Genomic DNA, 144,179 nt, shown 5'->3' on the forward strand with positions numbered 1-144,179 from the left:
GATATTTTTTTCCCCCCAATATTTTTTTAAAACAGTTGTGTATGATTGTTATTTATATATAATATACATTTTTTTATGTTTTTTTTTTAAAATAAAAGTTAGATTAGGAAAAATTGTGTTTTGATCTTTCTATTTGTCTTACATAAGATGTTAACAAATTGATGAAAAATATTAAAACATTACTAAAAATTTAATACATAAAAAAAAAAAAAAACAATACTATTAAACCGAAACAAATATTTTATTATATATTTAAATTATAATAAAAATAAATAAAACACAATTCAACAAACCAACCCAAATTTTTTTTAAATATAGTAAACATTTAAATTTAATGGAATGCCATTTGAGAGGCTTCGTAGTCTTCCGAGTACATGAAACCTACATAGGATCCATTTGGATCGGGAAACGCCTCTCTAATAGATTTTACAACACATGAAGGAATCACTTTGCGGTTGCCTTTCCCAAGAAAGCCATATATCCACCCGATAAAAGCACGATATGCAGTTTTCCTTAGTCGCCTTAAAATAATTAAAGACAAAACTAAATTAGTATATTAAATTAAATGCTAGCAAACATAGATACATTTTTTTAGATATATATTTGGAAAAAAATACCTATTGTTGTCTGCATCAATTAGAGGTCGTTCTTGTTGGTGGATTGCCATGTAAGTGATGTAAACATGTGCCTGTGTTGTAAATTGGGAAATGAAGATAGGGGCAGTTGTCATACAACTCATTCCCTCTGGGATATTGGCTTCAACTAGTGTAACTTCTCTGCAACAAACGGATTCAATGTGTGTAGGCATTGGGATACAAGAATCACAGAGACACCATGTTATGTTTCCTATCCTCTCGACTGGACTGTCTTCACTCTGTGAAGAAAAAAAGGGTAGGACAGTTATGGGTGCCCGTGGATTATCCTGGAAGGCCTGCTCATTAGCATTGGAAGAATAGCTCTCCTGTCACGAAAGACGATCCAGAGGTCCTGCTACCAATAGTAGCAGCAGGGAAATCTTGCCCCGACGCATGCGCGTTGGCACGTGTTTGCGCGCGCATGCGCGCATCAATGTGCCTGGTGTGCGCGGCGGCGCACGCACGCGGTGACAGCGTTTGACTACTTTTGACTACTCTCTGGACTTACCCTGGTTCCTGAACCTCTTACCGGTACCTTGCCCGGTTTACACGCCTGCCTGATTCCTGTACCCACAAGTGCCACACCTCCGCTTCTGCCTGCTGCTGGTACTCCACCGGGACCTGCTCACACCTGCCTGCTGCCACTTCCGGTCCACTACCCAGCTTACCATCAGGCACTTGTGCCCCTCCGGACTCTTGACCCTCTGTCTAATCTACCAGGGGTTCCTGAGTCGGAGGCTTACGAGAGGCTGCTCCCTGCACGTTGGGCTCCATAACCAGGTACGTGACAGTACTGGTCAGCCATGTCCGAGCCCACGCAGGGAGCGTCTCCAATGGAGGACTTATGCCGCCATCTGGATGGCCTCACCACTGCCGTAAGGAACCTGCAGGAGGGATATACCCGTCTGGAAGGACGTGTTCAGACCCTGGCTGCGGCAGCCCCCGCAGCATCCGGATCCTCCGCTGCTCCATCAGTAGTAATGTTGCCACCAGAACCCAGGGTCCCCACTCCAGAAACATTTTCTGGGGACCGCAGCAAGTACAGGGCCTTTCGCAATGCCTGCCAACTGTTCTTTGCCCTGCAACCCAGGACTTTTTCACTGGAATCCACAAAAGTGGGCTTCGTCATTTCTCTACTATCCGGCGAGCCCCAAACTTGGGCACACTGTCTCCTGGAACGTAAGGAAGAAAGCCTTAACCTGCTGAGTACATTCTTCCAGGCCATGGACCTCATCTATGAGGATACCCAGTTAGAGGCTTCCGCAGAAGCGGCTTTGTGCGCGCTCCAACAGGGGCGCAGGGCAGTAGAGGACTATGTGGCAGAATTCAGACAATGGAGTTTCGATACTAACTGGAATGATGCTGCCCTGCGCCACCAGTTCCGTATGGGTCTGTCAGAACCACTAAAAGATGAACTGGCCCGAGTGGGCATCCCCGCAACACTGGAAGCCTTAATGGGGAAGGGAACGACGGGCTGAGCGCACATCCGGTCCCACACGCCCAGTATGGATGATGCCACGAGTATCAAATTCCTTATCTGCCTCCTCCAAATCCTGTACCAGCCTCTGCCGATACCTCAGAGCCCATGCAGCTGGGCGTATTTCGGCCATCACTGACCCCGGAAGAGCGCCAACGGCGCCGGGCCAATAACCTTTGCCTGTACTGCGGGGAATCCGGGCATTACGTAAGGACTTGCCCCGCCAAGTTCGGTAAGTCTTCAATCCTCCCATCTGCTCTCTCTTCCACTTTGTGTAACAATAATACTCACCTGGCTATTTCCATTTCTCTGCAGCTCCCAGGAAGGAACGTCTGGGCCCCCGCTATCATTGATTCGGGTGCCTGGAGCGGTTTCATGGACGCATCTTTTGCCATCAGACATGGAGTTCCTCTTCGACCCAGGCATCAGGAACTTGCCGTCCATTTAGCCGATGGATCTGCTGTTAGATCTGGCCCTGTTACTCAAGAGACGGTCCCGTTCTACGCCCTCATTCTCAACAACCACTGGGAGTTACTATGCCTGAACATTATTGAATCCCCAATGTTTCCCATCATTTTGGGCATGCCCTGGTTGAGGGTTCATAACCCTCAGATTGACTAGGAGTCTGGAAAGATCCACTTCTCTTCTTCCTATTGCCATCAACATTGTCTCCAAGAATCTGCAGCCTCTCCATCCCCTTTGCTATGCCTGGAAACCGAAACCGAAAGCCGCCAGTTAGTCCCGGAGTCATACCACAACTTCTTGGACGTGTTTAGTCAAAAGGGCGCCAAGACTTTACCACCACATAGGCCCTATGACTGCCCAATTGAACTTCTCCCCGGGGCAGAAATCCCATTTGGGAGAATATTTCCCTTAACCGAACTGGAACTAGGCACCCTTAAGTCTTATATAGATGAAAATCTAGAAAAGGGTTTCATACGACCTTCCACATCCCACGCTGGAGCTGGAATATTTTTTGTGGAGAAAAAGGACCATTCTCTACGCCCCTGCGTAGACTACCGGGATCTGAACAAAATCACGATCAAAAATAGATACCCACTTCCTTTGGTTCCCGAACTATTCCAGAGACTTGGAACCGCTGTTATTTTCACCAAGCTTGGCCTCCGCGGGGCCTACAACCTTGTCCATATTAGAGATGGCGAAGAGTGGACATTTCGAGTATCTAGTTATGCCCTTCGGGCTTTGCAACGCCCTGGCCACGTTTCAACATTTTGTAAACGACATATTCAGAGACTACCTTGATTTGTTCGTTATTATCTACTTAGACGACATCTTGATCTTCTCTTCCTTTCTGTCAGACCATCGGAAGCATGTCCAAAAGGTATTAGCCCGACTCCGCCAACACAGCCTATATGCCAAAGCCGAAAAATGTGAATTTGAATGAGAGAGCATTCAATTCTTAGGACTAATAATTTCAGTAGAAGGCGTCAGAATGGACCCCCAAAAGGTCACAGCTATTAAGGACTGGCCTGCTCCCACCGACAAGAAAGCGGTCCAACGCTTTGTGGGTTTTGCAAATTTTTACCGCAAGTTCATTGAAGGCTTTTCCTCCATCATCGCTCCCATCACAAGTCTGACCAAACAGGGTACTCGGTTCCAGTGGTCCCTTGAAGCTCAGGCTGCTTTTGTTACTCTGAAAGGTTTGTTCATCTCGGCCTCTTTCCTGAATGTAACGGAATGACCCGGGACATCCAGAGACTTTGTGAGGATGGGGGATACTCCTGTGTCCACGTCACTGATAACTCTTGGGTCTGAGTCCACCCTGTGCCTTTTGGGCATGGGGTGGCAAGTGAATCATAATTCATGTATAACATGAAATAGGACATCACGGATAGTTCGTATTGCAGGATTTTGAGATACTGCAAGATGTTGGATTGTTTTGGCGTGGATAGTGATTTACAGTATATTCCTTAATGCCTGCAAAGAATATTCTATGACTCATTTCTAGTGACATGCTAATTGAATCAGGGCTTGGAAGACATTCCATTGTCCTTGTGTAAAGGTGTTGTAACGGACAGGTGTTAATCCCAGGTCTGCTCCCAGACCTATAATTATGCATACTAAATACTGCTTATGTGTGATAACACTGTCTACAACCTATTGATGCTCAGAGGTGTCAAGCTGTATGCGGAGACGGAGTGGGTGAAGGTGTTTTATTATTAATTAAGGAATGTTTAAGTAATTAGCCTTAGTGTGGGATTAGGGGGGTGGAGATCTCATTGTCCCTTTTGAATACTGTCACATGCTTGTACTGTATAAAAAGCTGAGAAGAAACCATTAAAGTTATCATTACATTTGGAACAAGCACAGAGCTGTGTCTCGTCTTGATTCTGGGCAAATTAAATGGGATCGGGTCCTGTTGGTTGGAGTGTCGATAAGCTGTCGTGACTGGGATGGAAGGTCGTAAACGGTGGTGACCGTTACACTGAAACACCCCGACCCGGCCTTACCTTACATCCTGGAAGTTGATGCCTCCGAGGTAGCTGTCAGAGCGGTGCTTTCTCAGAGACAGGGACCCAAGTCCTTATTACATCCAGTTGCGTTCTTTTCACACAAATTATTGGAAGCCGAAAGTGTAACGGCTACCCACTGGTAGTGAGGGGTATCGGCCGTTGGAGACGTCCTTTTTGCTGACAAGTTATGATATGCAGGTACCGCCGGTATATCCCATCGAACGCCCTTCCAAGAAACGAGACAGGCTACGTTTGAAGGGTCAAGCAGACTGACTTTATTTGGCATGGTCATGGATTTAACTCTTTTTTTTCTTGGACTGTTATCCTAAAAAGTATTGTTAAAAATTAAAAGAATAATTAATTTTATTTATTGAAACAATTAAAATATTTTTTTTTTATAATTACTTACCATTTCTAATGGTGTATATAAACTTCACAGTGAAACGTTGGTATTATTTTTCTGCAACTATCAAATTAAAAAAATATATAATTATTTAAAAATATATATATATATATCTATATAGTTTATATATTTATCAAATAAAAATAAAATATGTGTAGTTAACACATATATCTCTATCTATCTATCTATCTCTATCTATCTATCTCTATATATATATATATATATATATATATATATATAAAATATAATATAAAAAGATTTATACAAATATTGGATTTAATAATCTTGAAATCGTTTTAAATATATACATTTTTTGAGAACTAATACAAATATATATACAGAGACTAACACACGTACACATATATATAGAAAGATAGATAGATCTATCTATCTATTTTACTATCTATATATGTGTATGTGTGTTTGTCTGTGTGTAATAATGTGTTTGTTGTTGTGTTTATTGTTGGATTATATATCAATAAATAAAAACATTTAAAAAGAGTTCAAGAATATTTAATATAATTATTTTTAGATTAATTTTAGATTAACTGGCCCATAGTCAAAAGACGTCCTGTTTTTAAAGATGGATATCTCGGGAATGGCAGCAGCTGCTGCCACAAACGAGGTATCCATCTTTAGTGTGCGCGGTCCTGTAAACAATAACGGCGGTCTCCGCGGCGGATTCGCCGCGAGATCGCCGTTATCGGTGGCGGGAGAGGGCCCCCCCTCCCGCCGCTCTCCAGCGCCCTCCGTTGCTTACCGTAGCCGTCGGTATCGGCGGAGGCGATCGGGACCGTTCGGCTGGTGACTGGGGACGAGACTGAAGGAAAAATCTCCTTCACCCGTCCCCATAGCTCTGCTGGGCGGAAGCGACGTCAAAACGTCAGTCCCGCCCAGCGTCTTAAAGCAAAATTTTTTTTTTTGTCATTTGAAAAAATTACATTTTCAATTTTTTTTTCTTGCATTTTAGTCTAAATATAAGATCTGAGGTCTTTTTGACCCCAGATCTCATATTTAAGAGGACCTGTCATGCCTTTTTCTATTACAAGGGATGTTAACATTCCTTGTAATAGGAATAAAAGTGATCAAATTTTTTTTTTTATTTCAGTGTAAAAAAATTATAAACTAAATAAAAATAAATAAGAAAACAAAAACAAAAAAAAAGTTTTTAAAACGCCCGTCTCGATGAGCTCGCGCACAGAAGCGAACGCATACGCGAGTAGCGCCCGCATATGAAAACGGTGTTCAAACCACACAAGTGAGGTATCGTCGCGATCGTTAGAGCGAGAGCAATAATTCTAGCCCTAGACCTACTCTGTAGCTCAAAAAATGCAACCTGTAGAATTTTTTAAACGTCGCCTATCGAGATTTTTAAGGGTAAAAGTTTGACGCCATGCCACGAGCGGGCGCAATTTTTAAGCATGACATGTTGGGTATCATTTTACTCGGCGTAACATTATCTTTCACAATATATAAAAAAATTGGGCAAAATGTATTGTTGTCTTATTTTTTAATTCAAAAAGTGTTTTTTTTTCAAAAAAAGTGCGCTTGTAAGACCGTTGCGCAAATACGGTGTGACAAAAAGTATTGCAATGACTGCCATTTTATTCTCTAGAGTGTTAGAAAAAATATATATATATATATAATGTTTGGGGGTTTTAAGTAATTTTCTAGCAAAAAAAACTGTTTTAGTCTCGTAAACCCCGAACCTGAAAAACAGGCTCGGTAATCAAGTGGTTAAAATAATATTATAAAAAAAAATATATATATATACACACACATTTTAGGTTACAGGCTCTTAAACACTGATCTCTATGTATGTATGTGTGTATATATAGATATACATACATACAAAAACACACACAGACACATACACAGATAACCATTTACAAACATATAAATCTATTCATTCATTGATATAAATATATAATATATATATTTGAGATTTTAGATAAATCTTATATATATATATATATATATATATATATATATATATATATATATATATATATATATATATATATATATGAGTGTAGTTGTTTTTGGTGTCTAAAAATGTCTTTTATGTATAAACACAAATATATACACACACTTGCACCCACACACTCATCTATATATTTAAAACTATTTAGAATAAGTTGTTGCGCTCTATAACTATTTTTTAATGTATTTATTGATTTCAATATACAGGGAGTGCAGAATTATTAGGCAAGTTGTATTTTTGAGGATTAATTTTTTTATTGAACAACAACCATTTCAGTTATTTATTTTTACCAGTGAAACCAATATAACATCTCAACATTCACAAATATACATTTCTGACATTCAAAAACAAAACAAAAACAAATAAGTGACCAATATAGCCACCTTTCTTTGCAAGGACACTCAAAAGCCTGCCATCCATGGATTTTGTCAGTGTTTTGATCTGTTCACCATCAACATTGCGTGCAGCAGCAACCACAGCCTCCCAGACACTGTTCAGAGAGGTGTACTGTTTTCCCTCCTTGTAAATCTCACATTTGATGATGGACCACAGGTTCTCAATGGGGTTCAGATCAGGTGAACAAGGAGGCCATGTCATTAGTTTTTCTTCTTTTATACCCTTTCTTGCCAGCCACGCTGTGGAGTACTTGGACGCGTGTGATGGAGCATTGTCCTGCATGAAAATCATGTTTTTCTTGAAGGATGCAGACTTCTTCCTGTACCACTGCTTGAAGAAGGTGTCTTCCAGAAACTGGCAGTAGGACTGGGAGTTGAGCTTTACTCCATCCTCAACCCTAAAAGGCCCCACAAGCTCATATTTGATGATTCCAGCCCAAACCAGTACTCCACCTCCACCTTGCTGGCGTCTGAATCGGACTGGAGCTCTCTGCCCTTTACCAATCCAGCCACGGGCCCATCCATCTGGCCCATCAAGACTCACTCTCATTTCATCAGTCCATAAAATCTTAGAAAAATCAGTCTTGAGATATTTCTTGGCCCAGTCTTGACGTTTCAGCTTGTGTGTCTTGTTCAGTGGTCGTCGTCTTTCAGCCTTTCTTACCTTGGCCATGTCTCTGAGTATTGCACACCTTGTGCTTTTGGGCACTCCAGTGATGTTGCAGCTCTGAAATATGGCCAAACTGGTGGCAAGTGGCATCTTGGCAGCTGCACGCTTGACTTTTCTCAGTTCATGGGCAGTTATTTTGCGCCTTGGTTTTTCCACACGCTTCTTGCGACCCTGTTGACTATTTTGAATGAAACACTTGATTGTTCGATGATCACGCTTCAGAAGCTTTGCAATTTTAAGAGTGCTGCATCCCTCTGCAAGATATCTCACTATTTTTGACTTTTCTGAGCCTGTCAAGTCCTTCTTTTGACCCATTTTGCCAAAGGAAAGGAAGTTGACTAATAATTATGCACACCTGATATAGGGTGTTGATGTCATTAGACCACACACCTTCTCATTACAGAGATGTACATTACCTAATGTGCCTAATTGGTAGTAGGCTTTCGAGCCTATACAGCTTGGAGTAAGACAACATGCATAAAGAGGATGATGTGGTCAAAATACTAATTTGCCTAATAATTCTGCACTGCCTGTATACAATTGTATGTTATCTTATCTTTGTTTAGTAGCATTGCCAGACTCCAGAACATTTAAAGGTCAATGTTACTAAGAAAAAAACAAGAATTTCTTTCAATTATACATATACATCTGTCTAAAACTGTATCTATATTCATTTTGAAAAGTGTATAAATATATATATATATATATATATATATATATATATATATATATATATATATATATATATATATATATAAACAAACACAGAAATTGTGTGATGGTGTATATATTTCAATATATATATATATAGATGTGTGTGTGTGTGTGTGAGAGAGTATTTATTTCTCTATGTGTATATAGATAGCTAGAAATTGAGTCATGTGTGTATATCTGTCTTTGGAAAAAATAAATTGGCTGTCTCATTTTGGAATGCATGACCTTTCAATGTGGTGCAGTCTGCCTTTGCACAAAAAAAGAGATAAGATAACAGAGAAACTACTGAATTAATTAGTGTCTGTCTACTCACCGCTCCATAAATCTGGATACTCTGTTGGAATTTTTACCCAAAGGTTTTTTTTTCCTAAAATATACATTTATCTATGTGTGTGTAATTTTAGATATAATATATATATATATATATATATATATATATATATATATATATATATATATATATATGAAAGATCAAATAAACAGAACAGTAAAGTTTGAAATGAAAAACAGCGCTAAATATTGGTTATAATGTCCAATTACATATAGTGCATTCGTTAGGTGCCGGTTTTATAAATCTCAGATGTGCAGATAGTCCATAGTAGATCCTACACCTTTTTCCCAGACAAGTCACCACGCGTGGGGCACACTCCCCTTTGGGGTATTCACTCACCAGAAAGTTAGAAAATATGGGCACTGAAAGGTATCTTTACACAGGATCATCCGTTCCAAGATGGGGGTCAGTGAGGTTAAAAATACAAAAGGATGCCAAACATAGTGTGAACCCGTTTAATTTGTAAATAAAATAAAGCAATCCCCTCACAGAAGGATCCCCGCTCTCAATGCACGTACCGTACAGTAGATGACAATACACGTGTTGGGTAAGTGCAAGTAGATTCCGACCGGTGTCCGTATCCCCAGAGATTTCGATCTACACTCTAAACGCTGAGTCCCTTCCTGGATAGGACGCCAGTGGAGCGCACAGATGGAGCGCACTCGTCACTTCCGGATCGCCGCTGTAGTCCTGCCCTGACCGGTTTCGTTGTCCAATCAACTTCCACAGAGGACGTGGAACAGCGGTATCAGTGTCCTTAATATATAGAGCTCACCATCCACTCAGTGAACAGGAGCGGCGCATAATTTCATGGCAATCATAGTTAAACCCGCCCTGAAGGCGGAAGTAAAAGACTATACATATTGTACAGCACCGAGGACATAAATTTAACTTACACAAAACAATCTCCAAACTACATCGGCACATAGTAAATGCCTCAATGTCGCGGAGATGTTATATGGTTTAATGGAAATAATATAATAGACCAATTATCATGTTTAATATGGTAGCTACACTGGGGTCACAGGTCATCAGTCGGAACCTCTTCCTGCAAGCATAATCAATTTAAACAATAAAAGCAATAAAAACAATAAATGGAGACCCTGAAAAACATTCAATCTGTGTATATACAGTATGTCCAGATCTCCACTATAGTAATATATATATGAGTAGATGGTCATAGCAGCAAAAATTCAGTATATTACTAGATAAAAGCCAGATAGTTAAAAAGTATATATATATATAGACCCATAGTCACTTGTTCCTTAGAGAGGAAAACTACAGTGATTAGTCCTTAGGTGGAACAAATTAAAATCATCATAAATATATATATATATATATGTACACATATATAATAAAATGAATTGATGATGGGTTCAATAACTATAATCATAGTACACTCAATAATAATATATATTAAAAGAATAAAATATATATATACAATCATATACAAATATAAAAGGTAAAATGATTAGATGTATATATAAAAAAGGGGGATGTCTAAAGATAATGTAAAGTAAAGGAAAAGGTACTGATAATAGATACTGGGCAATATAGGAAATTAAAAATCACTTATAAAGCAGTTAATATCCAGTTCTATGTTTAAGCCTCTCGGAGCAAGAGTATCGAGACAATGGATCCATTTCGTTTCAAGTTTAGATAACTCTCTTATCCGGTTACAACCCCTCCAATTTGGGCTGAGATGTTCAGCACCCCAAAATCTCAGTCCGGCTGGGTTTTCGTCATGATAGAGTTTGAAATGGAGGGACACGTTATGATCTTTATAGCCAATTTTGATATTGGCTATATGTTCTGCAATTCTTATCTTCAACTTCCTTTTTGTACGGCCTACATAGAGGAGCTTACATGGACATTCTAGTACATACACAACGTAAGTAGAATTGCAAGTGATAAAGTCTTTAATCTGGAAGATCTCATTATTCCGGGACGTAAATGATTCCATACCTCTAACACGGTTAGACACCTCTTTGCAAGGGTCACACTTTCTACATGCAAAGAAGCCATCTTTCTCTAGGAAGGTTGCAGCCCTACCCGGTGGATCCAGTACCTTCTTCACGATCCTATCTCCATAGTTAGGTGCTTTTCTATAAATAAAGCTCTGTTTCATTGGAATCACATTTCTCAAAATTTTGTCAAGCATTAAAATGTGCCAGTGGGCGGAAAAAATCTTTTCGACTTCTTTGTACTGTGAATGGAAGCCTGAAACAAAACTCCATTCATGGTTAATCTGTGGTCTAGTAGTAGGCGTGATGTTATGGTCGGAGAGAGATGGTATAGTTGACAGTTGTTCTATAATGACATCTAATTTCTTTTCACAATAGCCTTTTTCCACTAACTTATTTTTCAAAATCGTGGATTGTAAGGAATAATCTTCATCATTCGAGCAGTTCCGACGCACCCTCATAAACTGGCCTCTCGGAATGTTCCTTAACCAAGTGGGATGGTGTCCACTTTGGGTAGGTAGAAAACTATTGGCATCTGTAGGTTTAAAATAAACTCTTGTCCCCAATTTGTCACCATCTCTATAAATCTGCAAGTCAAGGAAGTGCACACTCTCCCGATTATATTCACATGTCAAGGTAATGCTCTGATTATTATTGTTTAGTACACTTAGAAAATTTTCTAATGATACAAGGGTCCCGGTCCATATAAAGAAGAGATCATCAATATATCTACGGTACATTAATAGCTCATCTCTTTTCATGTTAAATATCGTCTTGTCTTCCCATTCGGACATGAAAAGATTGGCGATGCTGGGGGCAAACTTAGCCCCCATAGCAACGCCAGTCCTTTGGGAGAAAAAACAGCTATTATACCAAAAATAATTGTGACTTAAACAAAAGTCAAGAGCATTATGTAAAAAAACTTTTTGGGCATGGCACAGATCATCCCTTTTACTTAGTGCCCAGTTATTTGACATATTGAGATATTAAGTTGTCCCATATGACTCACATTTTGGCTGATTTTCAATCAGACATCATATTGTACCGCATACTAAGGCGCTGAGTTCTGCTACTAGGCCTTGTGTTGCACTTTATCTTTGATATATATATATATATATATATATATATATATATATATATATATATATATATATATATATATAAAATGAAGACAAAATTATATATCTAAATATGTATAAATGAAGTAAAATATAATAATTTAACAATAAAAATAACAATATTTCTTATCAAATATTTACATAGTGTTGTTGAATAATAAATATAGATTATTTAAATATTTTTTTCAATTAGTAGAATGAATTGATGATGATTTTAATGTATTACATTTTTATTGAAAACATGAATCATAACAATAAAAATTAACAATAAATATTGCAAAATACCTTTTTTTCTCGTGTGTGTGTTTATATATACATATACAAAAGAGACGGTTATATTTTTAATTAAAAAATATATATATATATATATATATATATATATATATAAGCATAGACACACACAAAAGAGACAGTGATATTTATTTATTTCTTATATATATATATATATATATATATATATATATATATATAAAATATATAAATATCATTGTCTCTTGTGTATGTGTATATATATCAGATTTTGAAGTTAGAAGTTAGACTAAGTAAAATTTTTCTGAATGCTGGCATTGACTTACCTTTTCTATCAGCTGCTCGGTGCCTTCTGAGCAGCTGATAGAAAAGATCGCTCTTCTGTTTACTTTGAAGGGGGCGAGTCCTTTTCAACATGCTACGCCGTTGTCATAGTAACTGCGCATGCGCGGGATAGAGCGGTGAATGTTGGGAGTACAGCATTCGCGGCAACCCGGAAGACACAGACTGCCAGGGCTTCAGACTGCCAGGAGCTAAGATGGAAACGTCCATCGCTCCATTTTATAAAATTCACTTTCTGATGATTCAAGAATGACGGCGCTTAGATTAATGGGATGGGTGAGTACATTATTGTACACTTAATAAGCAGGAGAAAGGATTAAAAAAAAAAAAAGAAATTCGGGGGAACCACCCCTTTAAGATGGCCCCTGGAGGGCATCCTGCCTCGTTGGAGATGTGCCTGTGCCTCCACCTCCCCCTCCTCTCTCCTATCAGGCACCCATGTAGAGTCAGTGACCTCATCATCCCCTCCCTCCTCATCACTGTCGAAAACCTGGCAGTATGCTGCAGCTGGGGGAACATGACTGCCAGATTGCTGTCCTTCTTGGGCACCCCCTCTCTCTGGGCTCACGGTACTGCCTTCCTCTATCTGTGTACCATCATCAGAGCCTTCAAAACGCTGTGCATCCTGATGCAGCATGTACCCAACACTGTTCAAAAAGTTCGGGGGACTCCTCAGGAGGACATGGTGGGGCTAGGAAAGGAGTTAGTGATGCCATTGAGCAGAGGGAAGAGGACGCCTTGGCAGCCACTTTGCCAGACAAAGTAACCTGAGCCTGGGTGAGAGAGGATGAGGAGGATAAGGACAGCTTGCTCATCCACTCTACCAAGTAGGTTTAGGTGCAAACTACAGAGCACAAGTGCAGTACACACCAAGTAGCTTTAGATGCAAACTACAGAGCACACGTGCAGTACACACCAAGTAGCTTTAGGTGCAAACTACAGAGCACACTTGCAGTATACACCAAGTAGGTTTAGGTGCAAACTACAGAGCACAAGTGCAGTACATGAGGATGAGGAGGATGAGGACAGCTTGCTCATCCACTCTACCAAGTAGGTTTAGGTGCAAACTACAGAGCACAAGTGCAGTACACACCAAGTAGCTTTAGGTGCAAACTACAGAGCACAGGTGCAGTACACACCAAGTAGGTTTATGTGCAAACTACAGAGCACAAGTGCAGTACACACCAAGTAGCTTTAGGTGCAAACTACAGAGCACACTTTCAGTATACACCAAGTAGGTTTAGGTGCAAACTACAGAGCACATGTGCAGTACACACCAAGTAGCTTTAGGTGCAAACTACAGAGCACAAGTGCAGTACACACCAAGTAGGTTTAGGTGCAAACTACAGAGCACAAGTGCAGTACACACCAAGTAGATTTAGGTGCAAACTACAGAGCACAAGTGCAGTACACACCAAGTAGGTTTAGGTGCAAACTACAGAGCACAAGTGCAGTACACACCAAGAAGGTTTAGGTGCAAACTACAGAGCACAAGTGCTGTACACACCAAGTAGCTTTAGGTGAAAACTACAGAGTACAAGTGCAGTACACATCAAGTAGCTTTAGGTGCAAACTACAGAGCACACTGGCAATACACCACATGAGAATACTGCAGCTAGCACAATCAACTGCCTGACAGTAAATTAGGAAGAACTGATCTAGCTAAACTATACAGTGTATAAATATAACAACACCTGGAATGTATATATATCCTCTACACACTGTAAATTTAACTGACTAGCCTGCCTGCTCTATCTATCTAGAAAAAAAGACACTCTCTCTCTCTCTATGACTGATCTCTAACCAGCGCTGCAACATACTACACAAGGCCTCCCTGCAGGCGGCCTTTTATAATGTGGGGCATGTACTAAAGCCCTGAGCCATAATTGGCCAAAGCCACCCTGGCTTCGCCGGCTCAATGCTTAGTCGACGTTAACGTAACCTACGCCCATCCCCATTCATGTACGACTTACGCAAACGACAAAATACAACGCTGTTCCGACATTTCTGACGTCCATACCTTAACATGACTTACCCCTGCTTTATGAGGGGTAAAGTTACGCCCGTCCTACGCCTTAAGGAAACAGCGTATTTAAATACGCCGGGCGCAAGTACGTTCGTCAATCGGCGTATCTAGCTCATTTGCATAATCGACGCTGAAATATACGGAAGCGCCCCTAGCGGCCAGCGTAAATATGCACCCCAAGATACGACGGCGTAGGAGACTTACGCCGCTCGTATCTTGGCCGAATTCAAGCGCAAATGATTCTAAGAATCAGGCGTGTAGATACGACGGCGCACATTCGGACTTACGATGACGTACGTGGAGATACGCTGTCGTAAGTCCTTTGTGAATCTGGGCCCAGGAGACCTTTGACATAGAGGAATTTATTTCATGTAATACATCATATGTGGTATACCTCATGTGGTGTCCCTGCGGGTTGTACTATGTAGGGCGAACTAAAAGACTACTAAGAGTACGTATAGCTGAGCACCAGACTAATATAAGGAAGGGCTTTAAAGCGGAGTTCCGGCCACAAATTGAAAAAAAAAAACTTATTAAATATAAATACCCCTGTAATACACAAGCTGAATGTATTCTACTACAGTTAGTCTGTAAACTAAGGTCCGTTTTGTTAGGTTGTTACAGCATTTAGACACTTTATAAAATAGAAATTGACTGGGGCCATCTTAAGTGTGGGCATCATGAAGCCAGACTGTATGACTTCCTGGATTTCAGCCTCGCACATGCTCAGTGTTGTACAAGCAGTGTAATGGTTTCAGATCAGTTTTCAATAGCAACGGGAGTGTCAGAGGAAGTTACCGCCCCTTATCTATGCAAACCTCTCCTCCCCTCCTCCTTCCAGGAACCAGTAAATATACAAAATAATTTGTTCCTGTGCAGATATATCTACATAACAAGATGATATACATCTCTTGTTATATATGTGGTGTGTATACATATACCAGACATGTGCACTGTCAATAAATTCATTTTGTTAGTGCTGTGATGTTAGTGCGGTGATGTTAGTGCTGCGATGTTAGTGCTGCGATGTTAGTGCTGCGATGTTAGTGCTGTGATGTTAGTGCTGTGACATTAGTGCGGTGATGTTAGTGCTGTGACATTAGTGCGGTGATGTTAGTGCGGTGACATTAGTGCGGTGACATTAGTGCTGTGATGTTAGTGCTGTGATGGTGCGGTGATGTTAGTGCGGTGATGTTAGTGCGGTGATGTTAGTGCGGTGATGTTAGTGCTGTGATGTTAGTGCTGTGACATTAGTGCTGTGACATTAGTGCTGTGATGTTAGTGCTGTGATGGTGCGGTGATGTTAGTGCGGTGACATTAGTGCTGTGATGTTAGTGCTGTGATGTTAGTGCTGTGACATTAGTGCGGTGATGTTAGTGCTGTGACATTAGTGCGGTGATGTTAGTGCGGTGACATTAGTGCGGTGACATTAGTGCTGTGATGTTAGTGCTGTGATGTTAGTGCTGTGATGGTGCGGTGATGTTAGTGCGGTGACATTAGTGCTGTGATGTTAGTGCTGTGATGTTAGTGCTGTGACATTAGTGCGGTGATGTTAGTGCTGTGACATTAGTGCGGTGATGTTAGTGCGGTGACATTAGTGCGGTGATGTTAGTGCTGTGACATTAGTGCGGTGATGTTAGTGCGGTGACATTAGTGCGGTGATGTTAGTGCTGCGATGTTAGTGCTGCGATGTTAGTGCTGCGATGTTAGTGCTGCGATGTTAGTGCGGTGATGTTAGTGCGGTGATGTTAGTGCTGTGATGTTAGTGCTGTGATGTTAGTGCTGTGATGTTAGTGCAGTGACATTAGTGCGGTGATGTTAGTGCTGTGACATTAGTGCGGTGATGTTAGTGCGGTGACATTAGTGCGGTGACATTAGTGCTGTGATGTTAGTGCTGCGATGTTAGTGCTGCGATGTTAGTGCGGTGATGTTAGTGCGGTGACATTAGTGCGGTGGTGATGTTAGTGCGGTGACATTAGTGCGGTGACATTAGTGCTGTGATGTTAGTGCTGTGATGTTAGTGCTGTGATGTTAGTGCGGTGATGTTAGTGCTGCGATGTTAGTGCTGCGATGTTAGTGCTGCGATGTTAGTGCTGCGATGTTAGTGCGGTGATGTTAGTGCGGTGATGTTAGTGCTGTGATGTTAGTGCTGTGATGTTAGTGCGGTGGTGACATTAGTGCGGTGACATTAGTGCTGTGATGTTAGTGCGGTGATGTTAGTGCTGCGATGTTAGTGCTGCGATGTTAGTGCTGTGCTGTTAGTGCTGTGATGTTAGTGCGGTGATGTTAGTGCGGTGATGTTAGTGCGGTGATGTTAGTGCGGTGATGTTAGTGCGGTGGTGACATTAGTGCGGTGACGTTAGTGCTGTGATGTTAGTGCTGTGATGTTAGTGCTGTGATGTTAGTGCGGTGACATTAGTGCTGTGATGTTAGTGCTGTGATGGTGCGGTGATGTTAGTGCGGTGACATTAGTGCTGTGATGTTAGTGCTGTGATGTTAGTGCTGTGACATTAGTGCGGTGATGTTAGTGCTGTGACATTAGTGCGGTGATGTTAGTGCGGTGACATTAGTGCGGTGACATTAGTGCTGTGATGTTAGTGCTGCGATGTTAGTGCTGCGATGTTAGTGCGGTGATGTTAGTGCGGTGACATTAGTGCTGTGATGTTAGTGCGGTGATGTTAGTGCGGTGATGTTAGTGCTGCGATGTTAGTGCTGCGATGTTAGTGCGGTGATGTTAGTGCGGTGATGTTAGTGCGGTGATGTTAGTGCTGTGATGTTAGTGCTGTGATGTTAGTGCTGTGATGTTAGTGCTGTGATGTTAGTGCTGTGACATTAGTGCGGTGATGTTAGTGCTGTGACATTAGTGCGGTGATGTTAGTGCGGTGACATTAGTGCGGTGACATTAGTGCTGTGATGTTAGTGCTGCGATGTTAGTGCTGCGATGTTAGTGCGGTGATGTTAGTGCGGTGACATTAGTGCTGTGATGTTAGTGCTGTGATGTTAGTGCTGTGATGTTAGTGCGGTGGTGACATTAGTGCGGTGACATTAGTGCTGTGATGTTAGTGCGGTGATGTTAGTGCTGCGATGTTAGTGCTGCGATGTTAGTGCGGTGATGTTAGTGCGGTGACATTAGTGCGGTGATGTTAGTGTGGTGGTGATGTTAGTGCGGTGACATTAGTGCTGTGATGTTAGTGCGGTGATGTTAGTGCGGTGATGTTAGTGCTGTGATGTTAGTGCGGTGACATTAGTGCTGTGATGTTAGTGCTGTGATGTTAGTGCTGTGATGGTGCGGTGATGTTAGTGCGGTGATGTTAGTGCTGTGATGTTAGTGCTGTGATGTTAGTGCTGTGACATTAGTGCGGTGATGTTAGTGCGGTGATGTTAGTGCTGTGATGTTAGTGCGGTGATGTTAGTGCTGCGATGTTAGTGCTGCGATGTTAGTGCGGTGATGTTAGTGTGGTGATGTTAGTGCTGTGATGGTAGTGCGGTGATGTTAGTGCTGTGATGTTAGTGCTGTGATGTTAGTGCGGTGACATTAGTGCTGTGATGTTAGTGCGGTGATGTTAGTGCTGTGATGTTAGTGCTGTGATGTTAGTGCTGTGATGTTAGTGCTGTGATGTTAGTGCGGTGACATTAGTGCTGTGATGTTAGTGCGGTGATGTTAGTGCGGTGATGTTAGTGCTGTGATGTTAGTGCTGTGATGTTAGTGCTGTGATGTTAGTGCGGTGACAGTGCAGTGATGTTAGTGCGGTGACAGTGCGGTGATGTTAGTGCGGTGACAGTGCGGTGACAGTGCGGTGATGTTAGTGCGGTGACGGTGCGGTGACAGTGCGGTGACAGTGCGGTGACGGTGCGGTGACAGTGCGGTGATGTTAGTGCGGTGACAGTGCGGTGACGGTGCGGTGACGGTGCGGTGACAGTGCGGTGACAGTGCGGTGATGTTAGTGCGGTGACAGTGCGGTGACAGTGCGGTGACGGTGCGGTGACAGTGCGGTGATGTTAGTGCGGTGACAGTGCGGTGACAGTGCGGTGATGTTAGTGCGGTGACAGTGCGGTGACAGTGCGGTGATGTTAGTGCGGTGACAGTGCGGTGACAGTGCGGTGACGGTGCGGTGACAGTGCGGTGACGGTGCGGTGACAGTGCAGTGATGTTAGTGCGGTGACAGTGCGGTGACAGTGCGGTGATGTTAGTGCGGTGACAGTGCGGTGACAGTGCGGTGACGGTGCGGTGACGGTGCGGTGATGTTAGTGCGGTGACAGTGCGGTGACAGTGCGGTGACGGTGCGGTGACAGTGCGGTGATGTTAGTGCGGTGACAGTGCGGTGACAGTGCGGTGACGGTGCGGTGACAGTGCGGTGATGTTAGTGCGGTGACAGTGCGGTGACAGTGCGGTGACGGTGCGGTGACGGTGCGGTGACAGTGCGGTGATGTTAGTGCGGTGACAGTGCGGTGACGGTGCGGTGACGGTGCGGTGACGGTGCGGTGACAGTGCGGTGATGTTAGTGCGGTGACAGTGCGGTGACGGTGCGGTGACGGTGCGGTGACGGTGCGGTGACGGTGCGGTGACGGTGCGGTGACGGTGCGGTGACATTATGTGCAGAGTGGGGGGAGGTACAGATGATCAGGCATACAGAGCGGATCTCTGTGTAGATCTGTATGTGAGTACAGTGATCGTAGTACAGCCCCGCCTTCCTGCACTAGAATTGTAACACACAGTGCAGAGCGATGTTGCAATGTACAGGGAGGCGGGGCTGTACTATGCTCGGTGCTCTCACATACAGATCTATCAGACAGAGACTCGCTCTCTCTGCCTGATGATCTGTATCTCCGTGCATCGGAGACAGATGGCAGGTGGGCGGGTGGTGGAGGGAGGAGGACGGGGGCGGCGGTGACGGACGGGTGGAGGAGCTAGGACGGGGGCGGAGCTAGGACGGGGGCGGAGCTAGGACGAGTGGAGGAGCTAGGACGGGGGAGGAGTTGGAGAGGGAGAAGAGGAAGGACACCACCTCTATGGGCGGCACTACCCTCCCTCCCTCCCGCCCCCCGAGATGTTCATCCACGGCTGCGATGTTCAGCCCAGCCTCCTGGGATTGAAGAGACACATATCCCAGGAGGCATAGCAGCGCTGGATGCGGCTGGGGGGGGCCATTCCGCCGCGGCGGGGGAATAAGAGACTCACAGAGAAAAACGTGAGTTTTTAAAAGACAAAAATAAAACATCCCAAATGTATTTAAAGGGGCAGTGTAAAAACGAATGCAAAGAAGTTGTAAAATAGGGTGGAACTCCGCTTTAAGTATCATAGTGTGTCATTACATTTTAAAGAGAAACACCAGCAGGATCCGTCCCTGATCCAATTTTGTGGCATAGATCATGTGCATTCATCATGGAGGGGATCTAATCGTGTGAAGGATCTGTCACAAAGAGAGACCAAATGGATTTTTCTTTTAAAGAGTCTTTATCCTAGGAGCCTTAATATTGAGTTGGACCTCAACTGTTTTAATAATAACTTTTAAAGTATTTAACCACTTGCTGCCCGCCAATGACATATTGACGTCGACAAAGTGGTTGTAGAATCCTGACTGGACGTCATATGACGTCCTCAGGATTCTGAGCCGCTGCACGCCACCCGGGGGCGCGCATCGCGGCGATCGTTGTTGCAGGGTGTCAGTCTGACACCCCGCAACACCGATCAAGGTAAAGAGTCTCACGGAGGCTCTTTACCACGTGATCATCCGCGTCCAACCACGGCTAATCACGATGTAAACAGGAAGAGCCGTTGATGGCTCTTCCTCACTCGCATCTGACAGACGTGAGTAGAGGAGAACCGATCGGCGGCTCTCCTGACAGGGGGCGGTTCGCGCTGATTGTTTATCAGCGCAGCCCCTCCTCGGATCGCCACACTGGACCACCAGGGAAGCCCACCCTGGACCACCAGGGAAGGGCAAACAAAAAAAAAAGGGGCAAAAAAAAAAAGTCTGAAAAAAAAGCATTAAAAAATAAAAAAGATGCTAATCAGTGCCCACAAATGGGCACTGACTGGCAACATGGGTAAATCAGTGCCGCCCCACAGTGTCCATCAGTGCCACCCCACAGTGTCCATCAGTGCCACCCCACAGTGCCCATCCATGCCCAGTGCCCACCTATCAGTGCCCATCTGTGCCACCCATAAGTATCCATCAGTGCCGCCCATGAGTGCCCATCTGTGCCGCCTATGAGTGCCCAGTGCCGCCCATGAGTGCCCGTCAGTGCCGCCCATGAGTGCCCATCAGTGCCGCCTATGTGTGCCCATTAGTGCCGCCTATGTGTGCCCATCAGTGCCGTCTATGTGTGCCCATCATTGCCGCATACCAGCGCCGCCAATCAGTGCCACCTCATCTGTGCCTGTCAGTACTACCTCATCGATGTCCATCAGTGCCATCTCATCGGTGCCCATCAGTGCCGCCATATCAGTGCCCGTAATTGAAAGAGAAAACTTACTTATTTACAAAAAAAATTACAGAAAAAAATAAAAACTTAATTTTTTTTCAAAATTTTCAGTCTTTTTTTAGTTGTTGCGCAAAAAAAAATCGCAGAGGTGATCAAATACCACCAAAAGAAAGCTCTTTTTGTGGGGAAAAAAGGACGCCAATTTTGTTTGGGTACAGTGTAGCACGACCTCGCAATTGCCAGTCAAAGTGCGACAGTGCTGAAAGCTGAAAATTGGCTTGGGCGGGAAGGTGCGTAAGTGCCCGGTATGGAAGTGGTTAATTAATATTTTAAATATATTTTTTTAGTATTTTTTAATTATTGATTTGACTACTACATCTTTGCACTATTCTATGGTTAATGCACCCATACCAATGAATTTGTGTAGTGTATGGTAATTTTTTTTTAATACAGCAAAGTATGAGTATATTTTATCAGGTAATATATATTCCATACGTGGCTATCTGCTGTAAATGAGGGTGTAGTCATTTTTAGTCGCATTAGGAATGCTATGGACGCATGTTTTAGTTTATATGTGCAGATATTTGTATATGTATATATATATATATATATAAAGGAAAATTTATATGAAATACTTACCGTAATTTTCCTTTCCTGATGGACTCCATGGCAGCCTACGTGTGGGTTAACCCCGCCTCTCATACCTCATAGGACCCTACTCCCATAAAGCTTTGCTTCCTGGCCATAGACAGTGTTCCGTAATATAGCCTACTCCAGCAAAGGGAGGGAACTCCGGCTGCCATGGAGTCCATCAGGAAAGGAAAATTACGGTAAGTATTTCATATAAATTTTCCTTTTTCCTGACAGACTCCATGGCAGCCTACGTGTGGGAAATGACTAGCCAAACACACCCGGGTGGGCAATTGCTGGTTAAAGAAACAAAATTTTAATTGACATTGTCAACAGATAATATATTCAAACCAAAATTAACCGACGACAAGGAGGCCGGTTCTACGCAATAGTGCGTCATAAATGTATTTAAGGACGACCAAGAGGCCGCTTTGCAAATAACTTCAGGGGAAACATGTCGGGCAACCGCCCATGATGTAGAGACGCTCCGCGTGGAATGAGCGGTTACCGCTTCAGGAGGAGCCAACCCTTTAGCCTTGTAAGCCCTTTGGATAGCTTGGACGATCCATGCGGCGATGGTTCTGGAGGAAGCACGCATGCCTTTGTTTTTTCCATGGAATGACACAAACAAATGATCAGATTTACGGAAGGACGCTGTGGCTTCCAGATATTGTTTAAGGATTTTGCCGACATCCAGAGGATGAACCATAGAACCCTCAGAAGAATGAAACGTGGGAAGTACAATTTCCTGGTTTTCATGAAAGATTGACGTGACTTTAGGTTTGGAACCCAGCATTGGAATTAACACTACACGGTCTGGAAAAAAAGTGAGGAACGGTTCTTTGGAGCCTAGAGAGCCGATTTCGGAGACCCTTTTGGCGGATGTTATAGCCACAAGGAAGACAATCTTGAGGGAAAGATCTTTGATAGATTGATTAGTTGAATCTTGATCTCCTGAAAAAAAGTCCAAGACTAATGGAAGATCCCACTTAGAAAATCTCGGTTTTCTTAAAGGTCTTAACCTCATGGCTCCTTTGAAGAATTGACGGACAAGGGAATGTCTGGCCCACGAAATACCTGTGAAGGCAGAGATTGCTGATACTTGGACCCTCAAGGAGCTGACTGATAAGGGTAGGTCAAGCCCAGTTTGGAGGAAGCCCAAAATGTCCTGTACTCTGGGGACTTTGGCTGAACTGTTCATGGAGGAGGTGTAATCCGAGAACTTAGACCATATCCTCTGATAGACTTTATTGGTGCTCACTTTCCTGGCATTTAGTAATGTAGAGATTGCTTGGCTTGGGCAACCTAGCGCTTCCAATCTTTCCCTCTCAAAAACCAGGCCATCAGGTGCAGATGTGATGGACAAGGGTGAGGGGTCGACCCCTGGAGCAAGAGATCTGGTCTGGATGGGAGCTGAACTGGATCCCGGAAGCTCAACTGAAACAACAGTGGAAACCATGGTCTGTTGGGCCAGTAAGGAATTATTGCGACCACCTCGACTTCCTCCCATCTGAGTCTCGACAGGAACCGGAGAATAACTGGAGTTGGGGGAAAAGCATAGGCTTTGTGGAACATCCACTGATCTGTTAGAGCATCCACTCCGAACGCTTGGGGACAGCGATTTCTTGTGTAAAATTTCTCCAGTTTGTAGTTGCACGGGGATGCAAATAGGTCCACTTCCGGTGTGAATCCTAGTGACAGGATCCAGACGAAAACCTCGCTGTGGAGAGACCACTCGTTGTTGTCGAGTGTCGTCCTCGATAGGAAATCTGCTTGAATATTCTGAGTTCCGGGGAGATAAACTGCTGTTAGATCTGTCAGATGTGTCTGAGCCCATGACATAATCGGCTCCACCTCCCTCAGAAGGGACAAACTGCGAGTGCCTCCTTGTCTTTTTATGTAAGACACGGCTGTCGTATTGTCCATCCTCAGAAGGACTGACGACCCCTTTACCAGATGGGTGAAGGCTTGAAGGGCACAGAAGGCTGCACGGAGTTCCAGGATATTGGATACTACCTTTCGAGATGGGAAATCCCACTTCCCTTGGGCTACTTCTTTCAGGCAAAGGGCACCCCAGCCGCTGTTGCTGGCGTCGGATGTAACTGTGATCCAGGAGACAGGGGCTATTGAGAGACAATTGAGGAGATTTTTCCGCAGAAGCCACCAGAGGAGGCTGTCCCTCATTGACTGAGTTATCCGGATTAATTGGTCCTGGGGCTTCGGATCCCATTGTTGGAGAAAACCCCTCTGGAAAGGACGCATTCGCCATTGTGCCCATCTGACCATGGGAGTCGTGGACACCATGGTGCCTATAATTTTGAGACAAAGTGAAGCTTTGAGAAAAGGGGACTCCAATGCAGGACGAACTCTTTCCCGGATGACTGGGATTTTTTCTAAGGGTAGAGAAATTGTACTCTGGATCGTATCGAACTGGGCACAGAGGAAGACTAGGGACTGTGTGGGTTCTAGATGACTCTTTTCCCTGTTCAAAAGCCAGCCGAACTCGGTCAAAGTAAGGATAACTTGAGCCCGATGTATCAATATCTGTTCCCTGTTCTGTGAAAGTAACAGCAGGTCGTCTAGATAGTGGTGTAGACGGATGCCTTTCATTCTGATTAAGGCCACGACAGCCAGTAAGAGCTTTGAAAACACTTGCGGCGATGTTGTAAGCCCGAATGGGAGACACGTGAACTGAAGGTGAACACTGCCTACTGCGAACCGAAGGTATTTCTGAAATTCTGCCGCTATGGGCACGTGGAAGTAGGCATCTTTCAAGTCGATTGACACAAGCCAGTCGCCCGGTAGAATGGTCTGACGAATTGTGAGAAGTGACTCCATCTTGAATTTTTCCTTTTTTATAAAGGTGTTTAGATGCGTCAGGTCTATCACTGGCCTCCAAGAGCCGGACTTCTTCAAAACCATGAACAGAGGTGAGTACATTCCCTGAAATCTTTCTGCCGCTGGCACTTGTATAGCGGCGCCCTGGGACAAAAGAGTGTCTGTGTATGTTAGAAGGATATTTCTCTTTTCTTCTGAATGAGGCAGAGTTGTGGGGACAAATTGAAGTGTAGGAGGGTTGACAAAGGTCCAGGAGTGACCTAAGGATACTGTCTTGATCGTCCAAAAGTCTTTTATTGAGGCTGCCCAAACGTGCCGGAATTGCAGAAGCCGAGCTCCAACCTGCTCCGTCTGAGCGATCCCAATATCAAAAAGATTTAGGGGTATCTCGGTTACCCGGAGTTGCCCCTTTTGTGGGTTTTTGACCCGAAGGTTGGTTTCTTCTCCAATTTTTCCTGAACTCTCTACCCGGCCTGTATCGACGGGCCTCTCTAGCACGATCTTGGTCTTGCCTGGGAAAAAAATTTCTTTGGTTGAAGGGACGACGGTCCTGGGGAAGGAACCCCGACTTACCCCCTGTGGCGCGGGAGATAGCGCTGTCAAGTTTGTTCCCAAACAGGGAGGACCCCTGAAAGGGAATACAGCACCATGCCTGTTTAGAGGCTGGGTCGGCTACCCAAGGACGGAGCCATAGGGCACGCTTGGCTGTAACAGACGAAAGCATGACCCGTGCCACCAGGCGGATAATGTCAAGGGAAGCCTCACCCAAGAAGGCAGCAGCCATTCTTAACTCATGAACCGGTAAGTCTCTGACCAGAAGACCAGACATATTGGATAGAGTAGAATCCACTTCATCCGTCCAAGCTTCCATTGCTTTGGAGAGGGCCGCGAGGGCCAGAGCTGGCTTACATGCCATACCTGCTGTGACATATATGCGCTTTAGATCTGTATCAATCTTTCTGTCCAAAGCATCTTTAAAGGAAACTGTGTCTTCCAAAGGAAGGATAACATGTTTGACCAGTCTCATTAAAGCGGCGTCCACCAAAGGAGCTGATTCTAGATGTTTCACGTCTTCTCGTTTAAATGGATACATCTTTGATACTTTAGAAATCAATGAATTTTTCCTTTCAGTGGAAGTCCACTCATCAGTGATCATTTCACCAAGTTCACCCAAAAGGGGAAAGCTGGGACGCTCCTTCTTGAGGTGTTTGAAATATTTTCTTTGTTTATTAGGAGATTCCACCGGGTCTTCCCATTTTAGAGCGGTTTTGACTGCCTTAACCAGATTTGGGACTAGAGAAAAATCAAATCCTGTGGAATTGACGACACTCTCTACCTCGCTAGAGGAGGACAAACTTGAGGAGCGATTGCGCTGAGATGGACCCGGAACCTCAGAGTCATCCTGTATAAGGACAGGGGCTGGAATTACAGGAGAAAGAATGTTACCAGAGGGAACAGGTTTGTTCAGGGATTCCTGAACCACCTTCCTGACCAGAGCTTCAACTTGTTGGTCTCCATCCACTCTCTCTCTTGCCGCACGAGAATAGCAGGGATCACAGAGAGATTTCCCTTCCGGGACCTGGGCCTTGCACCCCCAGCAAGATCTTCTTCCAGAATAGCCCGAATGACGGTGGGAATGGCGGTCAGAGGTGGATCTATATTTTTCCCCATGATGTCTGGAGGGTGACCTGCTCTTTGGACGTTTAGAGCTTGACCTGGAATGATGACGATGTGCACTAGCGACGTCAATGTCTTCCTGAACTGAGGGCTGATGATCAGACCTAGAAGGGCTGATGGAGGAGAAAGAAACGATAAGAAAACAAAATACAGAAACCCAAACAACAGGCAGAGGAAAAGAACATTTTCCATCCTACCTGCGGCGTAAGGGTTGGCCACTGGGGGGCGGTGACACATCCATAGTGGTAAGATATATCCACTGAAAACAATTATAAAGCAGAAAATAAAAAATATTACCATGAGAGCAGAGCACAGGCAACAAGGTATAGGAGACAATCGGTGCAGTATATAAGAATAGTGCAGCCAAGCACCCTACCTTCTCCAATAAGGATTGAGCCTAGGAGCAACAGTGATCCTAGGAGAAATCCCCCAGAATCAGCTGTAGAAGACAGCTTTTTAAAGCTGCCGCCCTCGATGACGTCACCGTGCCCGCCGCGTACGCCGCGCACCTGCGCTGTGATTGGCGTGGCCCTGACTGCCGCGCGCGCCTGCGCGAATCGGCAAATGGACTCTACTGCGCACGCGCGAACCGGAGACTTGCGCGCGCACACACAGGAGACTGAAGGAGGAGAGAGTGAAACGCACAATGCGTTCCAGCAGCCATAGACCCGGAAGGTAAGGAAAGAAACGGCGCTGACAAACAACATACACAAACAGCTGCCATAAAAGATACTGTAATCGATACATTACCAAGACGATCCGGTCCAGCCTGGGAGTGGGAGCATAACAAAACACCTGGGCACCATCAGTGAGAAGAAGGTCTCCTGCTAATAGCCAGGACGATTGACCATAAGTAGCATATTAGCCAATGGCTAAATAGTAAGCTTCTACCAGGATTTCTTTCTATAGTGTGCAATCCGCCCGGCTAATAGCTGGGACTTGTTGGACTCCAGCCATTAAATTCTCCCAAAAAACCCGCCAGGACTTGAACTTAAAGTGTAAAAACGTTATAGGTCCTAGGAGGAGGACATAAAAGGAACACTGTCTATGGCCAGGAAGCAAAGCTTTATGGGAGTAGGGTCCTATGAGGTATGAGAGGCGGGGTTAACCCACACGTAGGCTGCCATGGAGTCTGTCAGGAAATATATATATATATATATATATATATATACACAGAGGGGGCGCCTGGGCGCGGCCCCCCAAGGCTGCAAAAAAAAAAAAAATGAAAAAAAAAAAAAGGTCCCTTTAATTTTTTTTAAAGTTCTTTAAGTTTACTCTGATAGGGCGCTGGCCACTGTGAACTATGGGAGCGTTCATGTCACTGCAATCCCGTGATTGCAGGCGAGACGCTACATTTGCAGGGTTTTGTGTTGATTCGAGGCGCAGAGCTAATAGCCCCAGCACTCTCATTGGTCAGACTTCTGCCTGTCTGTGTGTCTGACCATTAACAATCACTGTAGGACTTGGGAGGTGCTTCCCCCCCAGCAGCCGTCTTACTTTCACTTTCTGTTCTAGTGAAGTCAGGAAGACTGTAGCTGGAGGGACTATTTATTTTTTCCTTTCTGCTCCTATGTGGATGTACACTGGCTGCATTTGAAGTACTAGGCTCACACACTGCCTGCCTCCTTCCTCCATCCATCTCCATGTGACAGCCAGCAGTGTACACTGAAAACAGAGAAGGTATAGTACACGGAGGATCGGGACTGGGGGGGGGAGGGGGGAAGTAAATGTTTCACTGACTCCTGATAACAGCTCACTGCACACTAGGCTCAGCCTTATATATTTGCAGGAGATAACGTTCTTCCCATGTGACAGGTTACCCTCAGGCCCCGTACACACGAGAGGATCTATCCGCTGGAATTGATCTGAGGATCAGTTCCAGCGGATAGATCCGCTGGTGTGTACATCCCAGCGGATCTTTTTCCGCGTTTTTTTTTCTGCCCGACCGATTTCCAGCAGATAAAAATTTCTTAGCATGCTAAGAAATCTATCCGCTGGAATTGGCTTCAGCGGATCGATCCGGTGGTCTGTACAGACTCACCGGATCGATCCGTCCGATTCCCTCCCTCGCATGCGTCGTAATGATTCGACGCATGCGTGGGTATCCTTATATGACAGCATCGCGCACGTCGCCGCGTCATCATCGCGGCGACGGCGCGACACGTCATCGCGAAGGGATTTCGGCGCGGATTTCGATCCGATGGTGAGTACACTCCATCAGGTCCAAATCCAGGGAAATCCTCGAGAGGATTTATCCGCAGATACGGTCCGGCGGACCGTATCCGCGGATCAATTCTCTCGTCTGTACCCAGCATCAGACTGCTGCTATCTCACTGTTTATTGAACTTGAGGACATAGGTTAACTCTTTACTTCCCTGCATTTGTTTTGTTGGTTTTTCTGATTACCTACTGGAGGTAGGGTATGAGCCCAGGTTCAGACTACTGCGATCTAAGACATGGCATGTGATTTGCACCCGCACTGCGGTGCAAATCGCATGCGATGTCAGTGAGATGTGAGTTCAGCCATACAGTTGTTTGGCTGAACTCGCATTAGATTCGCAGGGAAAAAAAGTGCAGGGACTTATTTTCCCCCCACACTTAAATTGGATCGCATGGATGTTCTCACCTATGCGATGCGATTTCTGTGTGAGTTCACAGTTCACACTGCGATCTGTGAACCGATCTGGGGGTGCCATTAATATTGTAATGACACCCGCAGCTGTTCGCAGAGGGCAGTGTGAACTGCCAGCAGGAGAGATGCGATGCGGGAACCGACGCTGAAATCGCACTGGTTCCCGCATCACAATCAGTGTGAACCCAGGCTAAAGGAGAAGGATCATCTCATAAAACCAGGGCTGGTGCTCCATGCTTCTAGATTAGAAGCATCCACTATTTTAGAATTCAACTGTTTGTTAAACCTGGGTGTATTACAAGGATGAGGATGATGATGACCGGTGTATTATAGAATGATGAGGATCGGTGTATTATACAAGGATGAGGATAAAGATGACGGGTGTATTATACTATGATGATGATGATAATGATGGGTGTATAATATGGGGATGACGATGACGGGTGTATTATACAATGATGAGGAGTATGATGATGATAATGATGGGTGTATAATATGGGGATGACGGGTGTATTATACAATGATGAGGAGTATGATGATGATAATGATGGGTGTATAATATGGGGATGACGATGATGGGTGTATTATACTGATCGGGTAAATAGAATAGCCATTTATTTAATCAAACATTTATTCACGATTATCAAGGCATGTGTTTATGATTGTGCTATATGTATGTATGTGTATATATATATATATATATATATATATATATATATATATATATATGTGTATGTATGTGTATATTAATATTGGGTGTATCTGATTAGTATGTGTATATTGTGTAGCAATGTATTTTGACTATTCAATAGACTAGAAATTGATTAGGCAAATAACAGGATGTAAGCCAATGTTACTTTCTGTTCTCCTGAACAGATGTCATTCACACCTCTCCATGTGAATGACATTGTCTGCCATTTCTTCCCAGAGAAATCTGGAAGTGACATGTAGATGCTAAACGACCAGTTGTCTTCTGAATTAGCTACATTCAGAATGCCTCCCCCTTTTAGACTATAAATTGTACAGAGACACACAGTTTTGTTAGAACAGATATTGAATGTATGACAATGTATACTCACTGTTCTCCAAGCTTCTAAGAGTTTTCTGGAAGCTTGCTTGTATATTAAATACATCTTTTTGAAATTAATTTGGATTCAGCAGTCAACGTTACTGAAGAAACTTTAAGTTAAAGTTTCTTCCCCGTCAATTTGGTCCTTCGAGCTGGTGAAGAAATACTCTACAGCACGCCGCTAAGAAAACGGAACCACACAAACTGGGAAGTCATTGCAACTGGATAAGGTAAGCTAAATTTTCTGCTTGCTGTGATCTTCCCATTGTGCTGGTCTGTTTAAGAAGGTGTGCTGTAAGGCCCCGTACACACGGCCGAGGAACTCGACGTGCCAAGCCCGTCGAGTTCCTCGTCGAGTTCCTTGTTGAACTTGTCGAGAAGCTCGACAGGCTTGCTTTGCGTACACACGTAACAGACCAAAATTTGGTCGTTCTCCGGAGCGGTGACGCTCACGACGTATGACGCGACTATAAAGGGGAGGTTTGAATTTGTTGGCGCCACCCTTGGGGCTCCTTTTGCTGATTCCGTGTTTACGCGTGTTAGTAAAAGTTTGGTGAGTGACGATTCGTGCTTTTCAGTCTTTGTGCTTTCAGATTGATCTCTGCCGTTCAGTTTGTACTTGTGGGGGTCGTATCTAGGCAATCGGGATGTGCGGTCAGGTCGTATTGTTTTACATTGCGGTCCTGTCCCCGCGTTTTTCATTGTCAGGGTCGTTCTTCATAGGTCTTGCTGTTCTTCACTGCGGTCTGTTTAGTGCAATTCTGATTTGTCGTTCGTTCCTAGCCTTGTAGCCATGTTGCAGGCACCTAGTCGTCGCCGACTTCGTGCTAAGCATCTTCTGTGTGTAGGTCTGTTTGTTTATGACCTAGACGATGAGGAGTTCATGAACAGGAGGAGGACGCGTTCATGGACCAAGAATTGGTTGCTCCGTAGGAACCAATTCTCTCACATGCCTTTGCTGCGGGAGCTTCAGGAAAATAATCCTGTTGATTACAGGAATTTCCTGAGGATGTCTGATCCCGTCTTTCAGCACCTGTTGGCTTTGGTGTCCCCCTATATTACCAGGCAGGACACCGTTATGCGGGAAGCCATCAGTGCTGAGCAGAGGCTAGTTGCCACCCTCCGTTATCTGGCAACTGGGAGAAGCCTTCAGGACTTAAAGTTCTCGACGGGCATCTCCCCCCAGGCTCTGGGCCTCATCATTCCTGACACCTGCTCTGCCATCATCCAGGTTCTGCAGGAGGAATATATGAGGGTAAGTTTGGTCCTTTAATATCACATTTTATGTCTATAATGTATGCTAATGTCTTGTAGTTATCTCCTCCTTCCCTAATTACCATGTCTGGAATATGCTGTGATTGTCCCCTTTGCCCACATGCATGCTGTAAACTTTGATGCCCCTTTTTTGGCCTACATGCATATTTCCCATCACTTACCTCCCCAGCATGCTATCCTGGGCCCCAACCTACCTAGTCTAGTCACTTCCCAATGTATTGTGTTATATCCATTGTAATGTCCCCCCCCCTCCCCTCCCAAATGTGTTGTAAAGTCTATGTTCACCAATAATCCAAATTATATTATTTTTGTAATCCCAAACTCATCTAGCCCTCCCCTCAAAAATGTGTTGTAAAGTCTATGTTCACCAATAATCCAAATTATATTATTTTTGTAATCCCAAACTCATCTAGCCCTCCCCTCAAAAATGTGTTGTAAAGTCTATGTTCACCAATAATCCAAATTATATTCTTTTTGTAATCCCAAACTCATCTAGCCCTCCCCTCAAAAATGTGTTGTAAAGTCTATGTTCACCAATAATCCAAATTATATTCTTTTTGTAATCCCAAACTCATCTAGCCCTCCCCTCAAAAATGTGTTGTAAAGTCTATGTTCACCAATAATCCAAATTATATTATTTTTGTAAGCCCAAACTCATCTAGCCCTCCCCTCAAAAATGTGTTGTAAAGTCTATGTTCACCAATAATCCAAATTATATTATTTTTGTAAGCCCAAACTCATCTAGCCCTCCCCTCAAAAATGTGTTGTAAAGTCTATGTTCACCAATAATCCAAATTATATTCTTTTTGTAATCCCAAACTCATCTAGCCCTCCCCCAAACTTGGGCACTGGCCCATCAGAGGGGGTGTTTAATGTGTTAATTGTCTAAATCTATTTAGATATAATATGCTAGTTCCCAGAAATGTTATAATGCTTATAATGTCTTTGTCTTATCTGCTTGCAAGGTTATGTGGCTAATTTTTTGCATTTTTTCATCCCCAGCTTCCGTCCACACCACAGGAGTGGCAGTCTGTGGCTTTGGACTTCCAGACCCGATGGAACTTCCCCAACTGCGGGGGAGCCATCGACGGGAAGCACGTCCGCATCGTGCCTCCACCCCGTTCGGGATCCCAGTTCTTTAACTATAAGGGGTTCAACAGTATTGTGCTGATGGCGGTGGTGTCAGCACAGTATGAATTCCTTTTTGTGGATGTCGGGATGAACGGACGGATATCGGATGGGGGAGCCTTCAGGCAGACGGAGTTTGCGCTTCGCCTTCAGGATGATGATCTGTCATTGCCACCGGATGACCAGAATGTAGAAGGCCTGCCATTTGTTTTCCTGGCTGATGAAGCGTTTGCCCTGGGACCCCATCTTATGAGGCCATTCCCTCAGCGCACCCTCACCCCAGAGAGGAGTGTCTTTAATTTCCGGCTGGGCCGAGCACGCAGAGTGGTTGAGAACGCTTTCGGCATCATGGCCAGCCGGTTCCGCCTTTTCCTCACCTCTCTCCACATGGCGGAATATAAGTGGAATACTATTATTTTTGCATGCTGCATTCTCCATAATTTTTTGCGGAGACAATCTCCAAATTATATGGCCCTGGTTGGGCCTGAGGCACAACTTTTGGCTCCATCACAAACTTTGGCGGGCCTTGAAGCTGGCCACACAGGACTGCCCCCCCAGAGTGCCCGTGAAGTCCGGGACAAATACATGGACTATTTCATGGGTAGGGGGGCAATACCATCTCAAGCAAATTTGCCATAATTTAATCTTTCCCAAAAATAAATCCAAATATTTTTTATAAACTTGTTATGTCTTGCTTGTGTTGCTTGGAGTTCTTTACTAAGTGTAACTAAGTGTATTTTCATTATCAACTAGCAAACATTTCCCAGGTGATCCCCAAACCAAACCCATAGAAAATTTAACGTATTTTAGGAAAAACACCACACACTTTTTTGAGGTTCAAAAGCTCTTTATTTTACTAATTTATTTTTTTGGTTTCTTTTCCAAAATACCCTACAAAAATATTTGTTTTTTTTTTTCTCATACAAAATACAATCATTTTTGTAATTTTTTTGGTCTTTTTTCTCATACAATATACAATCATTTTTGTAATTTTTTTGGTATTTTTTCTCATACAATATACAATCATTTTTGTAATTTTTTTGGTCTTTTTTCTCATACAATATACAATCATTTTTGTAATTTTTTTGGTCTTTTTTCTCATACAATATACAATCATTTTTGTAATTTTTTTGGTCTTTTTTCTCATACAATATACAATCATTTTTGTAATTTTTTTGGTCTTTTTTATCTTAATAAACATTAAAATCTGTTTTTTTTATTTTTTTGTTGTTTTTTTAATTAAATAAACATTAAAATCTGTTTTTTTATTTTGTTGTTGTTTTTTTAATTAAAGAAACAGTAAAATCTGTTTTTTTTTATTTTGTTGTTGTTTTTTTAATTAAATAAACATTAAAATCTGGTATTTTTATTTTTTTGTTGTTTTTTTAATTAAAGAAACAGTAAAATCTGTTTTTTTTATTTTTTTGTTGTTTTTTTTAATTAAATAAACATTAAAATCTGGTATTTTTTTTTTTTTTGTTTTTTTAATTAAAGAAACAGTAAAATCTGTTTTTTTTATTTTTTTGTTGTTTTTTTAATTAAAGAAACAGTAAAATCTGTTTTTTTTTATTTTTTTGTTGTTTTTTTAATTAAAGAAACAGTAAAATCTGTTTTTTTAGAATATATATATATTTTTTATGATTCAGACTCTCCCCAAAACATCAAGTAAATGTTTTAATTTATTTTCCACCCTCCTTGTTCTTTCTTTAATTTTTCTGTTGGCCAGATGAATCTCCTCCACCTCTTCTCTGCAGGCCCAGATTTCGGAGATAACCATCTGGACAGTATGCCTGTCCAAGTCCAAGCCACCACCTGATCCTGAAATGTGGGACAAAACCATTTTTTAAAATTAGGCAGGCCTACATCTACATTACCTGAAGCTGGGTTAGTTATATGTTAATTTACCTGATGTGGTGGCAGGCTGCGCATCATCACCATCCCTCGGGGGTGTGGCTTCCTGGACTTCTTGCTCCCGTGTCGAAGCTTCATGACGCCCTACGAGAATGAAGAAAATGGAAACAGGATTTTTATAGCTTATAGGCCTGAAAGAGGAATATGATTCACTTTATTCAATTTCTGGGACTATTGATGTTTAGAAAAACCCCTCAGGGCAAAACACAGGATTGAAGGCATTCACAAAGATCATGACAATTCTTGTAGCTTTGGTCTACTTTTAAACATGTAAGCCAACCAAGTATACACTGGATCACCTCACCTCTGTGTGAACCCCAAAATGGGTTATTAAAGGGGACAACAATTATGCAAATGAGTCCACATGTGTCACCGACTGCTGAGCAGACTCTCCTTTTACTGTATATATTTTAATTTAACAAAAAGTTTAGTTGTTTTAATAGCACATCTACATAATTTTCAATATTGATCTCACCCCAATTTTTGTGAAATGTCATAATTTTGAGGATTTTAAACACAATATTTTGTCGTTCCGAATGTACGTCCACTTTGACGACAAATTCTTGTGCAGAAAAACATAATACAGTACAACCTGAAATAAAAAACACATGGCGTGGAACAAATCTTACAAAATATATAACAAACTTACTTCTTCTAATCACTCTCCTGATCCTCTTCATTTGTTCCGGCTCCCGTTTTTTGAGGTCACACCACCTTTTTCGGATCTGCTCCTTGGATCTTTTCACCCCAAATTTCCGATGGAGACTCCTCCTCACCTTCTCCATTATTTGGGCCTTGACCTTATTAGGGTACTTGTATGGCCCATGCCTCCCATCATAGTCCTCTGCTTTGAGGATGAGGACCATCTCCACCATTTCCTCAAAGGTCATGTTGGTGGCCCTAAAACGGATTCTCCGTGTGATTCCTCGTCCCGCCTGGCCTGGCTCCTGTCTTGCTGCCATATTATCCAACATGTGCTCCCAACAAAAAAAAGATTGAAAAGGGGCGGGGAAAAGACGACACCATGAACGTCAGGGGCGGGGAGACGTGCGTAAAGTCACACATGCGCGTGTATAAAGGGCTACCACGTGAGTAAAAGGGGCGTTCACAGTTTGTGGAAGACGGCGGAGATAACGATCGGGTCAAAGACCGGTATGTAACTACATTTTACATGTTATTCTTGATTGAATGATTTTGTGGACTACATCTTATGTTCATAAACTAAAACATAGCTAGTTCGAAATTTGAAGGTAATGGTCCGCTATAGTGCCGTCGTATGTAACCAACGCTTTGCTTATGCATTTTGATCCAACTACTGTTGTGTGGGCAATCTCGGTTCTCATCAGGATGTCTTCTAAAAAAAAGTCGGTTTAAACATGATGCAAATGGTCGCTTTTATGTCTTGACCAAACTAGATCGGAGTGCTTTTCTCTAACGTTTCATACACAAATGAGGATGAGATCTGGCTTATTAGTTCTACACAACTGGTCATCTGTTTCATAGGAACTGACCCAACATGATCTGCTGCCAATTCCTCCTTGTCGTTTTCGCGACGGAAGATAAGGGGCGGGGGGAAACAGCAATTTTTTTTAAGCATGGGCGGATGTCGTGTGCGGAGTGTATATAAGGCTCGAACACACGTAGCGTCCATACGACCGGGTTGCGTAAGAAAGCCGTTTGAACGACAAGCGTGTAGGTATGCTTCGAACTTGGGACAGCAGTGGCATATTCAGGAAAGACAGACATTTAAAGGAGCAATAACCCCAAATTGTTTGGGGCAGAAATAACTAACTTTACATTATATCAGTCTGGATTTCATGTCCTCATTGTCCCTTTTTGCTTTTAAGCAGCTGTAATCCTTTGCATAAATCCTCACTTCCTGGTTCTCTGGCTCCCTCAAAAATTTATCAGGGGAGCTTGTCACTGTGGTCTAAGCTGTGTGTCTAAAAATCCACCGAAACAATGCTAATAATTTTGGAAATGAAAATATGCCCTGGATTTATTTGTTTTTGTTCTGTGTGTCTCTTTACTTCACAGAAACATTAAATAATTTTAAAAAAAAAAGTGAAACTAGAGGCACATTATATGTATGCACTTGTATGTCTCTAGACACTGTAAACAGTCATTTCCTCCAAAAAAAGAGTTATCCATTAGTGACCCTTTAAGGGCTAGCTGGTGAGAAAGAGTAATTAACTTTATAGACTGTGTATTGACATTATTTATTTCTCCTTGGTTTTGGACAGGAAAAGATGAACCTGTTTAACAGACCTGATTTTTTGGAGATATTTATCGATCGGTGGCAAGAACTTCCTGTTCTGTGGGCCACCAAAGACCCCATATCACGAAACAGAGACTTGCGCAAAACCGCACTGGAGAGCCTGCTCCCACTTGTGCGGAGACAGGTGGGGTTTGATGTGACAACTGACCAGTTGGAGGTCAAAATTGGGACCTTGAGAGGCACCTACAGGAAGGCACGCAACAAGGTCTTGGCTTCGATGAGGTCTGGAGCTGGAGCAGGGCGGGTATTTAAACCCAAGTTGTGGTACTATAGCAAACTGAGCTTCCTGGATGAACACCTGGAGGTAAGGGAGTCACTTTCGAGCCTTGCCCCCAGAAGGAACAGAAGGTCCAGCCTTCCCTCCAGCCAACCTGCTGCTCCCTCTGCAGATGAACCCTCTCAGCAGCCTTCCATCGTGGATGAAGATCCGGATTTGCCCAGCTGGAGCCAGTTATATAGTACTTTCAATGTGCAAATGTGTGGTGTTTAAATGTTGTTAAAGAGATGTAAATTAAGATGTTAAAGGTAAAAAAAAGTTAGAGCTAAAAGTGTTATACAGAACATTTGTCAGTATTGGCCAGGAATTATTTTTGTGTGATTCACCATAAAACATGGGTCACAATGATTGGCTTAGCTAAGTCGTGATTAAAAAATATGCAACAGTCAGGAGCTTAAAAAAGTTTAAAAAAAAAAAAAAAAGTAAAACTGTACTTTTTTCCATACACAGGAAGAGACCAGGCAGCAGGAGGATCGGGAAAATGCCAGGCAGGAGGAGGGCAGGGTGAGTGGCTTGGAGGAGGCTGCAGGCCCAAGTATCTTTGACGTGGTGGCAGGCCCAAGTGGCTTGAACGTGGTGGCAGGCCCAAGTGGAGCGGATGAGGTGGCAGGCCCAAGTGGGTTGGACGAGGTGGCTGGGCGAAGTACCAGATGCCAGGTGTCTCCTCTTCGCCTGCGTCCGAGAAGGCAGGTGAGGGATACAAGGGTGCGTGACGCCTCACTAGCCCTCATTCGGGACGCCCATGCAACCCTTCAACAGCCTCCCACTGCTCAGGAGGGATTTGTGACGGTGGTTTTGGCCAAAATGTCCGAAATGACAGTAGACCAGCGCCTCCTCTTTGAGGGACTCCTCATCACCCTCGCAAATCAGGGGGTGAGGGGTCTTCTCACAGAGGACACTGTCATTTGCCGCCACCCCCATCCTCACACACCACATAACTCCCAAGCTCACCCACCTTCTTCTTCTCCTGCTCCTTCTCAACCTCCCCCACCTTCTTCTTCTTCTTCTCATGCTCCTTCTCAACCTCCCCCACCTTCTTCTTCTTCTCATGCTCCTTCTCAACCTCCCCCACCTTCTTCTTCTCATGCTCCTTCTCAACCTCCCCCACCTTCTTCTTCTCATGCTCCATCTGAACATTCTTCTTTCTCTTCTTCTCCTGCTCCTTCTGAACATTCTTCTTCCTCTTCTTCTCCTGCTCCTTCTGAACATTCTTCTTCCTCTTCTTCTCCTGCTCCTTCTGAACATTCTTCTTCCTCTTCTTCTTCTTCTACTGCTCCTCCTCCTTCTACTCCTCCTCCTTCTACTGCTCCTCCTCCTTCTACTGCTCCTCCTCCTTCTACTGCTCCTCCTCCTTCTACTGCTCCTTCTACTACTCCTCCTCCTTCTACTACTCCTCCTCCTTCTACTCCTCCTCCTTCTACTGCTCCTCCTCCTTCTACTACTCCTCCTCCTTCTACTGCTCCTCCTCCTCCACCTCCTCCTCCACCACCGTCGTCTACTCATCCTCCACCACCTTCGTCTACTCCTCCTCCTGGCATGAGTACTACCCCTGTGGCACCACCTCCAGCCAGGCAGAAGAGGAAGGCTGCTGAGAAGGCTGCAGAGAAGGTGAAAGAGCAGGCTGCAGGGAAGCCACCAAGGAAGGCCTTGAAGAAATCAAGAAAGTGACTCCCTTACTTCCATGTGGTGTACCAGAGTTCAGGCTGCTATAGTACCACAACCTGGTGACATCTGCCTGCCCTGCTCCAGTTTGTGACCTCGGGGAGTCCAAGACCTTGATGCGTTCCTTCCTGAATGAACCTCTCAAGTCCCCATTTTGGCCTCCAACTGCTCACCAGTCACATCAGGCCACACCTGGCTGTGCACAAATGGCAGCAAGCTCTCCAGTGCTGACTTTTGCATACTTAATTTATTTTTATAACCAAAATAAATGGTACATTTTTATTTTACAGTTCATACTTGTCCTTGTATTTTTTTGATTTACAATTTTGCAAGTGAGAAGGCAGGTTATTTTTTAAAAAAAATAGGATATAAGGTGTAATTTGAAAGGGACAGATGAGATAAGACAAAGCAATAAGGTTTCTATGGGGGGAACTTGACATTACAAAAAATAAAAGGATTTGCATTTTTGTGAACTTTAAAATTAAGGTGAATATTAAGAGCAGGATTTAAAACACAGGACCAAAATAAGGTGAGAATATTTTTATAAATAAAATATTGAGATCAGTAAGAAAAAGGTTCCACCAAATTTTAAGGAACTCTGTGTGAATATCCTAAAAAAAGTAAAAAATAATATTGCTGTTTTGTGCCCTTACAAAAAATTATGTAAAGCGCTGCAAATAAACGATGAAATAATGTTGGAAGCGACACGAATGTGCTATCTCCATTCCAAACGCTAGTTTTACCTATGTTGTTCTTAAGTGTCTAAGTTTTTGACAGGTTTCTTAGCATACACACGACCGAGTTTCTCGTTTAAAAAACAGCCCGATGAAGAACTCGTCGAGCCAAAATCCACTGCCATCGAGAAAATAGAGAACCTGCTCTCTATTTGCTCGACGAGTTCCTCGGCGGCTCCATCGGGCCGAAAATGTACACACGACAGAGTTTCTCGACAGAATCCGGCTCTTCACCAAAATTCTTGACGAATTCTGCCGAGAAACTCTGTCGTGTGTACGAGGCCTGAGAGATTCTCTTTTTCAAGAACCTTGACTGTTGAAAAATGTGTTATTTTTCTTTATAACGTTTTTACCTTTCATACTATCTGTGCTATTACTGTCCTTTGTATGAATGCTCTGTGTGAAAAGTCTGCTCTATATCAGATGCAGTGAATGTTGAGCTAGAATTTCTGCATTTCCTGCGACTAGGCGACTAGCCAGGTCAGAGATTTGGGTTTTCGGACTCAAGGGACCATAGGCTGTGGTTGATAAGGTACTTGTGTGGTGAGACCCGGGTTTATAGCTCAGGGTGATGGCCTACTTAAAAAACAGTGCTGCTTGAATCACAAGTACCAGACTCGCATGAAAAACTGTCTTCTTTTCGCTTCTGCGCAATTCTCTACAAAATCGCACAATAAGCAGAAGTACTATCTCTCCTATTCTGCACAGTGCCTATAAACTGATGTGGGAGACTTTTAGGGAAACCAAACTGTCAGATTCTATACTCTATAACTTTCTCCTATGTAATATTATGCTAAGTGTGTATCCTGCATAAGTGACTTGTCTAAAGGGAGTGTTTTTATTGTTTTTTAAATTTTTTATTTACATTCTTAAACTGTCTGTGTGACCTCATTCAGTCTGTGTGGCTGATTTATAGTGTATTGTCTGGTATATTCCTGGCCAGGATTAGAGTCCAAACAATACAGTTCCTGCTATAACTGGGTTCACTGTGTCTGTGTGATGTGGGGACGTAGTAATAGATTAATTCTTCAGGAAGTCTTATCACTGTATAAGATGGGGAATTGTACCACTGCGTACACCCCAGAAGAGGATCTGTGTGATCCCATTGTGAACCCTTCCTGGTCTGCCAAAGAGTATATGATATATAACTTTGGAGAAGGAACGGTTCATCCCTTGAAGAAATGGAATAGAGGCACACAGGGGTTTATTCCGCTACAGGGTAAGCTTGACCCTAAGTTCTGGAATGAATGTAAAAACCACTATCCAGGCATTTTTAAAACAAGAAAAGACAAGCAGGCATTAGATAAATGGATACGGGCTAGTCAGTGTTGTGAAATCATGCTAAAAACTAGATTAAAAGTAACCTATTGCCCTGTGAGAAAGTTATACAGGGAGTGCAGAATTATTAGGCAAGTTGTATTTTTGAGGATTAATTTTATTATTGAACAACAACCATGTTCTCAATGAACCCAAAAAACTCATTAATATCAAAGCTGAATATTTTTGGAAGTAGTTTTTAGTTTGTTTTTAGTTTTAGCTATTTTAGGGGGATATCTGTGTGTGCAGGTGAATATTACTGTGCATAATTATTAGGCAACTTAACAAAAAAAAATATATACCCATTTCAATTATTTATTTTTACCAGTAAAACCAATATAACATCTCAACATTCACAAATATACATTTCTGACATTCAAAAACAAAACAAAAACAAATCAGTGACCAATATAGCCACCTTTCTTTGCAAGGACACTCAAAAACCTGCCATCCATGGATTCTGTCAGTGTTTTGATCTGTTCACCATCAACATTGCGTGCAGCAGCAACCACAGCCTCCCAGACACTGTTCAGAGAGGTGTACTGTTTTCCCTCCTTGTAAATCTCACATTTGATGATGGACCACAGGTTCTCAATGGGGTTCAGATCAGGTGAACAAGGAGGCCATGTCATTAGTTTTTCTTCTTTTATACCCTTTCTTGCCAGCCACGCTGTGGAGTACATGGACGCGTGTGATGGAGCATTGTCCTGCATGAAAATCATGTTTTTCTTGAAGGATGCAGATTTCTTCCTGTACCACTGCTTGAAGAAGGTGTCTTCCAGAAACTGGCAGTAGGACTGGGAGTTGAGCTTGACTCCATCCTCAACCCGAAAAGGCCCCACAAGCTCATCTTTGATGATACCAGCCCAAACCAGTACTCCACCTCCACCTTGCTGGCGTCTGAGTCGGACTGGAGCTCTCTGCCCTTTACCAATCCAGCCACGGGCCCATCCATCTGGCCCATCAAGACTCACTCTCATTTCATCAGTCCATAAAACCTTAGAAAAATCACGCTTCTTGCGACCCTGTTGACTATTTTGAATGAAACGCTTGATTGTTCGATGATCACTCTTCAGAAGCTTTGCAATTTTAAGAGTGCTGCATCCCTCTGCAAGATATCTCACTATTTTTGACTTTTCTGAGCCTGTCAAGTCCTTCTTTTGACCCATTTTGCCAAAGGAAAGGAAGTTGCCTAATAATTCTGCACACCTGATATAGGGTGTTGATGTCATTAGACCACACACCTTCTCATTACAGAGATGCACATCACCTAATATGCTTAATTGGTAGTAAGCTTTCGAGCCTATACAGCTTGGAGTAAGACAACATGCATAAAGAGGATGATGTGGTCAAAATACTCATTTGCCTAATAATTCTGCACTCCCTGTATGAATACAGTCCTGAAGAACCTGATGATAATATTGCTATAATGACTGTAAGCAGATTAGACCCTACATTACCACCCCCACCTACCACTAGTGATGAAAGGGCAGCAAACAGTTCCACTGTGCATAACTTATCTGCACCCCCACCCCTACCCCCCATCCAGAAACAACAATAAGTGCAGATTCAAAAATACCACTAGCAGAGGGATTCTCAGCCATCCTAACCCCCCCCTTCAAGGAGACCTGTGATAACACATCAGTCTCCCATGTCCCCTTATGCAGCCAATCAATCAAATTTTTGGGGGCCTGTGAGATCTCAATTGATATCACCAAATGATGGGGCAAGGCATTTACCCCTCATTAACTCTGATTTACAGACAATTATAAAAACCATGCCTGACCTTAGAAATCCACATGCTTTCACTTAAAAGATGAAAGCATTACAAATTGCTCACCAGTGTTCAGCATATGATATCTACATAGTTTGTTGTGCATGCCTGGGTGTCCAAATCACTAATCAGATTATTAATAACAGTGACAGTCTTAATGAACCCATACCAAATATTGATGAGAAAGAGGGTGAGGAATGGATTAACATCTTCTGTATACAAGTACAAAAACAATACAAGGGGGGTGACTGGGCTGGTCTGTTGCAAACAACTCAGGGTACAAATGAGACATGTGATATGTTCTTTCAAAGAATGAGTGAGCATGTTGCTGCATGTTGTCAGAATGCAAATGAGCAAGTAAATGATGAAATCCTTAGAAGTGCTTTGATGAGTGGGTTTAACAAAAAAGTGAGGGACAGAATAAAGCTAATAAGACCAGAATGGAGGAGAATGGGGTCCCTTTCTATAATGGATTTAGCTAGACACATGGAACTTGATATAGAGGATAAAGAGAAAGCCAGAACACAAAAAGTAATGTATGTAAGTCCTGTAGGTCCTAATGGTATATTTATACCTGCAAACCATTTTAAATCAGGAAAACATGATGTCTCTAATGTGACATGTTACAGATGTCGAAAAAGAGGCCATTATGCTAAATATTGCAAAAATTAGCACGCTAAACCTCTAAATGAACTTAAACTAGCATCTCAAAGGTAATAATAACAACCAAGATACTTTTGTACCACGAGAAGGCTAAGAAAAAAAAAAATAGGGGAAAAGTGCAGTTTTACTAGAGAAATGTGCTAATATTTTTGTCTACAGGGTATAGCTGGCTAAGTGTGAAAGTTATGTTTGATGTGCGAAGTGTGTGAGACCCATGGATGTGATGTTGGATGACTGTTTTGGGGTGAACCTCCACGTTAAGGGTGGGGACTGAAGAATATGAAATAATAATACTAACACCGTATGAATTTTGGTGGCATGATGATTTATTTTATGTTTGTTATGTATGTTTTAAAGTGCCATAAGGACAATCAACGGTAACAAGTCAGTGGCATGTTGGTCGTTGGACATTTGTCTTTAGAAGCAAGACAAATATTTTGTCTGTAAATTGGGACTAAAAAAAAAAAAAAATGTATTTCTGACTTAAAATCCTAAAATAGATCTATATAATTGGGGTATAAAATAATAAATAAATAAATAAATCGTGTGCAATGTGTTGTTATTTTGCACTGTGGTAAATTAAATATTAGAAATAAAACATAATAAAAATATATTTACTTATTTAAAAAAAGAAAAAGGTATCATGTGGACATTGGAGCCACACTTAATAACATTTATAAGAATAATAATAAGTGAAATATTAAAAGATTAGTGACATAAAATAAACCTTTTTACTAATAATTAAAATAAAAAATAAATAAATAAATAAACAAATAAGGAATGGTGTTTTATGCCTTGTTTCCACTGCACGGATCGGTTCAGAAAGAATGGAGCGGTTAGAATGGGACCGGTCTATTCTGCAGAGCATTTCCACTGCAAATCGGACCATCCGGGACCATGCAAGGTTTAGAAAAAAAGCCTAGCACATCCACCAATCAGTGAGATGTATTTGTAGGTCCGCCCTAATGGAACCGTTCCATTCTCTATGGCCCCACATCTGAAGCAGGACCCAGAATGGTCCGGTACGGTTCGCTTTTATGGCACGCTTTCGTAATGGAAACACCCAAAAAAGCGTACCGAACCGAACCGTACCGAACCGATCCGCTCAGTGGAAACGAGGCATTATAGTTCTTTCATTGACGTGTGTTCTCAGCTGCTGACAACCCAAATGACCCCCCCCCCCCTTCATTCCTGTAAGAGTGTGTGAACAGCTGTATTATCATGCAAATTAAAGTGAGCCGATTGAAGTTGTAAAAATAAAAATAAAATGCCTCCAATCTATAGAATATATATATGGATAATGTATATTTACATGTATGTGTTTGTATTAACAGTAATCTTTGTTTCCATAGAAAAAAACTGTTTTTGAAGAGTTTTCCAATATACTCAGTATAGGTGAAGTATAATTGTCTTGCAAGACAAAGGGGGAACTTATAAAAAATGTTGTTTGTTTTGAGCTGCTCATTTTTAAACCATGGTGAATAATAGTTTATATATATATATATATATATATATATATATATATATATATATATATATAGTAATGGTATACCATACATTTAAAAAACCACGTGGTTGTAATAGTTTGACGTCAAACAATTTTTTTTTTTGGTATTAGAAAACGTGCACTGTTAAAATATTTAAAGAAAATGTTCAAAATGCTTACTGTATGCTAAATATCTCTAACCTTTGATTTGTTTTCAGGAGGAAAATATAATGTGTTTTGTTACTAAAATTTTGATGCTTATTTCTCAGATTAAGCCTTATGCCCTGGATTGATTTGTTCAAGGTCTTCAGAACAGAAGAAAACCACAGCCTTCAAAGACAATTCCCTTTTTGAGGAGTATTTTTTTTATCTATTTATATATAAACATGAGTTTCAACCCCCCCCCCCCCACTAGCTAAATCTGTACTGCCCTTAGCACTACATTTTTTTTTATCTGACATAAATGAGCTTTGAGATTTAACAAGTTCTAATGACCTAAACCACAGGTTTCAGGCCCAAAGTCCGCGGGCCAAATCCGGCCCTCCAGGCCATGTCATGTGGCCCTCATGCCTCTCCTGCAGCTTCGGCCCTCCTCTGGTCTTCCGCCGAACCCTTGCTTTCTGTTTTTAAGCAATGCCAGCTTCTTCCCAGCAGCGGCATGGGGAAAGGGGGGTGCACTGTAATATGGGGGAGAGTGGGGGACTCAGCTTCTGATGGTGGGGTGGCTCTTGACATCTAGTGTGAGGGGAGGGGATACGCTGGATATCTAGTCTTATAGATACAACCAGCCTTTTTACCCTTTTGAGGGTGATGCTGATGCAGTCCACGATAAAATTGAGTTTGACACCCCTGCCCTAGAGAATTAGGTCCACTGTCTTGGGCTACGTTTCCACTATAATGACCCCCAAAATCACATGATTCAGAGACTCTGGATTGTGACTTTGGTCCAAATTTATAGTCCCCGTCAAGGTAGTGCAGGAATCTTTTAAAAGTCGCTGCAACTTTAAATCGCAATAGTGGGAACTGAGCCTTATACAGTTTTTGTATATTATTTTATGACAAAAAAAAATAAAAAAAAATTAATGAATGTATTACTACATGTATGTTAGTGTCACTATATTGAGTGTTAAGATTACTTGGGTATTATTAAGAGTTTAAACTAGGCCTATGTCTCAGATCTTCAGCTTTTCTACAGATCTGTCTCCTCCATTACAAAAAAAAAAAGGTGTTTTAGACTAGTTTAACGTCCTGGTAATTGAATTAGCTACATGCCCAGCCAGTACTGCCTTTTTAAGCTGAAACAGATTGCTTTGGGCTTTGCATAATAATGTCCCAAGCAAGTCTGCTTTTGTGTCTCCAAGTGTGTTTGAAGCCAGTTTCCTGTGCGGGGTCACAATACATGGCTACTCATTTCTAGCTGTATTATATGTCTTTGCATATGTGTCTCCAATGTCTGTGTGTGTCCAGGCACACACCTGTCAGCTTGAAATTTTCCTGTAGGATCATTGATCCAAGCCATACGTTCCCCTTCGGAGAAGCCTATTGTTTATGATAAATGTCTTATTGAATTTAGAATAATGTGGACAGTTTAGTTGGATGACAGTTGAATAACATTTTATTGTAAATGAGAATGGTTTCTCCTTGTATAAAGATTTACTTTTTATTTTTATTTTTCCTTCTAGGTCGTATTGCCTCTAAAACATACATTTACTTCAGCAGTAAAAGAAAACTCAAAAGGCTTTATGGGCATTTTTTGTTGATAATCATGTTTTGGGACTAGCAATCTCTGACACCATTCCTCCACCATCCCTCCACCATCCCTCCACCATCCCTCCTCATGCCATCAGTCACGAACACCATTGATGAAAAAGAGTGCTTTCAAAAAAACTTGTGTCTAAAGAACTTTGATACCTACCATGTCAGTAACAAGGTATTTTATCGTGTGGATTGGAAAAAAAATCCTGATGAAAAGAAGATTAAAATCTGCACATTTATAAAAAATAATTTTATCGTGTGGATTGCAAAGATCCTGAAGGAAAGCTGCACATTTATCAGAAATATGTTTATCATGTGGATTGAGAAAAATCCTGAAGAAGATTACATGGTGCACACCTACCGGAGGTCTATGCGGACTACAATAGTCCTGAAGAAAATTATGTACATTATATGCGCTCTTAAGGTGTTTCCGTGGCGTCTCATGAAAGAATAGCCTGTGACAGTTACAGCAGAGGAATCAACTATAGACTTGGTGTTCATGCATTGTTAGACCAAAACATAATATTTTCATTTTGTTTAGATCTTTTGGTATTTTTTTTTATTTTTTAGCCTTGACAAAGCAAAATGAGATTTTTCTGCAGAAGTAAATTGGGTACATAAATTAGGAAAAATATGAACTAGAAACCAAATGAATATTTCACGTAAGATTAGGCAGTTAGAGGGACATGTTGGAATTTAGGACTTATAATTGTATATGATGTTAGGTTTTGTATGTGTTATGAAACTTAGTTTTTTTTCCATCTTCCCCATTATCATGACAAATAATGTTCACGTCTAGTTAGGCCCTTTACAGCTTTAACTGTCTCAAAAAAGAATCTTTACCCTGAATAGTCAAGAACTGTCCACAACCAATGTATGAATTGTTATAGTGCTGTTATGTTTTGTTGATTATGTGGTCAATTTCTAATTTGACCAAGAGATGGGATTGATCGGGTAAATGGACTAGCCATTTATTTAATCAAACATTTATTCACGATTATCAAGGCATGTGTTTCTGATTGTGCTGTATGTGTATATATATGTATATATGTGTATATATATATATATATATATATATATATATATATATATATATATATATATATATATATATATATATATATGTGTGTATGTATGTGTATATTAATATTGGGTGTATCTGATTAGTATGTGTATATTGTGTAGCAATGTATTTTGACTATTCAATAGACAAGAAATTGATTAGGCAAATAACAGGATGTAAGCCAATGTTACTTTCTGTTCTCCTGAACAGATGTCATTCACACCTCTCCATGTGAATGACATTGTCTGCCATTTCTTCCCAGAGAAATCTGGAAGTGACATGTAGATGCTAAACGACCAGTTGTCTTCTGAATTAGCTACATTCAGAATGCCTCCCCCTTTTAGACTATAAATTGTACAGAGACACACAGTTTTGTTAGAACAGATATTGAATGTATGACAATGTATACTCACTGTTCTCCAAGCTTCTAAGAGTTTTCTGGAAGCTTGCTTGTATATTAAATACATCTTTTTGAAATCAATTTGGATTCAGCAGTCAACGTTACTGAAGAAACTTTAAGTTAAAGTTTCTTCCCCGTCAATACAATGATGAGGAGTATGATGATGATGATAATGATGGGTGTATAATATGGGGATGACGATGACGGGTGTATTATACAATGATGAGGAGTATGATGATGATGATGATGATGAGGATAATGATGGGTGTATAATATGGGGATGACGATGACGGGTGTATTATACAATGATGAGGAGTATGATGATGATGATAATGATGGGTGTATAATATGGGGATGACGATGATGGGTGTATTATACAATGATGAGGAGTATGATGATGATGATGATGATGATGATAATGATGGGTGTATAATATGGGGATGACGGGTGTATTATACAATGATGAGGAGTATGATGATGATGATGATGATAATGATGGGTGTATAATATGGGGATGACGATGATGGGTGTATTATACAATGATGAGGAGTATGATGATGATGATGATGATAATGATGGGTGTATAATATGGGGATGACGATGACGGGTGTATTATACAATGATGTGGAGGATGATGATGATGATGATGATGGGTGTATAATATGGGGATGACGATGACGGGTGTATTATACAATGATGAGGAGTATGATGATGATGATGATGGGTGTATAATATGGGGATGACGATGACGGGTGTATTATACAATGATGAGGAGTATGATGATGATGATGGGTGTATAATATGGGGATGACGATGACGGGTGTATTATACAATGATGAGGAGTATGATGATGATAATGATGGGTGTATAATATGGGGATGACGATGACGGGTGTATTATACAATGATGAGGAGTATGATGATGATAATGATGAGTGTATAATATGGGGATGACGATGACGGGTGTATTATACAATGATGAGGAGTATGATGATGATGATGATAATGATGGGTGTATAATATGGGGATGACGATGACGGGTGTATTATACAATGATGAGGAGTATGATGATGATAATGATGGGTGTATAATATGGGGATGACGATGACGGGTGTATTATACAATGATGAGGAGTATGATGATGATGATGATGATGATGGGTGTATAATATGGGGATGACGATGACGGGTGTATTATACAATGATGAGGAGTATGATGATGATGATGATGATGGGTGTATAATATGGGGATGACGATGATGGGTGTATTATACAATGATGAGGAGTATGATGATGATGATGATGATGGGTGTATAATATGGGGATGACGATGATGGGTGTATTATACAATGACTGGAGCATCAGGGTGTCAGACAGTGTTATTGAGTGTGCCACATCATGTCTCGTTGGCTGCTTTGCAATACATGATTTTGGGGATTTCTGCCATGCCATGTGCTGACTATGTTACACTACATAATAGTCACAAATTGTGAGTACATCTGTCCTGTAATGTATACAGCTATATACACCCATCTGTATATAGAGACCATCCTCCATCATCACTGACTGCAGATATACATCATTATTATTGTATTTATTTTATTTCAGGTACTTCTATAGCGCCGTAAATTTACGCAGCGCTTTACATATACATTGTACAGTCACATTAGTCACTACCCTCAAGGAGCTTACAACCTAAGGTCCCTAACACACATTCATACACATACTGGGGCCAATTTAGACAGGATCCAATTAACCTCCCAGCATGTCCTGTTACTGTATACATAGCTGTATACAGGACAGATGATGTATATCTGCAGTCAGTGATGATGGAGGAAGGTCTCTATATACAGGAAGGAAGGTTGGTGTATATAGCTAGCTGTATACAGGACAGATTATGTATACCTTCATACCCTGATCTGTGTTATGCTGAGCTATATACCCTGATCTGTGAGGCTGAGCTGTATATTCTGTCCTGTGATGCTAGAGCTGTATACTCTGTCCTGTGATGCTAGGGCTGTATACTCTGTCCTGTGATGCTAGGGCTGTATACTCTGTCCTGTGATGCTATAGCTGTATACTCTGTCCTGTGATGCTAGAGCTGTATACTCTGTCCTGTGATGCTAGGGCTGTATACTCTGTCCTGTGATGCTAGAGCTGTATACTCTGTCCTGTGATGCTAGAGCTGTATACTCTGTCCTGTGATGCTAGCGCTGTATACTCTGTCCTGTGATGCTAGCGCTGTATACTCTGTCCTGTGATGCTAGAGCTGTATACTCTGTCCTGTGATGCTAGGGCTGTATACACTGTCCTGTGATGCTAGGGCTGTATACTCCTGACACTATGGGTGGAATACAGGGGATGGTGTGGGTGGAGTATGTAAGGGGTGGGGCTTATGTGAAGTGGGATGGGTCAAAAATGAAGGGCAGAGTCTTGCGCCCCCATCCTAAAACTTCACTAGCCGCCACTGTATATATATATAGGGCCAGATTCAGAAAGAATGGCTTAAGTTTAGGCAGGCATAGCGCATCTCATATACGCTACGCCGCCATAACTTAGAGAGGCGAGTACCGTAGTCACAAAGAACTTGCGCCCTAAGTTACGGCGGCGTAGCGTAAACGGGCCGGTGTAACCTCGCGTAATTCAAATTAACAAGGCAGTGGGCGTGTTGTATTACAATGAGCCGTGACCCCATGCAAATTAGGGGCCAAACGAATGGCACATGCGCGCATGCTCAGAATCACGTCGCAAATACTCCCTAAGCTCAATGCTTTGTCGACGTGAACATAACCTACGCCCATCCCCATTCACATACGACTTACGTAAACGACGTAAAATACGACGCTAATCTGACGTTTCCGACGTCCATACGTTAACATGACTTACACCTGCTTTATGAGGGGTAAAGTTACGCCTGTCGAACGCCTTAAGTAAAAAGCGTATATTAATACACCGGGCGCAAGTATGTTCGTGAATCGGCGTATCTAGCTAATTTGCATATTCAACGCGGAAATATACGGAAGCGCCCCAAGCGACCAGCTTAAATATGAACCCAAGATACGACGGCGTAGGAGACTTACGTCAGTCGTATCTTGGCCGAATTCAAGCGTAACCGATTCTAAGAATCAGGCGCATAGATACGACGGCGCTCATTCGGACATACGACGGCGTATCAGTAGATACGCCGTCGTAAGTCCTGTGTGAATCTGGACCATACTCTCTACCACTCATCCAGTTTAGTGATAGCTAATATATACTCTTTTGCATATTATTTGCATTTTCTCAGTATTCGTTAAATTTAGGAATCAATCTCATAATGCTCAGAGCTAGTTTTAATCAATATATTTTAATTTTGTTTATCATTGTACTTATGAACTCTATGATTATGGTACACTTGCGGAGGAATTGTGGGAGTGTTTTGATGACAGAGATATATTGTATCTAATTGAAATATTGCAACCAGAAGCGAGTGTATTAAGATCACAGGGACACCAGTTGAGCCTATGGAGAGGCGATGGTGGAGTTCACATGGGGGGATAAAAGGAGGGTTTGCTGCGCCGCACAGCCAATCCCATGACTAAGTCTTTTATGACGAAACATGTCGGGGCGTGGCTGTGCGGCAACCATCTGAAGTGAACGTGTGACGTATCAAGGCCCGATCAAGGAAGCAGAGATCCAGGAAGGAACAGCGGGGAGGTGGTGAGCGATCAGTTGACACCTTGGGTCTGCTGTGACCAATATACTCGGTTTTTGGTTCATCTCTGAACGAGTGTTTGCTGTGCAGTGTATTGCTCTATTTTTTTGATATTCATGTGAGTGCTATATTTGAAGATTCAAGTGTGTTATTAAACTGATTTTACGGTATCACGCTATTTTGAGCACTTATTTTGTTTACATGCGGAGCTTTCTGGCAGTGAATTCGTTGGAACTGGAATTATCTACTATACCTACCAGTGAGGTCTTTTTGTACACGTTTACACGCCGAACACGAGAGTGTAAGGCAATTTGAGTTGTTGAGTTTTGCATCTGACGAGAGAGGATTCACTGACAGATTGGAAGCTATTATTGTTATTTTTTCACAAACCTACTTGATGTGTTTTATGGACTTATATTTAATAAATATTTAAACACATTTATATATAGTTTTTGGAATTTGTGCACATATTCACTTTTGTCACATGGTGATGTTTATGGACATTAGCATTATTTTTGAATACCTGTGAAAACTGATCTTTCATCTAACATTGTTTACAGCGCTGCTTATATTTTATTACACTCATTTTAGGCCCCGTACACACGAGAGGATGCATCCGCTGGAATTGATCCGCGGACCGGCTCCAGCGGATAGATCCCCTGGTGTGCACAATCCAGCGGATCTGTTTCCGTGGATTTTTATCCCCTGGGATGGATTTTAAGCGGATAGAAATTTGAAGACATGCTTTAAAATCTATCCGCTTGAATCCATCCCAACGGATTGATCCGCTGGTCTGTACAGACTCACCGGATCAATCTGTCCGAATGGATCCCCCGCATGCGTCGTAATGATTCAACGCATGCGTGGAATTCATTATATGACAGCGTCGCGCACGTCGCCGCGTCATCATCGCGGCGACGGCGCGACACGTCATCGCGATGGGATTTCGGCGCGGATTTCGATTCGAATGTGAGTACACTCCATCGGATCCAAATCCGCGGAAATCTTCGAGAGGATTTATCCGCGGAAACGGTCCGTTGGACCGTATCCGCGGATAAATCCTCTCGTGTGTACTAGGCCTTAGGGTTTTAGAATATGTTTTTCACAGTTTGATTTTTTAAAAAGGAGCTGCTTCACTCTTTTGCCAATTTGATTATTACTATTTGTTCATAAGCGCAGTGGTGGGAACACAGAAAGGGCGGATTTATCTCTGTTACCATTATTTACATAAGTACACAGTACGTAGCTTTAGGTGCAAACTGCAGAGGACACGGGCAGTACACACCAAGGGCCATATTCTCGTAGATTGGACTAAAAATGTGCGGGCGTAACGAATCTCATTTACGCTACACGGCCGCAAGTTTTACGGGCAAGTGCTTGATTCACAAAGCACTTGCCAGTAAAGTTGCGGCGGCGTAGCGTAAATCCTCTGGCGCAAGCCCACCTAATTCAAATGATCCAGGTAGGGGGCGTGGATCATTTAAATTAGGCGCGTTCCCGCACCGATCGTACTGCGCATGCGCCATCCCTAAAATTTCCCGACGTGCATAGCGCTAAATGACGTCGCAAGGACGTCATTGGTTTCGACGTTAACGTAAATGGCGTCCAGCGCCATTCACGGACGACTTACTCAAATGACGTACATTTTTAAATTTCGACGCGGGAACAACGGCCATATTTAACATTGGTTGCCCCTCATATAGCAGGGGCAACTTTACGCGTCGCAAATGCTATGGAAACGTCGTAAATTCACTGCGTCGACCGCGCGTACGTTCGGGAATCTCGCGTAAATAGCTAATTTGCATAGACGACAGGGAAAACGACATCGGCGACACCTAGCGGCGGGAAAAAAAATTGCATTTAAGATCTGACAGAGTAAGAGCCTTACGCCTGTCAGATCTAATGGATATCTATGCATAACTGATTCTAAGAATCAGTCGCATAAATACGCCAGGCCAGATAAGGACTTACGACGGCGCACATGGCGTTGCGCTGTCGTAAGCCTTTTGAGAATCTGGCCCCAAGTAGCTTTAGGTGCAAACTGCAGAGGACAAAGGCAGTACACACATGTAACGGCTACCCATGTAGTGCGAGGGTCTCAGCCGTTGGAGACGTCCTTTTCCCTGGCAAGCTGCGATATGCAGGTACCGCTGGTATATCCCATCGAACGCCCTTTCAAGAAACGAGACGGGCTACGTTTGCAGAGTCAAGCAGACAGACTAGCTTTTAATGCCAAATTTTTCCTCCTTATATCTGGTTACAAACTGTACAGAAACAAATGACACTCCCTTGAGCCAATCAGCCGCTAGACTTTTTGGCTCCTAAACTTAACTTGATCAGACAATAGAATTCAATTAACCTTTAAAACAATTATCACTCACACATAATCCCCATCAGCATACACCTCACAGGAGGCTGTTACCTACACAAGAGAGAGTTCTCATTAGCTATGCGAAGGGTACATTAGCATTCAGCAGTGAAAGAGACTTGTCCAATTAACCCTTTGAGCTCAGAATACAATGTGGTACAAATTGTGACAAGCCATGCAGTTCCTTGTAGTCCTCCCTGCATGAAGATTATAACTGTCCCGGCAGCATGCATATGTCCGTTACACTACTCCCCTTTTGTGGAACACTCCGGCAGACCCGGATTGATCTTTTTCGGATCAACTTGGGGATGTCCGGTCTGCTGTTAGGGTAAAAGTTCCGTTTGCCTGGACAGTCCGTCGGCCTTCCCATTGGCTTACCAGGTCGGTAGCTGATGGTGACGGTGAATAATAGAATTCAATTCTGGAACAGTCACTTGCTTTGCTCTCTCAATGGCTCCCAAAACCTGTTGCTGATGCTCTTGGGACAGATACGGCACCACCTGGATGCAAATCCCATTTAATCTTTTGACAATTTCCGCCTGTTTGTGCATTTCAATGTTCAAGCCACGGGACATCTCATAATACATGACAAAGGGGCTGATTTACCAAGCCTTTACTCCATGACTCATGGAGTAAAAGCAGGAGTAGCAGCCGTTTGGCCATTTACTAAAGAAATACGCTGCTAGTGCAGTGTATTTCCCTAGTTACTAATGTGCTCCGTGCGCCCAGGAGAGGGTGCATTGTGCACCAGTACAGACCTGGCGCACGGCACATTGAAGTGTAAATTGCGGGGGTTTGGGCGGGAGTTTATTAGGGGGGGAGGTGGGGGGATGCAGGGGAAGTGAAGTGACATGTGTTTTGAAGTGTTTGGCGGGCCGAATTGAAAGGGAAAGTGTTTTTTGAAAACAGATCCCCGTACGCTTGCACAGTGCGCCTGAACCTCGGGAGGTTCATTTGCATACTGGGCATGCGCAGAGAGAAAAGTCAGGGATTCCCGTGCGCCTTGTCAGTACGCCGTGAAAATCTTGGTAAATACCAAGCGGCGTACCCGTGAATGCGCTGCGTGACGCGGCGCACGGGAATCTCCGAGCTGTTTTCAGCCCTGAAGGGGAACTCCGCGCCAAATTTCAAACTTGAAATCGGCGCGGGTCCCCCTCCAGGGCTACATTAGGCTCTTAGGCTTGGTCCGGAATGTGAGGGGTTAAACCCGCGCCGATTTGGCGCGGGGGTCCCCCCCAGATCCAAACCAAGCCCTCATCCCAAGCATGCAGTCTGGCCCGGACAGGAATGGGGGCGGGGACGAGCGAGCGCCCCCCCCCCTCCTGAGCCGTACCAGACCGCATGCCCTCAACATGGGGGAGTGTGTGCTGTGGGGGAGGGGGGCACTGCCCCCCCACCCCACAGCACTCTTGCCCCCATGTCGATAGGGACAAGAGCCTCTTCCCGACAACCCTTGCCATTGGTTGTCGGGGTATGCGGGCGGGGCTAATCGGAATCTGCGAGCTCCCTTTAATAAGGGGGCTCCCAGATGCCGGCCCCCCACCCTATGTGAATGAGTATGGGGTACATCGTACCTCTACCCATTCACCTGGGGGAAAATGTAAAGTAAAATAAAACACCACACAGAATAAAATATTTTATTAATCTGCTCCGGAGCCCCCCCTTTCTTCTTTAGCTCTCTTAGAAGGGGGGGTTTCTTCTCTCCCGATCTTCTGCCGGGACCCTGGGCTTCGGTGATTTCTGCCGGGGGAGGGCGCCATCCCTCGGTCCTCTCCGGAGCCTTCCGCCGGATGCCCCCACCCCATTTAAGCTCTTTTTCATTAGGGAGGGGCATCCGGACTTCGGGGTCTTCTGCCGGGGGATGGCGCCTATCCCCCGCTCTTTCCGGTGCCTTCCGCCAGGGTTCCGGTCTTCCTGGTCTTCTGCCGGGGGTGCGCCAACTCCCCGGTCTTTTCTCTTCTGTCTTCTCTGCTCCCTCTTCTGCCTGGCTCCCCAGCGGAGCCAGGGCTTTCTTCCGTCTTCTTTCTTCTCTCTTCCTTCTTCTGCCTGTCTCCTCCGGGAGCACAGGGCTTGTCTCCGCTGTCTTCTTCCTTCTTTCCTCCTCTTCCATTGGATGTTGACACGACGAGGTTCCGCGCTGACATGCAGTGTCAGCGACGGGCATGGACTTATATAGGGTAATGCCACCATGTGACCTCAACCCATGTGACATCACATTCCCTGGGCATGATGGGAATGTGATGTCACATGGGTTGAGGTCACATGGTGGCATTGCCCTATATAAGTCCATGCCCACTGCTCAGACGGCATTCCAGCGCCGGACCTCGTCATGTCAACATCGAATGGAAGAGAAGGGAGAAGACAGCGGAGACAAGCCCTGTGCTCCGCGGAGGAGACAGGCAGAAGCGGAAGGCATCGCAGAAGCCCGGAGAGTGGCGCCCTCCGGCAGAAGACACCGTACAAGCCCGGGACCCTCCCCCAAAGGCAGGAGCCTCCCTGGTGAAGGGGGTCCCGGTGAATTACGTCGCTGAAGACGGGGGTGGGGTGCCAGTGCACCCCCCCCCCCCGCAGAAACCGTCGTGGAAGCCCGGGACCCTCCCCCAAAGGCAGGAGCCTCCCTGGTGAAGGGGGTCCCGGTGAATTACGTTGCTGAAGACGGGGGTGGGGTGCCAGTGCACCCCCCCCCGCAGAAACTGTCGTGGAAGCCCGGGACCCTCCCCCAAAGGCAGGAGCCTCCCTGGTGAAGGGGGTCCCGGTGAATTACGTCGCTGAAGACGGGGGTGGGGTGCCAGTGCACCCCCCCGCAGAAACCGTCGTAGTAGCCCGGGACCCTCCCCCAAAGGCAGGAGCCTCACTGGTGAAGGGGGTTCCGGCAGAAGATGGCGAAGCCCGGGGCCTAATGGGGTGGTGGTGGGGGGCCCCGGCAGAAGACCCCCCGGCTGACTAATAAATTAATTTATTCATGTGTGGTGTATTATTTTTTTCCATTTTTTTCCCCAGGTGAATGGGTAGGGGTACAATGTACCCCCATACTCATTCACATAGGGTGGGGGGCCGGAATCTGGGGACCCCTTTATTAAAGGGGTCTCTCAGATTCTGATAAGCCCTCCGCCCGCATACCCCGACAACCAACGGCCAGGGTTGTCGGGAAGAGGCTCTTGTCCCTATCGACATGGGGACAAGAGTGCTTTGGGGTGGGGGGGCAGTGCCCCCTCCCCCACAGCACACACTCCCCCATGTTGAGGGCATGTGGTCTGGTATTGCTCAGGAGGGAGGGGGGCGCTCGCTCGTCCCCATTCCTGTCTGAGCAGACTGCGTGCCTGGGATAAGGGCTTGGTTTGGATCTTGGGGGGGACCCCACGCTATTTTTTTTTGCGCGGGTTTAACCCCTTATGTTCCAGACCAAGCCTAAGAGCCTGGTATGCACCTGGAGGGAACCCACCTTATTTTTTTTGGGGGGGTCTGGATTTCCCCTTCATGAACAGCAATCTGTCATTTACACATGTCAGTCCCCCCCCCCTTACAGTTAGAACACACCCAGGGAACATATTTAACCCCTCCCTCGCACCTAGTGTTAACCCCTTCCCTGCCAGTGGCATTTTTAGAGTAAGCAATGCATTTTTACAGCACTGATCGATAGAAAAATGCCAATGGTTCCAAAAAAGTGTTCGATGTGTCCGCCATAATGTCGCAGTACTGATAAAAATCGCTGATCGCCCCAATAACTAGTTAAAACAAACCAAAAAATTTTTTGTAGACGCTATAACTTTTGCCAAAACCAAACACTAAACGCTATTTGCGATTTTTTGGAACCAAAAAGATGTAGAATACGTATCGGCCTAAACTGAGGGGTTTTTTAGTTTTTAGAATATATATTTTTGGGGATATTTATTATAGCAAAAAGTAAAAATAATTTTTACATATGTGGGCGGGACTTACGCAAGTCCCGCCCACATATGTAAACATCGTTCAAACCACACATGTGAGGTATTGACGCGTGCGTTAGAGCGAGAGCAATACTTTTACCACTAGACCTTCTTTGTAACTATAAACTGGTAACCTGGAAAAAAAAATAAAAGGTCGCCTATGGGGATATTCACGGAATTCATTTTGGCCCCATTGCAGGAGTGTTTCCAATAGTAAAGCGTGACATGTAAGGTATCTATTTACTCAGTGTAACATCATCTTTCACATTATCCCCAAAAATTGGGCTCACTTTTGTGTTTTGTTCATTTTTAACCACTTGAGCCCGGACCATATTTCTGGTCAATGACCGGGCAAGTTTTTGTGATTCGGCACGGCGTCGCTTTAACTGACAATTGCGCAGTCGTGCGACGTGGCTCCCAAACAAAATTGGCAACCTTTTTTTTCCCACAAATAGATTATTAAATGTGCGTGTTTACTTCTGTCTTTAACACCTCCCCTTCAGGCTGGAAAGCATCAGATCAGGGGAAACAAAAAAAAAAAAAGCTCTCATTCCATTGCAGCTTGGTTCCTACATGTGTGATGAACTGAGCATGCTCAAACACTTAGAAAAAAAATATCCTTTCTTTTTAAAAGGTGAAAAACACTCCTTGGATGCTCATAGAGCGTGATTTGGCTTAATTGCAGGTGTGCCCAATTACAAGCTCACCCAAACTAGAGACTGCAATTTGTTCATGTGATTTCAATTGCTTCATTACTAGCACTGTTATAAAAAGCAGGGATCGATCAGTCCTCAGCTGCCCTCAGAAGGGGCAGGCTGGCAGAAATGCTGTTGCTAAACACAAATGTGGTTTGTTGCATGGGTTTTGTTTTATTTTGCCAATGGTTTTGGTTTATTTTTAAATGATGTTCACTTTGATGTATTTGTCTATGTGGCCTTATTTTATGAAAAATGTGTGAAGCTATGGTTATTTAGAATTTTGAAATGTATTTTTGTTTGTGTTTGTTTGTCTTTTTTTGCTTTCCTTGTTTTGTTGACCAATAAAAATTACTTTAACATTTTTAAGTTTGTCTTTTGTTACTTTTTCATGCTACATATGTTGACAGCTGCAGCTGAAATCGGTTTGGGCCTAACAAATTATGTGTGTCTAAGCTTCTTTCCTGGTGTGTAATCATGAAATGTTTGCCATGTTTATTCTCCATGACTTTAAAGACAAAACTGGTCATTTTATTTTTTCTGCAGTGGTCCTCAGCCCTCAAGTACCCCCGACAGGACATGTTTTGGGGATTTCTCTTATCAAGAATTGCTGTCCAGACTGTATTTTAAAGCACATGTGCAAGATGAAGGAAAACCTGCAAACATGGCCTGTGGGGGGGGGGTTTGCTATTGGTGGACAGGCTTGACGTGCTGATTTACAGCACTGTGCTTAAATCTAGCGCAAGGCAATCCTATTCAAATTGTGGGTGTTTGAGGGAAGCCAAGTGAGTGTTAGAACCCCTGCTTTGTGTTTTTTTATTTTTCTGTTGAGCTTTGTGTCCCTTTTCTTAAAATTGGCTTCACTTCCTGTCACACAGCTGAACAGGAAGTGAGGTTAAAACCCTACCAGTGTCATTTCTTGGGGACACAGGTCAATCTAACTAGTGTCCCCATTAAGCAAATTGCACTCCAGCACTGCTGTGTACACCCCAAATCATGGGTCTTCAAACTACGGCCCTCCAGTTGTTCAGGAACTACAATTCCCATCATGCCTAGTCATGTCTGTGAATGTCAGTGCATTACAAGGCCTCATGGGATGTGTAGTTCTACAACAGCTGGAGGGCCGTAGTTTGAGGATCCCTGCCCCAAATGATTATTTAGTTTGGGGTTTAGTAAAGGCAAAGCCACTCTGCAGTACAAGCATAGTTGCTGAAAATCAGAGAGGAAGCACTGATGGTTTTAACATCCAATCCTGTAGAAGCAAAGTTGTTTTGTTTTCTTTCTTCCTTGCTTTGCACTTGTAGTGCAAAGTGGATTTGCCTTTTGGACCCCAAAGTCCAAGATCCCTAATAATTTGGGGTGTACACAGCAAAATACTAGAGTGCAATTTACATAATGGGAAACTATTTAGATTGATCTCTGTGTCCCCAAGAAAAGATATTAGGTTTTACCCTCACTTCCTGTTTGGCTATGTGACAGGAAGTGAATGAATTAGAAAGGGTGAAGACACCTCACAAATGTTGTCACTATCAGGGGTGCAGACATCCCCAAAAAAATGAGCAGATAATACTTATTTGCAAATTAATAATTTTTTAGTTAACATTGGGTGGGGTGCTCTAACACACACATTCCTACATATTAGCAACGCTGTATCCTGGCCTATTGGCATGGTTATATTTTCTTAGGGCTCTCAATAAAACTCTATGAAATTTGTGCTTAAACTAGAACCAGGGGCGGACTGACAACTCATGGGGCCCCTGGGCAATAGAAGATTATGGGGCCCCTCTGGCTTACAGATGACCACCACGCCAGGAGGTAGTGCAGAGGCGGGCAGCTAAAATCTTGGGATATTCACATTAAAAGCATGTCATTTTCGGACATATCAGGGACAGATCTAAAAAAAACACAGATTTTTACATACTGTCCCTGGGTTTTACTGAGCCTGGCAACCCGGATGGGGCCCCCTAGTGGCATGGGGCCCTCGGGCAGTGCCCGAGTGACTCAATGGTCAGTCCACCCCTGACAAGAACTATAATCAACAAGTTTTATTTTCTTTAATTTTGGATAGAGTGAGGGAGGGTTATAGGCCCTGTCAGTTTATTTTGTATTATCTGTGTACAATTGGGGAGATTTGCCTTCACTTCCTGCCCCATAGCCAAACAGGAAGTGAGAGAAAAACTATGCAAATTAACCACTTCCCGCCCAGCCTATGGCCGATTTACGTCCGGGAAGTGGTTACACAATCCTGACAGGACGTCCTGCAGGATTTCATGCCGCACGCGCCTGTGGGGGCATGCAGCGCGGCGATTGGTGATGCGGGGTGTCAGTCTGACACCCTGCATCTCCGATCTCGGTAAAGAGTCTCTCACGGAGACGGAGACTCTTTACCACGTGATCAGCCGTGTCCAATCACGGCTGATCACGATGTAAACAGGAAGAGCCATCGATGGCTCTTCCTCACTCGCGTCTGACAGACGCGAGTATAGGAGAGCCGATCGGCGGCTCTCCTGACAGGGGGCGTTCGCGCTGATTGTTTATCAGCGCAGCCCCCCCTCGGATCACCACACTGGACCACCAGGGATGCCCACCCTGGACCACCAGGGTGTGCAAAAAAAAAAAAATATAGAACAAAAAAACAAAAAGCATTAAAAAATAAGAAAAAAGATGCCAATCAGTGCCCACAAATGGGCACTGACTGGCAACCTGGGAAAATCAGTGCCACCCCACAGTGTCCATCAGTGCCACCCCACAGTGTCCATCAGTGCCACCCCACAGTGCCCATCCATGCACAGTGCCCACCTATCAGTGCCCACCTGTGCCACCCATAAGTATCCATCAGTGCCACCCATAAGTGCCGCCCATAAGTATCCATCAGTGCCACCCATAAGTGCCGCCCATCTGTGCCGCCCATGAGTGCCCATCAGTGCCGCCTATGAGTGCCCATCAGTGCCGCATAGCAGCGCCGCCAATCAATGCCACCTCATCTGTGCCCGTCAGTACTACCTCATCGATGTCCATCAGTGCCATCTCATCGGTGCCCATCAGTGCCGCCATATCAGTGCCCGTAATTGAAAGAGAAAAACTTATTTACAAAAAAATTAACCTAAAAAAATAAAAACGTTTTTTTGTTTCAAAATTTGCAGTCTTTTTTTAGTTGTTGCGCAAAAAAAAAACGCAGAGGTGATCAAATAACAACAAAAGAAAGCTCTATTTGTGGGGGAAAAAGGACGCCAATTTTGTTTGGGTACAGTGTTGTATGACCGCGCAATTGCCATTCAAAGTGCAACAGTGTTGAAAGCTGAAAATTGGCTTGGGCGGGAAGGTGCGTAAGTGTCTGGTATGGAAGTGGTTAAGGGAATCCAGTGCCCCCCCAGAACTAGTGTGTGGGTCCCCTGAAAATTCCTGGGCGGGTCATACAAAAACAGGGTGTGACCTTGACAGGAAGGGGTGGGTCATTTTTCTATTAGGAGGTGCAGATATGTAGTCAGGCCTAGGGCAGAACAAAACCTAAATATACTACTGCATATTAGGGCTTATTTAGACCGGATCCGATTTACAGCGTGTTTTTATATTGTGGGAGGAAACCCACGCAGGCACAGGGAGAACATGCAAACTCTATGCAGATGCTGTCACAGGCGGGATTCGAACCAACGACTCTTTTGCTGCTAGGTCAAAGTGCTATACACTACACCACTGTGCTGAACAAACATGATTGCAGCTGAAAGCATGAGAACTTTTATTTATTTTTTCAATACCATGCTTTCCAGCCTTATTGACTCCGCCTCTCTCCATAAAGAGGACCTGTCACACACTAGTCCTATTACAAGGGATGTTTACATTCCTTGTAATAGGAAGAAAAGTGATAATTTTTTTTTTAATTTTTTATTTCAGTGCAAAAAATTATAAAACTAAATAAAAATAAATAAGAAAACCCCCAAAAAAAATTTTAAAGCGCCCCGTCCCGACGAGCTCGCGCGCAGAAGCAAACGCATACGCGAGTAGCGCCCGCATATGAAAACGGTATTCAAACCACACAAGTGAGATATCGCCGCGATCGTTAGAGTGAGAGCAATAATTCTAGCCCTAGACCTACTCTGCAACTCAAAAAATGCAACCTGTAGATTTTTTTAAACGTCGCCTATCGAGATTTTTAAGGGTAAAACTTTGACGCCATGCCACAAGCGGGCGCAATTTTTGAGCGTGACATGTTGGGTATCATTTTACTCGGCGTAACATTATCTTTCACAATATATAAAAAAATTGGGCAAAATGTATTGTTGTCTTATTTTTTAATTCAAAAAAGTGATTTTTATCCAAAAAAAGTGCGCTTGTAAGACCGCTGCGCAAATACGGTGTGACAAAAAGTATTGCAATGACTGCCATTTTATTCCCTAGGATGTCTGCTAAAAAAAAATATATAATGTTTGGGGGTTCTGATTAATTTTCTAGCAAAAAAATTGTGATTTTCACATGAAGGAGAGAAGTGCCAGAATTAACCCGGTGGGCAAGTGGTTAAAGTACTCATGGCTATAAAGAATAGAGTCATTGCTCATTAAAAAAAAAAAAAGGGGGTCCCTCCAAATTAAATTACCAGGCCCTTCAGGTCTGGAATGGATATTAAGGGGAACCCCGCCGTAAAACCCCCCCCAAAAAATGGCGTGGGGTCCCCCCAAATATCCATACCAGACCCTTCAGGTCTGGTGTGGATTTTAAGGGGAACTCCACCCCAAATAGAAAAAAAAATGGCGTGGAGTCCCCCTAAAAATCCACACCAGACCCTTTAGGTCTGGTGTGGATTTTAAGGGGAACTCCACCCCAAATTGAAAAAAAAATGGCGTGGAGTCCCCCTAAAAATCCACACCAGACCCTTATCCGAGCACGTTGACCTGGCCGGCCGCAGAAAAGAGGGGGGGACAGAGTGCGGCCCCCCCCCTCTCCTGAACCGCACCAGGCCACATGCCCTCAACATGGGGAGGATGTCCCCATGTTGATGGGGACAAGGGCCTCATCCCCACAACCCTTGCCCGGTGGTTGTGGGGGTCTGCGGGCGGGGGGCTTATCAGAATCTGGAAGACCCCTTTAACAAAGGGGACCCCCAGATCCTGCCCCCCCTATGTGAAATGGTAATGGGGTACATTGTACCTCTACCATTTCACCCCAAAAAAAATGTCAAAGTGTTAAAAATGACAGTAGCCGGTTTTTGACAAATCTTTTAATAAAATCTTCTTTTCTTCTTTCCTTCGGGTTTCTTCCGCTGCTTCTTTCTCTGGTCTTCTCGTCCACATCTTGCCCGACGTCTTCTTCTATCTTCTCCGTCCATCCTTCAGCCTTCTGGTCACGCATCTTGCCCGTTGTCTTGTCCTGTCTTCTTCTCCGTCCTTCCGCCAGCCTCCTCGCATCTTGTGTCTTCTACGGTCTTCTTCTCGGTCCGCCAGCCTTCTCGTCCCCGGACCCAGCGTTTGAATTTGATTTGGCCGCCGTGTTGCGCTCCTGGGACCCGCCCCCCTCTGACGCCACAAGTAAACTCCTTAGAAGGTCATGTGCGTCAGAGGGGGGCGGGGTCACAGAGCGTCACACAGCGGGGGAATTCAATTTCAATCGCGCCGCCCGGAGAAGAAGTTCCCGCCGTGTCACACTCATGTGACCCCGCCCCCCTCTGATGCACATGACCTTCTAAGGAGTTTACTTGTGGCGTCAGAGGGGGGCGGGTCCCAGGAGCGGGAACTCGGCGGCCAAATCAAATTCAAACGCTGGGTCCGGGGACGAGAAGGCTGGCGGACCGAGAAGAAGACCGTAGAAGACACAAGATGCGAGGAGGCTGGCGGAAGGACGGAGAAGAAGACAGGACAAGACAACGGGCAAGATGCGTGACCAGAAGGCTGAAGGACGGACGGAGAAGATAGAAGAAGACGTCGGGCAAGATGTGGACGAGAAGAAAGAAGCAGCGGAAGAAACCCGAAGGAAAGAAGAAAAGAAGATTTTATTAAAAGATTTGTCAAAAACCGGCTACTGTCATTTTTAACACTTTGACATTTTTTTTGGGGTGAAATGGTAGAGGTACAATGTACCCCATTACCATTTCACACAGGGGGGGGTCAGGATCTGGGGGTCCCCTTTGTTAAAGGGGTCTTCCAGATTCTGATAAACCTCCCGCCCGCATACCCCCACAACCACCGGGCAAGGGTTGTGGGGATGAGACCCTTGTCCCCATCAACATGGGGACATCCTCCCCATGTTGAGGGCATGTGGCCTGGTGCGGTTCAGGAGAGGGGGGGGCCGCACTCTGTCCCCCCCTCTTTTCTGCGGCCGGCCAGGTCAACGTGCTCGGATAAGGGTCTGGTGTGGATTTTTAGGGGGACTCCACGCCATTTTTTTTTTCAATTTGGGGTGGAGTTCCCCTTAAAATCCACACCAGACCTGAAGGGCCTGGAATGGATATTTGCCGGGAACCGCACGTCTTTTTTTTTTTGTTTTTTACGGCGGGGTTCCCCTTAATATCCATTCCAGACCTGAAGGGCCTGGTAATTTAATTTGGGGGAACCCCTACACATTTTTTTGTTTGTTTTATGAATGAATCCCTTTAGAATTGTCAGAGCCGACAATTCATTATAGCCGCGTGTGAATTTTTAAATGACTTTTTTCCTTCTGAATGTCATTTTGTGCAGGGGGAGTTCTAAGTGCGGGAAAAATGCGCTATTTCACATGCTGACATTACACCCCCCCTAGGTACGAAATTTAAAGGAATATTTCACTTTTATTGTTTCACTTTAAGAATTATTAATTTCACTGCTCCCGAAAAAACGTCCGTTTTAAAAAATAAAAAAAGCATTGATACATGTTCCCTGGGACAGGACTGAGGTCCCCAAACACTTTTTAGGACAAAACTTGCAGATTAGCCTTTAAAATGAACACTTTTGATTTCTCCCATAGACTTCTATAGGGAGTTCGGCGCGGCTTTACATATTACTTTCAATGCGCCGGCTGCTACGCTGGTTCATGCGCCCAATTAAGCCTCCACCCGGAGTACTAATTAACGCATGAACCAGCGCAGCGCACAGAGCATAGTAAATCAGGCCCATAGTGTCGTTGCATCTCTGATTTCTCACTGGCCAACTTGTCACATTCCCATTTTAGACTGTGATATTGTGCCGGATCTACAGTACATGTCAGGGAAGGTAGTCTTACCCGGTTCTCAGCAGCAAGTGGGTTGATTCCAGCAACGCGGGTGGTCACGGGACAAGCAGCAGCAGGTGTAGGTAAATAAGCCGAAGTCAGAGGGCCAATGTCGTTGCCCAGCACCACCTCGGCAGGTAGGTTGTCCATGATACCAACTGTGGTCTTTCCTGACCCGGCTCCCCAGTCTAAGTGCACCCGGGCGGTGGGTACGCGAAATACAGCACCCCCTGCGACCCGGACGGCAACTGTGCGAGTGGACACGTTCTCTGGCTTTACCAGATGTTTTTGAATCAGAGTGATAGTAGTCCCAGAATCTCTTAGGCCTTGTGCTACTTGTCCATTCACTCGTACCTCCTGACGGTGATGCTGACGGTTATCCGGAGAGGCCGCTTGTATTGGGTCTGCCTCATACCAAATTCCCAGACATTCCTCAGGGCCCCCCTCGGTCTCCAGGCAGTGGGCCGCAGAGGGACGTGATGGAGTGACCTCTGTGTTGAGTGTTGTGCGTCTCCAATTGTTATTTGTAGCTCTCAAAGGGCAATAACGAGCAATATGTCCCGTGTCGCTGCAGTGATGGCACGTCACCCTAGGCGAATCCCGGGGGTAGTTGCTAGGCCCCTGAGGACGTGGTGGGATTGGAGCCCGAAACTCTGGGCGTGGGGTGACGATTGGAGTACGTGGTTCTACCTTCTGAGCCAGCCGCATAGTACCCTGGCTTACTTTCCTTGTCTCCGCGTACTCATCTGCTAGCCGAGCCGCCTCGTTTAAGTTAGCGGGACGGCGATCTCGTACCCAGTCTTGTATGTCTGCGGCCAGGTCTTGGAAGAAATGTTCCATTAGGAACAGCTGCAATACTTCCTCCCCGGTGTTGGCCTTGCACCCTTGGACCCAAAGGGATGCCACCCTTTGTAACTGGTTGGCCCATTCCATGTGGGAGTCCACAGCCATCTTCTTGGACTCCCGGAAGCGCCGGCGGTAGGCTTCTGGCGTTACGGCATATCGGGTTAGCAGCGCCTTTTTAACTTGCTGATATTGTAAAATATCCTCTGGAGCGAGAGCCCGAAAGGCTTCATTGGCTTTGCCCGACAATTTCCCCGACAAAATAGTGACCTATTGGTCTGGTGGTACCTGGTGTAGTGAGCACTGCCTCTCAAAATCTGCCAAATATCCATCGATTTCCTCCTCACTTTCTACAAAAGCTTTAAATGCAGTGAACGGTATTTTCTTTCCTGTAGCAGCAGGTGGGGGGGTAGGAACTGCAGGTGTAATGGGCTGTCTCGCTCTTACCAGTTCCAGTTCTTGTCCCCTCTTCGTTTGTATCTCTTCCCTTGCTTCCCGGAACAGCTGGTTGATTAGTTCGACGGACGTTTCTGGATACAAGGATAATCTCCGCTGTACAATCCCAGTAATTACATCTTCTTCGCTGACCGGTGCAAGGGGCTCCGTTCCTTCCATGGATCCATCCATTTCGTCCAGCTCCAGCAGTTCAGCTATCAGCTCCCTCCGTGGTCTGTTGCTGGCGCTCCTACCACGACTCTCTAATAAATCTTTCAGTGTGGATCTTTTCAGCCTGGCGTACTGCGACTCCATTCAGCACTTGCTCTTTGGATAAAAGGACCATCCCACCGCTGCCAACCAATGTAACGGCTACCCATGTAGTGCGAGGGTCTCAGCCGTTGGAGACGTCCTTTTCCCTGGCAAGCTGCGATATGCAGGTACCGCCGGTATATCCCATCGAACGCCCTTTCAAGAAACGAGACGGGCTACGTTTGCAGAGTCAAGCAGACAGACTAACTTTTAATGCCACATTTTTCCTCCTTATATCTGGTTACAAACTGTACAGAAACAAATGACACTCCCTTGAGCCAATCAGCCGCTAGACTTTTTGGCTCCTAAACTTAACTTGATCAGACAATAGAATTCAATTAACCTTTAAAACAATTATCACTCACACATAATCCCCATCAGCATACACCTCACAGGAGGCTGTTACCTACACAAGAGAGAGTTCTCATTAGCTATGCGAAGGGTACATTAGCATTCAGCAGTGAAAGAGACTTGTCCAATTAACCCTTTGAGCTCAGAATACAATGTGGTACATCCAATTGTGACAAGCCATGCAGTTCCTTGTAGTCCTCCCTGCATGAAGATTATAACTGTCCCGGCAGCATGCATATGTCCGTTACAACACACTACGTAGCTTTAGGTGCAAACTGCAGAGGACACGGGCAGTACACAACATGTAGCTTTAGGGGCAAACTGCAGAGGACATGGGCAGTACACACCAAGTAGTTTTAGGTGCAAACTACAGAGGACAAAGGCAGTACACACACCATGTAGCTTTATGGTGCACACTGCAGAGGACACGGGCAGTACACACCAAGTAGTTTTAGGTGCAAACTACAGAGGACAAAGGCAGTACACACACCATGTAGCTTTATGGTGCACACTGCAGAGGACACAGGCAGTACACACTACGTAGCTTTAGGTGCAAACTGCAGAGGACACGGGCAGCACACACCAAGTAGCTTTAGGTGCAAACTGCAGAGGACACGGGCAGTACACACCAAGTAGCTTTAGGTGCAAACTGCAGAGGACAAAGGCAGTACACACACCACGTAGCTTTATGGTGCAAACTGCAGAGGACACAGGTAGTACACACCAAGTAGCTTTAGGTGCAAACTACAGAGGAGAAAGGCAGTACACACACTACGTAGCTTTAGGTGCAAACTGCAGAGGACACGGGCAGTACACAACATGTAGCTTTAGGGGCAAACTGCAGAGGACATGGGCAGTACACACCGAGTAGTTTTAGGTGCAAACTACAGAGGACAAAGGCAGTACACACACCACGTAGCTTTATGGTGCACACTGCAGAGGACACGGGCAGTACACACCAAGTACCTTTAGGTGCAAACTGCAGAGGACACGGGCAGTACACACCAAGTAGTTTTAGGTGCAAACTACAGAGGACAAAGGCAGTACACACACCACGTAGCTTTATGGTGCACACTGCAGAGGACACAGGCAGTACACACTACGTAGCTTTAGGTGCAAACTGCAGAGGACACGGGCAGCACACACCAAGTAGCTTTAGGTGCAAACTGCAGAGGACACGGGCAGTACACACCAAGTAGCTTAAGGTGCAAACTGCAGAGGACAAAGGCAGTACACACACCACGTAGCTTTATGGTGCACACTGCAGAGGACACAGGCAGTACACACTACGTAGCTTTAGATGCAAACTGCAGAGGACATGGGCAGTACACACCAAGTAGCTTTAGGTGCAAACTACAGAGGAGAAAGGCAGTACACACACCACGTAGCTTTATGGTGCACACTGCAGAGGACACAGGCAATACACCACGTGAGAATACTGCAGCTAGCACAATCACCTGCCTGTGAGTAAATTAGGAAGAGCTGATCTAGCTAAACTATACAGTGTATAAATATATATACAATACCTGGGATGCATATATATCCTCTGGGGTAGATTCAGAGAACAATTACGCCGGCGTATCCATAGATACGCCGCGTAATTGCTAAGCTGCGCCGGCGTATCTACTTTCTGTATTCAGAAACCTAGATACGCCAACTTTAGCCTAAGATACCACTGGCATAAGTCTCTTACGCCGTCGTATCTTAGGGTGCATTCTGACACTGGCCGCTAGGGGCGCTTCCGTTGTTGTCGGCGTAGAATATGCTAATTTCCTAGATATGCCGATTCACAAACGTACATGCGCTCGGTGTTCGTTTTTTACGTCGTTTGTGTTAAGGCTTTTTCGGTGTAACGTTGTTCCTGCTATTAGGAAGCGCAGCCAATATTAAGTATGGACGTCGTTCCCGCTTCGAAAAATTTGAATTTTTTACGCCATTTGCGTAAGTTGTTCGCGAATAGGGCTGGACGTAATTTACGTTCACGTCGAAACCAATACGTTGTTGCGCCGTACTTGGAAGCAATGCACACTGGGAACATATCCCAGTGTGCATTGCTTCCAAGTACGGCATGCGCCGTCCATACAAAACGTCAATCGTGTCAGGTCATCATAAATTTACATAAAACAAGTTTGAATTACGCGCGCTTAAGACTTACAGAGCCGCGACTTACAGAGCAAGTGCTTTGTGAATACAGCACTTGCTCCTGTAAGTTACGGCGGCCACCGTATCATTGCACGCCCGTACGTGAATCTACCCCAGTAACTTTAACTGACTACACAAGGCCGACCTGCAGGCGGCTTTTTATAGTGTGGGGCATGTACTAAACCCCCTGAGCCATAATTGGCCAAAGCCACCCTGGCAAGCTTGGCCAATCATCATGCCAAAGCCACCCTGGTTTTGGCAAGCTTGGCCAATCATCATGCCAAAGCCACCCTGGCAATCATCATGCCAAAGCCACCCATGGCCAAAGCCACCCTGGCAAGCTTGGCCAATCATCAGCCAGCAATGCACTGTGATGCCGAAGTGAATTATGGGCCGTGACACGCCACTCGAATTTGGCTCAAACGGCCCGTAGCGTTCATAATTAGACGAACGATCGAACATATGATGTTCGAGTCGAACACGAAGCTCATCCCTAATGGAGAGTGTGATGATGCTGAAGCACTATGGGTGGAGCTGCATATGGATGTACATACTTCAAAGGTAATTTATTGGAGTGTGTTTGATGATGTCCTAAGCGCCACTCAACATGTTATGTCACTGGTGACATCATCAGGGGCCAGGACTCATTATCTATGGTCTCACCTTTCCCATTACGCAGCTGCTTTGATGAGCATCAGAGGCTCATTGAATATGGCAGTCTTGATCATAGAGTCCCATATCACTTTACATCGAAACACAAGAAATTCATTGAATCTTTAGGCTGGGTTCACACACATGCAGCCGTGGTTTCAGTTCATTCAGTTCAGTGTGGTTCTGTTCACCGGTTTAGATGCAAATTTTTACCTAAAATATCACCTGACCCAAAAATCGCACAGGACCCCCAAAATTGGGGCAATCCTACCGATTATAGAAGTGAGGTGTGTTTCCGCGCCAACGTGATAAGCAAAATTATTAGAATAAATAAAAATACTTATAATACCAAGCTGCTCCTCTGAGAACAAAATATATATAAAAAAAATATACTGTGCAGTGAAAAAAATGGAAATGTGGAAGAGGGCGGTAGTGAGGTAAATCACCTGTAGTGATTATTCCCAACAATGAGGATACACCACTAGGGATGATCTCAAATGTCAGGGTGATACACTAAATACACACTCTTGCATGGAATAAACGTCAATTAATCACAGTGAAATATAGCAAAATATAAACAATAACCATCAAATTAATGTCCGTAAAAAAATGTAACAAAAATGATGAAGCAAAAAAGAGTATAAAAATGTGAATAAATGTGAAAAGTTTTTCTGTCGCTTGATTCACACAATAGGAAAAACACAGTTCATTGGGGATTTTCTTCACAAGATACTTCATGCAAATGAATCCTGGTGATAAATGCAGCCTCCACCATATATTTTACCCGATGTGCTCTTAATAGGGAAACTGCTTACCGGATTGAATGGACCTCTTTAATGAAAAAGAAGGTCTGTAGGGCAGAACAGGTTACAGTACCTGTCACACTATGCACCAAACGTTGAAGGTGCCACGATGTAGATACTTGTATTATCCCAGAATTGCATCCACCAAAACAAGAGAAAATCTATAGTGTGATACCGCTTTATTTAAAAACAACAATTAAAATCAGGCTGATTGGCCCCTTACTTGTAGGAGTGCCTACCCGGCACCAGGACTGCAGGCGTATCGTGTAGGCTCAAAACGCAATCACCTCCAGTCAGTCCCACCCCCCCAGTTAGAAACACCTCCCAGGGAACACATTTACCCCTTCCCTGACAGTGACATTTACACATTAATCAGTGCATTTTAATAGCAACAGATCGCTGTATAAATGTAAATGGTCCCATAAATATGTCAAAAGTTTCTGACCTGTCCACCGCAATGTCGCAGTCACACACAAAAAACAAACAAAAAAAAACAGATCACTGCCATTACTAGTAAAAAAAAAATAATAATAATAAAAATGCTTGAAGTGCATAATTTCTATTATTACATTGTTATATAAAATAGTTCAACTCACCATATTGCAGAATCAGTAGGAGCCCCGAGCGTGTCACTTGCCAACGTCACCTGCCTTCAGATGCGGATTGTAACTTGCCGCGTCACCAGATGCGGGTTGTCACCTGCCACACATTTCAGATTGTTACTTGCCACAATGTCATTCATTGAGGATTGCCACTTGCCACCTGCCACACAATGCAGATTGTCACTTGCCACAACGTCACCTGCCACACGTAGCAGATTGTCACTTGCCACATTAGCATTCAGCAATGAAAGAGACTTGTCCAATTAACCCTTTGAGCTCAGAATACAATGTGGTACATCCAATTGTGACAAGCCATGCAGTTCCTTGTAGTCCTCCCTGCATGAAGATTATAACTGTCCCGGCAGCATGCATATGTCCGTTACACTACTCCCCTTTTGTGGAACACTCCGGCAGACCCGGATTGATCCTTTTCGGATCAACTTGGGGATGTCCGGTCTGCTGTTAGGGTAAAAGTTCAGTTTGCCTGGACAGTCCGTCGGCCTTCCCATTGGCTTACCAGGTCGGTAACTGATGGTGACGGTGAAGAATAGAATTCAATTCTGGAACAGTCACTTGCTTTGCTCTCTCAATGGCTCCCAAAACCTGTTGCTGATGCTCTTGGGACAGATACGGCACCACCTGGATGCAAATCCCATTTAATCTCTTGACAATTTCCGCCTGTTTGTGCATTTCAATGTTCAAGCCACGGGACATCTCATAATACATGACATAGTGTCGTTGCATCTCTGATTTCTCACTGCCCAACTTGTCACATTCCCATTTTAGACTGTGATATTGTGCCGGATCTACAGTACATGTTGGGGAAGGTAGTCTTACCCGGTTCTCAGCAGCAAGCCGGTTGATTCCAGCAATGCGGGTGGTCACGGGACAAGCAGCAGCAGGTGTAGGTAAATAAGCCGAAGTCAGAGGGCCAATGTCGTTGCCCAGCACCACCTCGGCAGGTAGGTTGTCCATGATACCAACTGTGGTCTTTCCTGACCCGGCTCCCCAGTCTAAGTGCACCCGGGTGGTGGGTACGCGAAATACAGCACCCCCTGCGACCCGGACGGCAACTGTGCAAGTGGACACGTTCTCTGGCTTTACCAGATGTTTTTGAATCAGAGTGATAGTAGTCCCGGAATCTCTTAGGCCTTGTGCTACTTGTCCATTCACTCGTACCTCCTGACGGTGATGCTGACGGTTATCCGGAGAGGCCGCTTGTATTGGGTCTGCCTCATACCAAATTCCCAGACATTCCTCAGGGCCCCCCTCGGTCTCCAGGCAGTGGGCCGCAGAGGGACGTGATGGAGTGACCTCTGTGTTGGGTGTTGTGCATCTCCAATTGTTATTTGTAGCTCTCAAAGGGCAATAATGAGCAATATGTCCCGTGTCGCTGCAGTGATGGCACGTCACCCTAGGCGAATCCCGGGGGTAGTTGCTAGGCCCCTGAGGACGTGGTGGGACTGGAGCCCGAAACTCTGGGCGTGGGGTGACGGTTGGAGTACGCGGTTCTACCTTCTGAGCCAGCCGCATAGTACCCTGGCTTACTTTCCTTGTCTCCGCGTACTCATCTGCTAGCCGAGCCGCTTCGTTTAAGTTAGCGGGACGGCGATCTCGTACCCAGTCTTGTATGTCTGCGGCCAGGTCTTGGAAGAAATGTTCCATTAGGAACAGCTGCAATACTTCCTCCCCGGTGTTGGCCTTGGACCCAAAGGGATGCCACCCTTTGTAACTGGTTGGCCCATTCCATGTGGGAGTCCACAGCCATCTTCTTGGACTCCCGGAAGCGCCGGCGGTAGGCTTCTGGCATTACGGCATATCGGGTTAGCAGTGCCTTTTTAACTTGCTGATATTGTAAAATATCCTCTGGAGCGAGAGCCCGAAAGGCTTCATTGGCTTTGCCCGACAATTTCCCCGACAAAATAGTGACCCATTGGTCTGGTGGTACCTGGTGTAGTGAGCACTGCCTCTCAAAGTCCGCCAAATATCCATCGATTTCCTCCTCACTTTCTACAAAAGCTTTAAATGCAGTGAACGGTATTTTCTTTCCTGTAGCAGCAGGTGGGGGGGTAGGAACTGCAGGTGTAATGGGCTGTCTCGCTCTTACCAGTTCCAGTTCTTGTCCCCTCTTCGTTTGTATCTCTTCCCTTGCTTCCTGAAACAGCTGGTTGATTAGTTCCACGGACGTTTCTGGATACAAGGATAATCTCCGCTGTACAATCCCAGTAATTACATCTTCTTCGCTGACCGGTGCAAGGGGCTCCGTTCCTTCCATGGATCCATCCATTTCGTCCAGCTCCAGCAGTTTAGCTATCAGCTCCCTCCGTGGTCTGTTGCTGGCGCTCCTCCCACGACTCTCTAATAAATCTTTCAGTGTGGATCTTTTCAGCCTGGCGTACTGCGACTCCATTCAGCACTTGCTCTTTGGATAAAAGGACCATCCCAGTGCTGCCAACCAATGTAACGACTACCCACTGGTGAGAGGGTCTCAGCCGTTGGAGACGTCCTTTTCCCTGGCAAGCTGCGATATGCCAGTACCGCCGGTATATCCCATCGAACGCCCTTCCAAGAAACGAGACGGGCTACGTTTGAAGGGTCAAGCAGACTGACTTTATTTGGCATATTTCACCTGCTTATATCTGCTTACAACTGTTACAAGAACAATGACAGTTTCCGCCCCCCCCCCTTCACCCAGTAGGGGGCTTCAACACAGACCCCCTGAAACAATGACATCTCCTTGAATTAATCACTTGACCAGTCTCTAGACGCTTCGGCACCGCAAACCACTTAACATTTTCTGGCCAGGCACATTCCTTTCTCAATAGAATTCAATTAACCTTTAAAACAATTATCACTCACACATAATCCCCATCAGCATACACCTCACAGGGGGGCTGTTACCTACACAAGAGAGAGTTCATTAGCTATGCGAAGGGAACATTAGCATTCAGCAATGAAAGAGACTTGTCCAATTAACCCTTTGAGCTCAGAATACAATGTGGTACATCCAATTGTGACAAGCCATGCAGTTCCTTGTAGTCCTCCCTGCATGAAGATTATAACTGTCCCGGCAGCATGCATATGTCCGTTACACTAATGTTCCCTTTGCAAAGCTAATGAACTCTCTTTTGTGTAGGTAACAGCCTCCTGTGAGGTGTATGCTGATGGGGATTATGTGTGAGTGATAATTGTTTTAAAGGTTAATTGAATTCTATTGTCTGATCAAGCTAAGTTTAGGAGCCAAAACGTCTAGCGACTGATTGGCTCAAGGGAATGTCATTATTTCAAAGTATGTGTATTGAAGCCCCCCCTGGGTGGGGGGGGAGTGTCATTTGTTTCTGTACAGTTTGTAACCAGATATAAGGAGGTAAAATGTGGCATTAAAAGTCAGTCTGCTTGACTCTGCAAACGTAGCCCGCCTCGTTTCTTGGAAGGGCGTTCGATGGGATATACCGGCGGTACCTGCATATCGCAGCTTGCCAGGGAAAAGGACTTCTCCAACGGCTGATACCCCCTCACTATCTGGGTAGCCGTTACAGAGATGACAGGGGTGGGTGCAGGAAGCTGACAGGGAGGATGCAGATGACAGGGGTGGATGGTAGGAAGATGACAGGGAGGATGGAGATGACAGGGGTGGGTGGTAGGAAGATGACAGGGAGGATGGAGATGACAGGGGTGGGTGCAGGAATCTGACAGGGAGGATGGAGATGACAGGGGTGGGTGCAGGAATCTGACAGGGAGGATGGAGATGACAGGGGTGGGTGCAGGAAGCTGACAGGGATGATGGACATGACAGGGGTGGGTGGTAGGGAGGTGACGGGGAGGATGGAGATGACAGGGGTGGGTGGTAGGGAGGTGACGGGGAGGATGGAGATGACAGGGGTGGGTGGTAGGAAGCTGACAGGGAGGATGGAGATGACAGGGGTGGGTGCAGGAATCTGACAGGGGTGGGTGCAGGAATCTGACAGGGAGGATGGAGATGACAGGGGTGGGTGCAGGAATCTGACAGGGAGGATGTAGATGACAGGGGGTGATGATGATATGTATGACAGGCCTCAGTAGTAGGATGGTGGGATCATCGTGCTCCTCGTCATCCCCCTGTTCCTGGCATCCCACTGGGATGCCAGGAACAGGGGGGTGACGAGAAGCATGATGATGACAGGAGACAGTAGGTGGCATCACAGCATTAGCATCACAGCACGTCACAAGCAGCTGGTAGCAGGAATGTTCGGGCGCCCTTGTTCAGGGAGTGAAATCGTATGCTGTCAGTGTCAGGCAGCGCACCATCATGCACAGTACCTCGCCGATGATCGCGCTGCTCTGGCAGGTCCGTCTTCTACACTATGGCCGTCCATCCTGGATGAGGTCAAGGAGCTGCAGTGCTCAGCATTACCCGCGCTCTGCACATGGTACAGTTGGTAGGAGATTTGCAGAGCGCGGGAGAAAGGGAGGAGCCAGGGGAGGGGAGCACACCACCTACTGACCAAACAACTGGATGATCGAGGTTGTGACAACCTCCCAGCGCCGCCTCCTCTTCCTCCACAGGACTGCGCGGCGGCAAGGACTACAATTATTTATGTCACATTAAATGCAGGGGGATTGGAGCGGGCGGAACGGCATGGCAGGCGGACGGCAATTTGCCGCTCCCCTGAAAGTGCCACCTGGTACCCATGGTACCACCCGGTCCCATCATAGGGCCGGCTCTGGACAGGCACTGTAACCTGTTCTGCCCTACAGACCTTCTTTTTCATTAAAGAGGTCCATTCAATCCGGTAAGCAGTTTCCCTATTAAGAGCACATCGGGTGAAATATATGGTGGAGGCTGCATTTATCACTAGGATTCATTTGCATGAAGTATCTTGTAAAGAAAATCCCCAATTAACTGTGTTTTTCCTATTGTGTGAATCAAGCGACAGAAAAACTTTTCACATTTATTCACATGTTTATACTCTTTTTTGCTTCATCATTTTTGTTACATTTTTTTACGGACATTAATTTGATGGTTATTGTTTATATTTTGCTATATTTCACTGCGATTAATTGACGTTTATTCCATGCAAGAGTGTGTATTTAGTGTATCACCCTGACATTTGAGATCATCCCTAGTGGTGTATCCTCATTGTTGGGAATAATCACTACAGGTGATTTACCTCACTACCGCCCTCTTCCACATTTCCATTTTTTTCACTGCACAGTATATATTTATTTATATATTTTGTTCTCAGAGGAGCAGCTTGGTATTATAAGTATTTTTATTTATTCTAATAATTTTGCTTATCACGTTGGCGCAGAAACACACCTCACTTCTATAATCGGTAGGATTGCCCCAATTTTGGGGGTCCTGTGCGATTTTTGGGTCAGGTGATATTTTAGGTAAAAATTTGCATCTAAACCGGTGAACAGAACCACACTGAACTGCCGCAATGAAACCACGGCTGCATGTGTGTGAACCCAGCCTAAAGATTCAATGAATTTCTTGTGTTTCGATGTAAAGTGATATGGGACTCTATGATCAAGACTGCCATATTCAATGAGCCTCTGATGCTCATCAAAGCAGCTGCGTAATGGGAAAGGTGAGACCATAGATAATGAGTCCTGGCCCCTGATGATGTCACCAGTGACATAACATGTTGAGTGGCGCTTAGGACATCATCAAACACACTCCAATAAATTACCTTTGAAGTATGTACATCCATATGCAGCTCCACCCATAGTGCTTCAGCATCATCACACTCTCCATTAGGGATGAGCTTCGTGTTCGACTCGAACATCATATGTTCGATCGTTCGTCTAATTATGAACGCTACGGGCCGTTTGAGCCAAATTCGAGTGGCGTGTCACGGCCCATAATTTACTGCGGCATCGCAGTGCATTGCTGGCTGATGATTGGCCAAGCTTGCCAGGGTGGCTTTGGCCATTGGTGGCTTTGGCATGATGATTGCCAGGGTGGCTTTGGCATGATGATTGGCCAAGCTTGCCAAAACCAGGGTGGCTTTGGCATGATGATTGGCCAAGCTTGCCAGGGTGGCTTTGGCCAATTATGGCTCAGGGGGTTTAGTACACGCCCCACACTATAAAAGGCCGCCTGCAGGTCGGCCTTGTGTAGTCAGTTAAAGTTACTGGGGTAGATTCACATACGGGCGCGCAATGATACGGCAAATGAAGACTTTTTTCAGTGCGAAAGTAGTACAAAATGTTTTGAGAAGAAATACCGCTGTGATGGGGTGCCACAGTGTCCTGATGGATCTGATGAAAAAAACTGTACAGTCACTAAACACGTCCGCTGTCAAAGTGGGGAATTTAAATGTCCATCTGGTGAATGCTTGCTAATGGTATGGAAATGTGATGGTGCAAAAGATTGTAAAGACGGAAGTGATGAAAAGGACTGTAAATTGGAGAAGATCACTTGTGAAAATGAGCAGTGGGCTTGTGCTAGTGAAGATCAATGTATTCCGACCTTCTGGCGGTGTGATGGTCGCACGCAGGGGCGTCGGGAGGTCCGGGCTTGGGAGGCTGGAGCCCCGAATGGGTCCCTGAAAAGCCCAGAGTCGCAGGCATTTAAGACTCCATTATTAGCCCCGAGTCTCGAGCGCCGGGATCGATCTGATCCCGACCCTTGCCGAATGTGGCCGAGTCCTGCTGAATCTACGAGTTCCCACCCTGGGAAATACTTCCGAACTGTCCCAGCTTTGCAACAGCACGGACAGTTCATGGCCGAATCTAGGGAGGTGTGATGTGTCCGCCCCCCAGGCAACACCTACCAGGATGTAGATTGTGCCTGGGCAGTGTTGCTAAACTTCAGTGAGAAGAAGCTGTCGGGGCAGGGCGGGATGGATGGACGGACAAGCTGGCTGCACCTGTGAGTGCTGATTTCCCCCCATGACAAGCCAGCACACTCCCCCTTTTTGCAAAGACGGGACAGGAGAGGAGAGAGATATTGATTTGCTCATCCTCCTCCCGCTCCTCTCCTCTGTGTCTGCCCCACCCACACTCCAATCCCTGGCTAGTACTGTGTGCACGAAAAAGGGGTGTGGGCGGGAAAATTTAAGCAATGGAGGAGACAGATCCACTTGCAGAGACCAGCCCTGGGGTAAGTGAGTTTTACAATACTACTGGGCTCTCCCCAGGGAGTGAGTTTATGGGAGGGATGGGAGGGGTGGAAGGCTGCAGTCTCCTCATGCTGTGTAGAGGACTGGTGACAGCCCACTATGCTGGGACTTGTAGTGCCCTCTGTGGGGGGAATCTTCAGTCCCCCACAGAGGGCACTACAGGTCCCAGCATAGTGGGAATGATGCATTCTTCAGTCCCCTCTAGTCTAGGGCACTACAGGTCCCAGCATAGTGGGAATGCATTCTTCAGTCCCATGTAGGGTGACCACATCTCCAAACTGCCATTCAGGGACCCCCCCCCCCCCCCAAAAAAAAAGGTGATTTTTGGAGAAAAAAATCAAAAGTGGGCCCTAGGCATCAAGAAAAACAATATGTTGCACAAAGCGCGTTGTGGGGAACATTGGACAGGTCTTAAATTGTGCTTAAAAGGGGGTGTTATTAAAGAGAGTCTGGGATGACTTATATAGTGCAGAATGTGGTAATGTTAAATAGGGAATGCAGAGTGTATGGTGGGGGGTAATATGTACATAGTGGGGTGGATAGAGGGACCGTGGGGTGGATGGAGGGACCGTGGGGTGGATGGAGGGACAGTGGGGTGGATGGAGGGACAGTGGGGTGGATGGAGGGACAGTGGGGTGGATGGAGGGACAGTGGGGTGGATGGAGGGACAGTGGGGTAGATGGGGGGACAGTGGGATGGATGGAGGGACAGGGGGACAGTGGGATGGATGGAGGGACAGGGGGACAGTGGGATGGATGGAGGGACAGGGGGTGGATAGAGAGACAGAGGGATAAAGGGACAGTGGGGTGGATGGAGGGACAGTGGGGTGGATGGAGGGACAGTGGGGTGGATGAAGGGACAGTGGGGTGGATGGAGGGACAGTGGGGTGGATAGAAGGACAGTGGGATGAATGGAGGGACAGTGGGGTGGATAGAGGGACAGTGGGGTGGATAGAGGGACAGTGGGGTGGATGGAGGGACAGTGGGGTGGATGGAGGGACCGTGGGGTGGATGAAGGTACCGTGGGGTGGATGGAGGGACAGTGGGGTGGATGGAGGGACAGTGAGGTGGATAGAGGGACAGTGGGGTGGATAGAGGGACAGTGGGGTGGATGGGGGGACAGTGGGTTGGATGTGGGGACAGTGGGATGGATGGATGGAGGGACAGGGGGTGGATAGAGAGACAGTGGGGTAGATAGAGGGACAGTGGGGTGGATGGAGGGACAGTGGGGTGGATGGAGTGACAGTGGGGTGGATGGAGGGACGGGGGGACAGTGGGATGAATGGAGGGACAGTGGGGTGGATAGAAGGACAGTGGGGTGAATAGAGGGACAGTGGGGTGGATGGAGGGACAGTGGGATGAATGGAGGGACAGTGGGGTGGATGGAGGGACCGTGGGGTGGATGGGGGGACCGTGGGGTGGATGGAGGGACCGTGGGGTGGATGGAGGGACAGTGGGGTGGATGGAGGGACAGTGGGGTGGATGGGGGGACCGTGGGGTGGATGGAGGGACCGTGGGATGGATGGAGGGACCGTGGGGTGGATGGAGGGACCGTGGGGTGGATGGAGGGACCGTGGGGTGGATGGGGGGACAGTGGGTTGGATGGAGGGACAGGGGGACAGTGGGATGAATGGAGGGACAGGGGGACAGTGGGATGGATGGAGGGACAGGGTTTGGATAGAGAGACAGAGGGATAAAGGGACAGTGGGGTGGATAGAAGGACAGTGGGATGAATAGAGGGACAGTGGGGTGGATAGAGGGACAGTGGGGTGGATGGAGGGACAGTGGGGTGGATGGAGGGACCGTGGGGTGGATGGGGGGACCGTGGGGTGGATGGAGGGACAGTGAGGTGGATGGAGGGACAGTGAGGTGGATAGAGGGACAGTGGGGTGGATAGAGGGACAGTGGGGTGGATAGAGGGACAGTGGGGTGGATAGAGGGACAGTGGGGTGGATGGGGGGACAGTGTATTGTCCCGGAACGAAGGTGGCCGGGACCAGGGACAAAGATATCAATTACGGGACTGTAACGGACCCATGCATGCTGCCGAGACAGTTATAATCTTCGTGCAGGGGGACTACAAGGAACTGCATGGCTTGTCACCATTGGATGTACCACATTGTATTCTGAGCTCAAAGGGTTAATTGGACAAGTTTCTTTTCATTGTTGAATGCTAATGTACTCTTCGCATAGCTAATGAACCCTCTTTTGTGTGCAGGTAAACAGCCCCCCTGTGAGGTGTATGCTGATGGGGATTATGTGTGAGTGATAATTGTTTTAAAGGTTAATTGAATTCTATGTGCCTGGCCAGGAAATGTTAAGTGGGGTGAGGTGCCGAAGCGGCTAGAAACTGGTCAAGTGATTAATTCAAGGAGATGTCATTGTTTCAGGGGGTCTGTGTTGAAGCCCCCTACTGGGAAAAGGGGAGGGCGGAAACTGTCATTGTTCTTGTAACAGTTGTAACCAGATATAAGCAGGTGAAATATGCCAAATAAAGTCAGTCTACTTGACCCTCCAAACGTAGCATGTCTCGTTTCTTGGAAGGGCGTTCGATGGGATATACCGGCGGTACCTGCATATCGCAGCTTGCCAGGGAAAAGGATGTCTCAAACGGCTGAGACCCTCACACCAGTGGGTAGCCGTTACATTGGTGGCAGCAGTGGGATGGTCCTTTTATCCAAAGAGCAAGTTCTGAATGGAGTCGCAGTACGCCAGGCTGAAAAGATCCACACTGAAAGATCTATTGGAGATTCGTGGTAGGAGCGCCAGCAACAGACCACGGAGGGAGCTGATAGCTGAACTGCTGGGGCTGGCCGAAATGGATGGATCCATGGAAGGAACGGAGCCCCTTGCACCGGTCAGCAAAGAAGATGTAATTACTGGGATTGTACAGCGGAGATTATCCTTGTATCCAGAAACGTCCGTGGAACTAATCAACCAGCTGTTCCGGGAAGCAAGGGAAGAGATACAAACGAAGAGGGGACAAGAACTGGAACTGGTAAGAGCGAGACAGCCCATTACACATGCAGTTCCTACCCCCCCACCTGCTGCTACAGGAAAGAAAATACCGTTCACTGCATTTAAAGCTTTTGTAGAAAGTGAGGAGGAAATCGATGGATATTTGGCGGACTTTGAGAGGCAGTGCTCACTACACCAGGTACCACCAGACCAATGGGTCACTATTTTGTCGGGGAAATTGTCGGGCAAAGCCAATGAAGCCTTTCGGGCTCTCGCTCCAGAGGATATTTTACAATACCAGCAAGTTAAAAAGGCGCTGCTAACCCGATACGCCGTAACGCCAGAAGCCTACCGCCGGCGCTTCCGGGAGTCCAAGAAGATGGCTGTGGACTCCCACATGGAATGGGCCAACCAGTTACAAAGGATGGCATCCCTTTGGGTCCAAGGGTGCAAGGCCAACACCGGGGAGGAAGTATTGCAGCTGTTCCTAATGGAACATTTCTTCCAAGACCTGGCCGCAAACATACAAGACTGGGTACGAGATCGCCGTCCCGCTAACTTAAACGAGGCGGCTCGGCTAGCAGATGAGTACGCGGAAACAAGGAAAGTAAGCCAGGGTACTACACGGCTGGCTCATAGGGTAGAACCGCGTACTCCAACCGTCACCCCACGCCCAGAGTTTCCGGCTCCAGTTCCACCACATCCTCAGGGGCCTAGCAACTACCCCCGGGATTCGCATTGGGTGACGTGCCATCACTGCAGCGACACGGGACATATTGCTCGTTATTGCCCTTTGAGAGCTACAAATAACAATTGGAGACGCACAACACCCAACACAGAGGTCACTCCATCACGTCCCTCTGCGGCCCACTGCCTGGAGACCGAGGGGGGCCCTGAGGAATGTCTGGGAATTTGGTATGAGGCAGACCCAATACAAGCGGCCTCTCCGGATAACCGTCAGCATCACCGTCAGGAGGTACGGGTGAATGGACAAGTAGCACAAGGCTTAAGAGATTCCGGGACTACTATCACTCTGATTCAAAAACATCTGGTAAAGCCAGAGAACGTGTCCACTCGCACAGTTGCCGTCCGGGTCGCAGGGGGTGCTGTATTTCGCGTACCCACCACCCGGGTGCACTTAGACTGGGGAGCCGGGTCAGGAAAGACCACAGTTGGTATCATGGACAACCTACCTGCCGAGGTGGTGCTGGGCAACGACATTGGCCCTCTGACTTCGGCTTATTTACCTACACCTGCTGCTGCTTGTCCCGTGACCACCCGCGTTGCTGGAATCAACCCGCTTGCTGCTGAGAACCGGGTAAGACTACCTTCCCCGACATGTACTGTAGATCCGGCACAATATCACAGTCTAAAATGGGAATGTGACAAGTTGGCCAGTGAGAAATCAGAGATGCAACGACACTATGTCATGTATTATGAGATGTCCCGTGGCTTGAACATTGAAATGCACAAACAGGCGGAAATTGTCAAAAGATTAAATGGGATTTGCATCCAGGTGGTGCCGTATTTGTCCCAAGAGCATCAGCAACAGGTTTTGGGAGCCATTGAGAGAGCAAAGCAAGTGACTGTTCCAGAATTGAATTCTATTCTTCACCGTCACCATCAGCTACTGACCTGGTAAGCCAATGAGAAGGCCGACGGACTGTCCAGGCAAACGGAACTTTTACCCTAACAGCAGACCGGACATCCCCAAGTTGATCCGAAAAGGATCAATCCGGGTCTGCCGGAGTGTTCCACAAAGGGGGAGTAGTGTAACGGACCCATGCATGCTGCCGAGACAGTTATAATCTTCGTGCAGGGGGACTACAAGGAACTGCATGGCTTGTCACCATTGGATGTACCACATTGTATTCTGAGCTCAAAGGGTTAATTGGACAAGTTTCTTTTCATTGTTGAATGCTAATGTACTCTTCGCATAGCTAATGAACCCTCTTTTGTGTGCAGGTAAACAGCCCCCCTGTGAGGTGTATGCTGATGGGGATTATGTGTGAGTGATAATTGTTTTAAAGGTTAATTGAATTCTATGTGCCTGGCCAGGAAATGTTAAGTGGGGTGAGGTGCCGAAGCGGCTAGAAACTGGTCAAGTGATTAATTCAAGGAGATGTCATTGTTTCAGGGGGTCTGTGTTGAAGCCCCCTACTGGGAAAAGGGGAGGGCGGAAACTGTCATTGTTCTTGTAACAGTTGTAACCAGATATAAGCAGGTGAAATATGCCAAATAAAGTCAGTCTACTTGACCCTCCAAACGTAGCACGTCTCGTTTCTTGGAAGGGCGTTCGATGGGATATACCGGCGGTACCTGCATATCGCAGCTTGCCAGGGAAAAGGATGTCTCAAACGGCTGAGACCCTCACACCAGTGGGTAGCCGTTACAGGGACAATCCCTGGCAGTCCGGGACACGTGGTCACCCTAGTCCCATGTAGTCTAGGGCACTACAAGTCCCAGCATAGTGGGAATGCATTCTCCAGTTCCCTCTAGTCTAGTGTACTACAGGTTTCAGCATAGTGGGAATGCGTTCTTCAGTCCCCTAGTAGTCTAGGGCACTACAGGGCCCAGCATAGCAGGCTGCTCTGACAGAACAGAAGGAGCTTGAGAAGAAGATTGTTGCTGCTCTGTGTGATATAGGGGCACTGCTAGGCTACAATTGGTGGGCACTGGTAGGCTGCATTTGAGGCATTGGTCTCTTGTATCATGTCTGCACTCTCTGGCCCAGATTCAAGAAGCACTTGCGCCCGTGCAACCATAGGTTGCGCAGCGCAAGTGCTTACTTGCTCCGGTGTAACGAGTGCTCCTGATTCAGGAACCTCGTTACACCGACTGCAGCCTAGGATATGACAGACATAAGCCTCCTTATGCCTTATCTCAGGCTGCATTCTTGCGTTGGCCGCTAGGGGGCGCGGCCATTGTGATCGGCGTATAGTACGCAAATTGCATACTACCACCGATTCACAAAAGTTGCGTGGGCCCTGCGCACGCAAGGTACGGAGTTTCCGTACGGCGACTTTAGCGCAAGGTTGCTCTTGCTATAGCAGGGGCAACCAATGCTAAAGTATAGCCGCCCTTCCCGCTCGTGAAATTTAAATTTCACGTCGTTTACGTAAGTGATTCGTGAATGGCGCTGGACGCCATTCACGTTCACTTAGAAGCAAATGACATCCTTGCGACGTCATTTGCCGCAATGCACGTTGGGAAAGTTTCCCGACGGAGCATGCGCTGTTCGCTCGGCGCGGGAGCGCGCCTAATTTAAATGATTCCCGCCCCCGGCGGGATCATTTACATTAGGCAGCCTTACGCCCGGCTATTTAGCATATCGCCCACGCAATTTACAGAGCTACTGCTCCGTGAATCGCGGGCATTTCAAAATATTTGCGTGGGCGCAGAGCAAAACTCGTTGACCTTTGCCCACGCAAATATTGCACGGATCTACCTGAATCTGGCCCTCTGAATATCTCTTGTATCATGTCTGCACTCTCTGAATATCTCTTGTATCATGTCTGCACTCTCTGAATATCTCTTGTATCATGTCTGCACTCTCTGAATATCTCTTGTATCATGTCTGCCCAATCATCTCTTGATGATTGGCCAAGCTTGCCAGGGTGGCTTTGGCCATGGGTGGCTTTGGCATGATGATTGCCAGGGTGGCTTTGGCATGATGATTGGCCAAGCTTGCCAAAACCAGGGTGGCTTTGGCATGATGATTGGCCAAGCTTGCCAGGGTGGCTTTGGCCAATTATGGCTCAGGAGGTTTAGTACACGCCCCACACTATAAAAGGCCACCTGCAGGTCGGCCTTTGGTAGTCAGTTAAAGTTACTGGGGTAGATTCACATACGGGCGCGCAATGACACGGCGAATGAAGACTTTTTTCAGTGCGAAAGTAGTACAAAATGTTTTGAGAAGAAATACCGCTGTGATGGGGTGCCACAGTGTCCTGATGGATCTGATGAAAAAAACTGTACAGTCACTAAACACGTCCGCTGTCAAAGTGGGGAATTTAAATGTCCATCTGGTGAATGCTTGCTAATGGAATGGAAATGTGATTGTGCAAAAGATTGTAAAGACGGAAGTGATGAAAAGGACTGTAAATTGGAGAAGATCACTTGTGAAAATGAGCAGTGGGCTTGTGCTAGTGAAGATCAATGTATTCCGACCTTCTGGCGGTGTGATGGGGGGCGTCGGGAGGCCCGCAGGGGCGTCGGGAGGCCCGGGAGGCTGGAGCCCCGAATGGGTCCCCGAAAAGCCCCGAGTCGCAGGCATTTAAGACTCCATTATTAGCCCCGAGTCTCGAGCGCCGGGATCGATCTGATCCCGACCCTTGCCGAATGTGGCCGAGTCCTGCCAAATCTACGAGTTCCCACCCTGGGAAATACTTCCGAACTGTCCCAGCTTTGCAACAGCACGGACAGTTCATGGCCGAATCTAGGGAGGTGTGATGTGTCCGCCCCCCAGGCAACACCTACCAGGATGTAGATTGTGCCTGGGCAGTGTTGCTAAACTTCAGTGAGAAGAAGCTGTCGGGGCAGGGCGGGATGGATGGACGGACAAGCTGGCTGCACCTGTGAGTGCTGATTTACCCCCATGACAAGCCAGCACACTCCCCCTTTTTGCAAAGACGGGACAGGAGAGGAGAGAGATATTGATTTGCTCATCCTCCTCCCGCTCCTCTCCTCTGTGTCTGCCCCACCCACACTCCAATCCCTGGCTAGTACTGTGTGCACGAGTGTAACGGACATATGCATGCTGCCGGGACATCGATAATCTTCATGCAGGGAGGACTACAAGGAACTGCATGGCTTGTCACAATTGGATGTACCACATTGTATTCTGAGCTCAAAGGGTTAATTGGACAATGGTCTCTTTCACTGCTAATTGCTAATGTACCCTTCGCATAGCTAATGAACTCTCTTTTGTGTAGGTAACAGCCCCCTGTGAGGTGTAGGCTGATGGGGATTATGTGTGAGTGATAATTGTTTTAAAGGTCAATTGAATTCTATTGTCTGATCGAGCTAAGTAGGAGCCAAAACATCTAGCGGCTGATTGGCTCAAGGGAATGCCATTGTTTCAAAGTATGTGTATTGAAGTCCCCCCTGGGGGGGTGTCATTTGTTTCTGTACAGTTTGTAACCAGATAAAAGGAAGAAAAATGTGGCATTAAAAGTCAGTCCTGCTTGACTCTGCAAACGTAGCCCGTCTCGTTTCTTGAAAGGGCGTTCGATGGGATATACCGGCGGTACCTGCATATCGCAGCTTGCCAGGGAAAAGGACGTCTCCAACGGCTGAGACCCTCTCACCAGTGGGTAGCCGTTACATTGGTTGGCAGCCGTGGGATGGTCCTTGTAACGGACCTATGCATGCTGCCGGGACATCGATAATCTTCATGCAGGGAGGACTACAAGGAACTGCATGGCTTGTCACAATTGGATGTACCACATTGTATTCTGTCTGAGCTCAAAGGGTTAATTGGGCAAGGGTCTCTTTCACTGCTGAATGCTAATGTCCCCTTGCATAGCTAATGAGAACTCTCTTTGTGTAGGTAACAGCCCCCTGTGAGGTGTCTGCTGATGGGGATTATGTGTGAGTGATAATTGTTGTAAAGGTTAATTGAATTCTATTGTCTGATCAAGTTAAGGAGCCAAAACGTCTAGCAGCTGATTGGCTCAAGGGAGTGTCATTGTTTCAAAGTGTGTGTATTGAAGTCCCCCCTGGGTGGGGGGGGAGTGTCATTTTGTTTCTGTACAGTTTGTAACCAGATATAAGGAAGAAAAATGTGGCATTAAAAGTCAGTCCTGCTTGACTCTGCAAACGTAGCCCGTCTCGTTTCTTGAAAGGGCGTTCGATGGGATATACCGGCGGTACCTGCATATCGCAGCTTGCCAGGGAAAAGGACGTCTCCAACGGCTGAGACCCTCGCACTACATGGGTAGCCGTTACATTGGTTGGCAGCAGTGGGATGGTCCTTTTATCCAAAGAGCAAGTGCTGAATGGAGTCGCAGTACGCCAGGCTGAAAAGATCCACACTAAAAGATCTATTGGAGAGTCGTGGTAGGAGCGCCAGCAACAGAACACGGAGGGAGCTGATAGTTGACCTGCTGGAGCTGGACGAAATGGATGGATCCATGGAAGGAACTGAGCCCCTTGCACCGGTCAGCAAAGAAGATGTAATTACTGGGATTGTACAGCGGAGATTATCCTTGTATCCAGAAACGTCCGTGGAACTAATCAACCAGCTGTTCCAGGAAGCAAGGGAGGAGATACAAACGAAGAGGGGACAAGAACTGGAACTGGTAAGAGCGAGACAGCCCATTACACCTGCAGTTCCTACTCCCCCACCTGCTGCTACAGGAAAGAAAATACCGTTCACTGCATTTAAAGCTTTTGTAGAAAGTGAGGAGGAAATCGATGGATATTTGGCGGATTTTGAGAGGCAGTGCTCACTACACCAGGTACCACCAGACCAATGGGTCACTATTTTGTCGGGGAAATTGTCGGGCAAAGCCAATGGCCCAGATTCAGGTAGATTTGCCCATTACTTACACATGATCTGCTCAGCTGAATTTCTCTGCGCTGGGGCAATTTAGCCAAATTGCCACCTGATTCAGGAATCGTTTGTTCAGTTAATTTGCTCCTGTTTAAGGTAAAGCTGAGGGCGCAAGGCCGCGCAAGTGAAAGTGGGTGTGCCCCTATGTAAATGAGCTTTTTTCGGCTCAGCAGAGGTTTGCGCCAGGCGCGCGCATGCGCAGTTATGGCGCTTCCGTCTGCGCATGCGTCAAACTGCGCCTATCATACTTTCAGGGCAAATCCTGCTCAGCTGCTTGCACTGAGCAAATAAATAGGAGCAGACTTGTGCAGGTTCTTTGCTGAATTTCATCCTGCTTTCTCCAACCCCCCTGAGCAAGGAAATTTAGCCCATTTTGAAGAGATGGCACCTCCCAAAGGAACTAAAAAAAGAAAGGCCAACTTCGTGGCTGCGGAGATGGACATCCTAATTGCTGCACTCCAGCGCCATAAAGAAGTCCTATATGGTGCCCAGCAGGCAAACACCACCGTTGCCCAAAGGAGGGCTATCTATGAAGCCATAACCCTGGACATCAATGCCCTGGGTAATCAAGAGCGTTCCTGGGATGACATCCAGAAAAAACTTAATGACATGAGGCGCAGGGTCCGGGAGAAACTGGCTCTTATCCGCAAACATACCGGTGGCACGGGAGGTGGACCACGATGTAAGATACGACTAAATCAAGAGGAGGAGATTATTGCCCAAAGTCTAGTGCAGGAGCAGGTGGAGGGACTTGCAGGGTACGACTCCACTGTTGGGAACTTGGGGACTGGTAAGTTATTTTGTTTCATATCTGCTGTGCATCATGGGAGGGGGTAGAAGTGAACATATTTGGGGGTAGAAGTGAACATGGAACTATTATTTTTGTTTCATATCTGCTGTGCATCATGGGAGGGGGTAGAAGTGAACATATTTGGGGGTAGAAGTGAACATGGAACCATTATTTTTGTTTCATATCTGCTGTGCATCATGGGAGGGGGTAGAAGTGAACATATTTGGGGGTAGAAGTGAACATGGAACTATTATTTTTGTTTCATATCTGCTGTGCATCATGGGAGGGGGTAGAAGTGAACATGGAACTATTATTTTTGTTTCATATCTGCTGTGCATCATGGGAGGGGGTAGAAGTGAACATGTGAGAAGTGTGTTGCACCAGCAACATTTTTTTTTGGTGTCATCCACAGGTGGTGATGAGGATGATGAAGCTGGGCCGTCTTCGGCTGCGGGGCGACCCACGCCATCCATACCTGGGCCAGGGGTCCAGTCAGGCCCCATGGACATTATGGCAATGCTGGTACAGGAGGAGATCCTACCGGGGACAAGTATGGTGGAGGAAGTGGTTTTGGAGGAGGAGTCCTTTTTCATCATCCAGGAGGACTCTGGCTCCCTCCAGGAGGATGCCACCATCTCTGATCTACCCACCACCCCCCCGGCCAGCACGTCATCCCCCTCCAGGGCAAGCCCCTCCAGGGCAAGCCCCTCCATTGTGGACCCCTCCCCTTCTCCCTCTGTCCGTGCCCGAGCCTCTCCTCCCAGGAAGGCTCTGTTCAAAACCAGGGATATACCCTCCAGCCTCCGTCAGGGTCTGCTGGAGGAGCAGGCCCTGCAGAGCCGCCATATAGGGGCCATGGTGGGAGATGTAAAACGTATGGCGGACAGCATGGCATCCACCTCCACCTCTGTGCAGCATGCCCTCACCCTGCATGCAGACCGGGACAAACATGTCTCACGGAGCCTGGATGAACTAAGTGGCAACTCCAAGGCCATAGTCACCTGCTTGGTGGCTCAGCAGAACGCCCCCGCTTTATTAACCGCTGAGGTCAGCAGGATGGCAGCTGCGGTGGAGGCCAACACCGCTGCTGTGCAGGCCAACACCGCTGCAGTGTGGGAGGAGGGGAGAGTTACCCGCCGTCATCAGCGGAACACCACCACCCGCCAAATGCGGATGTTGGGCCAGACCAACACCATCCTCGCCCGCCTGGCCAACGCCATGGAGGGCATGCAGCCACCACCTGCGAGGAGTCTGGAAGTAGGGGTTGATGCTCCTCCCCCCTCCATCCCCACCCCATGCCTCCTCCGCACCACGGAGATTGAGAAGCCGGAGCCGGGGCACCCTTGGCCCAAAGAAGAAAAACATTTTTTATATAATATGAAAAATTATTATATGCTCAGAATATGAGCTATTTTTTTTTATTATATGCTCAGAATATGAGCTATTTTTTTTATTATATGCTCAGAATATGAGCTTTTATATTTATTTGTAGTCCCTACACACGGTGAGGAGTGTATACTACAGTGTGACTGGTGTGTGAATGGGGGGGGGGTGGCACTCCTGCTGGAAAAGGGGTGTCACCCTCTGCCATGTGAAAGGTGTATGAATGGACAGCAACATAATTGGAGCCTTGACGCGGCGTTGCTGCTCCCTAATACCATGTGGTATTGTTGGGTCTAATCCAATTTGGGGTGCATGTGTCGTGTGTGTGCTAGGGACCACAGTGGTGTGCATACATGCATTATACTTGTGACAAGATCAGGGTGTGTTTAATGTGCATAGAGACGTTCCACAAGACCATTCCGGATTGCTCTTCCCTCAGAAGATCCGGTAGTGTTTATTGGGGGGGGGATTGCGTGGTTCGGGGGTAAGGTCATTGCGTAGCTCAATGTGCATGCCCCTTCTCTCAGCAAAATTGTGGAGAATACAACATGCCCCGATGATTTGGCACACAAAGTTGGGTGAATACAACAGGGTCCCCCCTGATTTATCCAGACATCTGAATCGAGATTTAAGGATGCCAAATGTGCGCTCCACCACCGCACGGGTACGTGCATGGGCTTTGTTAAATCTTTCCTCTCCTGGTGTTTGAGGGTTACGAAATGGGGTCATCATGTGAGGTCCCAGGGCATATGCTGCGTCACCTGGAAGGTAAAAGACAGGAGGATGTTAGTCGTGCATGTGCCCCTTGTGATGTCTGCATCATGGGGGGGGCAGTCATACCTGACACCCATGTCACTCACCAATCAGCCAGCTGTCTCCATACATGTTCTGGTCAAACTCGGTTGGGATGGGGCTGTGTCGGTAAATAAAACTGTCATGGCTTGACCCAGGGTGTTTGGAACGGACATGCCATATGAGGCCATGTGCATCCACAATCACCTGCACATTTATCGAATGCCAATGCTTCCTGTTGCAGTAGATATGCTCGAGGTGCCGGGGGGGGCGTAGTGCCACATGGGTACAATCTATTGCACCCACAGTGCGTGGGAATCTGGCTATTTCATAAAAATCACTGATTGCCTTCTGCCGCAGGTCAGCCGTGGTTGGTTTGATAAATTGTGTGCCCATGCGTCTGAGTATTGCAGGGATCACTTGGTGCACACACCTGCTCATGCTGGATTGGGACATCCCCGCCACCATTCCACCTGTGTGCTGAAATGAGCCACTTGCCAAAAAATGAAGGGTTGCCACTACCTTCACCAGTGGCTGCAATGCCTGTCCCCGATGGGTCGGGCTGCTGATGTCATCCTGCAGGATTGTTAACAACTCAAGGATGACTTCAGGGCTGAAGCGAAACATGCGATACACCTCATTATCACTCATATCAAAAAGGTTGTAGCGCCTTCTGTAAATCCTCTCCCGTGCCCTCCTACGAGTCGGCTCAGTCAATAGAATATCAAGAACCATAGCTGCCCCTGGCATGTTGGTGCACAGATGTGAGGTCCCGAAAATGTGGGTGCTCTGCTTGTTCAGCTCGTCTGTCTAGGTGCTGCTGAAGTTGCGCGCTCCTGCAGCTGACATGTGGCCATCTGTTGCTAACTTGCCCCTGCTTTTAGAAGGAGCAAGTTTGCCCGGGGAAAAAGGCTTGCGCGCTTCCAGCGCAAGATGCGCCTCACACGCGCATGTTTCAGAATCATCGGCAGTACCTAATTTGCATATTAGCTGAGGGAATAACATGATTGCGCAAGTTACACCCCGCGCAAAATTGCGCAAGAACTGCGCCGGAGCAGCGAGGCTGCGTGCGCGGGAAAAAGGCAGAATTTCAGGCTTAGCTGGTTTACAAATTCAGCCGCAAATTTGCCTGGGAGCAAATCAGTACTTGCGCGGCGCAAATCACACTTGCTCCCGCGCAAGTGCTTCTTGAATCTGGGCCAATGAAGCCTTTCGGGCTCTTGCTCCAGAGGATATTTTACAATACCAGCAAGTTAAAAAGGCGCTGCTAACCCGATACGCCGTAACTCCAGAAGCCTACCGCCGGCGCTTCCGGGAGTCCAAGAAGATGGCTGTGGACTCCCACATGGAATGGGCCAACCAGTTACAAAGGGTGGCATCCCTTTGGGTCCAAGGGTGCAAGGCCAAGACCTGGCCGCAGACATACAAGACTGGGTACGAGATCGCCGTCCCGCTAACTTAAACGAGGCGGCTCGGCTAGCAGATGAGTACGCGAAGACAAGGAATGGCTCAGAAGGTAGAACCGCGTACTCCAACCGTCACCCCACGCCCAGAGTTTCGGGCTCCAGTCCCACCACGTCCTCAGGGGCCTAGCAACTACCCCCGGGATTCGCCTAGGGTGACGTGCCATCACTGCAGCGACACGGGACATATTGCTCGTTATTGCCCTTTGAGAGCTACACATAACAATTGGAGACGCACAACACCCAACACAGAGGTCACTCCATCACGTCCCTCTGCGGCCCACTGCCTGGAGACCGAGGGGGGCCCTGAGGAATGTCTGGGAATTTGGTATGAGGCAGACCCAATACAAGCGGCCTCTCCGGATAACCGGCAGCATCACCGTCAGGAGGTACGAGTGAATGGACAAGTAGCACAAGGCCTAAGAGATTCCGGGACTACTATCACTCTGATTCAAAAACATCTGGTAAAGCCAGAGAACGTGTCCACTCGCACAGTTGCCGTCCGGGTCGCAGGGGGTGCTGTATTTCGCGTACCCACCGCCCGGGTGCACTTAGACTGGGGAGCCGGGTCAGGAAAGACCACAGTTGGTATCATGGACAACCTACCTGCCGAGGTGGTGCTGGGCAACGACATTGGCCCTCTGACTTCGGCTTATTTACCTACACCTGCTGCTGCTTGTGCCGTGACCACCCACGTTGCTAGAATCAACCCGCTTGCTGCTGAGAACCGGGTAAGACTACCTTCCCCGACATGTACTGTAGATCCGGCACAATATCACAGTCTAAAATGGGAATGTGACAAGTTGGCCAGTGAGAAATCAGAGATGCACCGACACTATGTCATGTATTATGAGATGTCCCGTTGCTTGAACATTGAAATACACAAACAGGCGGAAATTGTCAAAAGATTAAATGGGATTTGCATCCAGGTGGTGCCGTATCTGTCCCAAGAGCATCAGCAACAGGTTTTGGGAGCCATTGAGAGAGCAAAGCAAGTGACTGTTCCAGAATTTAATTCTATTATTCACCGTCACCATCAGCTACCGACCTGGTAAGCCAATGGGAAGGCCGACGGACTGTCCAGGCAAACGGAACTTTTACCCTAACAGCAGACCGGACATCCCCAAGTTGATCCGAAAAGGATCAATCCGGGTCTGCCGGAGTGTTCCACAAAAGGGGAGTAGTGTAACGGACCTATGCATGCTGCCGGGACATCGATAATCTTCATGCAGGGAGGACTACAAGGAACTGCATGGCTTGTCACAATTGGATGTACCACATTGTATTCTGAGCTCAAAGGGTTAATTGGGCAAGGGTCTCTTTCACTGCTGAATGCTAATGTCCCCTTGCATAGCTAATGAGAACTCTCTTTGTGTAGGTAACAGCCCTCTGTGAGGTGTCTGCTGATGGGGATTATGTGTGAGTGATAATTGTTTTAAAGGTTAATTGAATTCTATTGTCTGATCAAGTTAAGGAGCCAAAACGTCTAGCAGCTGATTGGCTCAAGGGAGTGTCATTGTTTCAAAGTGTGTGTATTGAAGTCCCCCCTGGGTGGGGGGGGGAGTGTCATTTTGTTTCTGTACAGTTTGTAACCAGATATAAGGAAGAAAAATGTGGCATTAAAAGTCAGTCCTGCTTGACTCTGCAAACGTAGCCCGTCTCGTTTCTTGAAAGAGCGTTCGATGGGATATACCGGCGGTACCTGCATATCGCAGCTTGCCAGGGAAAAGGACGTCTCCAACGGCTGAGACCCTCGCACTACATGGGTAGCCGTTACAGTCCTTTTATCCAAAGAGCAAGTGCTGAATGGAGTCGCAGTACGCCAGGCTGAAAAGATCCACACTAAAAGATCTATTGGAGAGTCGTGGTAGGAGCGCCAGCAACAGACCACGGAGGGAGCTGATAGCTGACCTGCTGGAGCTGGACGAAATGGATGGATCCATGGAAGGAACTGAGCCCCTTGCATCGGTCAGCAAAGAAGATGTAATTACTGGGATTGTACAGCGGAGATTATCCTTGTATCCAGAAACGTCCGTAGAACTAATAAACCAGCTGTTCCGGGAAGCAAGGGAGGAGATACAAACGAAGAGGGGACAAGAACTGGAACTGGTAAGAGCGAGACAGCCCATTACACCTGCAGTTCCTACCCCCCCCACCTGCTGCTACAGGAAAAAAAATACCGTTCACTGCATTTAAAGCTTTTGTAGAAAGTGAGGAGGAAATCAATGGATATTTGGCGGATTTTGAGAGGCAGTGCTCACTACACCAGGTACCACCAGACCAATGGGTCACTATTTTGTCGGGGAAATTGTCGGGCAAAGCCAATGAAGCCTTTCGGGCTCTCGCTCCAGAGGATATTTTACAATATCAGCAAGTTAAAAAGGCGCTGCTAACCCGATACACCGTAACGCCAGAAGCCTACCGCCGGCGCTTCAGGGAGTCCAAGACGGTGGCTGTGGACTCCCACATGGAATGGGCCAACCAGTTACAAAGGGTGGCATCCCTTTGGGTCCAATGGTGCAAGGCCAACACCGGGGAGGAAGTATTGCAGCTGTTCCTAATGGAACATTTCTTCCAAGACCTGGCCGCAGACATACAAGACTGGGTACGAGATCGCCGTCCCGCTAACTTAAACGAGGCGGCTCGGCTAGCAGATGAGTACGCGGAGACAAGGAAAGTAAGCCAGGGTACTATGCGGCTGGCTCAGAAGGTAGAACCGCGTACTCCAACTGTCACCCCACGCCCAGAGTTTCGGGCTCCAGTCCCACCACGTCCTCAGGGGCCTAGCAACTACCCCCGGGATTCGCCTAGGGTGACGTGCCATCACTGCAGCAACACGGGACATATTGCTCGTTATTGCCCTTTGAGAGCTACAAATAACAATTGGAGACGCACAACACCCAACACAGAGGTCACTCCATCACGTCCCTCTGCGGCCCACTGCCTGGAGACCGAGGGGGGCCCTGAGGAATGTCTGGGAATTTGGTATGAGGCAGACCCTGTAACGGCTACCCAAGTAGTGTGAGGGTCTCAGCCGTTGGAGACGTCCTTTTCCCTGGCAAGCTGCGATATGCAGGTACCGCCGGTATATCCCATCGAACGCGCTTCCAAGAAATGAGACGGGCTACGTTTGAAGGGTCAAGCAGACTGACTTTATTTGGCATATTTCACCTGCTTATATCTGCTTACAACTGTTACAAGAACAATGACAGTTTCCGTCCCCCCCTTCACCCAGTAGGGGGCTTCAACACAGACCCCCTGAAACAATGACATCTCCTTGAATTAATCACTTGACCAGTCTCTAGACGCTTCGGCACCGCAAACCACTTAACATTTTCTGGCCAGGCACATTCCTTTCTCAATAGAATTCAATTAACCTTTAAAACAATTATCACTCACACATAATCCCCATCAGCATACACCTCACAGGGGGGCTGTTACCTACACAAGAGAGAGTTCATTAGCTATGCGAAGGGTACATTAGCATTCAGCAATGAAAGAGACTTGTCCAATTAACCCTTTGAGCTCAGAATACAATGTGGTACATCCAATTGTGACAAGCCATGCAGTTCCTTGTAGTCCTCCCTGCATGAAGACCATAACTGTCCCGGCAGCATGCATATGTCCGTTACAGACCCAATACAAGCGGCCTCTCCGGATAACCGTCAGCATCACCGTCAGGAGGTACGAGTGAATGGACAAGTAGCACAAGGCCTAAGAGATTCCGGGACTACTATCACTCTGATTCAAAAACATCTGGTAAAGCCAGAGAACGTGTCCACTTGCACAGTTGCCGTCCGGGTCGCAGGGGGTGCTGTATTTCGCGTACCCACCGCCCGGGTGCACTTAGACTGGGGAGCCGGGTCAGGAAAGACCACAGTTGGTATCATGGACAACCTACCTGCCGAGGTGGTGCTGGGCAACGACATTGGCCCTCTGACTTCGGCTTATTTACCTACACCTGCTGCTGCTTGTCCCGTGACCACCCGCATTGCTGGAATCAACCCGCTTGCTGCTGAGAACCGGGTAAGACTACCTTCCCCAACATGTACTGTAGATCCGGCACAATATCACAGTCTAAAATGGGAATGTGACAAGTTGGGCAGTGAGAAATCAGAGATGCAACGACACTATGTCATGTATTATGAGATGTCCCGTGGCTTGAACATTGAAATACACAAACAGGCGGAAATTGTCAAAAGATTAAATGGGATTTGCATCCAGGTGGTGCTGTATCTGTCCCAAGAGCATCAGCAACAGGTTTTGGGAGCCATTGAGAGAGCAAAGCAAGTGACTGTTCCAGAACTGAATTCCATTATTCACCTTCACCACCAGCTACCGACCTGGTAAGCCAATGGGAAGGCCGACGGACTGTCCAGGCAAACGGAACTTTTACCCTAACAGCAGACCGGACATCCCCAAGTTGATCCGAAAAGGATCAATCCGGGTCTGCCGGAGTGTTCCACAAAAGGGGAGTAGTGTAACGGACATATGCATGCTGCCGGGACATCGATAATCTTCATGCAGGGAGGACTACAAGGAACTGCATGGCTTGTCACAATTGGATGTACCACATTGTATTCTGAGCTCAAAGGGTTAATTGGACAAGGGTCTCTTTCACTGCTGAATGCTAATTGTAACGGCTACCCACTGGTGAGAGGGTCTCAGCCGTTGGAGACGTCCTTTTCCCTGGCAAGCTGCGATATGCCAGTACCGCCTGTATATCCCATCGAACGCCCTTCCAAGAAACGAGACGGGCTACGTTTGAAGGGTCAAGCAGACTGACTTTATTTGGCATATTTCACCTGCTTATATCTGCTTACAACTGTTACAAGAACAATGACAGTTTCCGCCCCCCCCTTCACCCAGTAGGGGGCTTCAACACAGACCCCCTGAAACAATGACATCTCCTTGAATTAATCACTTGACCAGTCTCTAGACGCTTCGGCACCGCAAACCACTTAACATTTTCTGGCCAGGCACATTCCTTTCTCAATAGAATTCAATTAACCTTTAAAACAATTATCACTCACACATAATCCCCATCAGCATACACCTCACAGGGGGGCTGTTACCTACACAAGAGAGAGTTCATTAGCTATGCGAAGGGAACATTAGCAATTAGCAGTGAAAGAGACCATTGTCCAATTAACCCTTTGAGCTCAGAATACAATGTGGTACATCCAATTGTGACAAGCCATGCAGTTCCTTGTAGTCCTCCCTGCATGAAGATTATAACTGTCCCGGCAGCATGCATATGTCCGTTACACTACTCCCCTTTTGTGGAACACTCCGGCAGACCCGGATTGATCCTTTTCGGATCAACTTGGGGATGTCCGGTCTGCTGTTAGGGTAAAAGTTCCGTCTGCATGGCTTGTCACAATTGGATGTACCACATTGTATTCTGAGCTCAAAGGGTTAATTGGACAATGGTCTCTTTCACTGCTAATTGCTAATGTACCCTTCGCATAGCTAATGAACTCTCTTTTGTGTAGGTAACAGCCCCCTGTGAGGTGTAGGCTGATGGGGATTATGTGTGAGTGATAATTGTTTTAAAGGTTAATTGAATTCTATTGTCTGATCGAGCTAAGTAGGAGCCAAAACGTCTAGCGGCTGATTGGCTCAAGGGAATGCCATTGTTTCAAAGTATGTGTATTGAAGTCCCCCCTGGGGGGGGAGTGTCATTTGTTTCTGTACAGTTTGTAACCAGATATAAGGAAGAAAAATGTGGCATTAAAAGTCAGTCCTGCTTGACTCTGCAAACGTAACCCGTCTCGTTTCTTGAAAGGGCGTTCGATGGGATATACCGGCGGTACCTGCATATCACAGCTTGCCAGGGAAAAGGACGTCTCCAACGGCTGAGACCCTCTCACCAGTGGGTAGCCGTTACAACGAGAAAGGGGTGTGGGCGGGAAAATTTAAGCAATGGAGGAGACAGATCCACTTGCAGAAACCAGCCCTGGGGTAAGTGAGTTTTACAATACTACTGGGCTCTCCCCAGGGAGTGAGTTTATGGGAGGGGTGGAAGGCTGCAGTCTCCTCATGCTGTGTAGAGGACTGGTGACAGCCCACTATGCTGGGACTTGTAATGCCCTCTGTGGGGGGAATCTTCAGTCCCCCACAGAGGGCACTACAGGTCCCAGCATAGTGGGAATGATGCATTCTTCAGTCCTGTAACAGACCTATGAACTATTCTGCCTACAGAGGACTGCATAATTGGTTACTGAGCTCAAAGGGTTAATTGTAGAGGGACTTTTTCACTGCTAAATGCTAATTGACGCTCTGTTGTGTATTACCAGTTAACAGCCTCTTGCCAGGTGTATGCTAACGTGATTATCTGTGAGTGTATATTGTTCTAAAGGTTAATTGAATTCTATTGAGAAAGGAATGTGCCCGGCCAGGTCATGTTAAGTAGATCTCGGTGCCGGAACATCTAGAGACTGATTGATTCAAGGAGATCATTGTGTTTGAGTTCTGGTAATGAAGAAATGTTTATAATTAGCTCAAAGAAGGTGATTGAAGCTTCCCCACAGTGTGATGTGTGGGTGGGGACAGTTTGATTGTTCATGTGCCTTGAATACTGTATAAAATCTCAGAGTGAACCATTAAAAATGAGTCCTGCTTGACTCTGCAAACGTAGCCCGTCTCGTTTCTTGAAAGGGCGTTCGATGGGATATACCGGCGGTACCTGCATATCGCAGCTTGCCAGGGAAAAGGACTTCTCCAACGGCTGATACCCTCTCACTAGCCCGGGTAGCCGTTACATTGGTTGGCAGCACTGGGATGGTCCTTTTATCCAAAGAGCAAGTGCTGAATGGAGTCGCAGTACGCCAGGCTGAAAAGATCCACACTAAAAGATTTATTAGAGAGTCGTGGTAGGAGCGCCAGCAACAGACCACGGGGGGAGCTGATAGCTGACCTGCTGGAGCTGGACGAAATGGATGGATCCATGGAAGGAACGGAGCCCCTTGCACCTGTCAGCGAGGAAGATGTAATTACTGGGATTGTACAGCGGAGATTATCCTTGTATCCAGAAACGTCCGTGGAATTAATCAACCAGCTGTTCCGGGAAGCAAGGGAAGAGATACAAACGAAGAGGGGACAAGAACTGGAACTGGTAAAAGCGAGACAGCCCATTACACATGCAGTTCCTACCCCCCCATCCGTGGCTACAGGAAAGAAAATACCGTTCACTGCATTTAAAGCTTTTGTAGAAAGTGAGGAGGAAATCGATGGATATTTGGCGGATTTTGAGAGGCAGTGCTCACTACACCAGGTACCACCAGACCAATGGGTCACTATTTTGTCGGGGGAAATTGTCGGGCAAAGCCAATGAAGCCTTTCGGGCTCTCGCCCTCAGAGGATATTTTACAATATCAGCAAGTTAAAAAGGCGCTGCTAACCCGATATGCCGTAACGCCAGAAGCCTACAGCTTCCGGGAGTCCACGAAGAAGGCTGTGGACTCCCACATGGAATGGGCCAACCAGTTACAAAGAGTGGCATCCCTTTGGGTCCAAGGGTGCAAGGCCAACACTGGGGAGGAAGTATTGCAGCTGTTCCTAATGGAACATTTTCTCCAAGACCTGGCCGCAGACATACAAGACTGGGTACGAGATCGCCGTCCCGCTAACTTAAACGAGGCGGCTCGGCTAGCAGATGAGTACGCAGAGACAAGGAAAGTAAGCCAGGGTACTACGCGGCTGGCTCAGAAGGTAGAACCGCGTACTCCAACCGTCAACCCACGCCCAGAGTTTCGGGCTCCAGTCCCACCACGTCCTCAGGGGCCTAGCAACTACCCCCGGGATTTGCCTAGGGTGACGTGCCATCACTGCAGCGACACGGGACATATTGCTCGTTATTGCCCTTTGAGAGCTACAAATAACAACTGGAGATGCACAACACCCAACACAGAGGTCACTCCATCACGTCCCTCTGTGGCCCACTGCCTGGAGACCGAGGGGGGCCCTGAGGAATGTCTGGGAATTTGGTATGAGACAGACCCAATAAAAGCGGCCTCTCCAGATAACCGTCAGCATCACCGTCAGGAGGTACGGGTGAATGGACAAGTAGCACAAGGCCTAAGAGATTCCGGGACTACTATCACTCTGATTCAAAAACATCTGGTAAAGCCAGAGAACGTGTCCACTCGCACAGTTGCCGTCCGGGTCGCAGGGGGTGCTGTATTTCGCGTACCCACCGCCCGGGTGCACTTAGACTGGGGAGCCGGGTCAGGAAAGACCACAGTTGGTATCATGAAAAATTGCAACAAAGGGAATTTGGGACTTTAAATGAAACAGTGGGCTGAATGGGGACAAACACCTTCGGGTGGTCCCCCCCTTTTTTCTTACAGTTGGTATCATGGACAACCTACCTGCCGAGGTGGTGCTGGGCAACGACATTGGCCCTCTGACTTCGGCTTATTTACCTACACCTGCTGCTGCTTGTCCCGTGACCACCCGCGTTGCTGGAATCAACTCGCTTGCTGCTGAGACCCGGGTAAGACTACCTTCCCCGACATGTACTGTAGATCCGGCACAATATCACAGTCTAAAATGGGAATGTGACAAGTTGGCCAGTGAGAAATCAGAGATGCAACGACACTATGTCATGTATTATGAGATGTCCCGGGGCTTGAACATTGAAATGCACAAACAGGCGGAAATTGTCAAAAGATTAAATGGGATTTGCATCCAGGTGGTGCCGTATCTGTCCCAAGAGCATCAGCAACAGGTTTTGGGAGCCATTGAGAGAGCAAAGCAAGTGACTGTTCCAGAATTGAATTCCATTATTCACCTTCACCATCAGCTACCGACCTGGTAAGCCAATGGGAAGGCAGACGGACTGTCCAGGCAAACTGAACTTTTACCTTAACAGCAGACCGGACATCCCCAAGTTGACCCGAAAAGGATCAATCCGGGTCTGCCGGAGTGTTCCACAAAAGGGGAGTAGTGTAACAGACCTATGAACTATTCTGCCTACAGAGGACTGCATGACTGGTTACTGAGCTCAAAGGGTTAATTGTAGAGGGACTTTTTCACTGCTAAATGCTAATTGACGCTCTGTTGTGTATTACCAGTTAACAGCCTCTTGCCAGGTGTATGCTAACGTGATTATCTGTGAATGTATATTGTTCTAAAGGTTAATTGAATTCTATTGAGAAAGGAATGTGCCCGGCCAGGTCATGTTAAGTAGATCTCGGTGCCGGAACGTCTAGAGACTGATTGATTCAAGGAGATCATTGTGTTTGAGTTCTGGTAATGAAGAAATGTTTATAATTAGCTCAAAGAAGGTGATTGAAGCTTCCCCACGGTGTGATGTGTCGGTGGAGACAGTTTGATTGTTCATGTGCCTTGAATACTGTATAAAATCTCAGAGTGAACCATTAAAAATGAGTCCTGCTTGACTCTGCAAACGTAGCCCGTCTCGTTTCTTGAAAGGGCGTTCGATGGGATATACCGGCGGTACCTGCATATCGCAGCTTGCCAGGGAAAAGGACTTCTCCAACGGCTGATACCCTCTCACTAGCCCGGGTAGCCGTTACAAGTCCCCTCTAGTCTAGGGCACTACAGGTCCCAGCATAGTGGGAATGCATTTTTCAGTCCCATGTAGGGTGACCACATCTCCAAACTGCCATTCAGGGACACCCCCCCCCCCCAAAAAAAAAGGTGATTTTTGGAGAAAAAAAATACGACTTTTGGGGCAGGGGCGTATGAAATCAGTGGGCCCGTGTGGAAGATCAAAAGTGGGCCCTAGGCATCAAGAAAAACAATATGTTGCACAAAGCGCGTTGTGGGGAACATTGGACAGGTCTTAAATTGTGCTTAAAGGGGGTGTTATTAAAGAGAGTCTGGGATGACTTATATAGTGCAGAATGTGGTAATGTTAAATAGGGAATGCAGAGTGTATGGTTGGGGGTAATATGTACATGGTGGGGTGGATAGAGGGACCGTGGGGTGGATGGAGGGACCGTGGGGTGGATGGAGGGACAGTGGGGTGGATGGAGGGACAGTGGGGTAGATGGGGGGACAGTGGGTTGGATGGAGGGACAGGGGGACAGTGCAGAATGTGGTAATGTTAAATAGGGAATGCAGAGTGTATGGTTGGGGGTAATATGTACATAGTGGGGTGGATGGAGGGACCGTGGGGTGGATGGAGGGACTGTGGGGTGGATGGAGGGACAGTGGGGTAGATGGGGGGACAGTGGGTTGGATGGAGGGACAGGGGGACAGTGGGGTAGATGGGGGGACAGTGGGTTGGATGGAGGGACAGGGGGACAGTGCAGAATGTGGTAATGTTAAATAGGGAATGCAGAGTGTATGGTTGGGGGTAATATGTAGTGGGGTGGATAGAGGGACCGTGGGGTGGATGGAGGGACCGTGGGGTGGATGGAGGGACAGTGGGGTGGATGGAGGGACAGTGGGGTGGATGGAGGGACAGTGGGGTAGATGGGGGGACAGTGGGTTGGATGGAGGGACAGGGGGACAGTGGGATGGATGGAGGGACAGGGGGACAGTGGGATGGCTGGAGGGACAGGGGGTGGATAGAGAGACAGAGGGTTAAAGGGACAGTGGGGTGGATGGAGGACAGTGGGGTGGATGGAGGGACAGTGGGGTGGATAGAAGGACAGTGGGATGAATGGAGGGACAGTGGGGTGGATAGAGGGACAGTGGGGTGGATAGAGGGACAGTGGGGTGAATAGAGGGACAGTGGGGTGGATGGAGGGACCGTGGGGTGGATGGAGGGACCGTGGGGTGGATGGAGGGACAGTGGGGTGGATAGAGGGACAGTGGGGTGGATAGAGGGACAGTGGGGTGGATAGAGGGACAGTGGGGTGGATGGGGGGACAGTGGGTTGGATGTGGGGACAGTGGGACAGGGGGTGGATAGAGAGACAGTGGGGTAGATAGAGGGACAGTGGGGTGGATGGAGGGACAGTGGGGTGGATGGAGGGACAGTGGGGTGGATAGAAGGACAGTGGGGTGAATGGAGGGACAGTGGGGTGAATAGAGGGACAGTGGGGTGGATGGAGGGACAGTGGGGTGGATGGAGGGACAGTGGGGTAGATGGGGGGACAGTGGGTTGGATGGAGGGACAGGGGGACAGTGCAGAATGTGGTAATGTTAAATAGGGAATGCAGAGTGTATGGTTGGGGGTAATATGTAGTGGGGTGGATAGAGGGACCGTGGGGTGGATGGAGGGACCGTGGGGTGGATGGAGGGACAGTGGGGTGGATGGAGGGACAGTGGGGTGGATGGAGGGACAGTGGGGTAGATGGGGGGACAGTGGGTTGGATGGAGGGACAGGGGGACAGTGGGATGGATGGAGGGACAGGGGGACAGTGGGATGGCTGGAGGGACAGGGGGTGGATAGAGAGACAGAGGGTTAAAGGGACAGTGGGGTGGATGGAGGGACTGTGGGGTGGATGGAGGGACAGTGGGGTGGATAGAAGGACAGTGGGATGAATGGAGGGACAGTGGGGTGGATAGAGGGACAGTGGGGTGGATAGAGGGACAGTGGGGTGAATAGAGGGACAGTGGGGTGGATGGAGGGACCGTGGGGTGGATGGAGGGACCGTGGGGTGGATGGAGGGACAGTGGGGTGGATAGAAGGACAGTGGGGTGGATAGAGGGACAGTGGGGTGGATAGAGGGACAGTGGGGTGGATGGGGGGACAGTGGGTTGGATGTGGGGACAGTGGGACAGGGGGTGGATAGAGAGACAGTGGGGTAGATAGAGGGACAGTGGGGTGGATGGAGGGACAGTGGGGTGGATGGAGGGACAGTGGGATGAATGGAGGGACAGTGGGGTGGATAGAAGGACAGTGGGGTGAATAGAGGGACAGTGGGGTGGATGGAGGGACAGTGGGGTGGATGGAGGGACAGTGGGGTTGATGGGGGGACAGTGGGTTGGATGGAGGGACAGAGGGACAGTGGGATGGATGGAGGGACAGGGGGACAGTGGGATGGATGGAGGGACAGGGGGTGGATAGAGAGACAGAGGGATAAAGGGACAGTGGGGTGGATAGAAGGACAGTGGGATTAATAGGGGGACAGTGGGGTGGATAGAGGGACAGTGGGGTGGATAGAGGGACAGTGGGGTGGATGGAGGGACAGTGGGGTGGATGGGGGGACCGTGGGGTGGATGGGGGACCGTGGGGTGGATGGAGGGACAGTGAGGTGGATAGAGGGACAGTGGGGTGGATAGAGGGACAGTGGGGTGGATAGAGGGACAGTGGGGTGGATGGGGGGACAGTGTATTGTCCCGGAACGAAGGTGGCCGGGACCAGGGACAAAGATATCAATTACGGGACAATCCCGGGCAGTCCGGGACACGTGGTCACCCTAGTCCCATGTAGTCTAGGGCACTACAAGTCCCAGCATAGTGGGAATGCATTCTCCAGTTCCCTCTAGTCTAGTGTACTACAGGTTTCAGCATAGTGGGAATGCGTTCTTCAGTCCCCTAGTAGTCTAGGGCACTACAGGGCCCAGCATAGCAGGCTGCTCTGACAGAACAGAAGGAGCTTGAGAAGAAGATTGTTGCTGCTCTGTGTGATATAGGGGCACTGCTAGGCTACAATTGGTGGGCACTGGTAGGCTGCATTTGAGGCATTGGTCTCTTGTATCATGTCTGCACTCTCTGAATATCTCTTGTATCATGTCTGCACTCTCTGAATATCTCTTGTATCATGTCTGCACTCTCTGAATATCTCTTGTATCATGTCTGCACTCTCTGAATATCTCTTGTATCATGTCTGCCCAATCATCTCTTGATGATTGGCCAAGCTTGCCAGGGTGGCTTTGGCCATGGGTGGCTTTGGCATGATGATTGCCAGGGTGGCTTTGGCATGATGATTGGCCAAGCTTGCCAGGGTGGCTTTGGCCATGGGTGGCTTTGGCATGATGATTGCCAGGGTGGCTTTGGCATGATGATTGGCCAAGCTTGCCAAAACCAAGGTGGCTTTGGCATGATGATTGGCCAAGCTTGCCAGGGTGGCTTTGGCCAATTATGGCTCAGGGGGTTTAGTACACGCCCCACACTATAAAAGGCCGCCTGCAGGTCGGCCTTGTGTAGTCAGTTAAAGTTACTGGGGTAGATTCACATACGGGCGCGCAATGATACGGCAAATTAAGACTTTTTTCAGTGCGAAAGTAGTACAAAATGTTTTGAGAAGAAATACCGCTGTGATGGGGTGCCACAGTGTCCTGATGGATCTGATGAAAAAAACTGTACAGTCACTAAACACGTCCGCTGTCAAAGTGGGGAATTTAAATGTCCATCTGGTGAATGCTTGCTAATGGAATGGAAATGTGATGGTGCAAAAGATTGTAAAGACGGAAGTGATGAAAAAGACTGTAAATTGGAGAAGATCACTTGTGAAAATGAGCAGTGGGCTTGTGCTAGTGAAGATCAATGTATTCCAACCTTCTGGCGGTGTGATGGTCGCACGCAGGGGCGTCGGGAGGCCCGGGAGGCTGGAGCCCCGAATGGGTCCCCGAAAAGCCCCGAGTCGCAGGCATTTAAGACTCCATTTTCTCTTACCACCTTCCAGGACGGCACCCGAGAGATGATGGCTCCTCCTGCAGGAAACACAATCACATGACAGTTTAAAAGGCCCCGCCCTTCCCCTTGCTCCTCAGTATTGATTGTGTTTCTCCAACACAGCGACACGTTTGTTTTGTTAATGGAAACCTAGAGACCGGGGAGGGTCGAAGGTACCCCTGTGAGACAGGTCTAAGGGAGGCCGGGGAGGGCTGAACTTACCTGTAGACTTCGGTCCAAACTCACAGGTCGCCCTATGTAAGCACCAGTGCTCTGAGCTGCGGGGAGGTGAGCCATCACTGTGTGCTTTCGAATCCACCACCATTCGAATCGCCGTTTCCCGGGTCTCCAAAACTCAAAAACGCCGCGCTCCAGGCCTCGTTCTGAGACAGGAACTGCATCACAGGAAGTGGGCGGTTCCAGACGGCGTAACCCAGAAGTTCCCAGCGGAACGTGGAGACGGCGTGGGCGGTGGACGGGTCGGCTTGCGGTGAACCAGTACAGGAGTACCGACAGCCAGGACCGAGTCACCCTCCTCATGGAAGAGGAAGGAAAGACCGACACGACCGCTGGCAGATCCAGGTCGGGGGGCGGTAAGTACCAATCCCCCTGGAAAGGGAGGAGGGAAGCGGTGAGAGTTCCCAAACTTTTAGGTAACGACCGGAGCAGGATCTGGTCCCTTCTCGTCCACTTCCTCCCCTCCCCAGTACAGCCAGCAGTCTTGGGGAAAGACAATTTAAATGTACATTTCATGTCTTTCAGAAACCCCCAGCGGACCCCAGGAGGCCTCAGCTCAGTCTCCTTCCGCTACAGGGCATAGTTCCTCTAAAAATTGTGGGAATTGTAGAGAGAAGCTCCCCAAATCCTACACAAAACCTTTCTGCTATAAATGTATTAATATGCTGGCAGGAAAGGAGGCTGCTGCCATGATGAAGAGTTTTCTCTCATCCATGCAAACAGAAATGTTAGCAACAGTTAAGGCCTTCCGGGAGGCAGCCGGGCAGTCGGCACAGACCGAAACGGAGGAACTTACCCCTAAGGAAGGCACTTCCTCTCAGGAGACCCCCTTTTCTAGGGGCCCAAGTGTTTTCTTTACACCTTCACAAATTCCCCCTCTGGGGGAAGCAGATGGTGAAGAAAGTGAGGTAGTCAGTCTACCTAGGTCTAGGCACAGCTCAGGAGAGGTAGATGAAGACTCCATTGGTCAGTCTCAGGAAGACACACGTCCAAGAAAACACCTCTTTGCTGTAGAAGATCTAGAGAGTCTCCTCCAGGCAATCTACGCCACAGAGGAAATTCCTGAGATCCCTAAACCTACCTCAGCACAGGATAAAGTTTATAGGGGCCTGAGCGACTCTCAATCTAAAGTATTCCCCCTGCACAAATCCCTCAAGGAGTTAGTCCTTCAGGAGTGGAGAGACCCTGAAAGGAGAATAATCAAACAAAAAACCTGGAAAAGAAGATTCCCCTTCTCCCAGGAAGATGAGGAAGTCTTCTTTAAGCTTCCTAGACTTGATGCGGCTTTGTCGCAAGTCACTAAATTATCTGATCTCTCCTTTGAGGATGCGGGTAACATCAAGGATGTGATGGACCGTAGAGCAGAATCTCTCCTTAGAAAAGCCTGGGAGGCCAATGCGGCAGCACTAAGCCCAGCTTTAGCAGCAGCATGTGTGGCTAGGAATACAGATGTTTGGGTAGAGACACTCACCGACCACCTCGCTCAGAACTCGGAGGCTGAGGAGGTAGTTGAGTCACTTACAGTAGTAAGGAAGGCGATTGCTTACCTAGCAGATGCAGCTACGGAATCTGCAAGGGCAGCAGCCAAGACAGCAGCCCTCATTAACTCTACTAGGAGGGCAGTTTGGATCAAGGCTTGGGAGGGAGATGCTACATCCAAGGGAAAACTCTGTGGCATCCCCTTCCAAGGTTCCCTGTTGTTTGGTAAAGACCTGGATGATGTCCTTGCTAGGTCATCAGAAAAAGGTAAAAAATTCCCAGTTAAACCCAAAAAAGAAGGTTTCAAGAAAACTTTTCGAGGCCCCCAGGGGCAGGGTAGACAGAAAGCCAAAAAGGAACCTTTTAGGCGTTGGAACTTTGGCAAAGGGAACAGGAAGAACAACCTCCTTTTCCCTCCTCCAAAACCCAGCGACAAACCGTCCAAGTGACGACGAAGTCAGAGTGGGGGGTCGACTATCTCAATTCCTCCCTCTATGGGAGAGAATTTCGAACAGTCATTACATCTGCCAAATAATTCAAAAAGGCTATCGCCTAGAATTTCTGGCTACACCCCCACCATGATCACCATTACTCACCTTCCCAGGGATACCCTGAAAAGGTCTGCCCTCTTGGAGGGCATACAGGAGTTAGCCAAACAACTAGTGGTAGTACCAGTACCAAAAGCTCAGCAGTACCAGGGATTTTATTCCCATATTTTCGTTGTGCGAAAACCCTCCGGGAAATACCGTCTAATAGTAAACTTGAGAAACCTGAACAAGTTTCTGGAATACAAAAAGTTTACTATGGAAAGTATTTATTCGGTAAGAAAGAACCTCATGAAGGAGGCCTTCTTGGTGACCCTAGATCTCAAAGATGCCTATCTTCACGTGCCAATCCACGTGGATCACCAGGTATATCTGAGGTTTGCGGTCGTAGTGGAAGGAGAAACCTTCCACTGGCAGTTCAGAGCACTACCATTCGGGCTAACCTCCAGCCCAAGGATTTTTACAACAATCCTAGCAGAAGCGGTGGCATACCTGCACCTTCAGGGCATATCCCTTATACCCTATTTAGACGACTTGCTGATTTCAGGAAAATCAGCCGCCCAAGTCACGCTGGATGCCAACAAAGCAATGGCACTCCTAGAGAGCCTAGGGTGGATAATCAACAAAGAAAAATCCTCCCTCAAACCAGAACAGGTCAAGACCTTCCTGGTATACGTAGTGGACACCAGGCAGCAGAGACTCTTCTTACCAGAAGAAAAAGTTTTAAAACTAGCCTCAGCAGTTGGAAACCTTATCAAAAACCCCAAACTCTCCAGAAGGAATGTTCTGAGAGTCCTAGGCCTGATGTCAGCATGCATCCCAGCGGTAGTTTGGGCTCAGCTTCATGCCAGGACATTACACTTCTTCTTCCTGTCCTCATGGGACAAAAAGAAAGAGTCCTTAGATCAAGAAATACTACTCACCCCCCAGGTTCTGTCCTCCCTGGAGTGGTGGACATCTGCCCAAAACCTGAGGGGAGGGCGACCATGGGCTCAGTGGAACCCAGTGAAGGTTACCACGGATGCCAGTTCCTGGGGGTGGGGCGCCCACCTGGAGGGGAAAAAAGCTCAGGGGCAATGGGACAGCTCACTAGCTCGCAGGTCATCCAACTACAGAGAACTCAGAGCAGTGGGGGAAGCCCTAATAGCCTTCCAGGAAGACATCAGAGGCAGAGAAGTCCAAGTAAGCTCAGACAACTCTACAGTAGTAGCGTACCTAGGTCACCAGGGAGGGACCAGGTCCAGTCCCCTACTAAAACTTTCCAAGGAAATTCTGATATGGGCAGAAGAAAGAGTACTCTCTATCTCAGCCATATACATAAAGGGGACGAGCAATACAGAAGCAGACTTCCTCAGCCGTCACAGGTTGAGGGAGGAGGAATGGGAACTGAACCCAGAGGTTTTTCAACACCTGGTCCAGTATTTCGGGGAACCGGAAATAGACTTGTTTGCCAACAGACAAAACAGGAAGGTAGAAAGGTATTTCTCGATTTCCTGGGAACTACAGTCGGAAGGTCTGGATGCGCCTACAATCGGAAGGTCTGGACTGGCCTATGCCTTCCCGCCGGTGGCGCTCATTCCGCGAGTTCTTCAGAAACTCAGCAGGTCTCCAGGCCAGATTCTTCTGATAGCACCATGGTGGCCAAAAAGAACTTGGTTCGCAAACCTAAGAGCCATGGCGATGGCGGAGCCTCTGAAGCTCCCGTACAGGGCAGATCTCCTCAGGCAGGGCCCAGTGCTCCACCCAAAGCCGGAATTCTTTCAGCTAACGGCCTGGTTAGTGAGCGCCAGATTCTAGAACGCAAAGGCTGCTCAGAGAAGGTCATAGATACTCTCCTCATGAGCAGAAAACCAGTAACTCAAAACATTTACCAAAAAGTATGGAAGAACTTCTGTTCCTGGCGTAAGGAAAGACAGGTAGCTTCAACTTCTATCCCGGTTATCCTGGACTTCCTCCAGGATGGGGTAGATTTAGGATTAAAAGTTAGTACCCTTCGGGTACAAATAACGGCTCTCTCAGTCTATCTTGATAAAAGATTGGCGTAAGAGGACCTTATAAAACGTTTTTTGTTAGCTAGAGAAAGAGTTTCTCCAGTCCAAAAATATAGTTGTCCACCTTGGGACTTAACTAGGGTGTTAGAGGCGTTATCTATACACCCATTCGAACCTCTGGAAGAGGTTCCTCTTAAGTTTCTAACCTTAAAGTTGACCTTTTTGTTAGCCATTACTTCGGCCAGGAGGGTAGGGGATTTGCAGGCGCTATCCATGAAAGAACCCTTCCTGAGGGTGCAGCCAGATAGGATCACCCTTAGAGCAGACCCCCTGTACCTGCCTAAGGTGGCATCCCTATTTCATAGGACGCAAGACATAATATTGCCGTCCTTCTGTTCTGAACCAAAGAACGAAAAAGAAAAGAAATTTCATTTGTTAGACGTAAGAAGGTGTCTTCTCATTTATCTAGAGAGAACTAAGAGTTTTAGAAGATCTAACCACCTAGTAGTTCTACACGCTGGGCCCAGGAAGGGACTGCAGGCATCAAAAGCCTCAGTCTCAAGATGGATTAGAGAAGCAATATCCAAATCCTATATATGCACTGGAGCAACAGCTCCCGTAAAGATCAAGGCTCACTCTACCAGAGCCATAGCAACTTCCTGGGCTGAGAAAGCAGGGGCCTCCTGGGAACAAATCCGCAGTGCAGCCACCTGGTCCAGCCGTCATACATTCCTGAAGCACTATCGCGTGGAAATGTTGTCACAGCAAGATATAGCCTTTGGTCGAAAGGTTCTACAAGCTGTGGTCCCACCCTGAAGGTAGGCCTGTGTTTATTACTCAATTATCCTCTCGGGTGCCGTCCTGGAAGGTGGTAAGAGAAAACCGACGTTAGACCTACCGGTAACAGTATTTCTATGAACCTTCCAGGACGGCAGGCCTACTTCCCACCCAATGTGGAAAGGGAAAAAAGGTAAGTACCGATAAGGACTACGTCCCTTGTGAACCAGTTCAGGATTACTCTATTGCATACTGAGGAGCAAAGGGAAGGGCGGGGCCTTTTAAACTGTCATTTGATTGTGTTTCCTGCAGGAGGAGCCATCATCTCTCGGGTGCCGTCCTGGAAGGTTCATAGAAATACCGTTACCGGTAGGTCTAACGTCGGTTATTAGCCCCGAGTCTCGAGCGCCGGGATCGATCTGATCCCGACCCTTGCCGAATGTGGCCGAGTCCTGCCAAATCTACGAGTTCCCACCCTGGGAAATACTTCCGAACTGTCCCAGCTTTGCAACAGCACGGACAGTTCATGGCCGAATCTAGGGAGGTGTGATGTGTCCGCCCCCCAGGCAACACCTACCAGGATGTAGATTGTGCCTGGGCAGTGTTGCTAAACTTCAGTGAGAAGAAGCTGTCGGGGCAGGGCGGGATGGATGGACGGACAAGCTGGCTGCACCTGTGAGTGCTGATTTCCCCCCATGACAAGCCAGCACACTCCCCCTTTTTGCAAAGACGGGACAGGAGAGGAGAGAGATATTGATTTTCTCATCCTCCTCCCGCTCCTCTCCTCTGTGCCTGCTCCACCCACACTCCAATCCCTGGCTAGTACTGTGTGCACGAGAAAGGGGTGTGGGCGGGAAAATTTAAGCAATGGAGGAGACAGATCCACTTGCAGAGACCAGCCCTGGGGTAAGTGAGTTTTACAATACTACTGGGCTCTCCCCAGGGAGTGAGTTTATGGGAGGGGTGGAAGGCTGCAGTCTCCTCATGCTGTGTAGAGGACTGGTGACAGCCCACTATGCTGGGACTTGTAGTGCCCTCTGTGGGGGGAATCTTCAGTCCCCCACAGAGGGCACTACAGGTCCCAGCATAGTGGGAATGATGCATTCTTCAGTCCCCTCTAGTCTAGGGCACTACAGGTCCCAGCATAGTGGGAATGCATTCTTCAGTCCCATGTAGGGTGACCACATCTCCAAACTGCCATTCAGGGACACCCCCCCCCCCCCAAAAAAGGTGATTTTTGGAGGCATCAAGAAAAACAATATGTTGCACAAAGCGCGTTGTGGGGAGGTCTTAAATTGTGCTTAAAGGGGGTGTTATTAAAGAGAGTCTGGGATGACTTATATAGTGCAGAATGTGGTAATGTTAAATAGGGAATGCAGAGTGTATGGTGGGGGTAATATGTACATAGTGGGGTGAATAGAGGGACCGTGGGGTGGATGGAGGGACCGTGGGGTGGATGGAGGGACAGTGGGGTGGATGGAGGGACAGTGGGGTGGATGGAGGGACAGTGGGGTGGATGGAGGGACAGTGGGGTAGATGGGGGGACAGTGGGTTGGATGGAGGGACAGGGGGACAGTGGGATGGATAAAGGGACAGTGGGGTGGATGGAGGGACAGTGGGGTGGATGGAGGGACAGTGGGGTGGATGGAGGGACAGTGGGGGGGATGGAGGGACAGTGGGGTGGATAGAAGGACAGTGGGATGAATGGAGGGACAGTGGGGTGGATAGAGGGACAGTGGGGTGGATAGAGGGACAGTGGGGTGGATAGAGGGACAGTGGGGTGAATAGAGGGACAGTGGGGTGGATGGAGGGACCGTGGGGTGGATGGAGGGACCGTGGGGTGGGTGGAGGGACAGTGGGGTGGATAGAGGGACAGTGGGGTGGATAGAGGGACAGTGGGGTGGATAGAGGGACAGTGGGGTGGATGGGGGGACAGTGGGTTGGATGTGGGGACAGTGGGACAGGGGGTGGATAGAGAGACAGTGGGGTAGATAGAGGGACAGTGGGGTGGATAGAGGGACAGTGGGGTGGATAGAGGGATAGTGGGGTGGATAGAGGGACAGTGGGGTGAATAGAGGGACAGTGGGGTGGATGGAGGGACCGTGGGGTGGATGGAGGGACAGTGGGGTGGATGGAGGGACAGTGGGGTGATGTGGAATACCTGACTCCAAATCCAAGAAAACTTCTGCAGATTGGTGGTGAACTGCGTAAAATGAATAAAGTAATCAGTGACATAACACCCGTATCGGAGCTTCCTGTCACTGCCAGGCCGCGATCTCGTAAGGAGAAAAACAAGCTGGCTTCCAGAGCTTGCCGTCAAAAAAAGAAAGCCCAGTATGAAGCCAATAAAGTGAAGCTGTGGGGCCTGAATACGGAATATGATAATTTGCTGTTTGTGATCAATTTAATAAAACAAGAGATAATGACACGAATTCAAATCCCCTGGGTGAAATGGGCTTTGGATTCTCTCCGGTACTACCTTGTGGGTAGACAGTTTGAACTGGTGACGGATCATGCCCCATTGAAGTGGAGGGCACCGACCAAAGATTTAAAGGCACGGATTGAATATTTAAATGAGCTACAACTAAAGCTTAAAGAGGCCCTAAAAACTAGCAAGGCTAGAGAGAATAACATCACAGAAGACCTTGAAAACCTAAACCAAGAGTTGCGAACAAAGCAGAGAACCCTTAATAAGCAACAGAAGGAAAAAGATGAAGAAAACAAGGAAAATGAGGAACTGAAATAATGGGTGAAACGTTTGATGAGCAGCGTACAGAGCAAGTCCGATCTGGACAGTAAACAGAGCATGATAGATGAGCTTTAGAAGAAAATTAAAAAGCTTGTGTGACGAGACCCTTGCTCGCCCAGGTCCTGCTCTCCCGACACTCCTCTGCTACCAGTGAGTCAGCTTGCAGATTGCAACGTCTGATGGTCCAGTCATCCAAGGTTCCGGGATCCGAATTACAGCTATGTGCCATTCGGACCCATTAAGAACAAACACCAGGCAGGCTGTATGTAAGTTCCAACAGGACTCTTTATTTTCAAATACACAGCACACTTTTATACAGAATTTGGAACATCCCACTCCCAACAACCGCTTTCCTATTGGTCAATTGTAAAGTATATCCAGTCTTCACTCAAGTCCTCCTTGACCATGCAAATGAGGACTTGAAATTGTCAACAGGGATTGGTCCAATAGCTTGGATAGAAAGACTTGTGTATTGAGACAGAAGCCCCAGGGGGTAATCAATGTACACAATAACCCGGTCTACTTAATTACTACCTCTGAGAGGTTACATTGCTTTAGACAATAGAATGCTAATTCAATACAGCTGACAGGAGGCTTCTGACCTTTAGAACAATAAACACATACATCTAGATTCAATTAACCTTCAATCCATAGTTTTTAGCCAGACGGAGCGTCTCCGACACCCGCTCTTAACCTGCAGAACACAATAAAAGGTATTTCTCTAGCTGGTTCCACTTAGCATTTCAATAACCGGTGTCCTTGCATTGAATGTCCCTCTCCTGTGTAACAGATGTCAAGTAGAAACACTTTAATATCTCAAGATCCATGACATTACTTCCCCTGGGAAACAGTCCAACAGCCGCAGTGGGACCCAAACGGGTCAACTCGAGGATGTTGGAAAAATAGTCTTAAAGTTCCAGGACTGTCTGCTGGGATGACCCATCTGCCTTCCTGTTTTGAGGTCCTGGCCCATAATCGGACGGCAAGAGGCTTGCATTCAGTCCTCTCCAAAAGCCCCTGTCCCGGCTAGGTCTGTCACACATCTCCCCCTTTGGCAGGAGACTAACACTGGGAGAGACCCCAATTCCGGTACCCACCCAGTACCCCAGATAACTTGTCCCAAACAGAGCATTACTCACCCAGCCAATCTCTGCCTCTCTCAGAGAACACGCCTGCCGCTGGGGAGAGGCCTGGACTGGCCCTTCTCCCTGGAGTCCTTTCAGCCGCTGGAGAGAAGACAGGGTGGCTGGGCTCAGTTCATCATGCCGTTGGGAATCTGGGCCAACTGGCCACCATTCCTGGGGTATACCAGTGGAGACTGCAGTCCCATCCACTGATGCTAGGTAAAAATCCCCCGGTGCTTGCAAAGCAAAGCCGACATCCTCCTGTCTCAGTGCCGCACCATGTTCTGGGGTTGTGTCCGTGGAGATCGGAGTCCCATCCACTACCACAGGAACCCCCTCTCCTGTTAGTTGAGAGCAGAGGCCTGGGGCACTCTGCTCTGTTGCCAGCTCTTCCGCTGGGTTGCTGTGAGTGGAGACCACAGTCCCATCCACCGATATCCGCTCAAGCTGTAGTGGGGTGCAGCCGCCAGTAGCATCCTGTCCTGCTGCCAGTGATTCAGCTGGGAGTACGAGCTTTACCACCTCAGCTTGTTGCTGGGGAGGGGGGCCAACCGCCCCGGCTCCCTGGAACTCCACAGTTGGTCCCAGTGCTGGGCAGAGATGGCTAGCATTCTGCCCTGTTGCCAGCACTTCTGCTGGGGGTGCATAATCCATAACATCCTCTGAACAGTCCATACACTCTGTAATCTGTGGCTGGGGAGTGATCGCCATCTTCTCACCCTGAGCCTCCGGAACTGCCACAGGGGTGGGGCAGAGGTCTTGATCCCTCTGTCCGGTGACCAGCGCTTCAGCTGGGGAAGTTCCTTGTAACTCCACAAATACTGTCCTTGGTGCTGGGCAGAGCACAGTGAAGTTTGGCCCTGATACCAGCTCTTCTGTTGGAGGCTCCCCAGGTTGTTCTTCCTCAGCAGAAAAGTCTATCAAATCCCCTGTCTCTACAACTGGTGTCTGGGGATAGAGGTTCACCATCTCCTGTCCATGGAACCCAGAAGATGCTATGGGTACTGAGCAGAGGTTAGCAGAGCTCGGCCCTGCGGTCAGCACTTCAGCTTTGGGAATGGCAAGCTCCCGATTTTCCACTGCTGATTCATCAGCCAGGATTTCATCACTGTCAGCTGATATTTCCTCATAGTCCCAGGTAAAGGGAACCTCACCCTGCTGCTGAGCGGAGTCTAGCAGCTGTTTGTAGGCGATTTCCAGTTCCCATTCCTGAGCGGCCAGGAATTCCAAATCTTCCTGTAACCAGTGCACTTCCGGAACATTCAGTCTTCGCTCTCTGTGCTCCATTATTTCCTCCCAACGCCACTCCCGATCGCTCCCAAAGTTGGGATCCCTGGACATCCTCCAATACAACAATCCCAGGCCATCATAGTCAAAGCCTTCCGTGGGGCTGTCATCCGCTGACCACGGGCACTCTTGGACTACATACCACCGGAGGGCTCTGTAGCTCTCGTCCAACCGCATCTCTTCCCGGATCAGCCTGCTTAACTCTGCTGTCCACTCCTGCTTTGGTTGTTCCCCCAATAACAGCATCCGTACTTCATACTGTGACCAGTACCTTACATGGATGGAGGGGAGAGCTTTTCCCTGGTGTCGCTGCTCGCGGGCTAGCGCTTCTTTCCAGAGTTCGCAGCGGATCGAATCAGACCATCCAAGCAGGACCTCCTCTGATACTGGTCCTCTGCGCTGTATCTGCTTCTCTCGCAACCTCCTTCTGAATTCCTCTTCAATGGTTACTGATATCTGTACCTCTCCTCTTCTTTCATTTGGTGCTGCTTCTTTAGGTGTTGTCACCGATCGCCGTATTTCTGCAATTCTCAGCTCCTGTTGCCGCTCTCGTTCTCTCTGTTGTCGCTCTCGTTCTCTCTCATCCTGCCGCTGGAGGTCTCTAATGGTATTCTGTATGGCGGTCTCTGATGGGTTCGCACCATATAATGCCAACCGCTGTTGAACTCGCTGCTGGAACAAGTCTTCAACTGACCGGGGTCCTGCATCACCATCCCTCTGATCCATCTCGGCTAGCGCAATGATCAGGGTGGCCTTGTTCTTCCCACCGGTCCCTCCACGGCTCTCAAGCAAGTCTTTTAGCATGGTTTTCCTCCAGGCTGCATAGCTGGTCATTCATGGTGGTGGTTTGGAGTTGTCCCAGTAACTGGAGAGCAAATCCCACCGCTGCCAACCAATGTGACGAGACCCTTGCTCGCCCAGGTCCTGCTCTCCCGACACTCCTCTGCTACCAGTGAGTCAGCTTGCAGATTGCAACGTCTGATGGTCCAGTCATCCAAGGTTCCGGGATCCGAATTACAGCTATGTGCCATTCGGACCCATTAAGAACAAACACCAGGCAGGCTGTATGTAAGTTCCAACAGGACTCTTTATTTTCAAATACACAGCACACTTTTATACAGAATTTGGAACATCCCACTCCCAACAACCGCTTTCCTATTGGTCAATTGTAAAGTATATCCAGTCTTCACTCAAGTCCTCCTTGACCATGCAAATGAGGACTTGAAATTGTCAACAGGGATTGGTCCAATAGCTTGGATAGAAAGACTTGTGTATTGAGACAGAAGCCCCAGGGGGTAATCAATGTACACAATAACCCGGTCTACTTAATTACTACCTCTGAGAGGTTACATTGCTTTAGACAATAGAATGCTAATTCAATACAGCTGACAGGAGGCTTCTGACCTTTAGAACAATAAACACATACATCTAGATTCAATTAACCTTCAATCCATAGTTTTTAGCCAGACGGAGCGTCTCCGACACCCGCTCTTAACCTGCAGAACACAATAAAAGGTATTTCTCTAGCTGGTTCCACTTAGCATTTCAATAACCGGTGTCCTTGCATTGAATGTCCCTCTCCTGTGTAACAGATGTCAAGTAGAAACACTTTAATATCTCAAGATCCATGACAGCTTGAACTGGTAACTCATCGCCCGGTGCTAAAATGGGGAATGCAGATGGGTTGTCCCGAGTGCATGCCTGCCTGGCAACCTGTGTCCCAACCCTAGGGTTGAAACAAGAGGGGGGGTATGTGACAGGAAGTCAGGTAAATCTGTGGGTGTTGTCACAAACGGGACATACATTTCTACCTTGCTTAGACAATACACTAATCATTATTAGGTGTCGGGTGCGAGAAATAGCCAGACAAGGTCTAAGGGCGTGCCAGAAAGCCTTGTGTAAAGGTGAGAAGAGGATTGATTTTTCTGTGTGATAAAAATCAAAAGACTATTGTTGTGTGCTGTATGACCAGCACTGTCTACCCAGCAGTAGGCTGTGCTAGACTTCATAGATAGGTTCCTGTGTGGAAGGTAGACGCCCAGAGTGGCTAGGATTTATTTTATGTTTGATTTTGTTTATGCTGTTTGGATGCTTGCAATTGTTTTCCAGCAAGATGGAAAAATAAACCAGAAATGTTGTTTTCAACCGTCTTAAACTGCCAGTCTGTATAAATTCAGTGTGTGGTGAACCCAACCAAGGGGTCACACACCCCGCTACCGAGTAACCCCTCACAAAGGTTGCATTTTTTCTCATCAGAGAATAAAACTTTCAGCAACCTTTGAATGTCCCATGTTTGGTGCTCTCTTGCAAAGTCCAAACGAGCAGTTCTGTGGCATTCAAGGAGACGAGGTTTTTGAAGACGTTTTTTGTTTTTGAAGCCCTTCAGTCTCAGATGCCGTCTGACCGTTATGGGGCTGCAGTCAGCACCAGTAAGGGCCTTAATTTGGGTCGAGGATCGTCCAGTGTCTTGATGAGAGACCCTGCTTATGCAGTTCAGCAACCCGACCACGTTCAAAAAGGGAGAGTTTTTTTGCCTTTGCCATCACAACGTGTGACTACCTGACAGACAATGACAATGAATCTTTGCACAGATTTGGCCTTTTAACCACTTGAGATCCGCGCTATAGACGAAATACGTCCGCAGCGCGGCTCTCAAGTGCCAAGTGGCCGTTTAAAAACGGCCTTTATGTGCATTACCCGCGCGCGCCACTGGGTGGCGCGCGGCGGGTAAAAACTGTCCCGACGCATCGCCGAAGACCCGATGCGTGTACCTGGCGGCCGCGATGTCCGCCGGGTACACGCGTTCGTCGGTGACACGGCAGGTGACAGCAGGGACGTGGAGCTCTGTGTGTAAACACAGAGCTCCACGTGCTGTCAGAGGAGAGGAGACCGATCTGTGTCTCTTGTACATAGAGACACAGCATCGGTCCCCTCCCCCAGTCACCCCCCTCCCCCCACACAGTTATAACACACCCAGGCTACACATTTAACCCCTTCCTCACCCCCTAGTGTTAACCCCTTCACTGCCAGTCACATTTATACAGTAATTCGTGCATTTTTATAGCACTGATCGCCGTATAAATGTGAATGGCGCCAAATTTGTGTCAAAAGTGTCCGATACGTCCGCCGCAATATCCCAGTCCCAATAAAAATCGCAGATCGCCGCCATTACTAGTAAAAAAAAAAATAATAAAAAAAATCATAATTCTGTTCCCCATTTTGTAGGCGCTATAACTTTTGCGCAAACCAGTCGCTTATTGCGATTTTTTTTTTTTTTTTTTTTTACAAAAATACGTCGAAAAATACGTATCGGCCTTAACTGAGAAAAAAAATAGTTTTTTAAAAAAAAATTGGGATATTTATTATAGCAACAAGTAAAAAAAATATATATTTTTTTTAAATTGTTGCTCTTTTTTTGTTTATAGCGCAAAAAATAAAAACCGCAGAGGTGATCAAATACCACCAAAAGAAAGCTCTATTTGTGGGGAAAAAAGGACGCCAATTTTGTTTGGGAGCCACGTCGCACGACCGCGCAATTGTCAGTTAAAGCGACGCAGTGCCGGACGCTGAGATTTCGCCTGGGAACGAAGGGGGTTTATGTGCCCAGTAAGCAAGTGGTTAAAGGCATGTGGTCCTAAACTTTTGATCAGTTGAAAAACTGCCTGTTTCAGTTTAATCGTTATTTTCAATTCATCTCACTCTCATTTCTTCTTGTTGCATGTTTGTTGTGGACAATTCTATAAATGTATGTTGTCAGATGTCCCCCCAGTGTCGGTTTTGCTGTAATGCGCTCAAGTGAGCTAATTCACACATACAGACGACGGTGGAAGGCCATTGGCGCAAACACCTTTTCATGGACACAGCAGATTTGCACGCTCCTTTTAGGGAAGCCCATTTATGCCTCAGCAAGGGACTGGCCACTTCTTGTCGACTGCATTAAATGACTCCGAGTGGACAGATCTGCGTACATGGAAACTGTAGCATAACTATATGAAAATTATGGTTATCTGATCCATGATTTAAGTATGGTTTGCAACAATGGTAGTTTGCACATGGCTCTGTGCAGTAGCCATGCTTCCTGATTCCTTTGTGTCTCACATAGCATGGTGACTGCCCCCAGCCGTTTGTATACATCACTACTTGTTTGAATCACATGTCTGTGATTGGTTCTTTTGAAAGTATACAACATGTCTGATTGGCTGTTTTGTGAAGCCACACCTTTTGTTACTGATGTTGACCCTATATAATAAAGAAACAAGCTGCTGGAAGTCAGTGATGACTGGGAGCTGGATGGAATGAGAACAATTGCTGAGGTCTTTTGACTTGTATGAATGGCAGAGAATGAATGGTAAGTGAATCTATTTAACTTAAATATGGATTATTTCATTAAGATGAATTACAGAAAAGATATCTGTCTGTCTGCTCTGCAAACAGCCAGAATTTCTACGACAGTTAATGGCGGGCCAATGATATGAGTGGATGGGGCCCCCTTTGGGCATCGGTTCAGATGGGGAAGAGTAGTGTTCTGTTCTGATGCGTGGGGGGCTCTGCTCTGCGAAAGAGAAAAATTTGTCGTCTTTTTGAAATAATGCTTGTGTGATTGTGCGTCTGTGAAATCGATTGGATGTGTATATGTATGATTCTGATTGTATGTGACTGTGGATTTGATCGTATGAGCATGTATGATTTTGGTATGGACAGGAAGTTTGACTTGTATGTCTGTTGTGTGAGAGATGTATGAGTTGTGTACCTGTGTGTGTAGACTGATTCTGGAATGTTTATGTGTGTATGCCTGAATGCTGTATGATTGAACAGTTTGTAAGTAAGTGATTGAATTTATTGTTGAAACTGTTTGGAAAAGCTATTGTGTAATATGTCGTCTCTGGCCATGTGCTTTGGTGGGGGAGGGGCGATTTGTTTGGTGGGCCATGCGGCTCGGGGGAGGGGCGGACAGTGTTCGGATCTCTGTGTTTCTTGAGTGTACAATTTTTAGAGCAAAGTCATGTGTAATATGTTCATGATCTATGTGAGGAATAGAAATTAATAAATTGTGAATTTACCTTTGTATGGATAAATACACATGGCTCCGTGAGTGTGTGCTTTAAGGGGGGGGGGGGGGTGGGCAACCAGCATGGCTGTCCCATCACTGAGTCAAAGTTGGTAACCCTCTGTAAACAATAGCAGGCGTTTTAAATGATGTGACCTCACTGTGTATATTTTTTAAATGGCTTGTTACATGAGCCTTGAGAAAATAGTTTTTTTAAGGTTTTAAATGATGTGACCTCACTGTGAATTTCTTAAATGGCTTGTTATGAAAGGTGATGCCACGGTGTGTACATGAACTTTGAGAAAAGTGTTTTTATTTTATGTTGTGTTTCATATAACATATTTTTTTGAATGTGCTGTTTTAGTTGGCAAAAGGTCAGATTTGAAGCAGCCTAAAATGCGGCTCATTATGAGGGGTTCCCACCATCCCTGTGCTCATTATGAGGGGTTCCCACCATTCCTGTGCTGTGCTCATTATGAGGGGTTCCCACCATCCCTGTGCTCATTATGAGGGGTTCCCACCATTCATGTGCTGTGCTCATTATGAGGGGTTCCCACCATTCCTGTGCTGTGCTCATTATGAGGGGTTCCCACCATTCCTGTGCTGTGCTCATTATGAGGGGTTCCCACCATCCCTGTGCTCATTATGAGGGGTTCCCACCATTCCTGTGCTGTGCTCATTATGAGGGGTTCCCACCATTCCTGTGCTGTGCTCATTATGAGGGGTTCCCACCATCCCTGCGCTCATTATGAGGGGTTCCCACCATCCCTGTGCTCATTATGAGGGGTTTCCACCATCCCTGTGCTCATTATGAGGGGTTCCCACCATTCCTGTGCTGCGCTCATTATGAGGGGTTCACACCATAAAAAGGTCTGATTTGAAGGAGCCTAAAGTGTGTGCCTTGTTGGTTGGTTGTTTTTAGAAAATGCTTTTGGTGTTCGTTTTTGATGTTCCATGTTTTGTCTTTGTGGAGAAAGATTCTAGGCAGGTTTTGAAAAACTGCATATGGTGGCCATTTTGGGCCTGTGGGTCGTCCTATAGGAGAAGGTGCAGCCACCTTTCTTTTGGGTGTCATACCATGTGACTGTGCGGTGGAATTTCGCAGCCTTTGGGGCAGATTTTGATGTTTAGTGCGGTCTTTTCTGTGTTGGGATCTGGTGAAGAACATTTTTGTTTTCCTTTATGTGTGTGTAGTATGGTCTGTCCTTTGGTAAACAGGTGATTTGGAAGCGCAGTTAAATTGTTTTTTTGCAAACGTAAATGGCGCCATTGTTGCTTGGCTTGTTGTCGGCCATTTTTGAGATGCAGTTTAAGCGCTATCTTTTGAATAGTGCTTGCGTGCTAAGGCTAATTTATATACAGGATCTGACTAACCTACCGGCTGACTTTGCAGTGTAAGAGTGGAGACCTTTGTGTAGAATTTCGTTTTTGGGTGAAAGACTCTGCTTTGCATGCACTGAATTTTGATGGATTGTGGGACTGGTTTGAATGCATTTTTGTGCACAGCGATGTGCGTTGTTTTTGGGTTTGAATATTTGGGCAATTCATTGTTTTTGAAGATCATAGGGTCAGGGGGGATCAACTCCTATTCTGCAGATGGGAGGAGATTGTTTTACCTTTTCTGAACCAAAAGAATTTTGTTTTAAAAGGAGAAAGGCAGAGGAGATTCAGTTCTGGCTTTGTTTACTACTGGATAATACTTCCAGGGGATATATGTGGTCCATGGAGTTTTTTGATGTGTTGAGACGAGGCAATGAAGATAGACTTCCCCCTCCCCTCCCTCTTCCTGTCATTATGTAAATAAACCAGTTTGGGGTTTAAGAGCTGAGCAACAACAGGAAGTCCTTTTTCAGCATTTATATATAAGCAGGAAGTCAGTGGGAGGAGTTTTGGAGTCTTCTGAAAGATGAGCAATGAGATTTGTGTCTTGAAGGGACAATGGAAAATGCGTTTTAAAGATTTTTGTGAAGTTTTATACTGTAAATACAGTTTTGGGTTTGCGAGAGCGAAACAGGAGGGCTTCACCATTATTGTTGTATCATCTAGACCAGGGGTGGGCAATTATTTTTTCGATGGGGCCACATGAGAAACTAAAAATATTTTGGAGGGCCGGGCCAAAAGGCTAAACTCAATACTGCATAAAATCAATTGTATTTCTTTATAAAAAGCAGTAGATATCATTGTTGGACAACTGGTACGAGTACTTGTTATAGACATGGCACAGGAGGGGGACAGAGGCTGGGGACATGGCACAGGAGGGGGACAGAGGCTGGGGACATGGCACAGGAGGGGGACAGAGGCTGGGGACATGGCACAGGAGGGGGACAGCGGCTGGGGACATGGCACAGGAGGGGGACAGAGGCTGGGGACATGGCACAGGAGGGGGACAGAGGCTGGGGACATGACACAGGAGGGGGACAGAGGCTGGGGACATGACACAGGAGGGGGACAGAGGCTGGGGACATGACACAGGAGGGGGACAGAGGCTGGGGACATGACACAGGAGGGGGACAGAGGCTGGGGACATGACACAGGAGGGGGACAGAGGCTGGGGACATGACACAGGAGGGGGACAGAGGCTGGGGACATGACACAGGAGGGGGACAGAGGCTGGGGACATGACACAGGAGGGGGACAGAGGCTGGGGACATGACACAGGAGAGGGACAGAGGCTGGGGACATGACACAGGAGAGGGACAGACGCTGGGGACATGACACAGGAGGGGGACAGACGCTGGGGACATGACACAGGAGGGGGACAGACGCTGGGGACATGACACAGGAGGGGGACAGAGGCTGGGGACATGGCACAGAGGCTGCAAATAAATTATCATATCACTTCTTCACATCATCAGTATGCTGTGTCTTCCTCCTGTGCCCCTTTCACCTCTCCACAGATCTGACCTGTGGAGAGGTGAAAGGGGCACAGGAGGAGGACACAGCATACTGATGATGTCTAGGTAGGATAGCACTTCACACTCTGCTGCTGGACTGAGGAGGACTCACCAGACAAGGCCAGGGCAGTGGCACTGAAGGCAGGCAGCAGGCGTCGCGAGGAGTCCTACTTCAACGAAGAGAGTGGAGACCAGGGTCCACTCCAGGTCCGGGCACCAGCATGGCGGCTGGCCGACTGCTACAGTCAGTCAGTCGGGCGGGCAGAGCAGGCAGGCGCACTGGTCGGTCTCCATCTGCCTTCACTCAGTCCACTCCGTCACAGTGGGGGTGCGTCTGCAGTGTGTCCACTACATCTGCTGCTGTGTGCTATCCCGCCGGTGCCGCTCTCCACAGAGTCCACACATTCTACGATGTTCCTTAGTTTCCCCGCGCTGCTCTTTTGAATAGGCTGGCAGCAGTGTTGTTAGCGCGAAAATGCGCTTTGATAATTGGCTGCGCGGAGGGTGGTGGTGGGCTGGGCGGTCAGAGAGGGCGAGGCTATGCATAATGTAGGAGGACTAGACGCTGCCTGCGCTGCGGCTCACATTCTGATCTTTTTACGGGCACATTTCCCTTATTATGGACTTTTACGAACAGGGAAAAAGTGCCTTTTATTTACGTACTGTCCGTAATTCTACGGACGGTTGGCAACTAGGGTTGTCCCGATACCACTTTTTTAGGACGGAGTACAAGTACCAATACTTTTTTTTATGTACTCGCCGATACCGAATACCGATACTTTTTTTTAAATGTGTCCCCCAAATGCAGCCATGTCCCCAGTATAACAGCCATGTCCCCCGTATAGCAGCCATGTCCCCCGTATAGCAGCCATGTCCCCCGTATAGCAGCCATGTCCCCCGTATAGCAGCCATGTCCCCAGTACAGCAGCCATGTCCCCAGTACAGCAGCCATGTCCCCAGTATAGCAGCCATTGTCCCCCGTACAGCAGCCATTGTCCCCCGTACAGCAGCCATTGTCCCCCGTACCTACTGTTATCACCGCGGCGGGGAACATTACAGACAGCGTTCGTTTGAACAGCTGTTTTCCCCACTGCGCATAGACACTCCCCCTTGGACGGATCTGTCCAATCGCGAGCAAGGGGGGGTGTCTATGTGACAGGGAAGGTGTCTATGCGTGGTGGGGAAAACAGCTGTTCAAACGAACGCTGTCTGTAATGTTCCCCGCCGCGGTGATTAACGTGGCAGCGGCGGCGGCGGTTTCGGCGGCGGCGGGGGGGGGGTAAGTATTCTATTTTAGTATCGGGGGTATTAGCGGGAGTACGAGTACTCCCGCTAATACTCGGTATCGGTATAGGGTTGTATACTCGGTATACAACCCTATTGGCAACACTGCCCGGGGGCCGTATACGGCCCGCGGGCCGTAGTTTGCCCAGGTCTGCTTTAGAGGGTAGAATTGGTTTTCGTTTTTATGGCTCTGCCTCTTGTCAGTTGGGTATCTACATCTTATAAGGTAATTCAAGAGGTTCATGCGTGGTGGTGAAGCTGTCCCAGCATCCTATATCGCGGCCGATCGCAAGGATCTGATGGAGCAAGAGAAAGTAAGAATGGCAGGGGCGGCTAGAAGGGAATGGTTCACCAACCCCGACCAGGTCTGGGCATGGCTTCCTGCATGTTGTCATAGAAACTTTAGTAACGCACGTACATAATTAAAAATCAGCGATTCATAGAAATATTAATATCGCACGTAAATAACTAATTTGAGCTATAAAAAAACTTTTTGTCTATATAAAAATTAAAGCAAAGAATAGCGCTGCGTAAAAGAGAAAAATATTACATTTATTGATACCGAGATGACACTTGTATTAATCCAATATTTACAACCATAACATCAAGGATATCACTTGTTAAAACAGAGAGGATACTGCTGAATACTGATACAACATACATGATATTAATCAGAATATGGCTATAGAGGATTCAACAATAGTAATGATAAGTTCAGAGAGAGACAGAGAGAGACAGAGGGAGAGACAGAGGGAGAGACAGAGAGGGAGAGAGAGAGACAGAGAGAGAGAGAGACAGAGGGAGAGAGAGGGGGAGACAGAGGGAGAGACAGAGAGGGAGAGAGAGGGAGAGAGAGGGGGAGAGGTTACATCACCACGCCTGGGTCAGCTCATCCATAGTGCTTCAGTCTACCCTCCAGTCAAGCTAGGACTGTCTCTTTATACCCTTCAGATGTAATTTTCCCGCTCTAAGAATTAAAAAAACCCTCTAATATGATTGGTTGAATATGTGTCTTTTCAGAATGGCACTTAAGGACCCCCCCACCCAGTATTCCCCTGTAGGTAATGTCCTATTGTGGCCTGTAATCAGACAAGAGAATGTGGTCTTCAAACAGGAGATGACAGGAAATTTTTGTACTTCAATGAGGGGACACTTCTTATCAGATCCCCCTCCCTTTGAGATAACCTCCTTATGCTAGTATAGGTTCAAAAGCCTTTTGTTAGGTGAACTCTAACATCGAGTCACGCTGTTGACTAAAAAAACAGGACAGTCAACTAACGACATATCCCAGTCAAATATGGATATGAAAAATCTCTACCACAGTTCCCCCTGAAGTTCATCCTTGAACTTATGTCCTCCTTCAATGATCCGGTACCCACCCACAACGGCCCAGAAGCCCCGACCCTTCCCCCACCACCACTGCGGCCTCTTCCTTTCTTGAACTCGCCGTAACTCATCAAGGTAGATTTGAGACAGTCCTGGTGCCTTTGAGACTTCCGATCCGAACCCTGAGTGTCTGTACTGCATGTTTCATCGCCCCTCTGCATTGGAGGAGTGGAATTCCAACATTGATGGCGGGATCGATATATATTTAGTCCTGTATCTTGGAAATATGGTGTTCTGATTGTCACCATTGGATCGGACCGCGAGACAGCACTTTTTCAGCATGGCGAAGACGGGTTTCGGAGTGTCTTATTCATGGCACGTTTGTCTTTAAAAAAAATGACTTGGTTGTCGTTGCTTCTTCAGGTGGTGGTTGGGTGGGCCTCCAGACAGTCATGTATGAATACAAAAGGAGAACGTCAGTGTACATTTATTGGAGGAATGTCAGACAGGAGCCGTGGGGTGGCCTTTATGACTATAAAGGCGTAGGTAGACTAGGGGAGGTAGAATTACTTTAAGACATGAAAACCTGGATGTCCAGGGATACTTTGGTCAAATGGGTGTACAATATGGCACTGGCGGGCAGGAATGCTCACGCGCCTTAAAAACAAAATATGACTGAAGTTCTAGTTACATTATCCTGAGAAGATGTATGATAGAAGCCAAAAATAAAAACTTAGAGAGCATAATATTAAAGGAGGAAAGGAAGAGAGGTGAGTAATGAAAAAGAATATGGAGAATAGAAAAAAAACAAAAAATAAAAACTACAGATTCAATGCTGCTCCAACCAAGCTCTCCAGTTTAGATTCCACTTTCGACTGTTAAAGAGCATTGAATCGGTATTCAAAAAAACTTAATACCTAGTTGCCCTGTCAATTTTAGCTGACAGCGAAAAAATAAAAATAATAATAAAAAAAATAAAAATAGAACATTGTTCCGTTAAAAAAATGACGAGAGAGAGAGATGATTTAAATTTGTAGAATTTGGGTAAACCTGACAGCACGTTATTATTACAAATTGAAGAGGCTTATTCCTAGATCAACAGGAAAAAATATAGTTCTAGGGTCCTCTCTTAAAAAAATAAAATAAAAAATAAAATAGACTCTTCTGCCCTATTGGTGATCAACAGGTGAAACATGATCATGGTCATTTAACAATGTACAAGTCGGGTTAAAAACATAAAAAATGAAAATATTAAAAAGGAGCGACTAAATAATGGTTGCCAACAAACTTTTTAGAATTTAGTCAAACCCGACTGTACTTCTTACTAAAAAAAATTTCAGAGGCTCTTCCCCAAACCAAAGAATAATAATAAAAAATAATATATAGTTCTCCAACAAAAGGGCAATTAAAAACAATACATTATTTATTCTTTTCCCTCCAGGTCTATGCACTACTCCCCCCTTCAGTTGGAAAAAGTTCAAACCTTTTGGAACTTTTCTCACCTGAATGGAATGAGAGGGAAGAAAAACAATAACAATAAAAAAAACTCAAAAAAAAAATAAAAGCAAAAAATTATAACCATCCCACTTCAGGGAGAGAAATGAGAGAAAAAAATAAAAAATAAAAAAAAATAAAACTGACAAAAATAAAAATGAGAAATGAGAAAAATTGATTAAAAATTGAAATAAAACGAGCGAGAAAAAAATGAATAAAAAATAACTTTTACAAAAATTAAAAAAAATGTATAAAAATGAAAAGTAAAAAATTGTAATGGATAAAAAATGAATACAAAAAATTACCAAAAAAAATTAAAAAATTACACGAACATGATAAAAATTTAAACTAGGAGTATTAAAAAAACGGTACATTTGTACTGGTCTGAATTGGAACAGGCTTCCTCAGAAATTTGTTTCTGAGTTAGTGGCTTTTCTGTTCCTTGAGAGAAGATACCTCATTGAGGCGCACATTCTGATAGTTTTGGCGTTCATTCTCCTGATAGTAATGCACATCATTACTTGCATCAGGGAGAGCCATAAAGCTACACAGATTAGGATAACAACAGGGTGGAGCAAAATGTTTAGGAAAGCTGAAAGCTGAAGCGTTAGGACTATACCCAAATATACTCTCCAAAAATCTTTGCGTCTGCCTCTAAAGCGTGGGATACTTGGATCAACTTATTTTGATCATGGGTGAGTCGTATAGTGGCTTGTTTCTCAGCATCTCTCAGCACATTTAATATTTCATCCTGTTGTCCAAAATCTACCAGCCAATCCTTTAACTCAGCCCCAAATCCCAGAGGAAGTTTCTGTAGATGTATGGGGGTGTCAGGTTTGATATCAAGCCTTTTCTCTGGGGTAACAGGGGTACGTCCTTGTGTCCCGGATATATCTATTCCCAAGACCAGGGAAGATGTACAGTAGACTCCCTGAGGTAATGTACCCCGTTGAGTACAGTTCAACCCATAGGCAGAATATAGAGCATCATTGGACATTTGATACCAGCACCAATACCCTTGCCCCAAGTGTTTTACATAAGGTTGGGACAATTCCTCGGCATCCATGAGACACGACCCTTCCTTGTGCCAGCATTGTTGTCTCATGATCCTATCCTGTTTCCCTTGACATAATACCACCCCTTCCTTCCTCTAGCACACATCAGTATCAATCATTTGAGGTTGTTCAGACTCAGACACCATCAGATCATGATGGACTCGGGGGTGTAACACGGTAGCCCGCTATCTGTCCGGTGAACTTCTGTTTCATTATCTCAGACAATGGGGCAGTAGCATCAATATGAGCATGCTGTAGATTTTCAAGAATATAATTCACATCTAGCTGCACCTCAACCCCTTCCCCAACCTGCTGTGCCAACCTACCTAGCTTGTTTATGAGTACCTCTAAATCCCTTGTGTTTAGGCTACTCAGGACAACACCTCCTGCTCCTAAGGCAGTATCTATTAGGTCTCTCTTTGCTCTAATGCGGGAATCCCCCCCCCCCCCCATATGTCCAGCCAGGCGCTACCCTTTCCACACCTAGGTGTCCAAAATATTTTTTTTTATCCAGGAAGCCTACCCCACCTCCACCTAAAATGTTCTCTCAGCCAGCTCCATGTCCGATAATTCCCAGCAGTTATTATATTTGTTCCACCCCCTCCCATTAGCTTATAAATCCCTTGTGACAGGCCTTTTTATTCACGCCTTGCATAAACTGTTGGCACCATTTAAATCCTGTTGCGCGAAGTTTAACTACCTGACTTTTAATTCCTCCCCGAATCCCAACGGAAGTTTCAGTAAGTGTAAAGGGGATGTCAGGTTTGCTATAAAACCTTTCTTCAGGGCAACTTGGGGTGTAACCCGGGGTTCCGTCTATATCCATCCCAAGGACAATGTGGAGGACATGGCTGGAATGTGGGGGACATGGCTGGAATGTGGGGGACATGGCTGGAATGTGGAGGACATGGCTGGAATGTGGGGGACATGGCTGGAATGTGGAGGGCATGGCTGCATTATGTGGGGGACATGGCTGGAATGTGGAGGACATGCCTGGAATGTGGGGGACATGGCTGGAATGTGGAGGACATGGCTGGAATGTGGGGGACATGGCTGGAATGTGGGGGACATGGCTGGAATGTGGGGGACATGGCTGGAATGTGGAGGACATGGCTGGAATGTGGAGGACATGGCTGGAATGTGGGGGACATGGCTGGAATGTGGAGCGCATGGCTGCATTATGTGGGGGACATGGCTGGAATGTGGCGGACATGGCTGCATTATGTGGCGGACATGGCTGCATTATGTGGGGGACATAGCTGCAATATGTGGGGGACATGGCTGCAATATGTGGGGGACATGGCTGCATTTGGGGACACATTTAAAAAAAGTATCGGTATTCGGTACCGGCGAGTACATAAAAAAAAGTATCGGTACTTGTACTCAGTCCTAAAAAGGTGGTATCGGACAACCCTAATTGAAACAATGACAAAACCCACAAAAACTCCATCCCTGTGACTCGATTTCAGTGACCATGCCCCACTACCACCTGGTAGGTCCAAGGACCACCCCAGTTCCATGACTAACACCCCATCGGTATCCTCTAGGACAAAGAAACAAAACTCGCCCATGTCCTAAATTATACCTAGGTGCTTCCTCCCCCGTAATGATCTCCCCATAAAGGAACCCACAGTGAAATACCTTCCCAACATTCCTCCTTCACCACCGTGTATTGACCTGGAATGCAAAAGACATTGTGGTCACACTTCTGACAGGGGGAAGTATCAACCTGCTCTTAGCTTCCGTACCCTCTGATCACATGTGGGTCACTTAGCCCCAAATGCACCAAGATAGAATCCCCAGTCAGTAAGCTCATTGATGCCAACATATCTACAGACCGAGTCTGCACTTCCGTATATGGGATCATACAGCACCTCATCTCTCACAATCCAAACCAGTACAGCCCATCCCGGCATTTGACTACCATTTTGGATTAGTGTAAGCGACGAGTTTTGTCAAAGTCTTACTGAGTGGTGATGCTAACTCCTCAGGCTACCGCCCATCATACAGAGATTTGTACACTCAGCCTGATACTGGTCAATAACTCCGCCTGCCCCTGCATGTACGCCAGAGCCAATGACATATTTTTGTCCTATACCCCATCACACTCTCTTCCAACCTCTTAACATGGTCGATAAAATCGTGAGCCATATTAAACTGGGGTAATTATGTAACTTTGTTGCATGTTGTCACAACTGTGACCAATCTCTCTGAGCAACAAAGCCCTGCTTATTGTCTGAAACCATGGCTGCGGGTCTGTTCCTCAGGAGACCTCTGTCCACTCTATTACTAACACCCATCCCAGCTCCTATTCCCCCTATATAATGCTGAATACACCCCTCCTCTGTTGGGTTACTCCTCAGAAATAAGCGTCCTGCGTGAACCTTATGCTGTGTCTGCACATCTCTGGGAGAAAGCCACTGGTCACTTAATAATCACTTGATTCAGTGTATAAGACGGTAATAGTCTTATCAACCACTGTGAGATGCTGCAGCGCCATGTGGTGAAGGCATACTGTACCATGTTGGCCCGCGTGTATTCCCTTTATTTAACAGGGCATGTTCTTGTATGTAGTTACTGGCATTACTTGTGCAGGGATTCAACCTCTCAGGTGAGACATCAACTAGGTGTACCTCTCCCATGTCCAGTAACCGAAAGCTTCTTTATAGGACTGCTAAGCTTGAGACACAGCCTCTACGAGGAAGTTTTCACCCCATTGATGTATCACCTGGCACCCTCTAGTTTGGCAAATAGACACCCTATTATGCATAGGTGCCAGTCTCCTGGGTACCTGCACCACATACATTTATGTCATACTAGTCACCCATTCCAACATTTCTTTCAATTCCTGTCTGGACTCACAAGCCTCAGAACAGGATGGACTCCAGGGTGTAACCCAGTAGAGTCTGATAGGATAGTACCCAAATTAACTGTGATATATGCACAAAGTTCAGTCCATGCCTAAAGTTCCTTCCCTGCCCTTAGGGATGAGAATAGAACGAGTTGGATTTTCCTAACCCTTCCCTGATATGTAGCCCAGGGCCTCCCAATGTGTTCCCGATTATCTCCAGCTCTATAGTGATTACGGTACCCAATGACCCACCTCCCGCTCTAAAGACAGTCGCCATTGAGCCTCTCTTTAGTATGGGAAATAGTCTGGATACCCGGATTGAAAACCACCTGCCACCAGGTACACCTGATCCATCATAGAGGCTGCACACTTTCTCCCTCCTCTATCAATTCAGTAATAAGACTATGTTATCCTTCACCCCTACAAAACAAACTGCCTTCACCATTCAGACAGGACTCCCATGAAAGACAGGAGTCTAGTGCCACCCTGGGGCCCTGATATTCTTGGCATGCAAGTCACAGACCACCAGTTAAGGTACACAAGTAATCTAGGACAGGAAGGACACCTATGGATATTAACTGAGGAGAATACTGCATGCCCACATATATATCGGAAGTGAGGGCCTCTGGAACAGCCAAGAGCTGGTATCACCCCATACAATCTTCCTGCACACCTTTTCTCCAGACTCAACCCAAAACTTTACAATACGAGGCCAGACCTATGCACGTTCAACACGTATGCCACCAGGCAGGCCCTCGTACTACATGTCTGCCGGTAACTCTAGGAGAAAATAGTGTCGCATGGTGACACGGAAGGAAACAGTTGTGAACTTTTTGGGACATACAGATAGCTAGGGACATTAGCAAAACTTAGCCTGAGGCAATGCAACCTTGTACAGCCAGGCTTAACAGCGGGGGGGGGGGGGAGTTTAAGCAGTCTATGGAACTCCACGTGTCAGCATGGCTGATCTTCGGTAATAAGAAAACAGATATGCCGCGGATCTATGGCCGATCCACTTCAACCTCTGGAGAATACCCCAAAACCCTTTTACCACCAAGTGTGGTACCCCTGAATGCTGCTTAGCCTTATATATGTGTTAGAGTGCCAATAATCCCCTGCAGTCTTACTCAACTTTTCATAAAAAACTAATACGCGGACCTCAGTTAGTTGGTTCTGTAATTCAGTAGATCAGAACATGTAACCCCCACTAGGTGGTCCAACAACATAGCCAAATGGACTGACCACTAGACGTTCCAACCAGATTATGGCAATGAAAACCTAAACCTTGTGAAACCCGACCGACTGACCAACGTAAAGATTTCCTCTTATTCTGAAATCCTGAAAACCAGTTATCGATTCTGAGGGATAAACACAAAATAACATTTAGTAATAAACATTACATTTTTTCTTAACCTGGAAACAAAAAAAAACAATGGTTATATACCTGCAACAAGACATTAGCATATGAAACACAAATATACATTACATTATATTACATAAACCGTGCACTTTTTTGTTTAAAATACCAAAAATTGTTGAGCTCAACTTTCATTAAGATGTATTACTATAATACATATTAGGGGAGGGGGAAGGGGAAAAATATAAATACTTTTCTATTTTTCTATTATTTTTTTTTAAAGGGTAAGGAGGTGTACTTTATTAATATCTGTGTTTTTTTTCTCTCTTACTCCTTTCTTTCTCTTTATCTATCACTAAGGGGGGGTAGGGAGGAGGGTGTTTTTAATTTTTTTTTTTTTTTTTATTAGATCCATGAGGATTATGCACCTATAAATAGAAAGGGAAGGTGTGAATACTTCCCCGAGGACGGAGGTAAGGGGCAGGCGATGCCCCCTTAGAGCTGGGAAGGGTTAGCACAATATAATATATAAATAAATAAGTCAGTGTCTTTTTTTTTTTTGTTGTTTTTTTGCTACACAAACACTAATCACTAGGGGTGGAGGTTAGGGGCAGTTGTTGCCCCCCGAGATGTTTAGCACAATATATATACATGTATAGAAAGAAGAGAATAAGGAAAAAGAAAGAAAAGAAAGGGGAAAGAGAAGGGGGATCCCCTTTAAAAATGTTTTTTTTTTTTTTTTTTCCTCTCTCCTCTCTCTCCCCTCCCCCTTAGGATCTCTCCTTTCACCAGAGAGAGGGGAGGGGGTGACTTTTTAGGTAGGAGGTTATCACATAGAAATATAAATATAACTTAAATAAACGTTGTTCACTTAGATAACCTGGATAAGGGGGATGAGTTAATCACAGTTAGAGGGTTTTTTTTTTTTTTTTCTCTTTTTTCTCCCCTCCCCCTTATGATCTCTCCTGTACCTAGAGAGAGGGGAGTGGGAGATTTTTTTAGGTAGGAGGATATCACATAGAAATATAAATATAACTTAAATAAATGTAGTTCACTTGGATACCCTGGATAAGGGGGATGAGTTAATCACAGCTAGAGGGGTGTTTCTTTTTTTTTTTTTTGTTTCCTCTTCTCTCTCTCCTCTTTCCCCCCTTCCCCTTCCCCCTGTACCCTCCTTGCCCTTACATATCATATTAGTACCTGTATCAGGAACTCCCGTGCTGACCTATATATATACGTGAGAGGCTCTCTCCCTCTTCTTAAGTGAACTGAGGAGAAAGACATGAAAAGGCCACCATAGAATAACCTAAATAAGGGATTATAGTGAGACCATGTATGTTGTTATATGTATGTCAAAATTTTAATGTGATAATGTGAATGTTAAGGTTTTGTTAAAAATATTTAATAATAAAAAACTTTTATTGCGAAAAAAAAAAAGATGTATTACTATAATACATATTAATGCCATATGGATTTTTGTTTTATGGTATACCAATAATTCCCCCCCAAAAAAAATTCACCATGGTAGGAGGAAAAAAAATTAGCAACTCGTAATAAACCTTTTAACGGTTCCATTTATTAACCAATCATAATACTTCATCACAACGTTTTCGCAGAACCTTCTGTAAAGAAAAACAAACAAATTTTAGTAAATGTCCTTTTCAATTCACCATTACAGAATGCAGGTCATTTGCAAGTCAATAAGATCTCTTTTCCACTCTCACAGACCTGGGGAAAAAAAGGGGGGTAATTTGGGCTGTCAGCACTGAGTCAGCAGCTGAGAACACACGTCACATACTCTCAATTTAACTTGTGTCAATGAAAGAGAGGGGGGGTGGTTGCTCTGAACTATAGAACACCATTCCCAATTTTTAAACCTTAACCAACACAAAACAAATCATCATGCCATCACACACAACCTCACAATCCATGGATCTCACACATTTCCGCACAACACATTTAGCTAGGTCAAATATGACCTCCAGACCTTACACAGATCCACATGTTCTATATCCTACTTAAACCCATAACCTCTGTTCATCACTTCTCTGGGGATGTGGATTCCCTATTAAAAATACTCACCTCATCAGTTCTGTTATCCTACCATCCCTGCCCTCCAAGCATCTCGCATTTCTCTTAAAAATACCGTTTCCAGTCTAGCGATTCCCATCATTTATATATTTCACAACCCAAGGTCCATATTTATCTATCATTTCTTCCCTCGGAGTCAAGTGGTAAGGTTCCCCACAGTTCGACTTCCTTTTCGAAGCGATTCGATTTCCCATCCTTTTACGGACGAAGGACTTTGAGCTGATCCCGCAACCCTTATAGGTCGCTTATTCCAAAGCTAGCTACACTTTGACATGATTGGGTCTGCGGGTACCTCCCCCCGTCCACCTTTACCGATTTTTTTTTTTCACTACTTGCCAGAACAATCCATGTACTGATTATAGTCCTTCAAAAAATTAGCCCGGAGATTTCACTCTCCCCGCAGACTTTCCAAAGTATTCCAAAAGAAATGCTTACCGTACCACAGGGCTTCCCAAGCATTAAGCTTGATTAGACCCTATGATGGCTTGTACTACAGGAGGCAATTTTAACTGACGAACACCTAATTACCCTATGATTTATTTTTTATTTTTTTAGCCGTTACAATATAGCCAGTGTTTCCAGATTCAATTACACCGCTTACAATCCCCAATTAATTGTTTAAACAGAGGAATAGATTCACATACATCCAGATAATTCAGTGTGATTTTAGTCTCCGTTTCCACTGATGCGATTTGCCATGCGACTTTGGACCCAAAGTCGCATTACAACTCGCAGCTCATTGATTTCAATAGCACCCATTCCAATCTATGTGGCTCGATGCTACAGCGACCGATAAGGTACCTGCACCATTTTGATGCGACTTCTGGATCAAAAACGCATTCAAAGCCCCCCGTAGTCGCACTGAAAATTAACATTCGTGAGACGGATAGGGGAGCTTTGCTCAACAAGAAAAAACTTCATCAAGCACCTACCATGGATCTGGCCTTTATCACAGAATACAGCAACCAATACGAACAATTGGAAAAGATCTTCAAAAAGTATTGGCCCATTTTGAAAGAGGACAGAACTTTAGCAGCGTTATTGCCATCACGACCCAGATTCATTTACCGTAGAGCACCAACACTACGAACACACCTTGTCCACAATGTACTTGATCCTCTCAGGGAAGTGAATATTTGTCCAGAACTGTAAGGATTCTACAGATGCCAGAGATGCCCACCGTGCAAAACAAATAAACCCCAACCTCTGAGAAAAACAACATTCAAGTCCCATGTTTATAATAGAGAATTCCAGATAAAATAACGTATTACTTGTAATAGCACCCATGTGACCTACGTCATAGAGTGCCCCTGCCGACTCCAGTACGTGGGCCGTACCACCAGACCCTTACGTGTAAGAACACGTGAGCACATCAAAAACATACGTAATGGATTCCCAAAACATAGTCTCTCTAGACATTTTGAGGAAAAACATCATAAGGATCCATCTTGCCTCACGTTCTATGGGGTTGACATTATTAAAGACCACTGGTGGGGGGCAACAAAAAGATCCAGGTCTCAGATCCAGGTCTCAGTCTAATTCTCTCCCTGCTATTTTAATGCTGTGGGTTAGAGGTAACAGTTGTTTTCATGTGTGACCCATCTCTCTCTGTAAAGACTGTTCATATGTTAAATAAGGCTAGCTTTTGAAAGGCCTTTAATTGTGTGATAACGCTGTCTACAACCTATTGATGTTCAGAGGTGTTAATAGGTGTCAAACTGGATGCAGACGAAACGTCTGCCTAGGAAACTCAAGTGTGTGAAGGTGATTTGTTGTTATGCTGTTTAAGGAATGTGCAGTGATTAGACATGATAATTGTCGGTCGGTGCCGACCTGTCTAGAATGTTTTAGTAATTAGCCTTAGTGTGTGATTATGGGGGGTGGAGATTTCATTGTTGCTTGAATGTCTTGGACTGTATAAAAAGCTGAGAAGAAAACCATTAAAGTGTGTTGTTCCAGCAGTAAGCTGGATGTGTGGCTTATTGGGGCAACTCCAGGAATATTCCCCCTTGTGGAATATTGGGTGATTATCTTTATGGGAAGAAGGGAAGACTTTGACGGGGATATCATTCTAATACCGTCACAAGTATATATAAATAAATATAACACATCCTCTAGGTAGAAAACTTTATGGCTGAGCTCGGATGTTGAGAGAGGTCTGGGCCACATGGAGTTTAGGCCCAAGCTATAAGTCAGAGCAAAGTCCCAAGATGGCAGAGAGACAGCCTCATTGCAAAGGCCTTGCAGCGAAAAGAGGACAAGAGAACTCTTACTCTTCGGTATGTGCTTTTAACATTCATTCCCCTCACCCATAACCACCCCCACTTGCCTTTCCTGTCCAATTAGATATTGCCAAGGTATTCCTTATTTTCTCTTTGAAGCTTGTAGCACCTCAGGTGGGCTGGAGACAAGCCCTTTTGCTATGCAGATTATATTATGCTACAAAGCTTTGAATGTAAATTCCAGAACTATGATCTTAACCACTTGCTTACTGGGAATTTAAACACCCCTCCTGCCCAGAGCAATTTTCAGCTTTCAGCGCTCTCACACTTTGAATGACAATTACTCAGTCATGCAACAGTGTACCCAAATGATTTTTTTGTCCTTTTTTTTCATACAAATAGAGCTTTCTTTTGGTGGTATTTGATCACCTCTGGGTTTTTTATTTTTTGCACTATTAATGAAAAAAGACAGAAAATTTGGAAAAAATATTATTTTTTCTTAGTTTCTGTGATAAAATTTAGCAAATTATTATTTTTTCTTTATAAATTTTGGCCACAATTTATACTTCTACATATCTTTGATAAAAAAAGTTCTCAAAATTGTCATTGTAATACTGTAGCTTATTTCTCTCACATGGCATGTGAATACCACAAATAACACCCCAAAATACATTCTGCTACTCCTCCTGAGTAGAACGATACCCCATGTGTGAGACTTTTTCACTGCCTGGCCACATATAGAGGCCCAACATGCAGGGAGCGCCATCAGGGGTTTAACTAACTAATTGCACAGCTGTGCACTGATGAGGCGGCAAAGATGGGCACTGATTGGCACAGGTGGGCACTGAGGTGGCATTGATGAGGCAGCACAGATGAGGCGGCACAGATGGGCACTGATTAGCGGCGCAGGTGGGCACTGATTGGTGGCACAGGTGGGCACTGATTGGTGGCACAGGTGGGCACTGATGAGGTGGCACAGGTGGGCACTGTGCAGATTAGCACAGGTGGACACAGATCCCTATGGGCACTGTATGGGCACTGGGATGGCACTGGGTGGGCACTGATTGGTGGCACAGGTGGACACTGATTGGCGGCACAGGTAGGCACTGATTGGCGTCACAGGTGGGCACTGATTGGCGGCACAGGTGGGCACTGATTGGTGGCACAGGCGGGCACTGATTGGCACAGGTGGGCACTGACGAGGTGGCACAGGTGAGCACTGCGCAGATTAGCACAGGTGGACACAGATCCCTATGGGCACTGTATGGGCACTGGGATGGCACTGGGTGGGCACTGATTGGTGGCACAGGTGGGCACTGAGTGGCGGCACAGGTGGGCACTGATTGGCGGCACAGGTGGGCACTGATTGGCACAGGTGGGCACTGACGAGGTGGCACAGGTGAGCACTGCGCAGATTAGCACAGGTGGACACAGATCCCTATGGGCACTGTATGGGCACTGGGATGGCACTGGGTGGGCACTGATTGGCGGCATAGGTGGGCACTGATTGGCGGCACAGGTGGGCACTGATTGGCGGCACAGGTGGGCACTGATTGGCGGCACAGGTGGCACTGATGAGGTGGCACAGGTGGGCACTGCGCAGATTAGCACTATGGGCACTGGGATGGCACTGTAGTCTTGTGTATCACTGTAACACGGTCTGTAAGGCCCTGTACACGTCCGAGGAACTCGACGTGCCAAACACATCGAGTTCCTCGTCGAGTTCAGTGTGGAAGCTGCCGAGATCTCGGCGGGCCGACTTTCCTCATTGAACAACGAGGAAATAGAGAACATGTTCTCTTTTCGGCCCGACGAGTTCCTCGTCGGCTTCCTCGCTGAAAAGTGTACACACGACCGAGTTTCTCGGCAGAATCCAGCTCCGACCGAGTTTCTGGCTGAATTCTGCCGAGAAACTCGGTCGTGTGTTCGGGGCCTGACACTCAAAGATCTTCTCACAAATCTTCTCCCTCCTCACGCGCTGTCTCTGTATGAGGAGGGAGAGGCGGCAATGAGAGATGATCTCATTTGTTTACATTTGAGATCACCTTTCATTGGCCGCACAGATCGCATAGCAAACGGCCACTCTGATTGGCCGTTCACTGCGATCTGTGATTGGCTGTGTCCAAGGGACATGGCCAGCACAGAATTTCCCCGCTGCGCGCTCGGGAGCGACCAAAGGGGTGGACGTCAGATGACTTCCTCCTGGATTTTCAGGTCCTTCATTCGGCTATAGGTCGGGCCTCAAGCGGTTAAACCGTGTTACTTTCCAACAGGTGGGCATCTGAGAAAAGTTTTGTAACCTCTTCAATAGTAGCCAATTCAAAAAAGGAGAGTGTTGAAATTGCTGTTAGGCAAGGTATGTTGGGTGGGGAAGATGTACGCACAGTGGAGGTGTCCTCAGGAATCGCATCAATTCTTGTCTTTGAAGTGATTGGCAATCTCTTGGGCAGTGAGTGAGTTAGTGGGTAGAAGGGGTGGGGGATGAAGCAGAGAGTTAAAGGTTGAGAAGAGCCAACGGAGACTGGATGACAAGGTGTTAATAAAAGACAGAGTAGGCTTGTTTGGCAGCATGGAGGCAGGAATTGTATTTTAGAAGTGTGATACATTTGCCTATATGTCTCAGTTTACTGCTCCCTGCTTGCCATATGGGTAGAGGTAGAAAGGAATTTCATGTGTGATTCATTCCTCTGACAGGTTATTGACGTGCTAATGTCCCCTCACTATTCTAAACGTTAATTGATCTATTGTGTTGTGTGAAGAAGATCTGTGTTTACCCTTAAAAGATGTGTATTGTATCATCAGGCTAAATGATTAGAAAAGTAGTATGTTAATTATTCTGATTGCTTCAGTGTATTAATTAACTCCACTGATGTCTTTATCTAAAGAAACGTGTCTGCATGGTCTGCTCCGACTTGTCTCCTATAATCTGTATGGGAAACCCCACTGTGTGAGGGGGGCGTTCCTAACAGGCTGTAACCACATATAAGCTGAGTTTTTGTGTCATTAAAGTGTCTTGTTCTAGCAGTAAGCTTGGCATGTGTGGCTTTCTGGGCGATTCCAGGGATATCCCTCCTCGTGGAATATTGGGGTGATTTTCGTTATGGGAAGAAGGGAACGTTGACGGGGATATCATACCAATACCGTCACAATTGGTTGGCAGCGGTGGGATTTTTCCCTTCTATTCCCCTTCACACCCGGATTCCAAGCAGACACTGGAAGAACTACTGGAAGTTCGTGGAAGGATTGCTAGCAACAAAACCAAGCGGGTCATCATAGCAGAATCAATGGAGATAGACCAGGAGGACGGGATTGCAGCAACGCCAGCAGTACAAGAGATGGAGACACCAGTGATTCAGGAGGAGGAATCGCCAGCCAACAAGCTAATGAGAGAGAAGTTAGCGTGGTTCGGCCCGAACCCAACGGCAGATGTGGTGCTGAGAGTGATGGACCTGTTAGCGAAGGAGGCTAAAGAAATAAGGGACGCAGAACTACAGTTAAAACTGGCAGCAGTCCAACAAGCAGCCGCACCTTCTCCGAACAGTGAGTACAGCACAGCAGACGCAAGGAAGATTCCGTTTAGCGCTTTTAAAGCTTTTGATGAAAAGGACTGTGAAATTGATAACTACCTGGCGGATTTTGAGCGACAATGTAACCTGCACCGAATAGCTAGAAGAGAGTGGGTTGCAATATTGTCAGGCAAACTGTCAGGCAAAGCTTCTGATGCTTTCCGGACCGTGCCAGATCAGGATATCCATAGCTACGCCAGGGTTAAAGAAGTGCTCCTGGCTCGTTATGCGGTAACCCCAGAGTCCCACCGACAGAAGTTCAGGGACTCACGCAAAACCACGAAAGACTCTTACGCGAAATGGGCATGCCAGTTGTCCCTGTCGGCCTCTAACTGGGTTAACAGCAGCCAGGCCACCACCGCAGAGGACATTTTGCAACTAATGCTCCTGGAGCAATTTTACAATCACATCCAGACGGACGTCAAGGATTGGGTGAGAGATCGCAGGCCCATGACTCTACCAGAGGCCGCGAAGTTGGCGGATGAATATGCGGATACTCGCAAGACAAACCAGGTCACACCACGGGTACAACCCCCACAACCAACGGCGCCCTCACACCCACCAGCCGCTAGATACCAACCGCCTAACAGACCGATGACATATAGCCCTCGCTACCCACGCCAGGAGGACAACGAACAACGCTGCTTCCGGTGCAAACAGTTGGGTCACTTCAAGCAGAATTGCCCCATGAATGACAACACCAGGTCAAATTGGTCTCAACCTGGGTACCGCCCACCAGCAGCAGCCCATTGTGTAGACTCGGCTTGGGATCCCCAGGAGCTGGGTCAGGAAGAACCATTGGGCACCCCTTACGAAGCCCTCATGGTACAATCTGTTATTACGGACAACAGGGAACACCATTGTCAGCTGGTCATGGGCGACAGCCATGAGCCGGAGGGGCCTTGGAGGGAGCTGGGCAGAAAGAGGCACCGCCAGCTACCCTCCAAGAAGAAGAGGTCCTGGAAGTCATATAACCAGCGGACCTGGGAGGAGAAGAAGGGACTGGAGGAGATGGAATCGCAGCGGGTGCCCCAGATGCGGGCCGAGATGTTCGCCAAGGGCCCACCGGTGGCCCCTTACACCACCACCCAGTTCCTGATGATGAAGGACCACGTGGAAAGCCTGCAGGACATGAGCAAGCAGGATCTGATCCGTGAGTACATAGAGCTGGAGGAGTGCATAAGCCGCATGGAGGAGGAGAACAACCACCTGAGGTCACAGCGGGCTGACCCCCCCAGGCTCCATGAACTGGAGATGGAGCTGGAGAAGCTCAAAGAGGAGAACCGGCGGCTGCGGAGGGAGCAGGGGGTGGCTGACCTTATGGGGCTCTGAGTCCCCTCTCCCCCCCCCGGACTCTGAGCACCAGTGCTACAGCATTTCAACAAATATAACTTTTTCTTTTTATGAATCTCCTGTGATTGTCACTTCAGAGCCATAACCTGCCCCCTCCCATAGCGGGACACCTAGACGGCGGCGCACAGACCCATTCGCTGTCTTCACACTGACTTCTGGTGACTTTGCAGATCGCACAAAGACTTGGGGACTGACCGGCGTGTGATCTGACGACCCGGTAACATACCTGAGTCTGAAGCAGTTGTCAAGGGAGGTCAGTCATGCCAAACGGAGTTAACCTCGGACTAAAAGCTCTGAACCCGTCAACCCCACTGGACCAGGGAAGGTCCAACCGGGTTTTCCGGAGCAGGGAGAAAAAGGGGGGCCATTGTGATACATTTGCCTATATGTCTCAGTTTACTGCTCCCTGCTTGCCATATGGGTAGAGGTAGAAAGGAATTTCATGTGTGATTCATTCCTCTGACAGGTTATTGACGTGCTAATGTCCCCTCACTATTCTAAACGTTAATTGATCTATTGTGTTGTGTGAAGAAGATCTTTGTTTACCCTTAAAAGATGTGTATTGTATCATCAGGCTAAATGATTAGAGAAGTAGTATGTTAATTATTCTGATTGCTTCAGTGTATTAATTAACTCCACTGATGTCTTTATCTAAAGAAACGTGTCTGCATGGTCGGCTCCGACTTGTCTCCTATAATCTGTATGGGAAACCCCACTGTGTGAAGGGGGCGTTCCTAACAGGCTGTAACCACATATAAGCTGAGTTTTTGTGTCATTAAAGTGTCTTGTTCTAGCAGTAAGCTTGGCATGTGTGGCTTTCTGGGCGATTCCAGGGATATCCCTCCTCGTGGAATATTGGGGTGATTTTCGTTATGGGAAGAAGGGAACGTTGACGGGGATATCATACCAATACCGTCACAAGAAGGACAGATTTATATAGGGTGAAGTCTTGCAGGCATTTGGTTTTACGCCACAGTCATTCAAGAGCACAGCAATGTCTCTTGAGATTTCTAGTGTTGTCAGTTTTCCAGGGTTGTAACGGTCACGCCTGATTCTGTGTGTGGTTAGAGGAGCAAGTAGTGTATCTAGTGAT

The sequence above is a fragment of the Rana temporaria genome, chromosome 12 (genome assembly GCF_905171775.1).
Source record: "Rana temporaria chromosome 12, aRanTem1.1, whole genome shotgun sequence".
Classification (NCBI taxonomy): Eukaryota; Metazoa; Chordata; class Amphibia; order Anura; family Ranidae; genus Rana; species Rana temporaria.